This window comes from Oncorhynchus kisutch, unplaced genomic scaffold (assembly GCF_002021735.2).
Source record: "Oncorhynchus kisutch isolate 150728-3 unplaced genomic scaffold, Okis_V2 scaffold906, whole genome shotgun sequence".
Taxonomy (NCBI): domain Eukaryota; kingdom Metazoa; phylum Chordata; class Actinopteri; order Salmoniformes; family Salmonidae; genus Oncorhynchus; species Oncorhynchus kisutch.
Window position 1 is genome coordinate 1 of NW_022262851.1, and position 122,785 is coordinate 122,785.

Sequence of the window (122,785 nt, forward strand, 5' to 3'; positions counted from 1 at the left end):
CAATTTCTAAAGATTGTTGACATCTAGTGAAGCCATAGGAAGTGCAATTTGAGTCCTAAGTCAATGGAATCTGTATAGGCAGTCAATGGAAAACTACAAACATTAAAAAATCCCACTTCCTGGATGGATTTTTCTCAGGATTTCACCTGCCATTTCAGTTCTGTTATACTCATAGACATTATTTTAACAGTTTTAGAAACTTGAGTGTTTTCTATCCAAATCGACTAATTATATGCATATCTTAGCTTCTGGACCTGAGTAGCAGACAGTTTACTTTGGGCGCGCTTTTCATCCGGAGGTGAAAATGGTGCCCCTTACCCTAGTGAGGTTAACCAGCTTCATGAGGAATGCTTTTCCAAAAGTCTTGAAGGAGGTCCCACATATGCTGAGCACTTGTTGGCTGCTTTAACTTTGTGGTCCAACTCATCTCAAACCATCTCAATTGGCTTGAGGTCGGGTGATTGTGGAGGCTAGGTCATCTGATGCAGCACTCACAATCACTCTCCTTCTTGGTCAATAGCCCTTACACAGCCTGGAGGTGTGTTTTGGGTCATTGTCCTGTGGAAAACAAGCACAAACCAGATGGGATGGTGTATTGATGCAGTATGCTGTGGTAGCCATGCTGATTGAGTGCCTTGAATTCTAAATAAAATCAGACTGTCACCAGCAAAGCCCCATCACACCTCCTCCATGCTTCACGGTGGGAACCACACATGCAGAGATCATCTGTTAACCTTCTCTGCTTCTCACAAAGACCACAGCGGTTGGAAGCAAAAATCAAAGAATTGGACTCATCAGACCAAAGGACAGATTCCACCGGTCTAATGTCCATTGCTCGTGATTCTTGACCCAAGCAAGTCTCTTCTTCTTCTTCTCTTCCACTTTAGTAGTGGTTTCTCTGCAGCAATTCGGCAGCCTGATTCACACAGTCTCCTCTGAACAGTTACTATTGAGATGTGTCTGTTACTTGAACTCTGAAGCATTTATTTAGGCTGTAGCCAGTGGGTTTGGATAACCTGTAGCCAGTGGGTTTGGCGACGAGTATGAAGCGAGGGCCAACCAACGAGAGCGAACAGGTCGCACTGGTGGGTAGTGTATGGGGCTTTAGTGACCAAACGGATGGCACTGTGATAGACTGCATCCAGTTTGTTGAGTAGAGTTTTCCTCCTCATGAGAGAAAATGACAAAAATGTCTGAAAGATATCTGGGTTGTAGGTAACGGAATCACAAGGCAGAAAGCAATATTTCTTAAATTACAGAAAGTAAAACATTTCTCCAATTAAAAATGTGATATTAGTTTGCTGTGGTGTTTTACGTCAACGTTATTGTGGTTTGATGCATTTCTGATACCTTAAGACGTTTTCTGGTAGATGTTTATCGCCAAATCAAAGCCTTTTACTTCTGACCCCAAAAAATTGTGATGGAGTTTGGTTGAAAAATGTATCTATCCTTAATTTCCCCAAAGCTAAGACTCTTAGCTTTCATTCTACAACCCAGTTTAATATGCTCCTATGAACTTCTCATGTTGATTCTCATCGGTCCTTTTACATGGAAATGCATAAAAGTGGTGGCAGGCAAATTGTTGTATTTAAAACATTATTCATGCGGTCAATAGGCCTATAAGCTGCATGTCAATTGTTATTTACTCAAGCCTAATTGGATCCTGCATTTGCAAAAAAAAAATTGGAGCAGGGAGTGGTTTATGCCGAATTAATGCACAGTGTTTGGCTGTGCCCTGTTCCTCACGCAGATCAGAGCTAATCATTTTGAAGCACTCTAATGTTGACTGCCTTGAATTAATGAGCACTGAGCTCAGTGTCACCATGGAGCTTAAATCAGCCAGTATCGCTCTCGCGCGGTATCTCTCTCTCTGATGCATTGAGCGCACACACACCGTCTCTCTTTTCCCTGTACCGTCATAGTGCCTCGGAATCAATTACTGTCCCTCGCCGCCTGTTCCTTCACCACAACCAAGTCTTTAATTGAGGGAATTGACGATCAGTCCATGAGATGATGTGGTGTCAGATCTGGCTGAATGAGTGATGATCAGTCCATGCGATGATGCGGTGTCAGATCTGGCTGAATGAGTGATGATCAGTCCATGATATGATGTGGTGTCAGATCTGTGTGGCAAGAGAAGAGCGGGAGACCAGAGAAGGGAGACCAGAGAAGGGAGAGTGCTTAACACCAGTCTCTCGCTCCTTCTCTGACCGCCAGTGGTTGGGATTGAAGCAGTTCAATGCCTTCCTGTCTGCTAATCATGGTGGTGGAGCAGAGAGAGGAAGGAGAGAGAGGGGCCAAGTCCACACAACCACCCTTTGACTAATCAAGGCATCAGTTTACATCAAGGCCTTACTGGCATTCCTGGATGGCTCCCATGCGTTGAGACGCACTTCCTCTCTGTGGCATCCCCTCCCACACAGTATCTGCTGCTGTATACAGAGCTTTTTAAGTGATGTCTCGTGTGTCCTTCCCCCTTCTCTCTTGCAGATGGAATCTCCTGTCTCCACACCGCCCCTCCCGCCCTCCACCTCCTGGCCGCCGTGGGCGACAACATCGCGTCCCCGTGCGAGCAGATAATGGTGCGCACGCGCACGGTGGCGTCCAACACATCAGACGCGTCCCTGGCCACGGAGCCCGATTGCCTTGGTCCCTGCGAGCCCGGGACTAGCGTCAACCTGGAGGGCATTGTGTGGCAAGAGACCGAAGACGGTGAGTAGGCTGACATTAGCCACTGCATAGCTGGTGTTCCTTTTGAACAGACAGAACAGCTGTGTTGTATTGGGCCTCAACATGTTTTGTTCAGTCTGGGCCTTGAAGATAACAGAAAGCACTTGTGCGTCTTTAGCCGTGGGCAGAGTAAAACAAGTGCATCACCGCTAACATTGGCTCATTCAAGCCTTCCACTGAGGTCAAAGTTCAAGGTCTGTTGTTATTATAGTCCCACTAGCTTTCTCAGAAATTTGCCTAAAGGTTCATGTTATGCTGCAAAGACTGACCTATTGAAGGTCTCCTGACTCAAACCATGACTGGTGAAGCTGCTTTCAGTCAATGAAATCACACAACTGTGGGCGGGTTTGGCCTGACTGTGGGCGGGTTTGGCCTGACTGTGGGCGGGTTTGGCCTCTTTTACATTCCATGTTACACAATTCGGCCAATTTTAGCAGTAGTTGGCACTTGGCAGGTAGATGGGATCTTCCTGGATAGAAAGGTGGGCAGTTCCTGGATGGCCTTAATGATTTATTAATATCCATACTCAACAGAACCCCTGGCTACATAAAGCCAGACTTCTTTTCAACTCTGCCTGATGGGTAGTAGGCCATTGGCAACTCTCCCACAACGTCGGTCTGAGTGAAATGCTACTTCTTTGATCACACACATGCAATACATTCATTTAATTTGAAATGTGTATCACCAGCAGACCCAGTTTACAGGGCCTGAATAACTTCCCCTAATCTTCTGTCACACATGCAAAATAATGCAAACACCTAATCTTCAAAGCGGTGCATGTTCAATCGCTCGGTAGGCATGCAGGGTACAAATCGCCCACACAGCCACAGTCAGTGCGCCCTTCGATGCGCTTGTTCTGAGCCACTGAATATAAAGGCCGCAGCCTCATCAACATTCCCAGTCCTCCATGGCGGCTCCAGCCGTGGGCACTGGGTCTTATTCATCCCAGTCCTCCATGGCGGCTCCAGCCGTGGGCACTGGGTCTTATTCATCCCAGTCCTCCATGACTGCTCCAGCCGTGGGCACTGGGTCTTATTCATCCCAGCCCTCCATGGCGGCTCCAGCCGTGGGCACTGGGTCTTATTGATCCCAGTCCTCCATGGCGGCTCCAGCCGTGGGCACTGGGTCTTATTCATCCCAGTCCTCCATGACTGCTCCAGACGTGGGCACTGGGTCTTATTCATCCCAGTCCTCCATGGCGGCTCCAGCCTCAGGGAGAGCACACAGCCAGCTGCCCCCTGACTCGGTCTCCCAGCAAGGGAAGAGAAAGCGACTGCCGGGTCAGGGAGGTTGTTGGGAAGATGAGGAGGAAGCTCCAGACAAGGCTACAACATCTGTTAGTGACATGTCTGTAGCTGCAAGCCAGCACCTACTATGAGTGCTGTTTAGTTCACTCTCCCTGGGTGCTGTTTCAAATCAAATGTATTTGTCACATACACATGGTTATAAGATGTTAATGCGAGTGTAGCGAAATGCTTGTGCTTCTAGTTCTGACAATGCAGTAATAACCAACAAGTAATCTAACCTAACAATTCCAAAACTACTACCTTATACACACACAAGTGTAAAGGGATAAAGAATATGTACATAAAGATATATGAATGAGTAATGGTACAGAACGGCATAGGCAAGATGCAGTAGATGGTATCGAGTACAGTATATACATATGAGATGAGTAATGTAGGGTATGTAAAAAAAAAAGTGGCATAGTTTAAAGTGGCTAGTGATATATGTATTACATAAATATGCAGTAGATGATATAGAGTACAGTATATACATATGAGATGAGTAATGTAGGGTATGTAAACATTATATTAAGTAGCATTGTTTAAAGTGGCTAGTGATATAATTTCCATCAATTCCCATTATTAAAGTGGCTGGAGTTGAGTCAGTGTGTTGGCAGCAGCCACTCAATGTTAGTGGTGGCTGTTTAACAGTCTGATGGCCTTGAGATAGAAGCTGTTTTTCAGTCTCTCGGTCCCTGCTTTGATGCACCTGTACTGACCTCGCCTTGTGGATGGTAGCTGGGTGAACAGGCGGTGGCTCGGGTGATTGTTGTCCTTGATTTTCTTTATGGCCTTCCTGTGACATCGGGTGGTGTAGGTGTCCTGGAGGGCAGGTAGTTTGCCCCCGGGGATGCGTTGTGCAGACCTCACTACCCTCTGGAGAGACTTACGGTTGTGGGCGGAGCAGTTGCCGTACCAGGCGGTGATACAGCCCGACAGGATGCTCTCGATTGTGCATCTGTAGAAGTTTGTGAGTGCTTTTGGTGACAACCCAAACTTCTTCAGCCTCCTGATGTTGAAGAGGCGCTGCTGCGCCTTCTTCACAACGCTGTCTGTGTGGGTGGACCAATTCAGTTTGTCCGTGATGTGTACGCCGAGGAACTTAAAACTGGCTACCCTCTCCACTACTGTCCCGTCGATGTGGATAGGGAGGTGCTCCCTCTGCTGTTTCCTGAAGTCCACAATCATCTCCTTTGTTTTGTTGATGTTGAGTGTGAGGTTATTTTCCTGACACCACACTCCGAGGGGCCTCACCTCCCTGTAGGCCGTCTCGTCGTTGTTGGTAATCAAGCCTACCACTGTAGTGTCGTCCACAAACCTGATGATTGAGTTGGAGGCGTGCGTGGCCACGCAGTCGTGGGTGAACAGGGAGTACAGGAGAGGGCTCAGAACGCACCCTTGTGGGGCCCCAGTGTTGAGGATCAGTGGGGTGGAGATGTTGTTACCTACCCTCACCACCTGGAGGCGGCCCGTCAGGAAGTCCAGTACCCAATTGCACAGGGCGGGGTCGAGACCCGGGGTCGAGGGTACTATAGTGTTAAATGCTGAGCTGTAGTCGATGAACAGCATTCTCACATAGGTATTCCTCTTGTCCAGATGGGTTAGGGCAGTGTGGTTGAGATTGCGTCGTCTGTGGACCTATTTGGGCGGTAAGCAAATTGGAGTGGGTCTAAGGTGTCGGATAGGGTGGAGGTGATATGGTCCTTGACTAGTCTTTGAAAGCACTTCATGATGACGGATGTGAGTGCTACGGGGCTGTAGTCGTTTAGCTCAGTTACCTTAGCTTTCTCGGTCTCCCTGGGTGCTGTTTGGTTCCCTCTCCCTGGGTGCTGTTTGGTTCCCTCTCCCTGGGTGCTGTTTGGTTCCCTCTCCCTGGGTGCTGTTTGGTTCCCTCTCCCTGGGTGCTGTTTGGTTCCCTCTCCCTGGGTGCTGTTTGGTTCCCTCTCCCTGGGTGCTGTTTGGTTCCCACTCCCTGGGTGCTGTTTGGTAGTGGTTGATAGAACCCAGTGTGTTAATGGGATTCCACTCTGCTGGGCTCAGGGAGGAGGTTGCAGGGGGTCAGTGGTTTCAGAGCAGGTGGGAAGGGGTCAGTGGTTTCAGAGCAGGGAGGTGGGAAGAGGTCAGAGGTTTCAGAGCAGGGAGGATGTGGGATGGGGTCAGTGGTTCGGAGCAGGGAGGAGGTGGAAGGGGGTCAGTGGTTTCGGAGCAGGGAGGAGGTGGGAGGGGGTCAGTTGTTTCAGAGCAGGGAGGAGGTGGGAGGGGGTCAGTGGTTTCAGAGGTGGGAGGGGGTCAGTGGTTTCAGAGGTGGGAGGTGGTTTCAGAGCAGGGAGGAGGTGGGAGGTGGTCAGTGGTTTCAAAGCAGGGAGGGGGTCAGTGGTTTCAGAGCAGGGGGATTGGGAGAAGCACTCTGTTCTGCAGGTGGAGACTGTTATGGTCCCCGGTGCTGGAGAAACATTTGGGGTTGCCAGAGTGCATATCCCCTCGCTTTGAAGCCAGTGTTTTGTCTCTCTGAAGTGGACAGATCTATATCTCAGTGACACCCTGTGTGGGTGGACAGTGGAACAAACAAGTCCTCTGGTAGAGGTCACATGGGGAAAAGCACTTTAAAACACCTCCCCATAGCATTGTAACACATCTCTACATTTTTTTTGTGTTTCTTATTTATTTTTTGCCTTTTTATTTAGTCAGGTAAGACAGGTAAGAACAAATGTTATTTTATAATGGCATAGATTATCCTATGCTAGTTTTATCCACAGTTGAACAACAACCTACTGGCTAGGGTTTAATCGGAGCCCAAGTAACTCAGTTCCTTTTCAAGGCTCTATGTTCCCCTTCTCCCCCGAGAGAGACTTTAAAACAGACAACTTAACACATGGGAACCAAATGAGTAAACCAAGGCATGAGCAGAGCAACGCTATGCAGAGCCCCAGAGCCAATCAGAGAACAGTGTGATTAGCCGTGATGTTAAGCAGTTCTGCCTCCTGCATGGCAACTCTCACATGGAGCTGCTCAGGCATGCAGTGTGGCGAGCATGTAGCTTGTTTAGCATGCCGCACAACAGCTGCATTTTCACCTCTGCCTTTTGCCCTTGTGGGAGTCAATGAACAACATACACCAGTTAAACGTCTGCACCTCGCCGGAATGAAGAGCGCCAGAGGAAGGAATGGTGGTTGAGGTGGGGGAAGGGAAAAATAAGAATCTAAAAGTCCCCAAAAAACATGCCCTGCTGGATTCACCTTTCCCCCAGGCTTCTGATATTATGTCTAGTCTCAGCATGAATGATTTATCCTACATAATTTGCGCTTAAAGGTAACAACCTAGATAGATTTGACCTCCAAATGGCCACCTTTTAAAGGTAAGTTATGCATCCGTATGTGAATCAATGAGCTTTTCACCCATGTCAAGGAGCTGGTGCAGTCTCCACTCTCTCTGACACATTCAACCCTGAACATGAGAGAGGCGAAAAGAGAGAAGGAGAGTCTGGCATGGAGGTGTTTGAGTCGGATGGCTTGCAGTGCAGGAAATGAAGACCAAGGGAGGAGCAGGAATGGTATTTTAAGGCTGAGCTCTGACACACATCCCTCAGCGTGGATATGGTGACAGGCTAGGGTCTCCGCTGGGCCAACCCTCTGACACACATCCCTCAGCGTGGATATGGTGACAGGCTAGGGTCTCCTCTGCAGTGCCCTGGGCCAACCCTCCGACACACATCCCTCAGCGTGGATATGGTGACAGGCTAGGGTCTCCGCTGGGCCAACCCTCTGACACACATCCCTCAGCGTGGATATGGTGACCGGCTAGGGTCTCCTCTGCAGTGCCCTGGGCCAACCCTCCGACACACATCCCTCAGCGTGGATATGGTGACAGGCTAGGGTCTCCGCTGGGCCAACCCTCTGACACACATCCCTCAGCGTGGATATGGTGACAGGCTAGGGTCTCCTCTGCAGTGCCCTGGGCCACCCATCCGACACGCATCCCTCAGCGTGGATATGGTGACAGGCTAGGGTCTCCTCTGCAGTGCCCTGGGCCAACCCTCTGACACATCCCTCAGCGTGGATATGGTGACCGGCTAGGGTCTCCTCTGCAGTGCCCTGGGCCAACCCTCTGACACACATCCCTCAGCGTGGATATGGTGACAGGCTAGGGTCTCCGCTGGGCCAACCCTCTGACACACATCCCTCAGCGTGGATATGGTGACAGGCTAGGGTCTCCTCTGCAGTGCCCTGGGCCACCCATCCGACACGCATCCCTCAGCGTGGATATGGTGACAGGCTAGGGTCTCCTCTGCAGTGCCCTGGGCCAACCCTCTGACACATCCCTCAGCGTGGATATGGTGACCGGCTAGGGTCTCCTCTGCAGTGCCCTGGGCCAACCCTCTGACACACATCCCTCAGCGTGGATATGGTGACAGGCTAGGGTCTCCGCTGGGCCAACCCTCTGACACACATCCCTCAGCGTGGATATGGTGACAGGCTAGGGTCTCCGCTGGGCCAACCCTCTGACACACATCCCTCAGCGTGGATATGGTGACAGGCTAGGGTCTCCTCTGGACCAACCCTCTGACACACATCCCTCAGCGTGGATATGGTGACAGGCTAGGGTCTCCTCTGGGCCAACCCTCTGACACACATCCCTCAGCGTGGATATGGTGACAGGCTAGGGTCTCCTCTGGACCAACCCTCTGACACGCATCCCTCAGCGTGGATATGGTGACAGGCTAGGGTCTCCGCTGGGCCAACCCTCTGACACATCCCTCAGCGTGGATATGGTGACAGGCTAGGGTCTCCTCTGGACCAACCCTCTGACACACATCCCTCAGCGTGGATATGGTGACAGGCTAGGGTCTCCGCTGGGCCAACCCTCTGACACATCCCTCAGCGTGGATATGGTGACAGGCTAGGGTCTCCTCTGGACCAACCCTCTGACACACATCCCTCAGCGTGGATATGGTGACAGGCTAGGGTCTCCTCTGGACCAACCCTCTGACACACATCCCTCAGCGTGGATATGGTGACAGGCTAGGGTCTCCTCTGGGCCAACCCTCTGACACACATCCCTCAGCGTGGATATGGTGACAGGCTAGGGTCTCCTCTGGACCAACCCTCTGACACACATCCCTCAGCGTGGATATGGTGACAGGCTAGGGTCTCCTCTGGACCAACCCTCTGACACACATCCCTCAGCGTGGATATGGTGACAGGCTAGGGTCTCCGCTGGGCCAACCCTCTGACACACATCCCTCAGCGTGGATATGGTGACAGGCTAGGGTCTCCGCTGGGCCAACCCTCTGACACACATCCCTCAGCGTGGATATGGTGACAGGCTAGGGTCTCCTCTGGGCCAACCCTCTGACACACATCCCTCAGCGTGGATATGGTGACAGGCTAGGGTCTCCTCTGGACCAACCCTCTGACACACATCCCTCAGCGTGGATATGGTGACAGGCTAGGGTCTCCGCTGGACCAACCCTCTGACACACATCCCCCAGCGTGGATATGGTGACAGGCTAGGGTCTCCTCTGGACCAACCCTCTGACACACATCCCTCAGCGTGGATATGGTGACAGGCTAGGGTCTCCTCTGGACCAACCCTCCGACACACATCCCTCAGCGTGGATATGGTGACAGGCTAGGGTCTCCTCTGGACCAACCCTCTGACACACATCCCTCAGCGTGGATATGGTGACAGGCTAGGGTCTCCTCTGGACCAACCCTCTGACACACATCCCTCAGCGTGGATATGGTGACCGGCTAGGGTCTCCTCTGGACCAACCCTCTGACACACATCCCTCAGCGTGGATATGGTGACAGGCTAGGGTCTCCTCTGGACCAACCCTCTGACACATCCCTCAGCGTGGATATGGTGACAGGCTAGGGTCTCCTCTGGACCAACCCTCTGACACACATCCCTCAGCGTGGATATGGTGACAGGCTAGGGTCTCCTCTGGACCAACCCTCTGACACACATCCCTCAGCGTGGATATGGTGACAGGCTAGGGTCTCCTCTGGACCAACCCTCTGACACACATCCCTCAGCGTGGATATGGTGACAGGCTAGGGTCTCCTCTGGACCAACCCTCTGACACACATCCCTCAGCGTGGATATGGTGACAGGCTAGGGTCTCCGCTGGACCAACCCTCTGACACACATCCCTCAGCGTGGATATGGTGACAGGCTAGGGTCTCCTCTGGACCAACCCTCTGACACACATCCCTCAGCGTGGATATGGTGACAGGCTAGGGTCTCCTCTGGACCAACCCTCTGACACACATCCCTCAGCGTGGATATGGTGACAGGCTAGGGTCTCCTCTGGACCAACCCTCCCAGGCCTCGCACGCCGCTGATACTTCCAAAATGTCAGCTATGAAAATCGTAGGAAAGTTTATTGCTCTTGAAGCACGGCCCAGAAAGCCTCTCACTCCGAGAGGCCAGGGAACACCGCTGATTCCCAGCCAGCGCTGCAGCCCACGCCAAAGCTATGTTACCCCTGTCAACCTCTTTCTCTCTCCACACACAGCAGGCTATTCCCCTAGCGGTCACACAGGCACCTTGCCTTAATAGAACAATAATACAAGCTGATTGGGAAAAAAGTTTCCTGGATTATTTATACATTTACATCATTGGAGGATTAAGACTGTTAGCTTTAGCCGCCGTAGTTATTTGGCGTCGGAGCAGAAAGAGGTCGCTACAAAACTGATATTATCGTATAAACATTTGGAGAAGTCTGAAGCAGCTCTGACTCTTGTCAGTGTTTGGAGGAAGCATGTTGTATGAAAGGTCCTCTGGGTTCTGGAGCTCACTGCCGCCATGCTGTCTTACTCTTTTCAACACCACCACCTGTCAAAGGCTTCATTGAAGTGTTTTTCTAAAGGGGCGACACCTTGCTCTCGTTGAGCTGCTCAGTGCTGTGCCCTTGATGTACTGGAGCCAACATTGACAAGAGGCCCGTAGCTGTCTACACTGGCCAGCGAGGAAGAAAGGGAGGGGAAAAATCACTCTTGTTTTAACAGTAGAGGAGGACATGTCAGGAAGAACGGAATAATTAAATGGATGTTCAATTGAGCCTTCACTCTCTCTCTCTCTCTCTCTCTCTCTCTCTCTCTCTCGCTCTCTCTCTCTCTCTCTCTCTCTCTCTCTCTCTCTCTCTCTCTCTCTCTCTCTCTCTCTCTCTCTCTCTCTCTCTCTCTCTCTCTCTCTCTCTCCTCTCTCTCTCTCTCTCTCTCTCTCCTCTCTCTCTACCTCTCTCTCTCTACATCTCTCTCTCTCTACATCTCTCTCTCTCTACATCTCTCTCTCTCTCTACATCTCTCTCTCTCTCTACATCTCTCTCTCTCTCTACATTCTTCTTCTCTCCTCTCTCTACATCCTCTCTCTCTCTCTACATCTCTCTCTCTCTCTCTACATCTCTCTCTCTCTCTCTACATCTCTCTCTCTCTCTCTACATCTCTGCTCTCTCTCTCTACATCTCATCTCTCTCTCTACATCTCTCTCTCTCTCTACATCTCTCTCTCTCTCATCTCATCTCTCTCTCTCTACATCTCTCTCTGTCTCTACATCTCTCTCTCTCTCTCTCTCTCTCTCCTCTCTCCCTATCATTCTCTCTCTCTTCTCTCTCTCCCCTTCAACTTTCTCTCTCTCTCTCTCTCTCCCCTTCACTTCTCTCTCTCTCTCTCTCTCCCCTTCACTTTCTCTCTCTGCTCTTCTCTTCCCTTCACTTTCTCTCTCTCTCTCTCCTTCCCTTCACCACACTCCCTCTTCTCCATCTCCTTCACCACACTCCTCTCTCCTTCCTCACCACACTCCCTCTCTCCTTCCCTTCACCTCCCTCTCTCCCTTCCCTTCACCACACTCCCCTCTCTCCTTCCCTTCACCACACTCCCCCTCTCTCCTTCCCTTCACCACCCTCCCCCTCTCTCTCCTTCCCTTCACCACCCTCCCCCCTCTCTCCTTCCCTTCACACCCTCCCCCTCTCTCCTCCCTTCACCACCCTCCCCCTCTCTCCTTCCCTTCACCACCCTCCCCCTCTCTCCTTCCCTCACCACCCTCCCCCCTCTCTCCTTCCCTTCACCACCCTCCCCCTCTCTCCTTCCCTTCACCACCCTCCCCCTCTCTCCTTCCCTTCACCACCCTCCCTTCTCTCCTCCCTTCACACCCTCCCTCTCTCTCCTCCCTTCACCCACCCTCCCTCTCTCTCCTTCCCTTCACCACCCTCCCTCTCTCTCCTTCCCTTCACCACCCTCCCTCTCTCTCCTTCCCTTCACCACCCTCCCTCTCTCTCCTTCCCTTCACCACCCTCCCTCTCTCTCCTTCCCTTCACCACCCTCCCTCTCTCTCCTTCCCTTCACCACCCTCCCTCTCTCTCCTTCCCTTCACCACCCTCCCTCTCTCTCCTTCCCTTCACCACCCTCCCTCTCTCTCCTTCCCTTCACCACCCTCTCTCTCTCTCCTTCCCTTCACCACCCTCTCTCTCTCTCCTTCCCTTCACCACCCTCTCTCTCTCTCTCCTTCCCTTCACCACCCTCTCTCTCTCTCCTTCCCTTCACCACCCTCTCTCCTTCCCTTCTGTAGTCTTCACTTCATATCAATGGGCTTTGTCCAATTGTCAAAGTGGCCAATTTCCCGAGTGCTGCTTGCAGCTCACCACACAAGACACTTTTGGAATTGAAATTCCTTGCTGTCCAGAGAGCAGGCCCATTCTTTCTGGCTGACAACTGCATTCTTCCATACACTCCAATAGACCGTAACCTTAACTCACTCCAATAGACTGCAACCTTAACCCACTCCAATAGACCGCAACCGTAACCCACTCCAATAGACCGCAACCTTAACCCACTCCAATAGACCGCAACATTAACTCACTCCAATAGACCGCAACCTTAACTCACTCCAATAGACCGCAACCTTAACCCACTCCAATAGACCGCAACCATAACCCACTCCAATAGACCGCAACCTTAACCCACTCCAATAGACCGCAACCTTAACCCACTCCAATAGACCGCAACCTTAACCCACTCCAATAGACCGCAACCTTAACCCACTCCAATAGACCGCAACCTTAACCCACTCCAATAGACCGCAACCTTAACCCACTCCAATAGACCGCAACCTTAACCCACTCCAATGGACCGCAACCTTAACCCACTCCAATAGACCGCAACCTTAACTCACTCCAATAGACCGCAACCTTAACCACTGCAATAGACCGCAACCTTAACCCACTGCAATAGACCGCAACCTTAACCCACTGCAATAGACCGCAACCTTAACCCACTCCAATAGACCGCAACCTTAACCCACTCCAATAGACCGCAACCTTAACCCACTCCAATAGACCGCAACCTTAACCCACTCCAATAGACCGCAACCTTAACCCACTCCAATAGACCGCAACCTTAACCCACTCCAATAGACCGCAACCTTAACCCACTCCAATAGACCGCAACCTTAACCCACTCCAATGGACCGCAACCTTAACCCACTCCAATGGACCGCAACCTTAACCCACTCCAATGGACCGCAACCTTAACCCACTCCAATGGACCGCAACCTTAACCCACTCCAATGGACCGCAACCTTAACCCACTCCAATGGACCGCAACCTTAACCCACTCCAATGGACCGCAACCTTAACCCACTCCAATGGACCGCAACCTTAACCCACTCCAATGGACCGCAACCTTAACCCACTCCAATGGACCGCAACCTTAACCCACTCCAATGGACCGCAACCTTAACCCACTCCAATAGACCGCAACCTTAACCCACTCCAATAGACCGCAACCTTAACCCACTCCAATAGACCGCAACCTTAACCCACTCCAATAGACCGCAACCTTAACCCACTCCAATAGACCGCAACCTTAACCCACTCCAATAGACCGCAACCCTTAACCCACTCCAATAGACCGCAACCTTAACCCACTCCAATAGACCGCAACCTTAACCCACTCCAATAGACCGCAACCTTAACCCCACTCCAATAGACCGCAACCTTAACCCACTCCAATAGACCGCAACCTTAACCCACTCCAATAGACCGCAACCTTAACCCACTCCAATAGACCGCAACCTTAACCCACTCCAATAGACCGCAACCTTAACCCACTCCAATAGACCGCAACCTTAACCCACTCCAATAGACCGCAACCTTAACCCACTCCAATAGACCGCAACCTTAACCCACTCCAATAGACCGCAACCTTAACCCACTCCAATAGACCGCAACCTTAACCCACTCCAATAGACCGCAACCTTAACCCACTCCAATAGACCGCAACCTTAACCCACTCCAATAGACCGCAACCTTAACCCACTCCAATAGACCGCAACCTTAACCCACTCAATAGACCGCAACCTAACCCACTCCAATAGACCGCAACCTTAACCCACTCCAATAGACCGCAACCTTAACCCACTGCAATAGACCGCAACCTTAACCCACTGCAATAGACCGCAACCTTAACCCACTCCAATAGACCGCAACCTTAACCCACTCCAATAGACCGCAACCTTAACCCACTCCAATAGACCGCAACCTTAACCCACTCCAATAGACCGCAACCTTAACCCACTCCAATAGACCGCAACCATAACCCACTCCAATAGACCGCAACCATAACCCACTCCAATAGACCGCAACCTAACCCACTCCAATAGACCGCAACCTTAACCCACTCCAATAGACCGCAACCTTAACCCACTCCAATAGACCGCAACCTTAACCCACTCCAATAGACCGCAACCTTAACCCACTCCAATAGAACGCAACCTTAACCCACTCCAATAGAACGCAACCTTAACCCACTCCAATAGACCGCAACCTTAACCCACTCCAATAGACCGCAACCTTAACCCACTGCAATAGACCGCAACCTTAACCCACTGCAATAGACCGCAACCTTAACCCACTCCAATAGACCGCAACCTTAACCCACTGCAATAGACCGCAACCTTAACCCATTCCAATAGACCGCAACCTTAACCCACTCCAATGGACCGCAACCTTAACCCACTCCAATGGACCGCAACCTTAACCCACTCCAATGGACCGCAACCTTAACCCACTCCAATAGACCGCAACCTTAACCCACTCCAATAGACCGCAACCTTAACTCACTGCAATAGTCTTGACGTAAAAGCAATAGAGGACCCAGATGGCCCCTGACCACATTAAGAGATACCATGTTACACACCACAACTACCATGGAAATGGAAAATGGAACATGTTGAGATTTAACCAATACATCAGTATTGGTTTGTTCAGTGCCGCTCCAGAAGTAACTTATCATGTACATTCAATAGAAATGTTATCAACTTATCCTCTCCTCTCCTGTATGTTGCTTTCACAATGTTGAGTGCACATTCATACAGAGTGACTGGCACACACAATAACACCCAACAGGAGCTCATTTTCAGGAGAAAAACGTTGTTCTGCTATAACAACATTATAACCATATGAAATGCATACAAATAACCCGGATATCACCCAAACCAAGGAAAAATATGACCTTTTCAGACTTGGCTTTTCTGGTGAAAATGTTATTACGGCAAGTTAATCAAATGTTGAACAGAGGTCATAGTTTGAGGATGTGCTACACACACACAGCGTCCAATAGAAACGGATGTATCTATTAACCCTTCATCACCCGAATGTGAGACGATACATGATGAAACAAGCCTTGGATTTCAACTTCCACTCTGATTTGAATGTATGGTGGCTGACGGGAAATCAATGTTACTAGTATGCTTTCGGATATTGACAGCACAATGACTAAAGCCACTGATGTGTTCTTTAAATTGAGACTCATATTTTAATTTGAATGCTACTACGTTCGCTATGCATCTTGCGCACATTGAAAGTATTTCACCATTTCAAATGACACATGAATTGAATCTTTCTAGCTAGCTTTTTGTTGCACACCATTAATGCCAGCTCCAGTATTAGCACAATGCCTGTATCATTCCCCTGTAGTTAACCGATGTGTATCCACACCATTTTTCTCAGTTCCCTCTTATCTCCACGTGATGAACCAGGCTGTCATGGCAACATGGCTGGTGTGAGCAAAGTACTTTAACCCCCACAGGGACACGTAGAGGTTTACAAACCTTATTAGCAGGCATATTTACATCAGTCGCTCGCTGTGTGTGTGCATAGTGATAATTACCTCAGCTGATTGTACGGCGCATATGAACGATTGAGCTTTTTCTCCGTGCTTTTTGCAGGATTATTAAAGTAATTTACAGAACCTTTTCTCTAAACCTAAACTTTAAATAAAACCGTTTGGTGAATGATTGACATGTGTTCAACCTTCTCTTATTTCAGTGACATGATGCAGTGATCGATAATTTGGCTTAGCTGCATTTGTAGCAGTTAATGAGATTATAACAAACTCATATTAGCTCTGAACCTTAAAGGGGCTAAACAAGTGGCGGGGTGACCAGTTTGTTGTTTCAACTGCATATCAGATGAAATCCAATTTGATTTGTCACATGCCCCAAATACATCCGGTGAGGAGCTTACGTGAAATGCTTTCTTACAAGCCCTTAACCTGCAGTTCAAGAAATAGACTTAAGTAAGATTTACAACGAATAAAAGTAACACAATAAAATAACCATAATGAGGCTGTATTTTTATTTCACCTGTATTTAACCAGGCAAGTCAGTTAAGAACACATTCTTATTTACAATGACGGCCTGGGAACAGTGGGGTTAACTGCCTGTTCAGGGGCTGAACGACAGATTTGTACCTTGTCGGCTCGGGGGTTTGAACTGGCAACCTTCTGCTCACTAGTCCAATGCTCTAACCACTAGGCTACCCTGCCGCCCCAGCAGTAATGTATACAGGGGGTACCGGTACCAAGTCAATTTGTGAGGGTACAGGTTAGTAAAAGTGACTATGCATAGATAATAAACAGCGAGAAGGAGCATTGTAAAAATAAAGGTGGTGGGGAGTGTAAATAATCTGTGTGGCTACCCTCTGTAGCGTCTTACGTCGTATGCCGAGCAGTTGCCATACCAGGCGGGGATGCAACCAGTCAGGATGCTCTCGATGGTTCAGCTGTTGAACTTCTTGAAGATCTGGGGACTAATGCCAAATCTTTTCAGTCTCCTGAGGGGGAGAAAGGCTTTGTCGTGCCCTCTTCACAACTGTCTTGGTGTGTTTGGACTACGATAGTTTGTTGGTGATGTGGACACCAAGGAACTTGAAACTGTCGACCCTCTGCACTACCACAATGTCAATGGGGGGCCTGGTTGGCTCTCCTTTTCCTGTAGTCCACAATCCGCTCTTTTGTCTTGCTCACATTGAGACGAGAGGTTGTTGTCCTGGAAACACACTGCCAGGACTCTGACCTCCTGCCTACAGGCTGTCTAATCGTTGTCTCTGATCAGGCCTACCACCGTTATCGTCAGCAAACTTAATGATGTTGTTGGAGTCGTGTTTGGCCACGCAGTTGTGGGTGAGCAGGGAGTACAGGAGGGGACTAAGCATGCACCCCATGTTGAGGATCAGCGTGGCAGATGTGGTGTTGCCTACCCTTACAAAACTGGGGACGGACCATCAGGAAGTTCAGGATCCAGATCCACCAGGGAGGTGTTTAGTCCCAGGGTCCTTAGTTTAGTGATGAGCTTTGAGGGCACTATAGTGTTGAACGCTGGGCTGTAGTCTATGAACAGCATTCTCACATAGGTGTTCCTTTTGTCCAGGTGGGAAAGGGCAGTGTGGAGTGTGTTTGAGATTGTGTCATCTGTGGAGCGGTTGGGACGGTATGTGAATTGGAGCGGGTCTAGGGTTTCCGGGATGATGGTACTGTGAGCCAAGACCAGCCTTTCGAAGCACTTCATGGCCACCGACGTGAGTGCTTAGTCATTTAGGCATGTTACCTTCGCTTTCTTGGTCACAGGGACTGTGACGGTCTGCTTGAAACGTGTAGTTATTAGATTCGGTCAGGGAGAGGTTGAAATATCAGATTGCCCCTTTGATTGGAATGGTCAGAGTAAAGGCCAAAGCCATTTTGATCCATGTGGAGCAGGAGAAATCTGAGGTACCTGAAGGACTTCGATTAGCTTTAAACCTTCATAATCGCAGTCGGAGACGGAGAATGCTGAGAAGCGGCTAAAGGCGTGTTGAGTAGGAGAGGTTCAAAGGTCGGCCGTGTCCCTGTGGCCAGCAGGCTTGACCAGCTGCAGGGGAGCTGATTATGGAGCTCCCAGTAACCTAATGAAACGTGTCAGTGGGGACCTGGGAGCCGCTGATCCATGCATCCAGGAGCAACCTCCTGACTGATATTCTCTGCCATTAGAGTCTTATTCATTAGTAGTGTACCAAGGAGTCCAGTGGTGGAGGGTTTAGGGACACGGACACTATTTGTTGCTCAGTGGAAATGAGAGGTGAAATACAGGCCAATCGTTCTCATTAATGTTGATTTCAATCACTTGGCTCAGGCGACCCTAATGAGGTTGATGGAAAGGGGGGAGTGAGGTGGAGAGGGTGAAGGGGGAGGGTGGACCACTGGTGTCTCTGCCTGCTTCCCCCACTGAACTCGCATTTGAAAGGGTTGGCCTTGTTTTTTTAACTGACCCAGTCTGGTCCCTTTACTGCGAACAAGTCCAGAGACGACACTGAGAGATCACAAACACGTCTTCCCGATAATCAGCTACAAACACCTTCAGCCTGTCAGTTTAACTGCCTTCTGAACGGTTGAAATTATCTCCGTCATTTGTTATGTCCTGATATTGGGATTTTGGCAAGGAGTACATTGGTGATTATTAAGTTATGTTGACATATGTACGCCAACACGGCTACAATAAACCCCTCTCCTAACCTGATTAGCTGTACAGTTTAGCAGATAGTATTTCGATCAACATTTTTGTTGCTTTTAATACGTATTAACATGCACATACAAATTCTGCCAATATTGGAGCACAGCACAGTCACTGAGTGAGTTAAATGTTGACAAAATGCCAAAGACAACATAGCTGTTCAGTTGCTTTTTCCTATTCAGCCAGTATTGGCTGCCAGTTTCATTTTGCATTAGCTTGTCTGTCGAGAGGGTGGGGGCAGGGTGATAAAGGTGCTGGATAAGCCCTCTAACGTCACGTCACGCAAGGCCAAACTCAATGGCCTGGCCGGCCCATCACAATGCTTTCCAGTTGGTGCCAGTTGAAAGAGCAAGGGCTGGGGGTGAGCACTCGTGTTTACCATCTGGACTGGAGTAGGAACGGGGCCAGTGGCCAAGTGTCACCAGGTTCCTGTAAACGTATGTAGAAATGCCTTATACGCTCACCAACTGGCAACCACTTTCAGTGCCAGAGGCAGTCCTGCAGCAGAAAGACAGACGAGACCTGCACTAGGTTAGATGGAGGGGAGAGGGTTCGACACAGGAAAGGGAGAGGGGGGGAGGTTTCCTGAGCTAATAAAATACGTGCAGGAATGGAAGCTGCCAGCCAGCATTCTTGTGCTATTAGACAAGTTACTTCACTGCAGACTCTAGTTTCTACTGCAGTGCTGAGATGGCATGCTGAGGTCACCGGGCGGTGGGCTATGGGGTAATACATCTAGGCTGTTTTTAAACCGGGAGACAACTTGCTGTCGTCTGCAACACTATGCTTTTTTTGTTGGTGTTTTTATTATTGAGTTTGCCAACAACAAAAAATGATCACCTGTCATAAATTCTCATCAGCTTTAGATCATATTATGATCAGCATTAAACAGTTATGTTTTTATTTTATGTGTGGTCATTGACGAGTAACAAAGTTATGGAGAGAGGTGTAGCAGACTTCCTAACCTATCAGTGTTGATGAATCTTGTATTCTCCAAACTGACCTGTGATTTCCACGTGTGTGTGTGTGTGTGTGTGAGAGATATAGGCTATTGTATGATCTCACACCAGGTCATTCCATTGGATGATCTCACCTCAAGCTAAAGTTGGATTTAACGCGCCAGGTTATATATCTCCTAGCCTGGCCATGCATGCCTAGAAAAACTAGTGGTTCTGAATGCTGCCAACTTAACGCCAGTGAAATGACAACACAGTAGCCCCCTGGTCAGCCGCAGTCAGCCACATACCAGATAAGTTGAGGATATTCCTGTACTGGCTTCTTGCTTCTCTCCTGCAGCGTGGCTGCTGATGCCCAGAACATCAGACATTAATTTAACAATATCTTTGCTCTGGCACTCCACTAAGGGCTCCTAGCAGAATCATTAAGCTCTGCTGGATCGTTACACCCTCAGGCTGAATATGAACTACAGAGCCATCACTAAAGCAAAGGCCTCATATGTGTTTTTCCCTGTAATAGCACAATCTTTTTCTCACTGGGAAGTCTGATGCTTGGTAGCAAAGTCAAAAAGGAGGACAGAAAATCATTCTACATACAAATAAGAAAACTATTGGTGCTACCGAAGGATCTTGCAGTGGTCATATAGAACCTACAACATTATAATAGACAACAGTAATGGAGACCTGACAACATTATAATAGACAGTGGTCATATAGAACCTACAACATTATAATAGACAACAGTAATGGAGAACTGACAACATAATAGACAACACTAATGTAGAACTGACAACATTATAATAGACAACAGTAATGGAGAACTGACAACATAATAGACAACACTAATGTAGAACCGACAACATTATAATAGACAACACTAATGTAGAACCGACAACATTATAATAGACAACACTAATGTAGAACCGACAACATTATAATAGACAACACTAATGTAGAACCGACAACATTATAATAGACAGCAGTAATGGAGAACGGACAACATTATAATAGACAGCAGTAATGTAGAACCGACAACATTATAATAGATAACAGTGATGGAGAACTGACAACATTATAATAGACAACAGTAATGGAGAACTGACAACATTATAATAGACAACAGTAATGGAGAACTGACAACATTATAATAGACAACAGTAATGGAGACCTGACAACATTATAATAGACAGCAGTAATGGAGAACGGACAACATTATAATAGACAGTGGTCATATAGAACCTACAACATTATAATAGACAGCAGTAATGTAGAACCTACAACATTATAATAGACAGCAGTAATGTAGAACCTACAACATTATAATAGACAGCAGTAATGTAGAACCTACAACATAATAGACAGCAGTAATGGAGAACTGACAACATTATAATAGACAGCAGTAATGGAGAACTGACAACATTATAATAGACAGTGGTCATATAGAACCTACAACATTATAATAGACAGCAGTAATGTAGAACCTACAACATAATAGACAGCAGTAATGTAGAACCTACAACATTATAATAGACAGCAGTAATGTAGAACCTACAACATAATAGACAGCAGTAATGGAGAACTGACAACATTATAATAGACAGCAGTAATGGAGAACTGACAACATTATAATAGACAGTGGTCATATAGAACCTACAACATTATAATAGACAGCAGTAATGTAGAACCGACAACATTATAATAGACAACAGTAATGGAGACCTGACAACATTCTAATAGACAGCAGTAATGTAGAACTGACAACATTATAATAGACAGCAGTAATGGAGAACTGACAACATTATAATAGACAACAGTAATGGAGAACTGACAACATTATAATAGACAGCAGTAATGGAGAACTGACAACATTATAATAGACAACAGTAATGGAGAACTGACAACATTATAATAGACAGCAGTAGTGGAGAACTGACAACATTATAATAGACAGCAGTAATGGAGAACCGACAACATTATAATAGACAGCAGTAATGTAGAACCGACAACATTATAATAGGGGTTCTGCTTTGAGAGTATGCCCAGGAACCCCTGTCTGATCTATTTAAATGGGAGCTGTTGCGGTGGTCCCGGTTAGTTGCGGTGGCCCCGGTTAGATGCGGTGGCCCCGGTTAATTGAAGAATACAACTTGAGGTCATTCTTAATGATGGAGCAACTGTTAAATTCTGTCTTGGCACTATGGTGTGAATGTGAGATCATTAATCCAGATGATGTATGGTAGTCTCGTTACTCTTATGAATGACAAATTAAGGATTGTGTTCTTTTCCCACAGGCATGCTCGTGGTGAATGTGACCTGGAGGAACAAGAGCTACGTCGGCACCCTGTTGGACTGTACTCGACATGATTGGGCACCTCCCAGGTAAGCGCGTCTCCATACATTATCTCCACTGTTATTCCAGACGGTTCACATTTTGGTACTTTGTCTTTCATTAACTGGATTCAACTGAACATTTTGAAATAAGGTATTGACGTTAGGCTTTCTGAATTGTATTTGAAAAATGGTCGCTGGCCGTAATCTTTACACAGTATCATAAGTCATGAAGTTAGTAGTGTTTGATGTCAAATAAGAGCATTACCAGGGACCATCAAACATCAGATACTCCATTAAAAAAAATCATTTACCCTTCCAGCACTTGGTTTCTCACCTTTCCTTGCATAAAGAGGGAACTCCGATATGAATCTACCAATCTGCCATCTATATCACGCTAGCTGTTGGATATTAGTCCTCACCTCTGTCTCTAGGGGGCCAGCAGTGCTTGTCTATCCACTGTAGTCTTTTAACTTGGGCTCGGAGATACATTCTGCAAACTGCTGACGTCCCGAGAGGAAGTGATAGAAATAGAATCCTCCAACAAGCCAGATTGCCGGATCCAATTATTGAGCTAATAGCTTTTCCCAACACTGTATCACATTCTCCACTCGTGGTGGGACCACACCTCCTATCAGCAGCATTGTCTCAGCACTGGCTCATTTTCTCATGCTCTTTTTTTTCCTACACGAGATATCTTCATTCCTGGAGTCCCCATCTCATTTAACTACCGCAGAGAGTTTAGCTTACATTTTTTGATAGACCATACCACTCAAGCGCTGCACATCCACGGCCAACTTGAGTCACTCTCAAAACAGTGACAGACTGGCTTTCAGAATTGCATTGTAGCTGGGCTTACTGTGACAGTTTGATTGAAGGCTCTCCGCAAAGTAACAGCTCAACAAACTTTCAGGAAACCAAATCCGCAGGCTCTCCAGCTCCACGATGAGTAATGACTAATGAGTCTGAATTCCTCAATCTCCGAGGGCCTACGGATTGACTCTCATCCCCTGCTGCTGGTGAAATAGTTTGGAGTGATTGGAGGGGGAAGTTATGAGTCATCCCAGGCCCTGGTGTCTTTGTCACGGACTGTTAACCTTCACTGCTGGGATAATTACATTATTATCATAGAGACATGGGGGCCCAACTCTATTTTAGGGATGTGAATTATGCTACTTATGATTTAGCAGGCAGGTAGGTACACTGCATGACCAAAAGTATGTGGACACCTGCTCGTCGAACATATCATTCCAAAATCATGGGCATTAAGAGTTGGTTCCCCCCCCGTTGCTGCTATTAAAGCTTTCCACTAGATGTTGGAACATTGCTGCGGGGACTTGCTTCCATTCAGCCACAAGCATTAGTGAAGTCTGGCACTGATGTTGGGCGATTAGGCCTGGCTCGCAGTAGCATTCCAATTCATCCCAAAGGTGGTCGATGGGGTTAAGGTCAGGGCTCTGTGTAGGCCAGTCAAGTTCTTCCACACCAATCGACAAACCATTTCTGTATGGACCTCGCATTGTGCACAGGAGCATTGTCATGCTGAAACAGAAAAGGGCCTTCCCCAAGCTGTCATTGTATGCTGTTGCTTTACAGTTGGCACTATGCATTGGGGCACAGGTAGCGTTCTCCTGGCATCCGCCAAACCCAGATTCGTCCGTCGGACTGCCAGATGGTGACGCGTTATTCATCACTCCAGAGAGCGCATTTCCATTGCTCCGGAGTCCAATGGCGGCAAGCTTTATACCACTCCAGCCGACGGTTGCCATTGCGCATGGTGATCTTAGGCTTGTGTGCAGCTGCTCGGCCATGGAAACCCATTTCATGAAGCTCCCGACGAACCGTTCTTGTGCTGACGTTGCATCGAGGCAGTTTGGAACTTGATAGTGAGTGTTGCAACAGAGGACAGATGCTTTTTATGCACTTCAGCACTTGGCAGTCATGTTCTGTGAACTTGTGTGGCCTACCAGTTCGCGGCTTAGCCGTTGTTCCTTCTAAACGTTTCCACTTCACAATAACAGCACTTACAGTTGACCGGGGTAGCTTTAGCAGGGCAGAAATTTGATGAACTGACTTGGTGGAAACGTGGCATCCCATGACGGTGCCACATTGATAGTCACTGAGCTCTTCAGTAAGGCCATACTACTGCCAATTTTTGTCTATGGAGATTGCATGCTTTCCTGAGATTGCATGGCTGTGTGCTCGATGTTACACACCTGTCAGCAACGGGTTTGGCGGAAATAGCCGAATCCACTAATTTGAAGGGGTGTCCACATACCTTTTGTGTGTATGTAGTGTAGATGTTCACCCTCTTCCTTCTGCAACTAATGTTCACTCTTTATTTGGACAAAATGAAAGACAAAGGAATTCCACCCCATAAGTTGTGTGTAAGGCTTGCTGATATACAGACCCAGTTTATTGCTGTCTTATCTAGAAATGTAGAATTTCAGCAAATCATTAACCAGGTTTCCTTCCAACCATTTCATGTGAATGAATTACCTGATGCATGAAAACAGTCACAGCTGGGCTGATGGAAACAGGATATGCCGATACAATTTTTAAAATGGTGACAGACTATTTGTTTGTTCAACATGGTTGGGATCTTTTTGTGTCGGGGAAATTGATTATGTGAGAAATGGAGGTCGAAACGCCTTTTTATGCGCAAATATTGATGTAATTAACCATCATTGAAATACACTTATGTTGTGTGGTCCTCCCACTATGACACAGGAAAGCATGCAGTTTATTAGGCTACAGATGAAATAAGTTATGATGAACTTCACAGGGTGGTGAAAGTGCACGGTGATGAACTTCACAGGGTGGTGAAAGTGCACGGTGATGAACTTCACAGGGTGGTGAAAGTGCACGGTGATGAGCTTCACAGGGTGGTGAAAGTGCACGGTGATGAACTTCACAGGGTGGTGAAAGTGCACGGTGATGAGCTTCACAGGGTGGTGAAAGTGCACGGTGATGAACTTCACAGGGTGGTGAAAGTGCACGGTGATGAACTTCACAGGGTGGTGAAAGTGCACGGTGATGAACTTCACAGGGTGGTGAAAGTGCACGGTGATGAACTTCACAGGGTGGTGAAAGTGCACGGTGATGAACTTCACAGGGTGGTGAAAGTGCACGGTGATGAACTTCACAGGGTGGTGAAAGTGCACGGTGACGAGCTTGATGCTCCTTTCCAATCAATATCCAGGGTCTTATTCTGGTGACATGATGATCGATGCTTTGCTGCCATTTGACAAATACAAATAATATTTATCTTCTCCATAATAATCTCATTATGCATGTAGCCTACCCACACTGTATCTGGCAGCTGTTGGGTAAAGTGCACGTGCCAAGATCAGAGTGGGCACCCCTGCTCTAAAACTAACAGGTTTTGTGACAAAATATATGTTTATGTGCACTGTCATCACACACAGCCTTTTATCCACAACAAGTTCATTTGATGGAAACCCATCTCTGGTGGAAAATGCACATATTGTGTTATGCAGATTGGATGGAAACCTAGCTATTTAGTGTCATTTGTATTCTGCCTACATTTATCAGTCAACCTTTTTTAAATGACGTTTGTTTTTGGCATGCGTAATGTAATTTGCTAACGTCTACGTCCTCTTGTCTCCTCAGGTTCTGTGAGTCTCCCACCAGTGACTTGGAGATGAGGAATGGCCGGGGCCGGGGCAAGAGGATGAGGCCCAACAGCAACACACCCGTCAACGAGAACAGCAACTCGTCGGACAACAAGGGCAGCGGCACCAGCAAGACACGTGCTGCCAACAACAACAGTAAGGGTCGGCGGGGCAGCCAGACGTCGTCGGAGCGCCGCACGCCACCCAACAGCAACACAGAGGATGTCAAGGCCAGCCCCTCATCGGCCAGCAAGCGCAAGTCCAAACCTGCCTCAGACATGGAGCCCAACTCCAGCTCTGAGGACACCAAAGGCAACAAGCGCATGCGCACCAACTCCAACAGCGGAGGAGGAGGGGCGCTTCCCCCTGTCCCTCCCCCCATCCCCTCAATTAAAACTGAGCCCCAGCCCCCGACACTCGACCGCAACTGTCCCTCGCCGGTCCTCATCGACTGCCCGCACCCCGGCTGCAACAAGAAGTACAAGCACATCAACGGCCTCAAGTACCACCAGGCCCGCGCCCACGACGACGACGACATCAAGCTGGACCTGGATGGGGACAGTGAATACGGGGAGGACTCCACGCTTCACCCTGAGCCGGGGAACTGCAACGGGGCCTCCAGTTCTCACAAAGGCTGTCTGTCTCCCGCACGGTCTGTCACCCCCAAAGGAAGGGGCTTTGACTGCCAGAGTCCGTCTCCTTCCCCGGGCAAGTTTGGTTCCAAACAGAGTAAAAAGAAAGGTGGCGACGCTGACCCTGAAGCAAGCGGCATACCGATGGAAGGCTGTGACGACGGGCCCTGTCTCACCGATGAGGCCAGCAACGACGGCATGGAAAAGTCCAAGTCCCACAAAAAGTCCAAGACCGACAAACTATCTCAGAAGAACATGAAGTCATCGTCCCGGCCTGTACCCCCAGGGAGCGTAGCTTCCCAGCAGCTCTACTCCTTACAGGCTGCCTCTTTCCCTGCCGGGGGGAACCCCAATGCTTCTCTAGGGATCCCCCCTATGATACAGGGCATCCCCAAAAGCCCCCAGATGAAGGGCACCCAGCCCATCAAACCCCCCGCCGTGATGGGAGACCCTGTCGCGCTGAACCCTGTCACGCTGAACCCTGCTTCCGGTGCCTCAAAAGAAAAGAAGAAGAAGGAGAAGAAGAAGAGAGACAGCAGGAAGGAGGCAGAGAGCCCTAAGCCTCTGGGGAAAGGGGGGAAACCAGAAGAGGGCAAGAGTCCCTACTCTGAGTCCTCAGAGCCAGGAAAAGGTGACGGGCTACTTAACGGCTCCTCGGACCCCCACCAGAGCCGTCTTGCCAGCATCAAGGCAGAGGCGGATAAGATCTACAGCTTCACCGACAACGCCCCCAGTCTGTCCATAGGGGTGGCCAGCCGGATAGAGGGCACGGGAATGCCTCAGCCACTCACGCCCCTCCACGTGGTCACCCAGAATGGTGGCGGAGCCGACAACTCCTCGGTCAAGACCAACAGCCCGGCGTACTCGGACATCTCGGACGCAGGGGAGGACGGCGAGGGCAGACTTGTGGAAGGGGTGAAGGTCAAGGTGGAGGACCAAGGTATCAGAGAAGGAGCAAAGAAAGCCTTGTTTCCCAGCCAGACGCCCAACAAGGAGTCTCCGTACTATGCCGGCTATGAGGCCTACTACTCGCCCAACTACACCTGCCCCAGCCCCGGTGCCGCCAACCCGGGCATGCCGCACACCGAAAGTCCGGCATTGAAAGTGAAGCGTGAGGACGAACAGGAGAATGTGGAAGACAAGGTCAAAGTGGAGCCTCACGAAGATCGCAAAGCCGAGATGAACGCCTCCAGTCAACAACAACAACATCATCATCATCATCATCAACAACAACAACAACAGCAGCAGCAGCAGCAGCAGCAGCAGTCAGTCATCCAACAGCGCTCCAACATGTACATGCAGCCTCTCTATTACAACCAGTACTCCTACGTTCCCCCGTATGCCTACCACCCGGACCAGGCCTACCACAACCACCTGCTCAACACCAACCCGGCCTACCGGCACCAGTATGAGGAGCGCCAGCGCCAGGTGATCTCTGAGCAGCACCGGGTGGCGGTGGCGGAGAAGAAGAGCTCTGACGCGGCGGCCATGAAGGAACGCGAGGCCTCCATGAAGGAGGAGTGGAAGCAGAAGGCCTTGGGGCCGCCCACTCTCTCCAAGGCCCCTGGAAAGACAGACAGCCTGGCCAACAAGACCCAACAGAACCAGGGTAAGACCAGAGACTCTCCATCGGAGCCCTCCAAGGCCTCCGCCACAGGCCTGAAAGGAGAGGTATCTAAGTCACAGCAGGCCGAAGGGCTGAAGATGAAGCTGAGTGAAGGGGGGCACCATGGGAAGGAGGACTCCAAGCCAAGCCTAGACTCCAGAGCGGGGATAGAGCAAGCCATGTGGTACAGACAGGTAAAAAAAAAAATACCCTATTATTTTTCATACTTAGGTGTGTTCTTATATTCTATTATTTGTACATATTTTATTATGTTAATGATTGCAGTGTAATGTGGTGATTGATGCTCATTTTAGATCATGTTTGGATCACTTGTAGCCCTTCTAGAGAGCTGTGGAGTTGTTTTAGAGAGGTATCCCTGAGTTAACCCATTCACACCATCTGTCTACCCCAAGCAGACCCAGATGGAGGACGAGCAGCAACAACCACCACCGCGGTGGAAAGACGAGAGAGACCGAGAGCGAGAGAGAGACCGCGACCGCAAAGGAAAGGACGACAGGCCCAACAGGCCCAAGGAGAGTGGCGGTCCCAAAGAGGAGGATGGCACTGGTCCGAAAGAGGGCACAGACCCCAGAACGTCTTCTGCTGAGGACCAACGGGCCATGGGCAAAGACCCTCGCGCCAATGCCCACATGCAGTTCTCCTCGGCCCTGGCGCAGCACCAGGGCTACATGCCCTATATGCCTGGTTACCCTTATGGGCAGGGCTATGACCCCAGCCACCCCGGGTACAGAGGCATGCCCACAGTCATGATGCAGAATTACCCAGGTAACCACACCAGATCAACTATTGGTATAGAAAGGAACCACTTGGTGAAAGTGCATTTGCCCAAAAAATCTCTATACAAATGTTTTGATATTAAGCCATGAATGAAATTAACACAATGACCTGTCCCCCATGTTAGGTTCCCCCTACCTGCCCGCGGGCTATCCGTTCTCCCCTTACGGCGGCAAGATGGCTGGCGGTGAGGAGGAGGCGAGGGGAGGTGACAAGTCGCGCGCCAGCCCCACGGTGAGTGGCAAGGCAGCTTCGGTGGACTCCAAGGCCCTGGACATCCTGCAGCAGCACGCCAGCCAGTACAAGAGCAAGTCCCCCACGGTGGGCGACAAGCCGTCCCATGAGAGGGACAGGGGAGAGAGGAGCGGCGGGGAGAGGGAACGAGAGAGGGACATGGAGCGGCCACGCTCCTCGCCCTCCCAGCGCATCATGCCCTCCCATCACCACCTGGGATACCCGCTGCTCTCGGGCCAGTATGATCTGTCCTACACTACAGGTCAGTCGCAGCCAATCACCACTTTTACTATTATGACTGACAAGGCTCTCGGAAACTTTTACTGATACACAACTGATGTACCCACCACAACGGATGTACCCTCCCCAACTGATGCACCCTCCCCAACTGATGCACCCTCCCCAACTGATGCACCCTCCCCAACTGATGCACCCTCCCCAACTGATGCACCCTCCCCAACTGATGCACCCTCCCCAACTGATGTACATACATTTTCCGCCTCGCACAGGTCTCTCGTCATCAGCTATTGTTGCCAGTCAGCAAGCCGCAGCCCCCTCCCTCTACCCCCCGGCGCGGAGATGAAAACGGTAAGGCCCCTAGTCAGACAGACGGACAGGCACACAAACAGAATAAAATGGATCTTAAAAGAGAAAAATACATCAGCAGACATAAAGTGCAGTTCAATAACCAAATGGACGGTATCACACCAAATACTTGGTACTGTGTGCACACTAACCAAACTGTGTCATAGACGACGCCAATGGAGACAGTCTTACTGGGGTCTGACACATACAACCACAATGACTTTACACACTAAATACTTTACAATTTACATACTTTTAAAACGTGTGTGTGGTGTGTGTGTGTGTGTGTGTGTGTGTGTGTGTGTGTGTGGTGTGTGTGCTTCTATCAGTTACACATACACGTCAGTACATACACATAACAAATAGGTCACACCAATGGGAGTATCACGGTCTCATTAGCCAGACAAATAGATACTGGGGTCAGATGTGGCCGTATGGACAGAGAGCATGGTGGGAAAAGATGTAGACATGCAGTACTTTGACAACCTGTAGCTTCTATGCCTCATTACATATGAGAAATTATGCTATACTTTACAATCGCACTGACTTAGTACTACTGGCCTGGACAACAGTCTGATACACAGCTCTCTGGGAAAAGACTTAGTACTACTGGCCTGGACAACAGTCTGATACACAGCTCTCTGGGAAAAGACTTAGTACTACTGGCCTGGACAACAGTCTGATACACAGCTCCCTGGGAAAATACTTAGTACTACTGGCCTGGACAACAGTCTGATATACAGCTCTCTGGGAAAATACTTATTACTACTGGCCTGGACAACAGTCTGATACACAGCTCCCTGGGAAAATACTTAGTACTACTGGCCTGGACAACAGTCTGATACACAGCTCTCTGGGAAAAGACTTAGTACTACTGGCCTGGACAACAGTCTGATACACAGCTCCCTGGGAAAAGACTTAGTACTACTGGCCTGGACAACAGTCTGATACACAGCTCCCTGGGAAAAGACTTAGTACTACTGTACTGTACAACAGTCTGATACACAGCTCTCTGGGAAAAGACTTAGTACTACTGGCCTGGACAACAGTCTGATACACAGTTCCCTGGGAAAAGACTTAGTACTACTGGCCTGGACAACAGTCTGATACACAGCTCTCTGGGAAAAGACTTAGTACTACTGGCCTGGACAACAGTCTGATACACAGCTCCCTGGGAAAAGACTTAGTACTACTGGCCTGGACAACAGTCTGATACACAGCTCCCTGGGAAAAGACTTAGTACTACTGGCCTGGACAACAGTCTGATACACAGCTCTCTGGGAAAAGACTTAGTACTACTGGCCTGGACAACAGTCTGATACACAGCTCCCTGGGAAAAGACTTAGTACTACTGGCCTGGACAACAGTCTGATACACAGCTCCCTGGGAAAAGACTTAGTACTACTGGCCTGGACAACAGTCTGATACACAGCTCTCTGGGAAAAGACTTAGTACTACTGGCCTGGACAACAGTCTGATACACAGCTCCCTGGGAAAAGACTTAGTACTACTGGCCTGTACAACAGTCTGATACACAGCTCCCTGGGAAAAGACTTAGTACTACTGTACTGTACAACAGTCTGATACACAGCTCCCTGGGAAAAGACTTAGTACTACTGTACTGTACAACAGTCTGATACACAGCTCCCTGGGAAAAGACTTAGTACTACTGTACTTACTGTACAACAAACAGTCTGATACACAGCTCCCTGGGAAAAGACTTCAACAAAGGCCCGACTGTGCTAGCTAGCAGCCTCAGTATGCAGTAGCAACAGCTCTTATGCATTCAGTTCAGTTGTTCGTCCTAAGCAGGTAGAACAGCAGCAGAGCCGTGAATCACAGTCGTGATACTGTAATAGAGACAGCGTAATCACAGGCTGCCCTGACCTCTAGTGGCTGACCTCTGCCTTGTTTCTGGATGTGGAATACCTTATCTAGAGTCTTCTGTTGGATTTGCTTCCTCAGCTTGGTATTCAAGTGTAAAATGTCACTCACATAGATGTCACAGTGGTCAAAACGGCTGCATTTAAATGTTTTTGCCATTTTTACATTTTGAGGTAATATTGTAATTTACAATAGTAGTGATACTAGTCATTAGATTGGGTAATCTACGTGTCATTAGATTGGGTAATCTACGTGTCATTAGATTGGGTAATCTACGTGTCTTGAACATAGTTTTGAATTTGAATTTAGCCAACCATTTTCTGTCTTGTGTCATTTCCACAGGGAGACGTGACCGACACCTCGCCACCCTGCAAAGATTCATGTGACTGGCTCACATGAGGAAGCCCTGGGCTCCGAGTCCATTTTAGACATCAGTTGAATGGTGTTTCTATATTTGTAGTTCTCTGCCTGAATGTCCGGCAGATACATTTTTTTCTTCTCCTAGCAGCATCTTTTTCCCTCGTTTCCCTCCTGCCCCACCGTGGACTGGGACTGACCTCATCCAAGGTTCAAAGCCATCACTGTCTGCCCATGTGCACACCTCCGCTGATATCTATTGGTCTTTGCACTGTTGATGAACGAACACATGCAAAAATAGACCAATTGACTGCCTGAAAAGCTGAAAAGGGGTTCTGACTGCATAGTTTTTTTTTAGTCCCATGCAGAACGGGGCTGGGTGGCTGGGGGGGATGATGGGGGAGGGGTCAAACTAAAATAAAGACTGACAAAACTAAACAAGTGAATCATGTTGAAATGTTTGAACTTGCTGTTGTTGACCTGTTGTACCCAGTGTGCCAGTATATCCTGACAATTGTCATTAGTAGGTTTACTGTGTGTGGTGAAAGGACGCTTGAGGAGAGAGGCTCAACCTCCTCAGACTTCTATAGGCGTTGAAGGGTTTGTTTTCTCGTCCCTCAACCAGCCATTTGCTCGCTAAACACCTCTTGGTTCACTCTTCAGGGATAGACATAATTATTGTGTGAAGGGAACACATTCACCTCAATACAGTTCATGTTTTGTGTTTTCTTGACATTTGCATTGTTCATTTCACGGCATGAGTGACTTTTCTTTCAGTTAACTTGATTCCTCCCCACTTCCCAATCCATCCTTTAATGTGTTTTTGATACGCCAGTCTCACTTCACCCTTTCCATACACTGAATCAACCAAATCACACGCATACCGTGGCTCACTCTGATCAATATTGCACTGACTGATGGACAGTTGTAACCATGGTTTCTGTTCAGAAGTGTAGAGCTGTTTGTTACCTCAGAACACTGGGGATCATCTACTGAAGAGGTCGGCCATTTTCACCTGTCAGCCTACAGTACCTTACTGGTCCTTCAATCGGCACAGCAAATGGACCAGCTCGTTATCCTGTCAATTTCCATGGAGGAAGAATCAAACGACTGATTGCAGAGGATGAGGAAGGATGCACAATGTAAAGTCAAGGCATAACCAGGGAGGAGCGATGCCCGGCTAGACAACACACAACCAACCACGCACATCTAGCTGCTAGCTCAGAGCGACCCCATCCCGTCAGCAACACCACTTGTGTGGGCAGCGCTTCACTCCTATATATCCTTGGCTTAGCAACCCTTCCCCCGTGTTACAGTAGTGCAGCACTGAGCCAATGGGGGAGTCCCAGTAGATTCAACCAAGCCTGGCCAATGTCTGGCACTCCTATCACTGGGTGGCCCTTCAGGTGACAACTGCCAGAGACTGTTACATGGTCACATTACAGCTGGGCTCCCCTCAGTAGAGGGACATCACCTCATTCAACCCCCTCTCTCTGCCAGTCACCTCATTCAACCCCCTCTCTCTGCCACTCACCTCATTCAACTCCCACTCTCTCAGACCAGTGGGGCTTATAGGGGTTTTGGAGATGAGGGGGGGGTGTAGTCAGACCAGTGGGGCAGTAGGGGTTTTGGAGATGAGGGGTGTACATTCTCTCAGACCAGTGGGGCACTAGGGGTTTTGGAGATGAGGGGGGGGTGTAGTCAGACCAGTGGGGCACTAGGTGTTTTGGAGATGAGGGGGGAGTGTCGTCTCTCAGACCAGTGGGGCACTAGGGGTTTTGGAGATGAGGGGGGAGTGTAGTCTCTCAGACCATTGGGGCACTAGGGGTTTTGGAGATGAGGGGGGAGTGTTGTCTCTCAGACCAGTGGGGCACTAGGGGTTTTGGAGATGAGGGGGGAGTGTAGTCTCAGACCAGTGGGGCACTAGGGGTTTGGAGATGAGGGGGGAGTGTCGTCTCTCAGACCAGTGGGGCACTAGGGGTTTTGGAGATGAGGGGGGAGTGTAGTCTCTCAGACCAGTGGGGCACTAGGGGTTTTGGAGATGAGGGGGGGAGTGTCGTCTCTCAGACCAGTGGGGCACTAGGTGTTTTGGAGATGAGGGGGGGGGGAGTGTCGTCTCTCAGACCAGTGGGGCACTAGGTGTTTTGGAGATGAGGGGGGGGGGGGTGTCGTCTCTCAGACCAGTGGGGCACTAGGGGTTTTGGAGATGAGGGGGGGGAGTGTCGTCTCTCAGACCAGTGGGGCACTAGGGGTTTTGGAGATGAGGGGGGGGGGAGTGTCGTCTCTCAGACCAGTGGGGCACTAGGTGTTTTGGAGATGAGGGGGGAGTGTTGTCTCTCAGACCAGTGGGGCACTAGGGGTTTTGGAGATGAGGGGGGAGTGTAGTCTCTCAGACCAGTGGGGCACTAGGGGTTTTAGAGATGAGGGGGTGTTAATCAAAGGTTATTTAAAAACAGTCACAGTGATCTTAGATTTATTCTTTACCTGTTTATTTATTCAAGAACCCTTTTTGGAGAAGATCTAGGGATGTTGTCTGGATTGAAGCATGGATGAACTCTTGAGTTGAGAAGCTTAATTTAACCTTTGTGCCCATTTAAGCAAGTAGCCATGAAATGATGCCTCCGTAGTGGGATACAGCACTTAAAACACAACACAATGTCCTCCCCTCCACTAATGTAGACTCCTTTCCTATTCACACAAAGTAGTCGCTATACAATGTATAGAAAAGGCTTCATATGGTGCGTGAGCTGGAGTCGTTGAGAGTGAAGCTAAACCAGTCATTAAAAGTCAAAGATGTATATTTATTTTTTCAGGGAGGGGTACTTGCGCTATACAAACGAGGCTTGTTGACAGTCTGCCCTGTAAGAAACTGTGGAATGTTCCAGAAGTCAACATACTGCTGGCCAGAACATTATCACGATTGTCAGGTAGCTTTTTTTAAATTTTACATTTAGTTCAGTATTGAAGTACATAAATACACCTGGATTTCACTAACTTGAACCTGCTAGCTTGGTGGTGTAACCCCTTGTTAAGGACTAGGACAGTTAACATATTAGTCTCATTGTGTTGCTAGTTTCTTGTCCTATAGGACTAGGACAGTTAACATACTAGTCTCATTGTGTTGCTAGTTTCTTGTCCTATAGGACTAGGACAGTTAACATACTAGTCTCATTGTGTTGCTAGTTTCTTGTCCTATAGGACTAGGACAGTTAACATACTAGTCTCATTGTGTTGCTAGTTTCTTGTCCTATAGGACTAGGACAGTTAACATATTAGTCTCATTGTGTTGCTAGTTTCTTGTCCTATAGGACTAGGACAGTTAACATATTAGTCTCATTGTGTTGCTAGTTTCTTGTCCACAAGTGTCATGGTTCATAAATGGAATGGTGTTGCGACCTGTATATCTGAATGTGACAGTGTGTTGAGATGTCCTGTACCACTAATATCTACTAGAAATATAGACCGCTGTGACGTTGTATGACGCTTCAGTGGATTGTCATTTCTACATGTCCCAAGCAGAATGGCTTTCCACTGGAGGAAGAGACCAGTGCATTGCTCCAAAGGACAGAGATTTAGACTTGGTAGTAGGTTGAATAAGAATCGTATTGCCTTGGGGGTATGATAAAGCCACACAAGCAAAGTACTTACTATCCAGCATCCAGCAACTTAAAGGAAAAAGCTCTTGATTTTGTCTTGTTATTTTTGGAGGACATTCTTTGTTAGCTACTCTTTGATTGAGTAGTTTTTTTGTTCTCCAGAACGGCAGTTGCTTCAGTTGTCTCAATTGGTGCTTATAAAAACATCCTTTATCCCTGGGAACAAAGACACTCTTTCCGACACTCTTTTTTCTCACCTTCCTCACGGGCCCTCTCCTCACCCTCCTCACGGGCCCTCTCGTCTCCCTCCTCACGGGCCCTCTCGTCTCCCTCCTCACGGGCCCTCTCGTCTCCCTCCTCTCGTCTCCCTCCTCACGGGCCCTCCCGTCTCCCTCCTCACGGGCCCTCTCGTCTCCCTCCTCACGGGCCCTCTCGTCTCCCTCCTCACGGGCCCTCTCGTCTCCCTCCTCACGGGCCCTCTCGTCTCCCTCCTCACGGGCCCTCTCGTCTCCCTCCTCACCTTCCTCACGGGCCCTCTCGTCTCCCTCCTCACCTTCCTCACGGGCCCTCTCGTCTCCCTCCTCACGGGCCCTCTCGTGTCACTCAAAACCCTCAAAGTATCAGTCACTGGTACTTGCAAGGATGTTTACAACGGTTTTCATTTCTATGGTTGAGCCCTGTCTCCTGTGGTCTCACCCCTTCCCTCCCTCTTCTCCTTCATCCTCCCCTTCAGGAGTTTATGTAAAGTGTGCATTACCACCACGGTTCTTTTTTATACAATACTGTAACTTGCCTTTGTACATTTGGGCGAAAAATAAATCTTTTTATGAGACAATCATATCTGTCATGTCTGACTGGCTTGCTTTATTCAGTCATAAGGAGTTGGAAGTGGACAATCGAAATGATAGCTATTGCATATGTTGAAAAATGATTTTGTTTATCAAATGCATGTCAATGCTTGTTCATAAACTTGAATGTCAATAATTGACAAACTTCTGTTAATATAAAATATATGACGATATGATACTGTGGTTCAACAGTAGTGTGTTGACTTGGCACTGTTTCTCAACCTCCGGTTCCAGGACCAGCACCGGCCCCTGGGATATTGCTGATTGGTCCCTTACAGGGATGTATTAAAGCAATGAGCTAAAATAACCACTAGAGGGTGGTGTTCCCAAATAATTATGAGAAGTGGGCTATTATGCAAATTGTCTATATAGAATTTCATAATACACACCGGTAACATAAGCCTCCATTGACCTAAACAGGCAATTTACTAAAACTTACCTAAAAGTAAAATTTGAGGCTTAGTACAAAGAACATAACATTTGAGAACCTTTTCATCATCGATCACCACTTCATCCATACTTCATTGCACCTTTTTGGTAAACCTTTCAAATGTGTAGTTTGTCTTAATGGCTGCTGAACCAGCCCAGCCAACAGTTAGGATATTTTCCTAAATACCCCCCCACCCCACCCCCAAGTCCCTTCTCCCCGGGGGGGGTGCTCTGCGTGCAACAACGTGATGATTCTGCTGCAACAGCGGGGGAGAGATTATGCAAGGATGATTTTGTTCAGTGTAAATGTGAAATCTGATTATCCCCTGTGTTCTCAGTGGGGGAGGGAGAGTGTAAGGTCTGGGGGGGGGGGGGGGGTGAGCGGGGTTAGCTAGAGGAGAGAGGGTGGAGATGTGCTGAGGCAATGGCTTTTACAGCAGGCGCCTGGGAGTAGGAGGAACAGGGTAGAGACTCACTGGCAGGGATGACGTGGGAACGCGGTACGGCACGGTAGTACGCAGTGGAGGCTCCTCTTGCTCTGCGACGACAAGGGCGCGGTGGCCGACAGCGCAGGGGTTAATGGGATGCACTATCTACGCAGCCAGCCCTGAGGCCCTGCCAGGCGACGAGGCCACAGGCCGGGACCACCGACACCACCACCGACCCCATGGTCCCTGCAACCAGAAGATACCAGCCAGGTCAGTCAGCCCTGTTACCTGCACTGTCAGTCAGCCCTGTTACCTGTTCACTTTCTTTGGTGAGGCAATACTTAGGTCGGTTTCTCAGACCCAGACTAAGATCATTCCTGGACTAAAAAGCACTCTAGTCCAGTAGTAGCCATATTTTGGGTTGAAGAAACCGTCCTGTACAGTCCAAACATAAGGAACAACGGTGGGATTTCTCTTAGTGTGGAGGTTTGTGTAATGACTTCCTTGAACTGAGATACTTCTATTTACTGATGTGACTTTTCCCTTGAACCTCAGACCTGTGGAACATCCACCTTCTACACTACTAGTAAAGGTCTATGCTAGCCTCTTCTCTACGTGTATTAGTATGCTCACAGCACGCAGGCAGGTGTTGTGTATTCACAGTGTAAACTGTGTCTGTCCTCTACGTTGACTTTATTCACCCCTGACGTTGTTCCATGATTAATAGAGCTCAAGGGGGTGAGTGTGAGTGTGTGCATCCTCAGTGGCAACAGAAAGGTTCAAGGATATCAGAGACTCATGTGTTCTGGTAGTCAGTTAGCCTATAAGTACTGGTAGGAGTACATTGAATAGAAGGAATACAGTAACAATATGAAACTGGTCGGGTGCAGGAAATAATATTAGCAGGATGGAGAGTAAAAGAAAGTCATGGTTGTGATGGTATGGCGTTCCTTAAGAGGATGGAAATGCTAGTAGCAGGGTTTTCAGCACCACCGATCTTTGCAGTGTCCTCCCTGCACAAGCTAAATAACACCAATATGCTGTGTTATTGAAAATAACTTTAGGACTGTAACAGACCAAATACAGCTATATTTTGGGGGGGCTTAGGCCTACTCAGGAAAATGATGGCATTTTATTGATGCAGAATTTATTCAACTCAGACATGGATGAACAATTATAAACATCTTACTTGAAAAGGATACTGTGGTAGGCCTAATGTGATTTGCTTACACCACTCAGTAAGGTGAAAAGGTGCAGTTACGTTCTGCCTTGGAATATAACAAAATAGATTTAAATTGCATTCGGTTGTATCATTACGGTTAGTACAAGCGAGCGTAATCACACGATTAGGTTATTTTAAGTCCGTTGACCAAAGCTTTACCAAACCGTGAATGACACAGCGGTGGCGTATTCTCAACCAACCTCACGGATTCCCTGCGCAACAAGTTGACAAGCGGCCAGTGCTTCTTGTCTCGCCGCATGTCTCTTTGCTTCAGATTGTGTAATTTTTCGCAATTCTAATTCTTTTTTCCCCATGGACATTTCGCTATAGCTACTTTACGCCATGTGAAGCTGTGGCTGGTACCAATTCAACCTTGTGGAGGACATGACAGTTACTTCGGCTGAATAAAATAAGACGACTGGCCTACCTGTGCAGCGGTACGTTGCGGAAGGTTATTCGTAAAGGCAAAGATTGCGTGAGTTGACAGTCTCTCTCATCTCTAGAGTTTGTCGTCTATTTTTTATTGACAAACGCATAAGTTGTTTATAATGAATCTAGTCCCTAATGTAAGTACCTCAGATGTATGAAGTAGGGCAGGCTGTATAAGCAGGTTATTAGTCTAGTTTCTAAATCAATTGGGGCAGTCCCGCCAATAACCTCATGATTTTGTACCTTATACTTTATCACAGCCTACAGGCATATAACTATAAAAATGGTCAGATGTATTTTATTTATCACATTTTAGCCTCTATACTTTATATATTTTTCAATGAGTGACATTCCTACAATATATTTGTTTCTGAAAATTATTTGAAGCTCGCATTTGTTGACAAAGGATCAACAAAACTGTGAACAATGTAGATACAGTATGCTACTTTTTTTTTACAACACGTTTTTTGGTTAAAATAAGGGTAGACATTCATACTAATGCCATTTGCGTATTTGAGTCATATTATTCAAAAACCAGGGGGTTATATCTAATTAGTTGTGGAAATCTTAGACTACGTGGTTTAAATCTAAGCGTCAGTGACGACTAGTCGACGGTTGTTTGCTGTAGACAGTAGTCTACCTAATCAGAGCCATTTGAATGGGCGCAAGTGATGTCCCTCTCTACACACTCAAGCTTGCTTGAAAGGAGCCCTCAATGTAGCTCCTTTTGAAATTCAAATTATTTTTATTTCCTGTAAGGGAACTTTGTGTTGTGACGAATTGTTCAAGACACATCAACATAGAACATTAAAACATGTAGGCTACAGGACACATGCAAGCAGATGTGTCAAACCTGTTGCAAAGGATCTGGCCTTGCAATACAAGTGCATCCTGTCTCTGATTCTGTAGAGTAACTGTTAAACTCACAAACAGGATATTGACCAACCTCCACTCATATTGTCATCTTGTTTATCTTGTGGGGAGAGAACAGGTCCAGAGAACCGGTCCAGGATGCCTATATAGTCTACAGTCTCCGCTTGTAGTGTAGCAGTGTGGATACGGTATCTCACAGACCAAGTCCTTCTTTGTGTTATGGTTTCATAGACAACTACCTGCATCACAATTTGCCTGATTGTAGTCCATATGTAGGCAACAGGTACAAATATGGACTAGCCTTCATAACTAATAATAATGGAGGCTACAGATGTATTGGTGATTAGGACATATCAGGACCAAAATATGACATAACGCAGCTGCAGCCAATTATGCAAAGCATGCCTTTCTCAGATGCAGGTGGTAGCTAAAGTACTCAGGGCCCTATTAAATCCAACTCCACTTCCTCCCTTACCTTCACTGAGCTCAACTGTAATTAATAGGCCACCTGACTGCAGGCGTTCAGCTTGAACAAGCCCTTTGGTTTGCACAGCTGTGGTGAACCATGAGAGAGGAGAAATGGTTGATCACATTCTGTGTTCTTTTTTTAATACATGCTCTTATGGATAATTTATTGCCCGTGGTTTGGCTTAGACTTCAATTTGTCCTGCCATTGCTGACTCTTGTAAGCGTCAGCTGTTCTGGAATAAGATAGCTGAGATTGATAATGATCCTTGTTGAGGCCTGCCCCTCTCAGCCCCGTCTGACCCTATAGTAAAGTGACACCACCAGACACTATCTGCGATCAAGAGGGAGCAGCGCATCATATCCTGTTCGGGTGTGAGGGACCACCGAGAGAGAGAGAGTGTTAGACTTGGAGGTATAGGCTTCCACTGACTGCTTACGGAGTATATTGGTCAACATTAACAGAAGATGGATGATATGAATGGCTTCATCATCAATGAAAAATGACATGATCTATACAGTATGTATCACTATACTGTATTGTGTCATTAGATATCATGATATACTGTATTATAGAGGTTGTTGTATTGTTTTGGCTCATTGCAACTTCTACCTGGAACGTCATTGACCTTGACAGCCTATAGCCTCCATTAGATTATATTGTGTCCATGACTCAGACCTGTTTGTTTGCTTTCCCCGTCTCTCTAGAGAAGACCACGAGACAGGGAGGTGAAGGAGAAATGGTGTGATGCACCTTTAACAGTAGAGGTCCTAGAAACTGCAGCTAGCTTAACTAGATTAGAGTTAATTTGATTGGAGGACGTCTTGTGATGTCTCTGTAGATGTGCCCTAATCAGCAGGAGGACAAGGAGGAGGAGAGGGATGAAGGCTCACATGTAACATTCATATATGGACAATGGTGTGGCCTTTGTCTCTGTTATAAGCCAAGTCAGAGTGAGAGTACTCCATACAAGGAGCCAAGAGGTCCGTTTGGATTCGTATTCCACAGATCGTTTTCTTTTAAGTATTCCAAACTAGTTAACATCTCAGATCATCATTGCTTGGTGTCTCAACCACACAAACCATTTTTTGTTTGCATAACTTGGTGCCATTTTTCATGTTGTTTCTGGTCATTCTGTTATAACTGAAGTTGACATTGACAAGAACTTCTATAGCTGGCTACCAATCTCTTGAAACAACATTTTCAGGTTGTTTGTGCCTCATTCACAGAACACAAAGAGACTTGGTCCACAGAAAAGTATGCACTCTGCAATTTAAGGGAAAGGGCTCCCCCCCCCCCACCACTCTGCCCCACTGTTAAATCAGACCAAGTCTGCACTCTGTAACTTAAGGGAAAGGGCTCCCCCCCACCACTCTGCCCCACTGTTAAATCAGACCAAGTCTGCACTCTGTAACTTAAGGGAAAGGGCTCCCCCCCCCACCACTCTGCCCCACTGTTAAATCAGACCAAGTCTGCACTCTGTAACTTAAGGGAAAGGGCTCCCCCCCCCCCCACCACTCTGCCCCACTGTTAAATCAGACCAAGTCTGCACTCTGTAACTTAAGGGAAAGGGCTCCCCCCCCCCCACCACTCTGCCCCACTGTTAAATCAGACCAAGTCTGCACTCTGTAACTTAAGGGAAAGGGCTCCCCCCCCACCACTCTGCCCCACTGTTAAATCAGACCAAGTCTGCACTCTGCAACTTAAGGGAAAGGGCTCCCCCCCCCCCCCACCGCTCTGCCCCACTGTTAAATCAGACCAAGTCTGCACAACTCAGGGCCTCCAGTTCTGCTGTCCTGATGACTTTCTGTTTGTCCAATTGAAAACAACGAGTCACACAAAGACGTGATAAAATGTCCCTTGGTCTTCTGACTGTTCAGGGAATGGAGGGGTTTATTAGGGTATTAAGGATAAACAATGTCCACGCCAACGGGTCGTAGAATTTGGTGACATTTTCTGGGAATGATGATACCCAGCCCTGAAGTTGCTCCCTCTCGGCCAGTGAAGGTTTTAGGAGAAGTCATTGGTTCAGATGGAATGAACCAGGCAAATTAGAGATAATAAGCAGGAAACTCAGCATGTGATAAATGGCCAGACTGAGTCAGGGGTTTTCTAGAAAACACAAAGCTATTATCAGTCAGTCACACCTGTGATTATACAGAGGATGTGGTAACTACTGCCTTTCTCCCAAAAGGGTCACGGTGTCATCCAGTGTACGTGTGTGTGAGTTAGTGGAATGGTGTGCACATGTGTGTGAGTTAGTGGAATGGTGTGCACATGTGTGTGAGTTAGTGGAATGGTGTGCACATGTGTGTGAGTTAGTGGAATGGTGTGTACATGTGTGTGAGTTAGTGGAATGGTGTGCACGTGTGTGATTTAGTGGAATGGTGTGTACATGTGTGTGAGTTAGTGGAATGGTGTGCACATGTGTGTGAGTTAATGGAATGGTGTGCACATGTGTGTGAGTTAGTGGAATGGTGTGCACATGTGTGTGAGTTAGTGGAATGGTGTGCACATGTGTGTGAGTTAGTGGAATGGTGTGCACATGTGTGTGAGTTAGTGGAATGGTGTGCACATGTGTGTGAGTTAGTGGAATGGTGTGCACATGTGTGTGAGTTAGTGGAATAGTGTGTACATGTGTGTGATTTAGTGGAATGGTGTGCACATGTGTGTGAGTTAGTGGAATGGTGTGCACATGTGTGTTTGAAGAGCACAAGTGGTTGCTCGACAGTGTACATGAAAGAGCATGAGAAAGTCACCCAGGTCCTCTGCACAGCTTCATTAACCTGTGTTTATTCGCTTGTATATTGATATAGAATTTGCATGAATGGGTGTGTCCACGCATCAATATGAGCTGTGTTAGAATACGACACATGAGCCTATGGATAACTGATGACAGCTCAACTCTGTGTGTTCAGGCCCAACACCATGACGGAACACCAGGAGCAGAATGACGAGGGAGTCCTCATCTCAACACAGGACCTGGAGACTTCAAAACACCAGGATACTCAAGGAGGCCATCCACAGTTCAGGTAGGTAACATGTACACACACACACAGGATCTTTATCTATATACAGACAGGTCCTCTGTATAGACTATTAGACACAGACAGACAGGTCCTCTGTATAGACTATTAGACACAGACAGACAGGTCCTCTGTATAGACTATTAGACACAGACAGACAGGTCCTCTGTATAGACTATCACACACAGACAGACAGGTCCTCTGTATAGACTATTAGACACAGACAGACAGGTCCTCTGTATAGACTATTAGACACAGACAGACAGGTCCTCTGTATAGACTATTAGACACAGACAGACAGGTCCTCTGTATAGACTATTAGACACAGACAGACAGGTCCTCTGTATAGACTATTAGACACAGACAGACAGGTCCTCTGTATAGACTATTAGACACAGACAGACAGGTCCTCTGTATAGACTATTAGACACAGACAGACAGGTCCTCTGTATAGACTATTAGACACAGACAGACAGGTCCTCTGTATAGACTATTAGACACAGACAGACAGGTCCTCTGTATAGACTATTAGACACAGACAGACAGGTCCTCTGTATAGACTATTAGACACAGACAGACAGGTCCTCTGTATAGACTATTAGACACAGACAGACAGGTCCTCTGTATAGACTATTAGACACAGACAGACAGGTCCTCTGTATAGACTATCACACACAGACAGACAGGTCCTCTGTATAGACTATTAGACACAGACAGACAGGTCCTCTGTATAGACTATTAGACACAGACAGACAGGTCCTCTGTATAGACTATCACACACAGACAGACAGGTCCTCTGTATAGACTATTAGACACAGACAGACAGGTCCTCTGTATAGACTATTAGACACAGACAGACAGGTCCTCTGTATAGACTATTAGACACAGACAGACAGGTCCTCTGTATAGACTATTAGACACAGACAGACAGGTCCTCTGTATGGACTATTAGACACAGACAGACAGGTCCTCTGTATAGACTATTAGACACAGACAGACAGGTCCTCTGTATAGACTATTAGACACAGACAGACAGGTCCTCTGTATAGACTATTAGACACAGACAGACAGGTCCTCTGTATAGACTATTTCACACGATCAGCCAGACAACCCTTCAGGCTTAATGTTGTCTGAATCCGCTTTTGTCTCTTACATTCCTGCTACGGTGGGTTACGAGACAGCTACGTGAGGAAAGCTGCAGTCTGGGGGTGGATAGGGCACGGTGGTGCAACCTGACTCCACGTCACGGCGGTGGTGCAACCTGACTCCACGTCACGGTGGTGGTGTAACCTGACTCCACGTCACGGTGGTGGTGTAACCTGACTCCACGTCACGGTGGTGGTGTAACCTGACTCCACGTCACGGTGGTGGTGTAACCTGACTCCACGTCACGGTGGTGGTGTAACCTGACTCCACGTCACGGTGGTGGTGCAACCTGACTCCACGTCACGGTGGTGGTGTAACCTGACTCCACGTCACGGTGGTGGTGCAACCTGACTCCACGTCACGGTGGTGGTGTAACCTGACTCCACGTCACGGTGGTGGTGCAACCTGACTCCACGTCACGGTGGTGGTGCCACCTGACTCCACGTCACGGTGGTGGTGCCACCTGACTCCACGTCACGGTGGTGGTGCCACCTGACTCCATGTGGCGTTGACAGGTTGTACTCTATAGTCCCAAATGCCACACCCTATTCCCTATATTGCTATGGGACTCTGGTCTAAAGGAGTACACTATATAGGGAATAGGATGCTCTAACTGTGGAGCTGCTGGGGCTTATATAACCAGGATCTAAGGCAGGAAGGGCATTCTAATCCTGGTGAAGCTGTCCTGGGATGGGATTTAGCAGGGTAGGCTACTGCAGTGTGCTGTGACGGGAACTCTGAACTGTGTTGTTCATGGGTGTGTCTCATTGGTTTACAGTGGATTTATTTTCATGGGTGTGTCTCATTGGTCTACAGTGGATTTATTTTCATGGGTGTGTCTTGTTGGTCTACAGTGGATTTATTTTCATGGGTGTGTGTCATTGGTCTACAGTGGATTTATTTTCATGGGTGCGTCTCATTGGTCTACAGTGGATTTATTTTCAGGGTGCGTCTCATTGGTCTACAGTGGATTTATTTTCATGGGTGCGTCTCATTGGCCTACAGTGGATTTATTTTACTTATTTTGTTTCCTTCATGAATTGGTGTGAAAGACAGAGAAGGGAAAGAAAATGGCTGGCCAGTGTCCACCATATTGCGTCACCTTCCCTATGGTTTTAGATGAATGCAGACGCTAGGTTTCTGTCCTAAAGGTGATAGTTCAGCCAAATTACAAATGGAAAGGTGACTGTTTAAGTAAATATCAGAACGACACAGAGGTAGGTTATGGCATTGACCTCTCACCTTTGACCTCTCAGTGCTCTTTGTCCAATTTTCTCTTTTCTTCAGCTGAATTATTGACAGTGAATCTGTCTTTGTCTGCCTGAGAGAGGTATTCCCTTTCTAATGTATCATTCCTCAGGCTTGTAATTAGCTATGCCATTCAGCGCCGCAGCCAAGGACACTTTGAGACACACATATACACACTGTATCCATGGTTACACCTTCCACTTCTCACAGGAAGATAAACAACTTTCCTGCAGAAATCAATGTCCTGTTTTGTTTTCAACCTGATGACGAAGGTTCAGGTAAGACAGGGGAAATATATGTTTGATAGATTTTGAACTGTTGGACTCTGCTGGACTTGAATATTGTTATTCAGATTAGTCTTGGTATCTTTATGTCTTCAAATATCTAAACGCTGTATTCCAGTCATTTACTGCAGGGAGATGGATGAAAAGAACAGGAGAGAGGGTGTATTCCAGTAGTTGACTGCAGGGAGAGGGAGATGGATGAAAAGAACAGGAGAGAGGATGTATTCCAGTAGTTTACTGCAGGGAGATGGATGAAAAGAACAGGAGAGAGGATGTATTCCAGTAGTTTACTGCAGGGAGATGGATGAAAAGAACAGGAGAGAGGATGTATTCCAGTAGTTTACTGCAGGGAGATGGATGAAAAGAACAGGAGAGAGGATGTATTCCAGTAGTTTACTGCAGGGAGATGGATGAAAAGAACAGGAGAGAGGATGTATTCCAGTAGTTTACTGCAGGGAGATGGATGAAAAGAACAGGATAGAGGGTGTATTCCAGTAGTTGACTGCAGGGAGAGGGAGATGGATGAAAAGAACAGGAGAGAGGATGTATTCCAGTAGTTTACTGCAGGGAGATGGATGAAAAGAACAGGATAGAGGGTGTATTCCAGTAGTTGACTGCAGGGAGAGGGAGATGGATGAAAAGAACAGGAGAGAGGATGTATTCCAGTAGTTTACTGCAGGGAGATGGATGAAAAGAACAGGAGAGAGGATGTATTCCAGTAGTTTACTGCAGGGAGAGGGAGATGGATGAAAAGAACAGGAGAGAGGGTGTATTCCAGTAGTTTACTGCAGGGAGAGGGAGATGGATGAAAAGAACAGGAGAGAGGATGTATTCCAGTAGTTTACTGCAGGGAGAGGGAGATGGATGAAAAGAACAGGAGAGAGGGTGTATTCCAGTAGTTTACTGCAGGGAGAGGGAGATGGATGAAAAGAACAGGAGAGAGGATGTATTCCAGTAGTTTACTGCAGGGAGATGGATGAAAAGAACAGGAGAGAGGATGTATTCCAGTAGTTTACTGCAGGGAGAGGGAGATGGATGAAAAGAACAGAAGAGAGGGTATATTCCAGTAGTTTACTGCAGGGAGATGGATGAAAAGAACAGGAGAGAGGATGTATTCCAGTAGTTTACTGCAGGGAGATGGATGAAAAGAACAGGAGAGAGGGTGTATTCCAGTAGTTTACTGCAGGGAGATGGATGAAAAGAACAGGAGAGAGGGTGTATTCCAGTAGTTTACTGCAGGGAGAGGGATGAAAAGAACAGGAGAGAGGGTGTATTCCAGTAGTTTACTGCAGGGAGATGGATGAAAAGAACAGGAGAGAGGGTGTATTCCAGTAGTTGACTGCAGGGAGAGGGAGATGGATGAAAAGGACAGAAGAGAGGATGTATTCCAGTAGTTGACTGCAGGGAGATGGATGAAAAGAACAGGAGAGAGGATGTATTCCAGTAGTTGACTGCAGGGAGAGGGAGATGGATGAAAAGAACAGGAGAGAGGATGTATTCCGGTAGTTTACTGCAGGGAGATGGATGAAAAGAACAGGAGAGAGGATGTATTCCAGTAGTTGACTGCAGGGAGAGGGAGATGGATGAAAAGGACAGAAGAGAGGATGTATTCCAGTAGTTGACTGCAGGGAGATGGATGAAAAGAACAGGAGAGAGGATGTATTCCAGTAGTTGACTGCAGGGAGAGGGAGATGGATGAAAAGAACAGGAGAGAGGGTGTATTCCAGTAGTTTACTGCAGGGAGATGGATGAAAAGAACAGGAGAGAGGATGTATTCCAGTAGTTTACTGCAGGGAGATGGATGAAAAGAACAGGAGAGAGGATGTATTCCAGTAATTTACTGCAGGGAGATGGATGAAAAGAACAGGAGAGAGGATGTATTCCGGTAGTTTACTGCAGGGAGATGGATGAAAAGAACAGGAGAGAGGATGTATTCCAGTAGTTGACTGCAGGGAGATGGATGAAAAGAACAGGATAGAGGGTGTATTCCAGTAGTTGACTGCAGGGAGAGGGAGATGGATGAAAAGAACAGGAGAGAGGGTGTATTCCAGTAGTTGACTGCAGGGAGATGGATGAAAAGAACAGGAGAGAGGATGTATTCCAGTAGTTTACTGCAGGTAGATGGATGAAAAGAACAGGAGAGAGGGTGTATTCCAGTAGTTTACTGCAGGGAGATGGATGAAAAGAACAGGAGAGAGGATGTATTCCAGTAGTTTACTGCAGGGAGATGGATGAAAAGAACAGGAGAGAGGATGTATTCCAGTAGTTTACTGCAGGGAGAGGGATGAAAAGAACAGGAGAGAGGATGTATTCCAGTAGTTTACTGCAGGGAGATGGAGATGGATGAAAAGAACAGGAGAGAGGATGTATTCCAGTAGTTTACTGCAGGGAGAGGGAGATGGATGAAAAGAACAGGAGAGAGGATGTATTCCAGTAGTTTACTGCAGGGAGAGGGAGATGGATGAAAAGAACAGGAGAGAGGGTGTATTCCAGTAGTTTACTGCAGGGAGATGGATGAAAAGAACAGGAGAGAGGATGTATTCCAGTAGTTTACTGCAGGGAGATGGATGAAAAGAACAGGAGAGAGGATGTATTCCAGTAATTTACTGCAGGGAGATGGATGAAAAGAACAGGAGAGAGGATGTATTCCAGTAGTTTACTGCAGGGAGATGGATGAAAAGAACAGGAGAGAGGGTGTATTCTAGTAGTTTACTGCAGGGAGATGGATGAAAAGAACAGGAGAGAGGATGTATTCCAGTAGTTGACTGCAGGGAGATGGATGAAAAGAACAGGATAGAGGGTGTATTCCAGTAGTTGACTGCAGGGAGAGGGAGATGGATGAAAAGAACAGGAGAGAGGGTGTATTCCAGTAGTTGACTGCAGGGAGATGGATGAAAAGAACAGGAGAGAGGATGTATTCCAGTAGTTTACTGCAGGTAGATGGATGAAAAGAACAGGAGAGAGGGTGTATTCCAGTAGTTTACTGCAGGGAGATGGATGAAAAGAACAGGAGAGAGGATGTATTCCAGTAGTTTACTGCAGGGAGAGGGAGATGGATGAAAAGAACAGGAGAGAGGATGTATTCCAGTAGTTTACTGCAGGGAGATGGATGAAAAGAACAGGAGAGAGGGTGTATTCCAGTAGTTTACTGCAGGGAGATGGATGAAAAGAACAGGAGAGAGGATGTATTCCAGTAGTTTACTGCAGGGAGAGGGATGAAAAGAACAGGAGAGAGGATGTATTCCAGTAGTTGACTGCAGGGAGATGGATGAAAAGAACAGGATAGAGGGTGTATTCCAGTAGTTGACTGCAGGGAGAGGGAGATGGATGAAAAGAACAGGAGAGAGGGTGTATTCCAGTAGTTGACTGCAGGGAGATGGATGAAAAGAACAGGAGAGAGGATGTATTCCAGTAGTTTACTGCAGGTAGATGGATGAAAAGAACAGGAGAGAGGGTGTATTCCAGTAGTTTACTGCAGGGAGATGGATGAAAAGAACAGGAGAGAGGATGTATTCCAGTAGTTTACTGCAGGGAGAGGGAGATGGATGAAAAGAACAGGAGAGAGGATGTATTCCAGTAGTTTACTGCAGGGAGAGGGAGATGGATGAAAAGAACAGGAGAGAGGATGTATTCCAGTAGTTTACTGCAGGGAGATGGATGAAAAGAACAGGAGAGAGGATGTATTCCAGTAGTTTACTGCAGGGAGAGGGATGAAAAGAACAGGAGAGAGGATGTATTCCAGTAGTTTACTGCAGGGAGATGGAGATGGATGAAAAGAACAGGAGAGAGGATGTATTCCAGTAGTTTACTGCAGGGAGAGGGAGATGGATGAAAAGAACAGGAGAGAGGATGTATTCCAGTAGTTTACTGCAGGGAGAGGGAGATGGATGAAAAGAACAGGAGAGAGGATGTATTCCAGTAGTTTACTGCAGGGAGATGGATGAAAAGAACAGGAGAGAGGATGTATTCCAGTAATTTACTGCAGGGAGATGGATGAAAAGAACAGGAGAGAGGATGTATTCCAGTAGTTTACTGCAGGGAGATAGATGAAAAGAACAGGAGAGAGGGTGTATTCTAGTAGTTTACTGCAGGGAGATGGATGAAAAGAACAGGAGAGAGGATGTATTCCAGTAGTTGACTGCAGGGAGATGGATGAAAAGAACAGGATAGAGGGTGTATTCCAGTAGTTGACTGCAGGGAGAGGGAGATGGATGAAAAGAACAGGAGAGAGGGTGTATTCCAGTAGTTGACTGCAGGGAGATGGATGAAAAGAACAGGAGAGAGGATGTATTCCAGTAGTTTACTGCAGGTAGATGGATGAAAAGAACAGGAGAGAGGGTGTATTCCAGTAGTTTACTGCAGGGAGATGGATGAAAAGAACAGGAGAGAGGATGTATTCCAGTAGTTTACTGCAGGGAGAGGGAGATGGATGAAAAGAACAGGAGAGAGGATGTATTCCAGTAGTTTACTGCAGGGAGAGGGAGATGGATGAAAAGAACAGGAGAGAGGATGTATTCCAGTAGTTTACTGCAGGGAGATGGATGAAAAGAACAGGAGAGAGGATGTATTCCAGTAGTTTACTGCAGGGAGAGGGATGAAAAGAACAGGAGAGAGGATGTATTCCAGTAGTTTACTGCAGGGAGATGGAGATGGATGAAAAGAACAGGAGAGAGGATGTATTCCAGTAGTTTACTGCAGGGAGAGGGAGATGGATGAAAAGAACAGGAGAGAGGATGTATTCCAGTAGTTTACTGCAGGGAGAGGGAGATGGATGAAAAGAACAGGAGAGAGGGTGTATTCCAGTAGTTTACTGCAGGGAGATGGATGAAAAGAACAGGAGAGAGGATGTATTCCAGTAGTTTACTGCAGGGAGATGGATGAAAAGAACAGGAGAGAGGATGTATTCCAGTAATTTACTGCAGGGAGATGGATGAAAAGAACAGGAGAGAGGATGTATTCCAGTAGTTTACTGCAGGGAGATGGATGAAAAGAACAGGAGAGAGGGTGTATTCTAGTAGTTTACTGCAGGGAGATGGATGAAAAGAACAGGAGAGAGGATGTATTCCAGTAGTTGACTGCAGGGAGATGGATGAAAAGAACAGGATAGAGGGTGTATTCCAGTAGTTGACTGCAGGGAGAGGGAGATGGATGAAAAGAACAGGAGAGAGGGTGTATTCCAGTAGTTGACTGCAGGGAGATGGATGAAAAGAACAGGAGAGAGGATGTATTCCAGTAGTTTACTGCAGGTAGATGGATGAAAAGAACAGGAGAGAGGGTGTATTCCAGTAGTTTACTGCAGGGAGATGGATGAAAAGAACAGGAGAGAGGATGTATTCCAGTAGTTTACTGCAGGGAGAGGGAGATGGATGAAAAGAACAGGAGAGAGGATGTATTCCAGTAGTTTACTGCAGGGAGAGGGAGATGGATGAAAAGAACAGGAGAGAGGATGTATTCCAGTAGTTTACTGCAGGGAGATGGATGAAAAGAACAGGAGAGAGGATGTATTCCAGTAGTTTACTGCAGGGAGAGGGATGAAAAGAACAGGAGAGAGGATGTATTCCAGTAGTTTACTGCAGGGAGATGGAGATGGATGAAAAGAACAGGAGAGAGGATGTATTCCAGTAGTTTACTGCAGGGAGAGGGAGATGGATGAAAAGAACAGGAGAGAGGATGTATTCCAGTAGTTTACTGCAGGGAGAGGGAGATGGATGAAAAGAACAGGAGAGAGGATGTATTCCAGTAGTTTACTGCAGGGAGAGGGAGATGGATGAAAAGAACAGGAGAGAGGATGTATTCCAGTAGTTTACTGCAGGGAGATGGATGAAAAGAACAGGAGAGAGGATGTATTCCAGTAGTTTACTGCAGGGAGAGGGATGAAAAGAACAGGAGAGAGGATGTATTCCAGTAGTTTACTGCAGGGAGATGGAGATGGATGAAAAGAACAGGAGAGAGGATGTATTCCAGTAGTTTACTGCAGGGAGAGGGAGATGGATGAAAAGAACAGGAGAGAGGATGTATTCCAGTAGTTTACTGCAGGGAGAGGGAGATGGATGAAAAGAACAGGAGAGAGGATGTATTCCAGTAGTTTACTGCAGGGAGATGGATGAAAAGAACAGGAGAGAGGATGTATTCCAGTAATTTACTGCAGGGAGATGGATGAAAAGAACAGGAGAGAGGATGTATTCCAGTAGTTTACTGCAGGGAGATAGATGAAAAGAACAGGAGAGAGGGTGTATTCTAGTAGTTTACTGCAGGGAGATGGATGAAAAGAACAGGAGAGAGGATGTATTCCAGTAGTTGACTGCAGGGAGATGGATGAAAAGAACAGGATAGAGGGTGTATTCCAGTAGTTGACTGCAGGGAGAGGGAGATGGATGAAAAGAACAGGAGAGAGGGTGTATTCCAGTAGTTGACTGCAGGGAGATGGATGAAAAGAACAGGAGAGAGGATGTATTCCAGTAGTTTACTGCAGGTAGATGGATGAAAAGAACAGGAGAGAGGGTGTATTCCAGTAGTTTACTGCAGGGAGATGGATGAAAAGAACAGGAGAGAGGATGTATTCCAGTAGTTTACTGCAGGGAGAGGGAGATGGATGAAAAGAACAGGAGAGAGGATGTATTCCAGTAGTTTACTGCAGGGAGAGGGAGATGGATGAAAAGAACAGGAGAGAGGATGTATTCCAGTAGTTTACTGCAGGGAGATGGATGAAAAGAACAGGAGAGAGGATGTATTCCAGTAGTTTACTGCAGGGAGAGGGATGAAAAGAACAGGAGAGAGGATGTATTCCAGTAGTTTACTGCAGGGAGATGGAGATGGATGAAAAGAACAGGAGAGAGGATGTATTCCAGTAGTTTACTGCAGGGAGAGGGAGATGGATGAAAAGAACAGGAGAGAGGATGTATTCCAGTAGTTTACTGCAGGGAGAGGGAGATGGATGAAAAGAACAGGAGAGAGGGTGTATTCCAGTAGTTTACTGCAGGGAGATGGATGAAAAGAACAGGAGAGAGGATGTATTCCAGTAGTTTACTGCAGGGAGATGGATGAAAAGAACAGGAGAGAGGATGTATTCCAGTAATTTACTGCAGGGAGATGGATGAAAAGAACAGGAGAGAGGATGTATTCCAGTAGTTTACTGCAGGGAGATGGATGAAAAGAACAGGAGAGAGGGTGTATTCTAGTAGTTTACTGCAGGGAGATGGATGAAAAGAACAGGAGAGAGGATGTATTCCAGTAGTTGACTGCAGGGAGATGGATGAAAAGAACAGGATAGAGGGTGTATTCCAGTAGTTGACTGCAGGGAGAGGGAGATGGATGAAAAGAACAGGAGAGAGGGTGTATTCCAGTAGTTGACTGCAGGGAGATGGATGAAAAGAACAGGAGAGAGGATGTATTCCAGTAGTTTACTGCAGGTAGATGGATGAAAAGAACAGGAGAGAGGGTGTATTCCAGTAGTTTACTGCAGGGAGATGGATGAAAAGAACAGGAGAGAGGATGTATTCCAGTAGTTTACTGCAGGGAGAGGGAGATGGATGAAAAGAACAGGAGAGAGGATGTATTCCAGTAGTTTACTGCAGGGAGAGGGAGATGGATGAAAAGAACAGGAGAGAGGATGTATTCCAGTAGTTTACTGCAGGGAGATGGATGAAAAGAACAGGAGAGAGGATGTATTCCAGTAGTTTACTGCAGGGAGATGGAGATGGATGAAAAGAACAGGAGAGAGGATGTATTCCAGTAGTTTACTGCAGGGAGATGGAGATGGATGAAAAGAACAGGAGAGAGGATGTATTCCAGTAGTTTACTGCAGGGAGAGGGAGATGGATGAAAAGAACAGGAGAGAGGATGTATTCCAGTAGTTTACTGCAGGGAGAGGGAGATGGATGAAAAGAACAGGAGAGAGGATGTATTCCAGTAGTTTACTGCAGGGAGAGGGAGATGGATGAAAAGAACAGGAGAGAGGATGTATTCCAGTAGTTTACTGCAGGGAGATGGATGAAAAGAACAGGAGAGAGGATGTATTCCAGTAGTTTACTGCAGGGAGAGGGATGAAAAGAACAGGAGAGAGGATGTATTCCAGTAGTTTACTGCAGGGAGATGGAGATGGATGAAAAGAACAGGAGAGAGGATGTATTCCAGTAGTTTACTGCAGGGAGAGGGAGATGGATGAAAAGAACAGGAGAGAGGATGTATTCCAGTAGTTTACTGCAGGTAGAGGGATGAAAAGAATAGGAGAGAGGATGTATTCCAGTAGTTTACTGCAGGGAGATGGATGAAAAGAACAGGAGAGACAGAAACAGAGCACAGTGCCTGTGTTTTTCAATAACCATGCTTCCCTCCACCTGGGAACAAGACCAGCTGTTATTTATAGCCAGCCTCCAACAGGCAGGCAGGCAGAGGGACAAACTGTAGCCAACAACTCACCCACCTCTCTAATATGGTGCCTACCCACTATAGATATCAGCTTTGTGTTTCAAGGGAATAAATGTATTGCCACTACTCTTAGCACCTGTTGATGGCAATAAATATCTAGAGGAGTGGAGTAAACATATTGTCTTTGTCTATACTGTACAATATTACAGGATAATAAGCCGTTCCGGATTGTCCCCACCAAAACTGAAACGTTGAGGAAATCAATTCAGCAGAACTCCCATGTTTATTGTCATGTCTTAATTATTTCATTGGGGCCCATAAACATTTTAGAACCTTTTTATAAACATTCAATCATTACAACATTGTAATAAATAATAGATATAGCCTTGCTAAATGTTATCCATGGAAGATAAATACAGGCATTCTCTGTTGACTAGAGGATTATATGAGTGAGGCAGAGCTCTGTCCCAAGAGGAGAAATGAAAACCCCCAGCTATCCTCCACAGGGTTGATCCCCCGTTTACTGCAGATGCTTATAGAATGAAAACATGGCCTTTTCCTCAAACACCCTTTCCAGAGAGAGAGAGAGAGAGAGACCTTTATCTGCTATTTGTATGTGTCTCTAGTCAGCAACTGAATATTAAAATCTCTCCATTGGATCAAATCAAAAACTGATCCCAAAGACAAAACCGGTCAACAATGCAGCCCAGTTGACCAGGGTAGTGCACATCCATACTCTCTACAGTACTTGTGCAACAGACTGCCTACTGATTTCATCTTGCAGCAGACGATGGTCTCACTAGGCCCCGGGGACATGAGGCCCCTTTCCTCTCACAGCCGTGGTGCTCAGCTGCAAGCAGGATCTATTTTCTCTCCTCACAAACCCCACAGGATGTCTCAACACCTCTCAACTCTCCCTGCTGCTCAACTAGAATGAACCAGCAGAATCAACTAGAATGAACCAGCAGAATCAACTAGAATGAACCAGCAGAATGAACCAGCAGAAGCAACTAGAATGAACCAGCGGAAGCAACTAGAATGAACCAGCAGAAGCAACTAGAATGAACCAGCAGAAGCAACTAGAATGAACCAACAGAAGCAACTAGAATGAACCAGCAGAAGCAACTAGAATGAACCAGCAGAAGCAACTAGAATGAACCAGCAGAAGCAACTAGAATGAACCAGCAGAAGCAACTAGAATGAACCAGCAGAAGCAACTAGAATGAACCAGCAGAAGCAACTAGAATGAACCAGCAGAAGCAACTAGAATGAACCAGCAGATTCAACTAGAATGAACCAGCAGAATCAACTAGAATGATGTTGACATGTAAACTATATATTGTCTCCAATGTTTAGTGATAACATTCATAAATTTGCACTATGAGCACTTGTCTCTCACATATTGTTACAGTTGTTGGGTAGCTAGCGAATATTAGCCATATTAGCATAGACGTGACATCAGTCAAAACACCTCCTAATAAAACATGGTATCAAGAACAAGATAAAATGAGCTGAAATGAGCCACCTATGATTCCCCATATGACAGCTTCTTGTCATTGTTGCTAGTTATCTGGCCACCCAGAATCACAACAACACAGACTTCTGCCCCATTGAAGCGTGCGTATCCTTTTCATGACGTTGTCAGCTAACACGTCTATGCATAGCATCAACAACCCAGGGTTTATATACGTCATTGGTATGAATACACCAGTCTCAGGGCTGTTTCTACCTCAGAGGTTTGATAGAACAAGATCTATATTAGTTGCCTGCTAACTAGCTAAATGTCCCCCAAGAGAACAATGTGATCAACCTTTCTGGGAGCCCCTCTCTTTCATTATAAAGGTGTCTGCATGCTTCCCAACAGAAACAGTTTGAGTTTGTGCGTATATTATGACCACATTTGATGACGTTTTTGTTAGTTTTGGACTTGGGTAAGGGTTTTCTCGCTGTTCAGGCGCACAACATTATTTCTTGATGCAAAGCCGAAGTCTACGCTCCTTCGTTGGTGATTGGTCAATAGTAGGGTTCTTCAATAAGGTCTTTGATGCCATTCAATGAGAGACGACTCATTTTCAATGTGCACCAAACATCTTAGATGTAGAATTTCGCGACTTAGATCTTCTTGACAAAACGTCAAAATTAATGACAGATTTCTTGAGTTATCTTAGATTAATTTGGACTATTTTGAGGAAGTGTATACTAGCAGTACTCTTGCCATATTAATTATTTTCAAGAGAAGGCCTTTTAAGGGAGTACGCGGGCACACTGGTTTGTTTTGGGAAGCCGAACTGAAGCATGCTGACGCCTCTCTCTCTCTCTAATTCAATTTCAATTTAAGGGCTTTATTGCCATGGGGAACAAATGTAAACATTGCCAACGCAAGTGAAGTAGATAATAAACAAAAGTAAATAACCAATAAAAATTGACAGTAAACATTACACTGCCAAAAGTTCCTAAACAATAAAGACATTTCAAATGCCATATTATGTGTGAATAGTTAAAGTACAAAGGGAAAATAAATCAACATAAATATGGATTGTATTTACAGTGTGTGTGTGTGTGTGTGTTTGCTTGCAAACATGTTTGTGCTTGTACTCATGCTTGCCTGTCAGATGTACGAAAGAGTGTGTGTGTGGGAGGAGGGGGGGCACTGAGTTAATGTAACTAGTCAGCCCAGTTTTATAAAAGCACATTCACCTCCCTTTATGTGTGGTCGTGTTTGTGTGGTCGCGTAGTGTTTGTTTCTGTTTGAGTGAGATACCATTTGTCTGCCGTCACGTTTGCTTCCTCTACAGTCCTGCACATGTTTTGTCTGGTAGCCGACCCTGAACCATGCCGACATTACTGTCATAGACAGCAGACAAATATACACTACTACTGTTTGATTTGATGCTGAGGTCAGAGTTCACAGATGACAGTTGGATCAGATTATAGTTGAAATGTCTCACTATTCTCCAACAAGATTAAGATCAAACAAATGATCCAATAGGAGTTAATGAGATCAATAAAATCACTGTGGACCAGTGGAAAAGCTTCATCACCATGAGATTCACCATAGTGTTGAGTCTATGTCTCTAAACAAACAGGCACTGGCCTGATATATTAAAACACGAGCAGATGTCTCCTTTTCACACTATTTCCTTCATCATTTCCTCCACAGGTTGATTGACGACCTATCATATGAAGATGTGAAGAAATGCTACAGGGGTTCGGTGAGTAGCAGGTTTCCTCTCTAATGTATTATAGATCATGTCTGTACCTTATTGATTTTGCATCTTGCCTAACAAAGATAAGCCAATTACAGCTGAGTTGGATGCAGGCCAAGTCAATTGTCGATTTCCTATAAGAGTTAAATGATACACTTTATATTGGTTGACCTTTGTACTGCATATGTACTGCACATTCTGGATTGAAGTTCCTTTGACCTTTTCATGAACAATTCATCTGCACTGAGTGATTTTAAGACCTGTGTGGCAGTGAACCCTGTCATTGTTTGCCTTTAGGAGTGGTCCTTTGAGGAGTTTCCTAGTGTTGAGGGTGACTGAGGGTGACCGAGGCTAAGATACAATTTAAACGAGGCATTGTGATCCTGAAATACAAACATGTATTAGATCTGTCTATAGACTTAGACAGATCAAGGTTTGATAGTAGCCTTGAGACTCTATGAAGTATCCCACCTCACTAATCCAGCCCCAACAACTGATTATCTCCAGCCATTCAGATGTAGTACCAGTGATTTGATTGTGTTCTTCAGGCTCAGAACTCAACGGTTATTCAATAGGTGAGGAGGTTATCCATTAACTCAAACACACTCTCTTTTGGCGAGATCAGCAGGCCATCAGGCCAGATTAAAGGAACTGTACCGTAGCTGAGATTATTATCTCCATGTCTCCCGAAGGGGAATATTAAGTAGAGCTGCTGAGCCCCACAGTCACACCAGCTGGCTGCAGATATTAACAGGGGTGACAGTTCTGACTGTCTCATGTGCTTGGTGAGAGAGGAGGGAGGGAGGGGGTGGTGCCTGTGGGCAGCAAGCTGTTATTAAGACAAGGATAGGAGGGTAAGGAGGCGGCAGTATGGGTTGGGCTGGCATGGGGTGAGCATAGGGGGGAGTCACTGTGCACTGTCGTGTTGAAACAGCAAGAGCGAGAGAGGCAGCAAGAGAGAGGCAGGAAGGGAGGACTCAGGGTGTCTGTGTCTGTGGCTGAGAAGGGCAGTGTGTGAGAGTGTGTGTGGTCGGGTTTCAGACCAGTGTTGTAGGTGAGGGAAAGGGCTCAGTGATGGTCTGAGGTGCACACTGTCGGACCGGAGTGGTGTGTGTGTGTGTCTGTCTAACGGAGAACTGCCCCCTCAAACCTACACAAAGGACACCGGTTGACATCTGACTAGTTGGAGGACAGTCTGTGTCTTGCAGTGGGGTCCGCCACGCCGTCGATGTGTGTGTGTGTGTGTGCGGCTGTGTGCGCGGCTCCAGCATGCTGAGTCTGGTGCAGCAGAGCTCTCGTCCTCTGAGAGAGAGGGCGGCCGCCGGTTTGCCGGTGCCGGTGGGAGGGAGGCCAGCCAAGGAACTGCTCATGACTCTGCCCTGTCCCTCTGCTCAGACTGTCAGCAAGTACAACTCGCAGTACCACAAACTCTTCCAGTGCGTTCCGAAGGACGAGATCCTAATGAAAGGTACTGTCAACAACAATGCTACATGCTAACATATGTTGTAGTATCTCTGTATGATGTATGTTTATTTAGGTTAACATGTGACTAGTGCTAGCTACAGTCACATGCTAGTGACTGTAGCATGTCTGTAGCTTACTGTCTATATGCTGTGCATTGACTTCAGGCTATCGCCCTATTAGCTCCATATGCTGTGTTTATGTACCGTTGGCTAACTTGCTAGCTATGGTAGCATCTATTTTTTTCCCATGGCAAAAATGAAAACAAAAAAGAAACACACTTAACACCTGTTGTATGTCAAATATTGTGAGCTACAGATGGAAAATAAATACATGTGACTCTGGATGACATAATGATGTTTGTTTCCAACATTAGGGCTGTTTTCCTAAAGAAGTTAAATCCACTTTGTGTTTTGTTCCCTTACCATGATACTACGAGTATTGCACTACTGGTATTGTCCCAGCCCTAATTCTATTATTGGTAGAAGTACTTTCACTGTCAAATGTTGTTGTCTGTAATATGTATATCGTTTCTTATGTTTCTGTCCCCACATAGTGTATGAGTTTGTCTTTTTTGTTTTTGGAACTCTATTGGCTACTCAGTGTGTTTGAAACCATCTTTCTGAGTTTCTGGTAAGGATTTCTGGTAATGGTTTCTGGTAAGGATTTCTGGTAATGGTTTCTGGTAATGGTTTCTGGTAAGGATTTCTGGTAAGGATTTCTGGTAATGGTTTCTGGGAAGGATTTCTGGTAATGGTTTCTGGGAAGGATTTCTGGTAATGGTTTCTGGTAAGGATTTCTGGTAATGGTTTCTGGTAAGGATTTCTGGTAATTGTTTCTGGTAAGGGTAACCAGTCCTCAGGCCCTGAACAGGAAGTTGTATGGTTTGAGGTCAGGTTATGCATATTAGGTCAGGGTTGGGTTTCCTTAAAGCATCGTTCCACTAAGATCAACTTTCGTCCATTTAGATTCAATGGAATTAAGATGATCGTAGTGCTAAAATGCTTTAGTGAGACACAGCCCTGTTCTATTTGAGACTATGGGTAAAGTGATGATGGTACATAGTCTTCATCTGTTTAACGGAGATGTACCAGTTACTTTATTCAATGCCTATGAACCTATTTTAGAAGCATCTATAGGCCAAGTCAAAGATACATGAGCTATAATTATATATAATATATGCTGTTTAGCAAAGCCACTTAGTCATGTGTGCATACATTTTTAGTGAGAATCAACAAACAGTGTTAGCAATGTGCTTGTCTTGAGTTAGCAGCTATTTTGAACCTGTTTATGTCTCCTCTCCCTCAGTATACTCCTGCGCTCTGCTCCGAGACATCCTGCTGCAAGGCCGTCTTTATATCTCCAGGAACTGGCTGTGTTTCTATGCCAACCTCTTTGGCAAGGACATCAAGGTAAGTCAAGGCCTGGCAGATAATAGACAGATCGTCAATAATTAATAATATATAACACTTTTATCTGAGTTCATACATCTTAGAATGTGTGACCCCAGCTGGAACAAACCCACAACCCTGACATTGCTAGCACCACACTAATACCAGCTGAGCCACACAGGACCGCAGGACCCTCGATATCTAGATGGACAGACAGAGAGAAGTAGACAGGACCGCAGGACCCTTGATATCTAGATGGACAGACAGAGAGAAGAGAAGTAGACAGGACTGCGATATCTAGATGGACAGACATAGAGAAGTAGACAGGACCACAGGACCCTCGATATCTAGATTGACAGACAGAGAGAAGTAGACAGGACCGCAGGACGACGATATCTAGATGGACAGACATAGAGAAGTAGACAGGACCACAGGACCCTCGATATCTAGATTGACAGACATAGAGAAGTAGACAGGACCACAGGACCCTCGATATCTAGATGGACAGACATAGAGAAGTAGACAGGACCACAGGACCCTCGATATCTAGATGGACAGACATCGAGAAGTAGACAGGACCACAGGACCCTCGATATCTAGATGGACAGACAGAGAGAAGTAGACAGGACCGCAGGACCCTCGATATCTAGATGGACGTACAGAGAGAAGTAGACAGGACTGTGATATCTAGATGGACAGACAGAGAGAAGTAGACAGGACCGCAGGACCCTTGATATCTAGATGGACGGACAGAGAGAAGTAGTCCAAGTCCAACTATGTCACTACTCACCTTCAACCGTGCCCACTTCCAATTAGAACAATGTGCTGGGAGCTGTTAGTCAGGCAGCTGATAGAGCTGTTAGTCAGGCAACTGATGGAGCTGTTAGCCAGGCAGCTGATAGAGCTGTTAGTCAGGCAGCTGATAGAGCTGTTAGTCAGGCAGCTGATAGAGCTGTTAGTCAGGCAGCTGATAGAGCTGTTAGTCAGGCAACTGATAGAGCTGCTAGTCAGGCAGCTGATAGAGCTGTTAGTCAGGCAGCTGATAGAGCTGTTAGTCAGGCAGCTGATAGAGCTGTTAGTCAGGCAGCTGATAGAGCTGTTAGTCAGGCAGCTGATAGAGCTGTTAGTCAGGCAGCTGATAGAGCTGTTAGTCAGGCAGCTGATAGAGCTGTTAGTCAGGCAACTGATAGAGCTGTTAGTCAGGCAGCTGATAGAGCTGTTAGTCAGGCAGCTGATGGAGCTGTTAGTCAGGCAGCTGATAGAGCTGTTAGTCAGGCAGCTGATAGAGCTGTTAGTCAGGCAACTGATGGAGCTGTTAGTCAGGCAGCTGATAGAGCTGTTAGTCAGGCAGCTGATAGAGCTGTTAGCCAGGCAGCTGATAGAGCTGTTAGTCAGGCAGCTGATAGAGCTGTTAGTCAGGCAACTGATGGAGCTGTTAGCCAGGCAGCTGATAGAGCTGTTAGTCAGGCAACTGATGGAGCTGTTAGCCAGGCAGCTGATAGAGCTGTTAGTCAGGCAACTGATGGAGCTGTTAGCCAGGCAGCCGACGGAGCTGTTAGTCAGGCAGCTGATAGAGCTGTTAGTCAGGCAACTGATGGAGCTGTTAGCCAGGCAGCCGACGGAGCTGTTAGTCAGGCAACTGATGGAGCTGTTAGCCAGGCAGCCGACGGAGCTGTTAGTCAGGCAGCTGATAGAGCTGTTAGTCAGGCAGCTGATAGAGCTGTTAGTCAGGCAGCTGATAGAGCTGTTAGTCAGGCAGCTGATAGAGCTGTTAGTCAGGCAGCCGACGGAGCTGTTAGTCAGGCAACTGATGGAGCTGTTAGCCAGGCAGCCGACGGAGCTGTTAGTCAGGCAGCTGATAGAGCTGTTAGTCAGGCAGCTGATAGAGCTGTTAGTCAGGCAGCTGATAGAGCTGTTAGTCAGGCAGCTGATAGAGCTGTTAGTCAGGCAGCTGATAGAGCTGTTAGTCAGGCAGCTGATAGAGCTGTTAGTCAGGCAGCTGATAGAGCTGTTAGTCAGGCAGCTGATAGAGCTGTTAGTCAGGCAGCTGATAGAGCTGTTAGTCAGGCAGCCGACGGAGCTGTTAGTCAGGCAGCTGATAGAGCTGTTAGTCAGGCAGCTGATAGAGCTGTTAGTCAGGCAGCTGATGGAGCTGTTAGCCAGGCAGCCGACGGAGCTGTTATTCAGGCAGCTGATAGAGCTGTTATTCAGGCAGCTGATAGAGCTGTTATTCAGGCAGCTGATAGAGCTGTTAGTCAGGCAGCTGATAGAGATGTTAGTCAGGCAGCTGATAGAGCTGTTAGCCAGGCAGCTGATAGAGCTGTTAGTCAGGCAGCTGATAGAGCTGTTAGTCAGGCAGCTGATAGAGCTGTTAGTCAGGCAGCTGATAGAGCTGTTAGTCAGGCAGCTGATAGAGCTGTTAGCCAGGCAGCTGATAGAGCTGTTATTCAGGCAGCTGATAGAGCTGTTAGTCAGGCAGCTGATAGAGCTGTTAGTCAGGCAGCTGATAGAGCTGTTAGTCAGGCAGCTGATAGAGCTGTTATTCAGGCAGCTGATAGAGCTGTTAGTCAGGCAGCTGATGGAGCTGTTAGTCAGGCAGCCGACGGAGCTGTTAGTCAGGCAGCTGACGGAGAGGCAGCCGATGGGCTTGATTTGCTCATGGAGAATCAAATCAAAGTGTGTGTGTGTGTGTGTGCTTACGCATGCACACGCACGCACACACACACACACTTTGATTTGATTCTCCATGAGCAAATCAAGCCCATCGGCTGCCTCTCCGTCAGCTGCCTGACTAACAGCTCCGTGTGTGTGCAGGTTTTCAGGGAATTTATGTCAATCATGAAGCTCATCTGTAGTGCAGGAAAATTCTCAGCAACAAAAGAGTGATCAAATTAAGACCTGGCACCTGTCTCTCCTGCCTCTGGCCTCTGCAATAAGCTGGTTAGTCAGAGTGCATTCCCAGCATTCTATCTGCAACTAGACACATATCCTCCTTATTCTGCCCCTTCTCTCCAGCATCAGGGGCTTTCCCCTCCTTTATTCTGCCCCTTCTCTCCAGCATCAGGGGCTCTCCCCTCCTTTATTCTGCCCCTTCTCTCCAGCATCAGGGGCTTTCCCCTCCTTTATTCTGCCACTTCTCTCCAGCATCAGGGGCTTTACCCTACTTTATTCTGCCCCTTCTCTCCAGCATCAGGGGCTTTCCCCTCCTTTATTCTGCCCCTTCTCTCCTCCAACCAACTGTAATCCAACCCCGCTCTCTCTCTCTCTCCCTCTTTCTCTCTGGCATTCCCCCATCCGTGTCTCCTTCTGTTTAACTTTAAAACCATTTTGTCCCGAACCTGCCTCTCCAGTTAGTCCCCCGTGTCTGGTCCAGTTAGTCCCCCGTGTCTGGTCCAGTTAGTCCCCCGTGTCTGGTCCAGTATGTCCCCCCGTGTCTGGTCCAGTATGTCCCCCGTGTCTGGTCCAGTATGTCCCCCGTGTCTGGTCCAGTATGTCCCCCGTGTCTGGTCCAGTTAGTCCCCCGTGTCTGGTCCAGTTAGTCCCCCGTGTCTGGTCCAGTTAGTCCCCCGTGTCTGGTACAGTATGCCCCCCCATGTCTGGTACAGTATGCCCCCCCGTGTCTGGTCCAGTAAGTCCCCCCCTGTGTCTGGTCCAGTTAGTCCCCCCGTGTCTGGTACAGTAAGCCCCCCCGTGTCTCGTCCAGCATGCCCCCCTGTGTCTGGTACAGTAAGTCCCCCCGTGTCTGGTCCAGCATGCTCCCCTGTGTCTGCTCCAGTTAGTCCCCCGTGTCTGCTCCAGTTAGTCCCCCGTGTCTGGTACAGTATGTCGCCCCGTGTCTGGTCCAGCATGCCCCCCTGTGGCTGGTACAGTAAGTCCCCCCGTGTCTGGTCCAGCATGCCCCCCTGTGGCTGGTCCAGTAAGTCTCCCCCGTGTCTGGTCCAGTTAGTCCCCCCGTGTCTGGTCCAGTTAGTCCCCCCGTGTCTGGTCCAGTTAGTCCCCCCGTGTCTGGTACAGTTAGTCCCCCCGTGTCTGGTACAATAAGTCCCCCCGTGTCTGGTCCAGCATGCTCCCCTGTGTCTGCTCCAGTTAGTCCCCTGTGTCTGCTCCAGTTAGTCCCCCGTGTCTGGTCCAGTATGTCCCCCGTGTCTGGTACAGTTAGTCCCCCCGTGTCTGGTACAGTATGTCCCCCCCGTGTCTGGTCCAGCATGCCCCCCTGTGGCTGGTACAGTATGCCCCCCTGTGGCTGGTACAGTAAGTCCCCCCGTGTCTGGTCCAGCATGCCCCCTGTGTCTGGTACAGTTAGACCCCCTCTCTGGTACAGTATGTCCCCTGTGTCTGGTCCAGTATGTCCCCCCGTGTCTGATCAAGTATGTCCCCTGTGTCTGGTACAGTTATACCCCCTCTCTACAAGGTATAATATTGTGTCCTCTTTTTTCCCACCTCTTTCCCCCATCATAGGTTGCTATCCCCGTGGTCTCTGTGAGGCTGGTAAAGAAGCACAAAACAGCAGGTCTGGTGCCCAACGGCCTAGCCATCACCACAGATACCAGTCAGAAGGTGAGCGTTAGCCTCTTAGCACCTCTGGGCACAGTGAATGGAAACATGACTAACTGGCATTAGTGCTGCACCACGTTCTTTCCACCAAGCACAGGTAGATGGAAAATAAACAACACCTCATGCAAACATGCTAAGCTAGTGCAAGTCAGCGCATGGTTCGGTAACACTGAAAGGGTGTCAAGGTCACAGTCTATTTTGGTAGTGTCCCTTCTTGGTTCCCTTTCCAGTGTGTGGGAGATAGAATGGTTCACCTGCCTGCTCCTTTACATTGGAGCAGGTTTCTTATTACTCTGTAATCTTAATGTGTTGTGGAATCTGTTGTATATGTATTGTAATGTTTTATAATTGTATAACTGCCTTAATTTTGCTGGAACCCAGGAAGAGTAGCAGCAAATGGGGATCCATAATAAATACAAATCTTTGATTTCTGATATTTTATGACTGTCTATTGTCTGGTAAGTGATTTAAGGATTCCTACTCTCTCATTGAAAATGAATTATGAAAGAGTGGTGTTTTCAGTAGAGGTACAGTACAGCCACCATGTAAGAGGAATGGAGTATCACTATTGAAATATCCTCTGTCAGTGTACTAGATTAAGCCTTCATCTGTCAAATATAATCCGTGGTAGATTGAGTTACTGTTCACAATATCTATTTAGAGAAAATTGCATTCCTGGTAATGAGTTGATGTCCTAATGGATCTTATAAATGTTCCTGACATCGGGTTTTATGAGTACATGATGAAATGCTTAATACGTGTTTACATGTGTGCATGCATGAGTGTGAGCGTACGTGAGTGTGTATGCTTTCATTCACATTTGAATTGGCTAATGCTCTTTCTCTCCCTTGCTCTCTCCCTCGCTCTCCCTCTCTCTCCCCCTGTCCGTCTGTCCTGCAGTATGTCTTTGTGTCTCTGCTGTCCAGGGACAGTGTGTATGATGTGCTCCGGAGGATCTGCACACACCTTCAGGTCAGAGAACACACTCACCCACACACACACCTTCAGGTCAGAGAACACACTCACCCACACACACACCTTCAGGTCAGAGAACACACTCACCCACACACACACCTTCAGGTCAGAGAACACACTCACCCACACACACACCTTCAGGTCAGAGAACACACACACGCACTCACCCACACACACACACAACCACACACACACATCCAGGTCAGAGAACACACACACTCATCCACACACACACAACCACACACACTGGCTACCACTACACACACATCCAGGTCAGAGAACACACACACTCACTCACCCACACACACAACCACACACACTGGCTACCACTACACACACACACATCCAGGTCAGAGAACACACACACACACACTCACCCACACACACAACTACACACACTGGCTACCACTACACACACAAACATCGAGGTCAGAGAACACACACACTCACCCACACACACACACACACAACCACACACACTGGCTACCACTACACACACAAACATCGAGGTCAGAGAACACACACACACACACACTCACAAACACACACACATCCAGGTCAGAGAACTTACACACTCATCCACACACGCACACACACACTCACCCACACACAACCACACACACTGGCTACCACTACACACACACACATCCAGGTCAGAGAACACACACACTCATCCACACACACACAACCACACACACTGGCTACCACTACACACACACACATCCAGGTCAGAGAACACACACACACTCACACACACACACACACTCACACACACACACACACACACACACACACACACACACACACACTCACCCACACACACATCCAGGTCAGAGAACACACACACACTCACACACACACACACACACACACACACACACACACACACACACACACACACACACACACACACACACACATCTACCACTGAACCAGCTCACTCCCACATCATCAGGTCTATAAGCCTTAAAAGTGTACAGACTGTAAAATAGTGTACTGAATATTTCCCATATCTCATCGTTCCCTCTCCAGGTCAATGGGAAGAGTCTGAGCTTGAAACACTACATGGAGGTTCCCCATACCTTATCTCTGGTAAGTGAGCTTAGAACTCTGGCCCCTCACTCCAGACTGATCCATGTCTCTTATTGGTTAGAATATTGACCAACTCCAGACTGATCCATGTCTCTTATTGGTTAGAGCATTGACCAACTCCAGACTGATCATTGTCTCTTATTGGTTAGAATATTGGTCAACTCCAGACTGATCCCTGTCTCTTATTGGTTAGAATATTGACCAACCATAATGTACAACATTATTATTTTGAATAGTACTGACGTCAAATGGGAGAACCAAGGACACGGGTGGTTCCTAATGTTGTAAGAATCTCGCTAATGTTTACAGAACAACTGGTTCTGCGAGATTAGGATCAGGATTTCCAATTGTAACAGTAAGCATCTGTAACAAAATGGATGACTGCAGTATAGATGTTATTATGAGTACATGTTGCATGAATTGCTAAGGCATAATAATATGAAAGTGTGTATTGTTATTTTAGATGTAGATGTACCTGTCTATTAATGCTATGCATTATATCATTGTATGTAGTTCTATCCTTCAGCTGTAATTGTCTAACAATGTTATGTATTATGTCAACGGGGAGCAACTGCGTCCCTTCATGAGGAATTCAGATTTTATGTGGCCCCCACCCACATCAAAGTTGCCCATCCCTGATCTGCTTGATTTCTGGATTTAGTCAATGTATTATTTAATGTCTTAGTTAAGGTCTTAGTTAACGTCTTAGTTTAACGTCTTAGTTAATGGCTTGTGATGAATAACGCAGGAACTACAGTATTTCAAAAGATAACGATATTTTCAGAATCTCCATTATTGGGGTAACGTCTGTGTCATAACCTATAAGACATGTTTGGGGTAATGCCTGTGTCATAAGCTATAAGACATGTTTGGGGTAATGCCTGTGTCATAACCTATAAGACATGTTTGAGGTAACGCCTGTGTCATAACCTATAAGACATATTTGGGGTAAGGTCTGTGTCATAACCTATAAGACATATTTGGGGTAAGGTCTGTGTCATAACCTATAAGACATGTTTGAGGTAACGCCTGTGTCATAACCTATGACATGTTTGGTGTAACATCTGTGTCATAACCTATAAGACATGTTTGGGGTAACGTCTGTCTCATAAGCTATAAGACATGTTTGGTGTAACGTCTGTGTCATAACCTATAAGACATGTTTGGGGTAACGTCTGTCTCATAAGCTATAAGACATGTTTGGGGTAACGTCTGTCTCATAAGCTATAAGACATTCTGTTTTTCCTTGTGTTGCTGCTCCTCCACTAAACACAGAACCATTAGCAGTGCTGGGCTTTGTGTCAAATTGATTCTCTACTGAAATAACATCTATTAGCCTGTGGTTAAGATAAGAAGTCTGTTGTGGTTAACAAGGAAATGTCTGGTCTGTATATCAAGCTTACTTACAAGCTATAAAGCTGTACCATCTACAATCTGAGTCTGTAATTGCAGTCATTCGAATGCAGCTGTTACATTGAAAATAACCAAAACCAAAACAGAAAGGATGTGTGTGTGTCCTACTGCTGTGTTCCACCTGCTGTCCTACTGCTGTGTTCCACCCGCTGTCCTACTGCTGTGTTCCACCCGCTGTCCTACTGCTGTGCCCTACTGCTACCCTATTATAGTCTAAAAAGGATTCATCATAATCATAATAAATAATGAATGTTTTTCTAAAGTGTATGTACTGTATTTGTTATGAATCAATATCCGTATGTAACCTTGTCTCTAGATATGTAAGAGTAGGCTGACCCAAGTCTGCCATGGCCATGCCCCTCTGTGACCTTCAACAATGACCTTATCAATGACTTCCTGGGAAAAAATGGAAGTAATCAATATTTGGTCCATTGTCATCTGACTCTTACTCTGTCTCAATGACTATTCTCCTGAGTGGGCCCACACGATGCAGCCATCTTGTATGACAGTTGACCTTCGTAACATCTGAATGTAATGGGTGTAATGGGTATTAATAATGTCTAATTCATATGTCATAGGTTGATTATGGATGGATGGATATAGGTATGTTCAGTACTAGTCAAAAGCTTTAGAACGCCTACTCATTCAAGGGTTTTTCTTTATTTTTACTATTTTCTACATTGTAGAATAATAGTAAAGACATCAAACTATGAAATAACACATGGAATCATGTAGTAACCAAAAAAGTGTTAAATAAATGAAAAATATGTTTTATATTTGAGATTCTTCAAAGTAGCCACCCTATGCCTTGATGACAGCTTTGCACACTTTTGGCATTCTCTCACCCAGCTTCATGAGGTAGTCACCTGGAATGTATTTCAAATAACAGGTGTGCCTTGCTAAAAGTTCATTTGTGGAATTTCTTTCCTTCTTAATGCGTTGACTCAACTGATGAGCCAATCAGTTGAGTTGTGAGAAGGTAGGGGTGGTATACAGAAGATCAAGTCCATATTCTGGCAAGAACATCTCAAATAATCAGAGAGGAAGACAGTCCATCATTACTTTAAGACATGAAGGTCAGTCAATCTGGAAAATTTCAAGAACTTTGAATGTTTCTTCAAGTGCAGTCGCAAAAACCATCAAGCGCTATGATGAAACTGGCTCTCATGAGGACCGCCACAGGAAAGGAAGACCCAGAGTTACCTCTGCTGCAGAGGATAAGTTCATTAATTACCAGCCTCAGAAATCAGCAATTAACTGCACCTCAGATTGCACCTCACAGAGTTCAAGTAGCAGACGCATCTCAACATCAGCTGTTCAGAGGTGACTGTGTCAATCAGGCCTTCATGGTCAAATTGCTGCAAAGAAACCACTACTAAAGGACACCAATAAGAAGAAGAGACTTGCTTGGGCCAAGAAACATGAGCAATTGACATTAGACCGGTGGAAATCTGTCATTTGGTCTGATGAGTCCAAATTTGCGATTTTTGGTTCCAACCGCCGTGTCTTTGTGAGACGCCGGTGAACGGAGGTGTGATGGTGCTTTGCTGGTGACACTGGTGAGTTATTTAGAATTCAAAGCACACTTAGCCATGCTGGTTATCACAGCATTCTGCAATGATACGCCATCCCATCTGGTTTGCGCTTAGGGGGAATGTCATTTGTTTTTCAACAGGACAATATCCTGACACACCTCCAGGCTGAACAAGAGCTATTTGACCAAGAAAAAGAGCGATGGAGTGCTGCATCAGATGACCTCGCCTCTACAATCACCCGACTTCAACACAATTGAGATGGTTTGGGATGAGTTGGACCGCAGATTGAAGGAAAAGCAGCCAACAAGTGCTTAGCATATGTGGGAACTCCCTCAAGACTGTTGGAAAAGCATTCCAGGTGACTACCTCATGAAGCTGGTTGAGAGAATGCAAAGCTGCCATTAAGGCAAAGGGTGACTACTTTGACGAATCTAAAATATATTTGGATTTTTTTAAAGCATTTTATTTTGTTGCTACATGTGCATTTGATAGTTTTGATGTCTTCACTATTATTCTAAAATGTAGAAAATAATAAAAATAAATAAATAAAATAAAAAACCTTGAATGACCAGGTGTGTCCAAACTTTTGACTGTTACTGTAGATAAACTGTATAGCATTGAGAGAGTGGAACACTTTCTTTCCTGAAGATTTGGTCCATTCAGATCAATAATGCCTCGCACATCTCTGATTCAGAGGGGTTGGATTAAATGTGGAGGACACATTTCAGTTGAGTGGATTCAGTTGGACAACTGACTAGGTATCCTCCTTTCCTTTCTATACCTCCAGGATGAGTTCCCGGTGGTGGATGAGTTCCCGGGGGCGGATGAGTATCCTCCGGTGCTGAAGTGGAGGAGAAAACCCTCTGTGGTGTCCGTGTCCTCGTCCCTCCCTGACCTCCTGGGTAGCTCCACCGGTAGTCTGACTGCGGTGGACTCCTCCTTCCAGCCAGACCAGCCTCTGGAAGGTGAGAAGGGAGGACAACCTGGACCAACATTGGTTTATGCTGTATTATAGCCAACTCTTGTTTGGCATGAGAATGACCGTAGGGGTTTGGTAAGACGACAAAAGCAGATCTGGGACCAGGCTAGGGACAACCTCTTTTTCGTGTATTTAATTTCACAAAGGATGACAAACTGACAGATACAATGTCGAACACAGCATTTCTCATGAATTGCATAATATCATAATAGCCATGTCTATTGAGGCTATGCCACATGAGGTGAGCGCTGCGTTTTTTCTGGTGCATTAAGAGATTGGAGGTGTTCAGCTTTGTCCACTGCTGGCCGGAGTTATCCATTGATGTTAGCTGGTGGGGGCTGAGCCATCACATGTTTGCGGAATGTTCAAATCCCTGATTATGTGTAGGAGGGGAACTGGGAAGGGATGTGTTTGGATGGGCACAACCCTCTGATTCAGTACAGGATTAAACACCAAATGGAGATTTTAGCATGTGGGGACTTGTTCTGCCCAACTACTGTGTCCTGCTACTGTAACCTACAACTGTACCCTACTACTGTATCCTACTACTGTGCCCTATTGAACCCTACTACTGTGCCCTACTGAACCCTACTACTGTGCCCTACTGAACCCTACTACTGTACCCTACTACTGTGCCCTATTGTACCCTACTACTGTACCTTACAAACTGTACCCTACTACTGTACCTTACAAACTGTACCCTACTGCTGTACCCTACAAACGGTGCCCTACTGCTGTACCCTACAAACTGTACCCTACTACTGTGCCCTACTAAACCCTACTACTGTGCCCTACTGAACCCATACACTGTGCCCTACTGAACCCTACTACTGTACCTTACAAACTGTACCCTACAAACTGTGCCCTACAAACTGTACCCTACTGCTGTACCCTACTGCTGTACCCTACAAACTGTACCCTACTGCTGTACCCTACTACTGTACCCTACTGCTGTACCCTACTGCTGTACCCTACTACTGTACCCTACTGCTGGCTACATTTAGATGATCTGAAAGAGACTTGGATAAACTGCCCAGTTATGTATACACTACATAACACTACTATTGTCTCATAATTGTGACGTCTGTATGCAGGCTTTACTATGACATAAATCACCTCCAAGTGATTTTAATTTGGGACATCTGTTCCAATGTATTCCCACGCATTATAGAGATTTATTATATAAACTAATTTAAGCAAGGTTTGAAATGATTATATTTTAGTCTAATATTATATCTGTTTGGTCTTCTTGGGGTCAATTTGCAGTCTACAAATGATTAGTCATTATGTTCCAGCCCCCTGACCATCCGCTGAAGAAGAAATGGTCCCGCGGCTAAATGTAGTTGATGATCCCTGATATAGGACAGTCTGCCTCTACCTCTCCTCTAGTGGACTGTTTAAGATGTGTTTACTATGTGGTTACTATGACGTAACTGTCTGGGGTTGCATAAGAGTTGGAAAACCTGAGTGTAATAAACACTTTGACCCACTTGCATACATACAATACTTTTGCACAGCCAGATGTGGTCAAATATATATTAGCTTCCTTGCACTTTACAATGAGGTGTAATGGAGCAGAATGTGGCACCTGCAACTTACCACAATATATTGATGGCATCTGTAAGCAACAATACACTATCTACTATGTAGTCTATTAGATGGCTATATTAATGTGTGTGTGTGCGTGTGTTGTAGACCGGGGCTTAGAGACAGAGAAGATCCTACTAACAGAGCCTGTTCCAGAGCTGGGCCCGATGGAATATCAGCTTCTCAAGTTCTTCATCATACTGTAACTATTTCCATGCCCCACAACTGGCTTCGAACACCTTGTGTTGTTGAATAAATATACATTCATTGGCAGCATTATGCTCAACATTTTTTTGCCCGATTTTTATCTGTGAAATCAAATCTGAACAAGGCCTAATTTAATATTATAAAATGGATATGATCACATAAAAAAATCCAGTTATACCTCCACCTAGTGTAAACACACACTTGGTACATCCAATAAACCTTATTGTCCATTACTTCAGAATCATCCTCCTCATCCTGTCTTCCTGTTACCTGGCCTTCCGTGTCTGCAGCCTGGAGCACCAGCTGTCCTTCCTCAACAACCCAACACGCCCCCCCCGAGAGAGGTGAGATGGGGCCAGACTTAACTTTAGCCAAGTGTGTGTGTAACTTTTGATTTAACTGTTTTGTCATTCTGTTTCATACTACTGCTAATAATAATAGTAATAATAATAATGATAAACTGTTAAGTTTATTAAATTAGGATTCCACCCTCAGAAAATCCTGTTCATAACTGTTATTCAAATGTCACATTTTTGGAGGGAAAGCTATTTTACTGACAATTCTATTGTCTGGTCTCTTCCTCCTAGGTAAGTGCTGCTCTGCACTGTGATCCAATACCACTTGACCGTCTCCCTTTACGGACACATTCCTCTCTGTGACCACCTCCAGACTATGCAAACAGACTATTTATTTTTCAGGATTTTACTTCACTGTAGACTAGAAGAGGGCAAACCCCCAACTCCACCATTTTGTTGTAGGTCAAAGACAATGGCAGGTGAAAGACAATGGGCAGGCCAATTGAAGAGCCAGAAAACTACACTCAAACCAATTGTGGATGGACTGAAAAGCCCGGGATTGGTGGAAATGGTTGGGAGTCAGGACTGGGAAGGACTCTGATTGGTGGAGGGATTGGTCTGAATGGTTTTTATTGAAGATTTCTGGACATGTTCACCAACATTAGAGTCAACTGTGTTTTTTCCCTCCTGTCAACTTAACCAGGAATGAACTACAGGACTTCAGAGAAAAGTGTGTGTGTGTGTTACTTTCAAGGAAAGGATTTGGATGCATTAACACACTGACAGTGGAAGAAGCCAATATCGTTGGCTTTACAGATTTTTTTTTTAAATGAACTTATGAGGATCAGTCTACTATTTCAAATGTTCATCATCATCAATGAAGTCTAACTATGTTGCCATTCTAACAGCTTATTCCTGTAAACAGTGCAATACATTATGCAAAGTATCCAGCCTAGACTCACTTTTAAAATGTTGAAATATTGTCCTTTAACTCTGTTTGTGGTATCATGACACCCAGGTTATGTTTACCAAAATGGGTAGGATGGTACTCTTTCATGTCTGAAAAATAATTTGGTATAACATCTTGTCTTTTGTTTTAATTNTTTATTAAATTAGGATTCCACCCTCAGAAAATCCTGTTCATAACTGTTATTCAAATGTCACATTTTTGGAGGGAAAGCTATTTTACTGACAATTCTATTGTCTGGTCTCTTCCTCCTAGGTAAGTGCTGCTCTGCACTGTGATCCAATACCACTTGACCGTCTCCCTTTACGGACACATTCCTCTCTGTGACCACCTCCAGACTATGCAAACAGACTATTTATTTTTCAGGATTTTACTTCACTGTAGACTAGAAGAGGGCAACCCCCAACTCCACCATTTTGTTGTAGGTCAAAGACAATGGCAGGTGAAAGACAATGGGCAGGCCAATTGAAGAGCCAGAAAACTACACTCAAACCAATTGTGGATGGACTGAAAAGCCCGGGATTGGTGGAAATGGTTGGGAGTCAGGACTGGGAAGGACTCTGATTGGTGGAGGGATTGGTCTGAATGGTTTTTTATTGAAGATTTCTGGACATGTTCACCAACATTAGAGTCAACTGTGTTTTTTCCCTCCTGTCAACTTAACCAGGAATGAACTACAGGACTTCAGAGAAAAGTGTGTGTGTGTGTTACTTTCAAGGAAAGGATTTGGATGCATTAACACACTGACAGTGGAAGAAGCCAATATCGTTGGCTTTACAGATTTTTTTTTTTTAAATGAACTTATGAGGATCAGTCTACTATTTCAAATGTTCATCATCATCAATGAAGTCTAACTATGTTGCCATTCTAACAGGCATGTTATTCCTGGTAAACAGTGCAATACAATTATGCAAAGTATCCAGCCTAGACTCACTTTTTAAATGTTGAAATATTGTCCTTTAACTCTGTTTGTGTTATCATGACACCACAGGTATATGTTTACCAAAATGGGTAGGATGGTACTCTTTCATGTCCAAAAAATATTGTTTGGTATAACATCTTGTCTTTTGTTTTAATTTGTATAAATGCCAGTTGTCAGCTTTGTATTGTAAGCTACCTTTAGCCAGACACAATGTGTCACAGTGAGTGATCAGTCTCCTATCTAAATACTGGACACAGTCGTCTGAATGAGTAAACAATGAAGACATTGACTGAAGTGAAAATAAGAAGAGTATGTTTTCTTTATTACACTAAACTTTAAAGTTAAATCTGCATTTCAGTCGGGAAGAAAACTAGCCAAAGATTTATAGTCCTTTTACTCAGAATGTCTGAACAGATGCATTAGGAACAAACACCCCACATTGACTATTACAGTAATATTGTTGAGGAAACAGAACTCCAGTATGTAGGGTATACTTTACTACTATAACCATTAGTATGTCTTATCTGGTGGGTTTTGGGTCTAAACACATCTGCAGCTATGTAATAGTGGTCACTGATCTTCAGTTAATGGTGAAAGAACAAACTGTCCCTGTAGACTCTGAGAACAGATGAACCCTGTACACCACTGAACAACCCATTACAAGACTAACACTGTACAACATAACTGTGAAGGTTACTAATAAACAGCCATTTGATCTTGAGATGGTGTCACCTGTCTTCACCGACGCATGTACCAAGAGGTACTTTATATGTCCACCTCTTTTAGGGGCCAGCAGCATTACCACCCTGCATCCCACTGCTGGCTTGCCTCTGAAGCTAAACAGGGTTGGTCCTGGTTGGTCCCTGGATGGGAGAACAGATGCTGCTGGAAGTGGTGTTGGAGGGCCAGTAGCAGGTTCTCTTTTCTCTGGTCTAAAAAAATGTCCCAATACCTCAGGGCAGTGATTGGGGACATTGCCCTGTGTACGGTGCAGTCTTTCGGATGGGATGTTAAACCGGTTTCCTGACTCTGGTCACTAAAGATTCCACAGCCCATATTGTAAGAATATGGGTGTTAACCCCAGTGTCCTGGCTAAATTCCCAATCTGACCTTCATACCATCATGGACACCTAATCATCTCCAGCTTCCAATTGGCTCATTCATCTCCCCTGTCATTTTCCCCAGGTCGTTGCTATTATCTGTGCATAGTCACTTTACCGTTACCTACACTTCCGTTCAAAGGTGTGGGGTCACTTAGAAACGTCCTTGTTTTTGAAAGAAAAGACCATTTTTGGGCCATTAACATAACACTGATCAGAAATACAGTGTAGACATTGTTAATGTTGTAAATGACTATTGTAGCTGGAAACGGCAGATTCGTTTTTAATGGAATATCTACGTAGGCGTACAGAGGCCCATTATCAGTAACCATCACTCCTGTGTTCCAATGGCATGTTGTGTTAGCTAATCCAAGTTTATAAATTTAAAAGGCTATTTGATCATTAGAAAACCCTTTTGCAATTATGTTAGCACAGTTGAAAATTGTTGTTCTGATTAAAGAAGCAAAAATCCTGGACTTCTTTAGACTCGTTGAGAATCTGGAGCATCAGCATTTGTGGGTTCGATTACAGGCTTAAAATGTCCAGAAACAAAGACCTTTCTTCTGAAACTCGTCAGTCTATTCTTGTTCTAATAAATGAAGGCTATTCCATGTGAGAAATTAGCAAGAAACTGAAGATCTCGTACAACGCTGTGTACTACTCCCTTCACAGAACAGCGCAAACTGGCCCTAACCAGAATAGAAAGAGGAGTGGGAGGCCCCAGTGCACAACTGAGCAAGAGGACAAGTAAATAGTTTGAGAAACAGACACCTCACAAGTCCTCAACTGGCAGCTTCATTAAATAGTACCCGCAAAACACCAGTCTCAATGTCAACAGTGAAGAGACGACTCCGTGATGCTGGCCTTCTAGGCAGAGTTGCAAAGAAAAAGCCATATCTCAGACTGGCCAATAAAAAGAAAAGATTAAGATGAGCAAAGAACACAAACACTGGACAGAGGAACTTTTGATGTTATTTTAATGGACAATTATTTATTTATTTTTTCAAAAACAAGAACATTTCTAAGTGACCCCAAACCTTTGAAAGGTAGTGTACATGTACAAATGACCTCGACTAACCTGTACCCCCGCACATTGACTCAGTACCTGTACCCCCTGTATGTAGTAGCATCATTATTGTTATTTTATTGTGTAATTTTTTTTAATTAGTTTATTATTTCGTATATATTTCCTTAACTCTACAGTCGTGGCCAAAAGTTTTGAGAATGACACAAATATTAATTTTCACAAAGTTAGTTTTATGATGGCAATTTGCATATACTCCAGAATGTTATGAAGAGTGATCAGATGAATTGCAATTAATTGCAAAGTCCCTCTTTGCCATGCAAATGAACTTAATCCCCCCAAAACAGTTCCACTGCATTTCAGCCCTGCCACAAAAGGAACAGCTGACATCATGTCAGTGATTCTCTCGTTAACACAGGTGTGAGTGTTGACAAGGCTGGAGATCACTCTGTCATGCTGATTGAGTTCGAATAACAGACTGGAAGCTTCAAAAGGAGGGTGGTGCTTGGAATCATTGTTCTTCCTCTGTCAACCATGGTTACCTGGAAGGAAACACGTGCTGTCATCATTGCTTTGCACAAAAGGGCTTCACAGGCAAGGATATTGCTGCCAGTAAGATTGCACCTAAATCAACCATTTATCGGATCATCAAGAACTTCAAGGAGAGCGGTTCAATTGTTGTGAAGAAGGCTTCATGGCGCCCAAGAAAGTTCAGCAAGCGCCAGGACCGTCTCCTAAAGTTGATTCAGCTGCGGGATCGGGGCACCACCAGTCCAAAGCTTGCTCAGGAATGGCAGCAGGCAGGTGTGAGTGCATCTGCATGCACAGTGAGGCGAAGACTTTTGGAGGATGGCCTGGTGTCCAGAAGGGCAGCAAAGAAGCCACTTCTCTCCAGGAAAAACATCAGGGACATACTGATATACTGCAAAAGGTACAGGGATTGGACTGCTGAGGACTGGGGTAAAGTAATTTTCTCTGATGAATCCCCCTTTCCGATTGTTTGGGGCATCCGGAAAAAAGCTTGTCCGGAGAAGACAAGGTGAGCGCTACCATCAGTCCTGTGTCATGCCAACAGTAAAGCATCCTGAGACCATTCATGTGTGGGGTTGCTTCTCAGCCAAGGGAGTGGGCTCACTCACAATTTTGCCTAAGAACACAGCCATCAATAAAGAATGGTACCAACACATTCTCCGAGAGCAACTTCTCCCAACCATCCAGGAACAGTTTGGTGATGAACAATGCCTTTTCCAGCATGATGGAGCACCTTGCCATAAGGCAAAAGTGATAACTAAGTGGCTCGGGGAACAAAACATACATTTTTTGGGTCCATGGCCAGGAAACTCCCCAGACCTTAATCCCATTGAGAACTTGTGGTCAATCTTCAAGAGGTGAGTGGACAAACAAAAACCCACAAATTCTGACAAACTCCATGCATTGATTATGCAATAATGGGCTGCCATCAGTCAGGATGTGACCCAGAAGTTAATTGACAGCATGCCAGGGTGGATTGCAGAGGTCTTGAAAAAGAAGGGTCAACACTGCAAATATTGGCATCAACTTCATGTAATTGTCAATAAAAGCCTTTGACACTTATGAAATGCTTGTAATTATACTTCAGTATTCCATAGTAACATCTGACAAAAATATCTAAAGACACTGAAGCAGCAAACTTTCTGAAAATGAATATGCACACACAACATTCTACAATACAATTGCATTATTTGACGTGTCAAATTAAAAGCTTATTTAACACGTCAAATAGTGTTATATGACATTGTATCTTTTTTGAAACGCAACGACCCAAACATTCAATGTGCCTCACCCTAATAATTTGGTCTATTTTCACCTCTTAATTTCGTCTACTGTTGTAGGTGAAATTAAGAGGTGAAAATAACTCTAACAAGTTAAATAACTCTAACTTGGTGGTGCACAAATAGTCTATAACCTGTTTTAGAGAAATGTCATCATTGAACATTGTAAGAGCTGTTATTGTCTGTTTATGTGCCCCCTTTAGTTATCCTATGTTTCTGACTTGTACAGGGAGAATACTGTAAGAACAGCCCATGTTCTGAGTTCTGTTGCTGTACATTTCTAAAGTGCTGAACAAATAGTTCTATGGACAACGTCTGTCGTCGCTGGCTCATTAATGTCTTAATCGAAATTACGGATTGCCTTTCATCAGCTTGTCGTCCCATTATGACATAATTTGTACATCTCGATTGTCAGTAGAAACCACATTTGTTTAAGCAAGTCAGCCATATCAGCTATGTTATTTTTTAAATGCAGTAAATGAGGCTGCATTAATGAACTGTTTCGCTGCCAGACAAGACTCTGCTGAATGCCAGGTTTTGCAGTGGTAAGGTGTTGTTGGGACTCTGCTGTTGGGACAGCTTTATGTCGGCCCTAACAGTTTGTGGGCACCGTTTGTCACCATTATAGTGCAATTAATGTATTGTTTAGTGTTGTGTTGTGTAGCGGCTTTGCTGGCATGCATCCCACTTTGTTTGTTTGCCCCACCAAGATTGACATGCTAAAATCACCACTGGTTATACTGTACCAATGGTGAGCAATAATTTTGTCTCAAGGGTCACATCGGGATTTCGAAATTCAGCAGAGTTATTTGAAAATGTCCATTATTATTTATACATACATTATATCAAGTTTTAGACGTTCAAACTGCAATTTCAAGCAAATATTACTACCGCGTTGCATCTAATTTGATTCAATGCAATTTCATCTTGGAAGTCTGCAACCATAGAAATACTTGGTATTTATGCCAATAATAAGCCATTGTCAACTTCCTATCTATGGTTATTTTGGTCACCGCTCACTGTCACACTATGTTGACATATTATTGATTTAGTACAGAAAAAAAATCTAAGCAACTGGGGCCATGTAAATAATTGTTAGATTACTCATTTGGAATCCACCTTTGGCACCTGTGTGTCCATAAAAGGCTGTGTGCAACCTGGCACACTTGAAAGTGCACTGCCCCTACACCTTTAGGCCCTTCACATGTTCCTAGCCTTCAACATAGAAATGTAACTACCATGGTCATTTGGAATGACCAGTCAATTAGCATTATGATTCATGTAGTCGTCATTCTACAGATTCCAAATTGGCCTACAAACGTAAATAAACAAAAATACAAAACACAGTGGTTTAAAAAGTGGATGACGACGCGCAAAATTGTATGAATAGACCCTCCCGCAGCTGAGAGGTTTACGGTATTATAATACATGCAACCTAGATCATTTAGTTTAGAATGGTTCGATCTTGAAATTATCCTATAAACATTATACTTTTAAACTAAAAGCCTATCTTCCCGTGTCTAATGTCACAACTATAGGAAACGTTTGGATCAATGTTGTTATATCTATAGGAAACGTTTGGATCCAGAAATGACTGTAGATTTATGCTGAAAATGAGCGCAAACTAAACCATAATGGTACAAAGCATTATCTGACTTGACGGTTGATGATTGAATGTGTCACTGTTTTCAATAAATATATTGTTTTAATGTATTTATTTATTAGGGACATATACAATTATTAAAACGTTTTAATTATATATATTACTAACATATGTAGGCTATTATTTGTATTATCTCAAATATATTATTAACTCTATCGCCAAAAACTCTTACAGCCTAAAAAACCTATCTACTAATATAAAGTCGTAACAGTTTTAGTTAAAAGCCCATCTTTTATTTAAGCAGACTTTAACACCTCTACACTACCAGGGGTCGGGAGGGAGAACCCGGAGGGGGCAGATAGGTCAGGTAGGTTCTACCCGTCCTATCTAACGCCTCCTGCGGCCTCCTCTCCTGCGACGACGTCGGGACACCCTGGCGCGGCGGCGCCTGCGGACAGGTCGGCTGGAGGATCTGCGTCTTCTGGGCATTGTGATTGATGGATAAACATTTTAGACAGGCGGTGGTCCCTTTTATAGGGCTGGAGGGGAGCTGGTGTGATGTCATTATGGGATAAATGATGATGCAATAAGTATTAAAGACAGTTTAAATTGAGAAAACATCTGAATTCTGTGACGTCATAGTAGCAGTGGCAGGATGATGTAATAATGATATTTTTATTTTGTCATTTTAAATAGTGATTTGTGTGTGAATGTTAAATGACGAGAGAAGCATTGATGCGAGTAACCAGTCTTGTTCAGTACATCACAATTACATCCGGGTATCTCAAGCACACCGGTAAAACACATGAGTTGCAGTAATGAACATTTACCAACAGATGGCAGCACTGTGCCATTTTACACCCATAACAATCAGTTTCTTTGGCCAACACAATGAACCATGGTAGAAATAATCAACCAGGTCTTTATTTCATGGTGATTTGGAATGTTGTAGGAGGAGATCCTACTGCAGCATAGAATGCTTAGCATATTATAATACAGATAGGCTATCAGTAAAACACATCTTCAGTTGATTATGCCAAAATAGAACAGAGGATTTAAGTCTATTTAATCATCCATTTCCTGCAGTCAAATAACCTAGTAGCCTCATGGGTGGATTGACATTAATATGATTCATCATTTCATAATTAATACCATTATTTTTAAAAAGCTGCCGAAAATCCGGTGTTTCTATGTCAAACGGTTTTGTTATATTTCAGTCTTCTCTGATGTATATAAAGCGTAATATTGGGATGCAAACTCAGAATGTAATACATGTCAACTCTATATCTGACATGGTACACGGTGTCTTCTGTATACACATCACGCCCATAACCATGTGTGCGAGGTGTATACGTTTGTTTCAAAGTAGTTTTAAGACTACCTAGAAACACTGTGTGACCCTGATTCAGCCCAATGCAGTAATTATTAATGACCTCTACTATTACCCTTGACATGTCAGCCATGTCATCCATTAGAAAGTCTGAAACTGCTGAATATGTTTATTACAACCAATCTCTAAACTACCGAGTAGGCGCTCTCATTAAATCTATTATCATGTGATTTCTCAGGAGTCAATTGAATCAGCTTCTTTCAGCTAAACTATTCAGAATGTCTGTGTAACTACTGCAACCAGCCTCTCAGAATCAGATTGTTGTGATGTCACTGAAACTGCATTGTGATTTAATGGCACCACAACTAGTTGCGCATAAAGCAAGTCATATTATGCTCATCAAATGCTGCTACTTTTTTTAATTTTATTTATTTCACCTTTATTTAACCAGGTAGGCTAGTTGAGAACACCTTTATTTAACCAGGTAGGCTAGTTGAGAACACCTTTATTTAACCAGGTAGGCTAGTTGAGAACACCTTTATTTAACCAGGTAGGCTAGTTGAGAACACCTTTATTTAACCAGGTAGGCTAGTTGAGAACACCTTTATTTAACCAGGTAGGCTAGTTGAGAACACCTTTATTTAACCAGGTAGGCTAGTTGAGAACACCTTTATTTAACCAGGTAGGCTAGTTGAGAACACCTTTATTTAACCAGGTAGGCTAGTTGAGAACACCTTTATTTAACCAGGTAGGCTAGTTGAGAACACCTTTATTTAACCAGGTAGGCTAGTTGAGAACACCTTTATTTAACCAGGTAGGCTAGTTGAGAACACCTTTATTTAACCAGGTAGGCTAGTTGAGAACACCTTTATTTAACCAGGTAGGCTAGTTGAGAACACCTTTATTTAACCAGGTAGGCTAGTTGAGAACACCTTTATTTAACCAGGTAGGCTAGTTGAGAACACCTTTATTTAACCAGGTAGGCTAGTTGAGAACACCTTTATTTAACCAGGTAGGCTAGTTGAGAACACCTTTATTTAACCAGGTAGGCTAGTTGAGAACACCTTTATTTAACCAGGTAGGCTAGTTGAGAACACCTTTATTTAACCAGGTAGGCTAGTTGAGAACACCTTTATTTAACCAGGTAGGCTAGTTGAGAACACCTTTATTTAACCAGGTAGGCTAGTTGAGAACACCTTTATTTAACCAGGTAGGCTAGTTGAGAACACCTTTATTTAACCAGGTAGGCTAGTTGAGAACACCTTTATTTAACCAGGTAGGCTAGTTGAGAACACCTTTATTTAACCAGGTAGGCTAGTTGAGAACACCTTTATTTAACCAGGTAGGCTAGTTGAGAACACCTTTATTTAACCAGGTAGGCTAGTTGAGAACACCTTTATTTAACCAGGTAGGCTAGTTGAGAACACCTTTATTTAACCAGGTAGGCTAGTTGAGAACACCTTTATTTAACCAGGTAGGCTAGTTGAGAACACCTTTATTTAACCAGGTAGGCTAGTTGAGAACACCTTTATTTAACCAGGTAGGCTAGTTGAGAACACCTTTATTTAACCAGGTAGGCTAGTTGAGAACACCTTTATTTAACCAGGTAGGCTAGTTGAGAACAGTAGATCTACACAGTAGATTGTTATCAGAATGGGGTATAATATAAAAGTCATTTCCCAAATAATAAACTCAGTCAAACATTTCATCCTCTACATATTTTATTTGATCTCATATAGAGAGAATGCTCTCTAAAATGGTGGATCTTCAGGAGCCCACTCCACCTGGATACCATGACAACCCTCAAGTGATTGACACTTTTTTATTTGACCTTTATTTAACCAGGTAGGCAAGGTGAGAACAAGTTCTCATTTACAACTGCGACCTGGCCAAGATAAAGCACAGCAGTTCGACACATACAACAACACAGAGTTACACATGGAATAAACAGACATACAGTCAATAATACAGTAGAAAAAAGAAAAATCTATATACAGTGTGTGCAAATGAGGTAAGATAAGAGAGGTAAGGCAATACATATGCCATGGTGGTAAAGTAATTACAATATAGAAATTAGACACTGGAATGGTAGATGTGCAGAAGATTAATGTGCAAGTAGAGATACTGGGGTGCAAAGGTAAATAAATACAGTATGGGAATGAGGTAGTTGGATGGGCTGTTTACAGGTGGGCTATGTACAGGTGCAGTGATCTGTGAGCTGCTCTGACAGCTGGTGCTTAAAGCTAGTGAGGGAGATATGGGTCTCCAGGTTCAGTGATTTCTGCAGTTCGTTCCAGTCATTGGCAGCAGAGAATGTTGACAGGTTAGTTCCCACAGCCTGGTGGGCGGGACCAGAGGGACACCTGGTTCAGAGTTTCAAGAGGCCCTACTCTGACTCTCTCCTAGCGATGCCAGGAATTCCCCTAGCTAATTACCTAGGGAAGCTAGACACTGAACACACAGGCTTTAAGGTTGATAGGCCAGGCTAAACAAACCACACTGGAGCTAAGTGGCTCTGTTCGTGTAGAGACCCAACTCTCTAAATATTCACATTTCTCTATCTAAATAAATTGGGCACAGACATCAGATTACCTTAGCAATAGATTTAGTTGTTTTTGTTCAATGCATAACCTCTTGTTGATCCTATAGGCATACCTCCATTCCCTTACTGATGTAGGTCTCCATAACAAAGTAATCTTCATACAAAGAAAAGAGACAGAATGGACACTGTTTGAAATCCACAAGATCCACATTCCATGATTTCAGTACACTTGATTAAAAATAAACAAATCCAATGTTGCATAATGTAGAACCCAAATTCTGAGAGGGGGCTGTAATTGGGCTGGTGGCCAGTCCTCTTCTGGCTGTACCAGGTGGAGATTATAACAGAACATGGCCAAGATGTTCAAATGTTCATAGATGACCAGCATGGTCAAATAATAATAATCACAGTGGTTGTCGAGGGTGCAACAAGTCAGCACCCCAGGAGTAAATGTCAGTTGGCTTTTCATAACCGATCATTGAGAGTATCTCTACCGCCCCTGCTGTCTCTAGAGAGTTGAAAACAGCAGGTCTGGGACAGGTAGCACGTCTGGTGAACAGGTCAGCGTTCCATAGCCGCAGGCAGAACAGGTGAAACTGGAGCAGCAGCACGGCCAGGTGGACTGGGGACAGCAAGGAGTCATCAGGTCATGTAGTCCTGAGGCATGGTCCTAGGGCTCAGGTCCTCTGAGAGAGAAAGAAAGAATTAGGGAGAGCATACTTAAATTCACACAGGATACCGGATAAGACAGGAGAAATACTCCAGATATAACAGACCGCCAACCCAGACAGGAAGATCACGTCAGTGACTCAACCCACTCAAGTGACACACCCCTCCTAGGGACGGCATGGAAAAGCACCAGTACGCCAGTGACTCAGCCCCTGTAATAGGGTTAGAGGAAGAGAATCCCAGTGGAAAGAGGGGAACCGGCCAGGCAGAGACAGCAAGGGTGGATGGTTGCTCCAGTGCCTTTCCGTTCACCTTCACACTCCTGGGCCAGACTACACTCAATCATAGAACCTACAGAAGAGATGAGTATTCAATAAAGACTTAAAAGTTGAGAGTAAAATTGTTGAGGAAACAGAGCTGCAGTATGTAGGGTATACTTTACTACTATAACCATTAGTATGTCTTATCTGGTCTGTTTTAGGTCTAAACACATCTGCAGCTATGTAATAGTGGTCACTGATCTTCAGTCAATGGTGAAAGAACAAACTGTCCCTGTAGACTCTGAGAACAGATGAACCCTGTACACCCCTGAACAACCCATTACAAGACTAACACTGTACAACATAACTGTGAAGGTTACTAATAAACAGGGAATAACAAATAAAAATAACGAGTAAGAATCACATGGCTAAATACAGGAAGTAGAAACTAACATGGCTATATTTAGGAAGTAGAAACTAACATGGCTATATTTAGGAAGTAGAAACTAACACGGCTATATTTAGGAAGTAGAAACTAACACGGCTATATATAGGAAGTAGAAACTAACATGGCTATATTTAGGAAGTAGAAACTAACATGGCTATATTTAGGAAGTAGAAACTAACATGGCTATATTTAGGAAGTAGAAACTAACACGGCTATATTTAGGAAGTAGAAACTAACATGGCTATATTTAGGAAGTAGAAACTAACACGGCTATATTTAGGAAGTAGAAACTAACATGGCTATATTTAGGAAGTAGAAACTAACATGACTATATATAGGGAGTAGAAACTAACATGACTATATATAGGAAGTAGAAACTAACATGGCTATATTTAGGAAGTAGAAACTAACACAGCTATATTTAGGAAGTAGAAACTAACATGACTATATATAGGGAGTAGAAACTAACATGGCTTTATACAGGGGGTACCAGTACCGAGTCAATGTGCAGGGGTTCGAGGTAATTGAGGTAGGTAGCTATGTACTGTACATATAGGTAGGGGTAAAGTGACTAGGCAACAGGATCAGTGGCAATTTTAGCATTTAAATCTTAGTGGGGCAAACTCAACAACATTTGTTTTTGATGCATGCCAGCAAAGACACTACACCACAAAACCCTAAACAAAATATTAATTTCACTATAACGGTGACAAGTGGTGCCCACAAACTGTTAGGGTCTACATAAAGCTGTACCAACAGCAGAGCTTTCTTTTCAGCACCATGGAGTGAATCCTTACCACCGCTACACCTGGCTATCAGTGGAGCCTTGTCTGGCAGTAAAACAATTAATTCAGCCTTGTTTACTGCCTTTTTACAAAACATAGCTGATATGGTTGACTTGCTTAAACAAATGTGTTTTCTACAGACAATTGAGATGTACAAACTATGGCATAAGGGAATGATGAGCGCATAAGAGGAATTTCATAATTTCGATTAAGACATTAATGACCGAACGACGACGGATGTAGTCAATATAACTATGTGTTCAGCACTTTTGAAATGTATAGCGACAGCGGCATATAAGCAGACAATGAAACCTCTTACAATATTAGATGATGACATTTCTCAAAAACAGGTTACAGGCTACAAGTGCAGCACCACCGAGTCAGAACAATAACATTAGGCAAAATTACAGTTGATTTTACAATTGCTAGAACCCATTTCTCAATACTTAGGTCACTATTTCAAAAGTCTTTACACTATGAACACAACAGCAGTCTATGTGGGCAACACTGTGTCTCCTTTTTCATTGTTTTGGCACAAAATGCATTCAATGACTACATCTTTCAAATTTCATGAATTATTTTCTCACTCAGACACAACCACCACTAAAACTCGATGTACCTACAGGCCAATTTTCATGTTTACATACAGTTGAAGTCGGACGTTTACATACACCTTAGCCAAATACATTTAAACTCAGTTTTTCACAATTCCTGACATTTTAATCCTAGTAAAAATTCCATGTCTTAGGTCAGTTAAGATCACCACGTTATTTTAAGAATGTGAAATGTCCGAATAATAGTGGAGAGAATGATTTACTTCAGCTTTTATTTATTTCATCACATTCCCAGTGGGTCAGAAGTTTACATACACTCAATTAGTATTTGGTAGCATTGCCTTTAAATTGTTAACTTGGGTCAAATGTTTCGGGTAGCCTTCCACAAGCTTCCCACAATAAGTTGGGTGAATTTTGGCCCATTCCTCCTGATAGAGCTGGTGTAACTGAGTCAGGTTTGTAGGCCTCCTTGCTCGCACACACTTTTTCAGTTCTGCCCACACATTTTATATAGGATTGAGGTCAGGGCTTTGTGATGGCCACTCCAATACCTTGACTTTGTTGTCCTTAAGCCATTTTGCCACAACTTTGGAAGTATGCTTGGGGTCATTGTCCATTTGGAAGACCCGTTTGCGACCAAGCTTTAACTTTAGTAGATGTCCCAACCGACTTGCCAAAACTATAGTTTCTTATAATGCCATAATGTGCAGTCAACAGAAGTCAGAAATAACATTATAAATATTCACTTACCTTTGATGATCTTCATCATAATGCACTCCCAGGAATCCAAGTTCCACAATAAATGTTTGTTGTTCAATAATGTCCATCATTTATGTCCAAATAGCTACTTTTGTAAGCGCGTTTTGTAAACAAATCCAAAGTCACAAACCGCGTTCACTAGGAGCAGACGAAATGTCAAAAAGTTCAGTTACAGTCCGTACAGAATCAATCAATTACAGAATGTATAGAATCAATCTTTAGGATGTTTTTAACATAAATCTTCAATAATGTTCCAACCGGAGAATTCCTTTGTCTTCAGAAATACAATGGAACGGGAGATACCTCTCACGTGAACGAGCGTCACGAGTTTGTGGCACTCTGCCAGACCACTGACTCAAAGAGCCCTTATTTACAGTAGAAGCCTCAAACAAGTTTCTAGAGAAGTTTGACATCTAGTGGAAGCCTTAGGAAGTGCAACATGACCAATATCCCACTGTATCTTCAATAGGGAATGAGTTGAAAATCGACCAACCTCAGATTTCCCACTTCCTGGTTGGATATTTACTCAGGTTTCTGCCTGCCATATGAGTTCTGTTATACTCACAGACATCATTCAAACAGTTTTTAGAAACTCCAGAGTGTTTTGTATCCAGATATACTAATAATATGCATATATTAGCAACTGGGACTTAGTAGCAGGCAGTTTACTCTGGGAACCTCTGGGCATCGTATTCATCCAAGCTACTCAATAGTGCCCCCAGCCATAAGAAATTAAGAAGAAATTTGTGGAGTGGTTGAAAAACGAGTTTGAATGACTCTAAGCTAAGTGTATGTAAACTTCTGACTTCAACTGTATTATTTTCAAAACTGTTAAACTTAAGTTCAAAACATAACACAACATTGAATAAGACAGCAATTTGCTACATTTCTACAGTAATACCGTATTGAAATATATTTCAAATAAAAAAAAAAAAGAAATACTATCAAAACAATTAGACCAACCACAGCTGATTCCCATTGTAGCTGAACACCTACCCAGGTGTTACGTCTTTCAATTTCATTACCATCTATACAAAAAGGGACATCTTAGGAATAATGCTGAACTGTAATGTAAACAGGGATCCAGCCAGAGATATAGAAGTGGCTGACAGGAAGAAGAGTGGCTGGGAGAGGGAGAGGAGTACGTATATGTGTGGTGGTTGAAGACAGAGGAAAATCAAGAGCTGTAGTCTCAGATGACATTAGAGCTACTATAATTGATTATGTAATAAATCCTGGTCTATCAATGAGAGGCTGGTGCAGCCAAATCTGCAACGCTCAACAGTGGCATCTATTGTGAGAAATGTCCGGCTAAACAACAGGTAAGATGTGCATTTGACTGAACTGCACATTACAGATGTCAATTGAGCAAAGCCTCCAAACCCACTTGTGTGTAATTGTTTTTGTTTTTCTGCTTAGGACCCAACGGTTACCTCCCACAGGCGGGAGAGGTAGGATTTTCACTGCTGTGCAGGGAACTGCAATCGTTGATATGGTCATCAGAAACAATGGCATAAAACTCACAGAGATTTGGCAGACAACATTACATTTGGAAATATTCACAATGTAAGCATAACAACTATTTCTAGAGTCCTGAAACATCAAGTCAGAATGAAGCAGTTGTACACTGTCCCCTTTGAGAGGAACTCTGAACGAGTCAAACAACTCAGGAACCAATATGTCCAGGTAAAATGATCATAAAATACAGAACTGGTTTTGAACAAAACCAAACAGGGCAGAGGCACATAATGGCATGTTGTTTAGGTATGATGTAAACTACCGTAATAGCCTAACTCTTATGTTGCCTTGTGGATGTATTTTAGAGAGTCATGGAGGTTGAAGCCAAGCAAACACCCCACATATTCATCCTTGTAGATGAGGCTGGTTTCAACTTGGCCAAAACACAGAGGTGAGGAAGGAATGTGATTGGGAAAAGAGCCACAGTGGATGTCCAGGACCAGAGGGGTAGATGTCCCGGACCAGAGGGGTGGATGTCCCGGACCAGAGGGGGGGGATGTCCCGGACCAGAGGGGTGGATGTCCCGGACCAGAGGGGTGGATGTCCCGGACCAGAGGGGTGGATGTCCCGGAGCAGAGGGGTGGATGTCCCGGACCAGAGGGGTGGATGTCCCGGGCCAGAGGGGGGGATGTCCCGGAGCAGAGGGGTGGATGTCCCGGACCAGAAGGGTGGATGTCCCGGACCAGAGGGGTGGATGTCCCGGACCAGAGGGGTGGATGTCCCGGACCAGAGGGGGGGGATGTCCCGGACCAGAGGGGTGGATGTCCCGGACCAGAGGGGTGGATGTCCCGGACCAGAGGGGTGGATGTCCCAGACCAGAGGGGTGGATGTCCCGGACCAGAGGGGTGGATGTCCCGGGCCAGAGGGGGGGATGTCCCGGAGCAGAGGGGTGGATGTCCCGGACCAGAAGGGTGGATGTCCCGGACCAGAGGGGTGGATGTCCCGGACCAGAGGGGTGGATGTCCCGGACCAGAGGGGTGGATGTCCCGGGCCAGAGGGGTGGATGTCCCGGACCAGAGGGGTGGATGTCCCGGGCCAGAGGGGTGGATTACATTCCTGGATGACCTCTCTGGAAGGGTTGTGCCATACAACACTGAGCGTCTCCTTACATTCCTGGATGACCTCTCTGGAAGAGTTGTGCCAGGTGAGGAAAGGGTTGCAGTGAGGCGAAATCAGCCAACGTTTGACATTATAATGGACACCGTGGCATTTCACCAGTCCAGTCACAGAGTGGTTTGCAGCTCATCCCAGGACGGCGTCACGTTTCCTCCCACCTTGTTATTATTTCCTCATGGAGATGGAAGGTTTATGACCTCCATCCACATCCTGGACACAATGAATGCTGGATGCCTGGACATACAGTACTTTGCAAAAGTCTTAGGCAGGTGTGAAAAAATGCTGTAAAGTAAGAATGCTATCAAAAATAGACATGTTAATAGATTATATTTATCAATTAACAAAATGCAAAGCGAGTAAAACGAAGAAAAATCTACATCAAATAAATGTTTGGTGTGACCACCCTTCAAAACAGCATCAATTCAAAACAGCATCGATTCTCCTAGGTACATTTGCACACAGTTTTTGAAGGAACTCAGCAGGTAGGTTGGCCCAAACATTTTGGAGAACTAACCACAGTTCTTCTGTGGATTTAGGCAGCCTCAGGTGCTTATCTCTGTTCATGTAATCCCAGACAGACTCGATGATGTTGAGATCAGGGCTCTGTGGGGGCCGTACCATCACTTCCAGGACTCGTTATTCTTCTTTACACTGAAGATAGTTCTGAATGACTTTCGCTGTATGTTTTGGGTCATTGTCATGCTGCAGAATAAATTTGGGGCCAATCAGATGCCTCCCTGATGGTATTGTATGATGGATAAGTATCTGCCTGTCTTTCTTAGCATTGAGGAGACCATTAATTCTAACCAAATCCCCAACTCCATTTGCAGAAATGCAGCCCCAAACTTGCAAGGAACCTCCACCATGCTTCACTGTTTCCGGCAGACACTCATTCGTGTTCCGCTCTCCAGCCCTTCGTGTACCGCTCTCCAGCCCTTCGTGTACCGCTCTCCAACCCTTCATGTACCGCTCTCCAGCCCTTCGTGTTCCGCTCTCCAGCCCTTCGTGTTCCGCTCTCCAGCCCTTCGTGTTCCGCTCTCCAGCCCTTCGTGTTCCGCTCTCCAGCCCTTCGTGTTCCGCTCTCCAGCCCTTCGTGTTCCGCTCTCCAGCCCTTCGTGTACCGCTCTCCAGCCCTTCGTGTTCCGCTCTCCAGCCCTTCGTGTTCTGCTCTCCAGCCCTTCGTGTACCGCTCTCCAGCCCTTCGTGTACCGCTCTCCAGCCCTTCGTGTTCCGCTCTCCAGCCCTTCGTGTTCCGCTCTCCAACCCTTCGTGTACCGCTCTCCAGCCCTTCGTGTACCGCTCTCCAGCCCTTCGTGTTCCGCTCTCCAGCCCTTCGTGTACCGCTCTCCAGCCCTTCGTGTACCGCTCTCCAACCCTTCGTGTTCCGCTCTCCAGCCCTTCGTGTTCCGCTCTCCAACCCTTCGTATTCCGCTCTCCAGCCCTTCGGCGAACAAACTGCCTTCTGTTACAGCCAAATATTTCAAATTTTGACTCATCAGCCGAGAGCACCTGCTGCCATTTTTCTGCGCCCCAGTTCCTGTGTTTCGTTCATAGTTGAGTCGCTTGGCTTTGTTTCCAGGTTGGAGGTATGGCTTTTTAGCTGCAAGTCTTATATGAAGGCCACTTCTGACCAGACTTCTCCGGACAGTCGATGGGTGTTAGCAGGGCCCCACTGTTTTCTGCCAATTCTGAGCTGATGGCAGTGCTGGACATCTTCCGATCGCGAGGGGAAGTAAGCATGATGTGTCTTTCATCTGCTGCAGTAAGTTTCCTTGGCCGACCACTGTGTCTACGGTCCTCAACGTTGCCCGTTTCTTTGTGCTTCTTCAAAAGAGCTTGGACATCTGGAAACCCCTGTCTGCCTTGACATGTCTGCCTGGGAGAGACCTTACTGATACAGTATAACTACCCTGTGTCTTGTTGCTGTGCTCAGTCTTGACATGTCTGCCTGGAAGAAATCAAATCAAATCAAATTGTATTTGTCACATACACATACTGATGCAGTATAACTACCTTGTGTCTTGTTGCTGTGCTCAGTCTTGACATGTCTGCCTGGGAGAGACCTTACTGATACAGTACCTTGTGTCTTGTTGCTGTGCTCAGTCTTGACATGTCTGCCTGGGAGAGACCTTACTGATACAGTATAACTACCTTGTGTCTTGTTGCTGTGCTCAGTCTTGACATGTCTGCCTGGGAGAGACCTTACTGATACAGTATAACTACCTTGTGTCTTGTTGCTGTGCTCAGTCTTGACATGTCTGCCTGGGAGAGACCTTACTGATACAGTATAACTACCTTGTGTCTTGTTGCTGTGCTCAGTCTTGACATGTCTGCCTGGGAGAGACCTTACTGATGCAGTATAAACTACCTTGTGTCTTGTTGCTGTGCTCAGTCTTGACATGTCTGCCTGGGAGAGACCTTGCTGATACAGTATAAACTACCTTGTGTCTTGTTGCTGTGCTCAGTCTTGACATGTCTGCCTGGGAGAGACCTTACTGATACAGTATAACTACCTTGTGTCTTGTTGCTGTGCTCAGTCTTGACATGTCTGCCTGGGAGAGACCTTACTGATGCAGTATAAACTACCTTGTGTCTTGTTGCTGTGCTCAGTCTTGACATGTCTGCCTGGGAGAGACCTTACTGATACAGTATAACTACCCTGTGTCTTGTTGCTGTGCTCAGTCTTGACATGTCTGCCTGGGAGAGACCTTGCTGATACAGTATAAACTACCTTGTGTCTTGTTGCTGTGCTCAGTCTTGACATTGTGTATGACTTTTGACTGTAAACTGTCTTCAGTAACCTCACCTTGTCAGCTGAGTTTGTCTGTTTCTCACCCAGTTTTATTCTTCCTACACAGCTGTTTCTGTTTCAATTAATGATTGTGCTTCAACCTACATATTGAATTGATGATCATTAGCACCTGTTTGGTATGATTGTTTCATCATACACCTGACTATATACCTACTAATCATACACCTGACTATATACCTACTAATCATACACCTGACTATATACCTACTAATCATACACCTGACTATAGACCTACTAATCATACACCTGACTATATACCTACTAATCATACACCTGACTATATACCTACTAATCATACACCTGACTATAGACCTACTAATCATACACCTGACTATATACCTACTAATCATACACCTGACTATATACCTACTAATCATACACCTGACTATAGACCTACTAATCATACACCTGACTATATACCTACTAATCATACACCTGACTATATACCTACTAATCATACACCTGACTATATACCTACTAATCATACACCTGACTATATACCTACTAATCATACACCTGACTATAGACCTACTAATCATACACCTGACTATATACCTACTAATCATACACCTGACTATATACCTACAACATCCCTGACTTTGTTCAAGTGTACCTAGAAGAATTGATGCTGTTTTGAAGCCAAAGGGTGGTCACCAAATATAGATTTGATTTAGATTTTTCTTCTGTTCACTCACTTTGCATTTAGTTAATTGATAAATATAATCTATTAACATGTCTATTTTTGATAGCATTCTTACTTTACAGCATTTTTCACACCTGCCTAAAACTTTTGCGCAGTAATGTATCTGCAGAAGATTGCCAGGGATGGACCAGGCATGCCAAAAGATGATTTCCTAGGTGTATTGCCCAAGATGACATCAGTTGTGACGTGGATGAGAACCTGTGGCCAAATGCAGAAGACAGGGTTGACAAGCATTGATACTGTATCTGTATCGGTAGATGGTGTATATACAAATTATTGTATTTTGGAATCACTTAATGCCCAAAACAATGACATAAAACCTATTGAAGCATATTGCATCATGTCTGAATCATTCCTGGAACATACCCTGCAGTGAATTCTAAACAGTAGAGGTGCCATTATTGTTTTGTAAATACATTGCATAATGCTACCTGTTTAGTGTTTTTTAGGTCATTGTTTTATGAGTGACAAAGTGTGCTTGTTAGGTGACAACCTTTGCTAGTGTTATGGAAGAATGAGTTTATTTGAGACATGTATGAAGAGTTTTGGTAGTTTTAGTGCATTTTGGATGTGAAATTAAAAGCTGTGCCAAGCTGAAAGTTGGTTAGGAGAACTGTGTGAAGAGTTTTTAAAATGTGACCTAACTAAGTATTGGGAAATACTGTAAAAAACAAAAACTGTAAGATGTGAAAATAGACCAAATTATTAGGGTGAGGCACATGGGCTTACTAACAATTTACTACACAACATACACTTAGTATTACTTTCTTAGCTACAGTATACATATCTCCCTTGCATATTGCATATTACATCATTTATGCAGCAGCATACAAGACATTTTTGGACTCACCTTGGCTTTTGATGTGCTCACATAACATGAAGGTGGCGCGGCATTCTCTGGATTTATGGTGGGAACTCAGAAAAACCACACAGCCACTCAATTGAATAGCAGGCTACTGGTTGCTTTGCACTGCTTGCAGTTTGCCACCGATTCCTTCCAAATGACTCATTGTTAAATTTGCGATTTCCAATTGGGTGTAATCTTTATGTACAATGGCCGATGAGCACCGATATACGTTTTATCTGTCATTTATCTCCATTATTTCTCTTCATATGACAAGGATTAAAAAGGATTTGCCAGTAGATTGTCGACTTAATTCATGATGATGACTGCAAGCTAAGAGTTTGAAAGTTAGGCGTTGACATGATCAGTCCAATCAAAGCTACTGTAGATATAACGTGATTTGACTTCATTTTATCTGTGGCCAATAACCTAGAGCCTTCTTGGAAGGGAACTTCTAATATAGCGCTATGGCAGGACCCAAAGGGCTGACATTTTGGATGTTTTACTAAGGACATAAACTTTGCGATGACATCGTGTCAGAACACTGAGCCAATCACGGCGCAATGCTCCTATTTTTTTGCTGGCTCGCCCCACAACCACCGAAAGCACTGAGCTAGGCTGAAACACCTACCTTTTGAACAGGATAGATAATAGACAGTAGAAGAAGTGTGTGTGTGTGTGTGTGTGTGTGTGTGGCGTCAGAATGCATGTGTGTGCATGCTATGTGTGTAGCCTGTACGTAGTGTGTGTGTGTGTGTGTGTGCTCCAGACTTGGTACCGCTTGCCTTGCGGTAGTGGAGAGAATAGCCTGTGGTTTGGGTGGCTGGAGTCTTTGACAATTTTATAAAATAGGTTCAACCATATATTGATTTGAGGTTTCCTCTTTTTTTTTTTACCGCATAAAGTGTGATTAAAGAAAGCAGCGCAATAAAGCGACAACAGCACAAAATGTAGAATCCACAATTCCACTTTCTGCCTGGAAAAAGCTGCAATTATTTTTCTGATCACAAGATGGAAGCACAGACCTGAAACCCAACCATTTGTCATTTCCAAATTGTTCCTTTTCCCCATGGGTTGTTATACTGTACCCATGGTGAGCTATAATTTTGTCTCGGGCCACATCGGGATCTCAAAATTCAGCATTTTTTACATTCAGCGGAGGGACAAAAATACACAAATAAAAATACAGAACATCGTAGTTTATAAAGTGGTCAGTGGCATGTAACTGGAGAGGACGCTTCTTTTGGTCCTAAAACGAAGAAAATCGGCGCAAAATTGTAGGAATAGACCCTCCCCCCGTTGGAGAGGCTTACGGTATTATAATACAGCCTAGAACATTTACCGTTTAGAATGGTTCCATCTTGAAATGATCCTATAATCGGTATAAATACGTTTAAACTAATAAGCCTATCTAATAATGTATATTCTCGTGTTTATTCGGTTCCTTAGTTGTCTGTCTGTCAATGTTGTGCAATGTTATAGCTATAGGAAACGCTTAAGATGAATGATTTTCCGTTTATAATGCTTGGAATCCAACCATTGGATCATTAAATAGCTGTAGATTTATGCTGCAAATGAACGCAACTTGAACCATAATAGTGCAATGCATCATCTGACTTGACGGTTGATAAGACTGCATTTATCAATACTGTTTTAAATAAAAGCTTTGTTTGAAATATGTTTTAAATAAAAACATTGTTTGAATGTATTTATTTATTCATTTGTTAGGGACAGACACAGTTATTCAAATATCTATGATTAACTCTACTGCCTAAAACGTATGGCCAAAAAGAACACCATCTTATAATATAAAGAAAGTCGTAACAGTTTTAGTTAAAAGCCCATCTTTTATTTAAGCAGACTTTAACACCTCTACACTACCAGGGGTCGGGAGGGAGAACCCGGAGGGGGCAGATAGGTCAGGTAGGTTCTACCCGTCCTATCTAACGCCTCCTGCGGCCTCCTCTCCTGCGACGACGTCGGGACACCCTGGGGCGGCGGCGCCTGCGGACAGGTCGTCTGGAGGATCTGCGTCTTCTGGGCATTGTGATTGATGGATAATACTTTTAGACGGGCCGTGCTCCCTTTTATAGGGCTGGAGGGGAGCTGGAGTGATGTCATTATGGGATAAATGATGATGCAATAATGATTAAAGACAGTTTAAATTGAGAAAACTTGTGAACTCTGTGACGTCATAGTAGCAATGGCAGTATGGCGCAATAGTGATATTTTATATGTTGTAAATCGTTATCTGTGTCTTTGGCCAACGCAATGAACTCTAGTAAAATAAAAGGTCTTTATTAAATGGTTATTTGGAATATTGTAGGAGGGGATCCTACCGCACCATAGAATGCTTATTAGCATGTTATAATACAGATAGATATGCTACCTTACTACACAGTAAAACATCTTCCATAGGTTTTGCCAAACTAGAACAGAGGATTTAAGGAAATTCTCTGTTTAATGACCTCCACTATTAACCTTGATATGTCAGGCATTTAATCAATTAGAAAGTCTGAAACTACTGAATATGTTCATTACAACCAACCTCTCTACTACTGAGTAGGCTCTCTCATTAAATCTCTTATCCATTTAATAATGGATATCAGTGGTCAGTTGAATCAGCTTCTGTTCAGAATGTCTGTGTAACTACACTCTTAGAAAAGGTGCTATCTAGAACCTAAAAGGGTCCTTTGGCTGTTCCCATGGGAGAACCCTGTGAAGTTCCCTTTCTGGTTCCATGTAGAGAACCTTTTTGATTCCAAGTATAACCATTTTGGGTTCCATGTAGAACCCTTTCCAAAGAGGACTCTTCATGGAATTCAAAAGGATTCTACCTGGAACCAAAAAGGGTTTTTACCTGGAACCAAAAAGGGTTCTTCTATGGGGACAGCTGAAACCCTTTTTCTTGAGTGTACTGAAACTAACCTCTCAGAGTCAGATTGTTGTGATGACTTTGTAGTTCCATTGTGACACAATAGAGTACCAAACAAAGTATGTCATAATACCCATAAAACCTAGAGGTCAAACAAAATGAAATGCTAATTAGCTGCTAATGTGGCTATCGAGACTGACGAATCAAATCAAACTTTATTTGTCACATGCGCCGAAGTGTAGACCTTACCGTGAAATGCTTACTTACAAGCCCTTCACCAACAGTGCAGTTCAAGAAGAGTTAAGAAAAGATTTACCAAATAAACTAAAGTAAAAAATTATGAAAGTAACACAATGCAATCGAGTGGCCATTTGATTAATTGTTCAGCAGTCTTATGGCTTGGGAGGGCCTTTTGGTCCTAGACTTGGCGCTCCGGTACCTCTTATTCCACATTTTGTTATGTTACATCCTTATTCTAAAACTGATTCAACTGTTTTTTCTCCCCTCAGTAATCTACACATAATATCCCATAAAGACAAAGCAAAAACTGGTAAAAAATAAATAATTGATCACGTTTCCATAAGTATTCAGACCCTTTACTCAGCACTTTGTTGAAACACCTTTGTCAGCGATTACAGCCTTGAGTCTTCTTGGGTATGACACCACAAGCTTTGCACACCTGTAAATGGGGAGTTTCTCCCATTTTTCTCTGCAGATCCCCTCAAGCTCTGTCAGGTTGGATGGGGAGCGTCGTTGCACAGCTATTTTCAGGTCTCTCCAGAGATGTTCCATCGGGTTAAAGTCCGGGCTCTGGCAGGGCCACTCAAGGACATTCAGAGATTTGTCCCGAAGCCACTCCAGCATTGTCTTGGCTGTGTGCTTAGGGTCATTGTCCTGTTGGAAGGTGAACCTTCGCCCCCAGTCTGAAGTCCTGAGCGCTCTGGAGCAGGTTTTCATCAAGGATTTTTATGTACTTTGCTCTGTTCTCCTTTCCCTCGATTTTGACTAGTCTCCCAGTCTCTGCAGTTGAAAAACATCCCTACAGCATGATGCTGCCACCACCATGCATCATGGTGGTGGCAGCATCATGCCAGGTTTCCTCCAGACGTGACGCTTGGCATTCAGGCAAAACAATTCCATCTTGGTTTCATCAGACCAATGAATCTTGTTTCTCATGGTCTGAGTGTCCTTTAGGTGCCTTTTGGCAAACTCCAAGTGGGCTGTAATGTGTCTTTTACTGAGGAGTGGCTTCCGTCTGGCCACTTTACTATAAAGGCCTGATTGGTGGAGTGCTGCAGAGATGGTTGTCTTTCTGCAAGGTTCTCCCATCTCCACAGTGGAACTCTGGAGCTCTGTCAGAGCGACCATCGGGTTCTTGGTCAACTTCCTGACCAAGGCCCTTCTCCCCCGATTGCTCGGTTTAGCCGGGCAGCCAGCTCTAGGAAGAGTCTTGGTGGTTCCAAACTTCTTCCATTTAAGAAGGATGGAGGCCTTTTAAGAAAGATGTGTACTTGGGGAACTTCAATGCTGTACCCTTCGCCAGATCTGTGCCTCGACAAAATCCTGTCTCGGATCTCTACAGACAATGCCTTCAACCTCATCGCTTGGTTTTTGCTCTGACATGCACTGTCAACTGTGGGACCTTATGTTGACAGGTGTGTACCTTTCCAAATCATGTCCAGTCAATTGAATTTACCATAGGTGGATTCCAATCAAGTTGTAGAAACATCTCAAGGATGATCAATGGAAAGGATATACCAGAGTTCAATTTCAAGTGTCATAGCAAAGGGTCTGAATACTTATGTAAATCTGGTATTTCAGTTTTTTATTTGTAAACATTAGCAAACATTTCTAAAAAACAGTTTTTTACTAGTTTTTGCTTTGTCATTATGTGGTATTGTGTGTAGATGAGGGAATAATGTAATCCACTTTAAAATAAGGTTGTAACGTAACAAAATGTGGAAAAAGTCAAGAGGTCTGAATTCTTTCTGAATGCACTGTACATGGTTATCAAAACACCACGCCAGGGTAAGCCTAAACGAAACACAGACCTTATCTTTGGTGTTTCTAAAACCCTGCATGGAAAAAATGAATGGTGGAAAAACGATTGGAACCATTTTCCTGTTTAACCGCTAGGTTTTATGGGTATTATCACGCCTTCACTGTGGGGCTCCCAGAGAGTACATTTCTCAAAGAATAAACTCAGTCAAACATTTCATCCACTATATCTTTTACTGATATCATAGAGCGAGAATGCTCTCTAAAATGATAGATCTTCAGGAGCCAACTCCACCTGGATACCATGACAACCCTCAAGTGATTGACACTTGACAGGTTAGTTCCCACAGCCTGGTGGGCGGGACCAGAAGGACACCTGGTTCAGAGGTTCAAGAGGCCCGACTCTGACTCTCTCCTAGAGATGCCAGGAATTCCCTTAGCTAATTACCTAGGGAAGCTAGACACTGAACACACAGGCTTTAAGGTTGATAGGCCAGGCTAAACAAACCACACTGGAGCTAAGTGGCTCTGTTCGTGTAGAGACCCAACTCTCTAAATATTCACATTTCTCTATCTAAATAAATTGGGCACAGACATCAGATTACCTTAGCAATAGATTTTGTTGTTTTTGTTCAATGCATAATCTCTTGTTGATCCAATAGGCATACCTCCATTCCCTTACTGATGTAGGTCTCCATAACAAAGTAATCTTCATACAAAGAAAAGAGACAGAATGGACACTGTTCGAAATCCACAAGATCCACATTCCATGATTTCAGTACACTTGATTAAAAATAAACAAATCCAATGTTGCATAATGTAGAACCCAAATTCTGAGAGTGAGTTGTATTGGGCTGGAGAGAGGCAGAGGTCAGGCTGAAACAGATGGCCAGACACACTACAGCCGAGACCATTCCTCTTGGGAGCCATACTGTCTGTACTGGAATGTTCCTCAGGGGACCCTTACTTACTCTTGTTGTGTCAATGTGCACAAGCTGCCTGCAAAGATACAGTAACAGTCCAGCTTTATGTTTTATACTGCATTGCGATACGACATGACACCAGTTCTTGTTTGTGTTTGCAATGCAAAGGCCAAACAAATGGGTTCATAAAGACGTTCATCTTAGATTTTGCTGAAGCAATAAGTGTATTTTTTTCTCGTTGAGGTGGCAATGACATCAGCATTGTTTGCTATCCAAGCTAGTCACATTGAGAGAGTAAGTTTTGCATGCTAGGCCTGTGACATACAGACTGGATCCCCTGATGTGGTAGGCCGTCATTGTAAATAAGAATTTGTTCTTAACTGACTTGCCTAGTTAAATAAAGGTTTAATAATATAGAAATATATACGGTAGCGATCCTCGCTATGTGAGCCACGTCACAATTCCCACCAAGTGGGTTAACCCTATTGGCACGATGCGTAGGGTGTTTGCCTATCACGCAGAGACACAGGTTTGCTTCCCTGGACCGCCATTGTCGACATTGGTGTCAGAAGTGGGATGGCGGTGTCATGGCCCGGACGTGTGAGGGGGCTGAGGTTAGTCGAAGCATGGGGATGTGCCTTCCCATTCAGAGGGGGCAGTGTAGCGATCCTCGCTATGTCAGCCACATAACCATTTCTACCAAGTGGAAACCCTATTGGTGTGATGCATAGGGTGTTTGCCTTTCACGGCAGAGATTGGGGTTGCTTCCCTGCCCCTCTGTTGATAATGAATAAATGAACATATTATAATCCTTGATACAGATGCATTCAAATAGAACCAATAACCATTCATCTAGCTCTCACCCATTATGAAGTGTAACCTGTAAACATTTCAGTATTTCACCCTGTTCCCTGTGATGTTGAAAGTAGGCCATATTGTGAGCCGTGAGATGTCATGACCTTGAGGTGGTGAGTGTCCAGGGGAGATTTCCATGGCTGACAGATGAAGAGGTTGTCCTTGGGTCTGAGTCCCTCCAGATTTCTCTCTGGCAGTCTGGACCCCCTGATGTGGAAGGGAAATGGGAGCTCTATCTCGTTCTTCACAGCTGGATTAACGTTTCCTCTACTAACCTTCTCTCTCTCTCACTCTCTCGTCTCTCTCTCTCTCTCTCTCTCTCACCCTCTCTCTCTCTCTCTCTCTCTCTCTCTCTCTCTCTCGTCCTCTCTCTCTCTCTCTCTCTCTCGTCCTCTCTCTCTATCTCTCGCTCTCTCTCTCTCTCACCCTCTCTCTCTCTCTCTCGTCCTCTCTCTCTCTCTCGCCCCCTCTCTCTCTCTCTGTCTCTCTCTCTCTCTCTCTGTCTCTCTCTTGGTCTCTCTCTCTCTCTCATTTATATTGTCATTTTAATTACTTTTACAATTCACAGAAACACCTCAATATAATTCCCTAGCATCCTTTCCTCTCTAAAACATTAAACTTTAAACCCTGGAACGTCGTGTCCTCTTCCCTCCGACTACAACAACCAGTTGTCCCTTCCTAAACCTGCCTCTGTACTACTGAGAGCAGAACCAGACCAATACCTAGAGAAGGAGGAACATCCAATCTTCCAAAATGTGCTAATGCTATGTTCTCCCTGATGCTAACGGCGATGCTAGTGAGTGTTTACAGGGAAAGAGCATTTAAGGTGGGTGTTCATTCTCCAGAACACTGACTGACTGACTGGCCTACCCAACACTACGCTGTCAGACCCAGAAGGACTGGTACTGGATAGTCCATACTCACTCTCAGCGCATTTCCATACAGGCTTTACCTCAGTGTTTTACCCAAAAGGCTCAGACTTTTCTGTTTCCATCTCCAGTACACGGGCTGGCACCCGTGTCTCACTGGGCTTTGGCTCTGGAGGACCTGCTTTCACTTGGGGCCAAAGTCGGTCAACTGGTACTTTTCAGCTTTAACACCTCACAAAGCAACTGTTTTGATGATGCAGAGGTTGTTGATTCTGCTCTTCACAAGTCCTCACTGTCAACCCTAGCTATGGAAACACAATTTCCCTAGTGTAACATAAGGGTGTATACACTAGTGTAACATAAGGGTGTATACACTAGTGTAACATAAGGGTGCATACACTAGTGTAACATAAGGGTGGATACACTAGTGTAACATAAGGGTGGATACACTAGTGTAACATAAGGGTGTATACACTAGTATAACACTGGTGTTACAGTTGAAAAGCAGCATGTGTCTTCATAGCTGTCTAGAATGACACAGACAGCTTGTTGATGTCTAGACTGTGACTCTGTGTCAAACAGCCAGCTGGTGTGTGTATGTTCTCTCTGTAACAGTATGATATGACCAACAGTCCCATACTATGACACACCACCACTGTGCTAACGGAGAGACAGTGTCCTCCGACAGGTTAAATATAAAGATGAAGGGTGTCACACCCTGACCTTAGAGAGCCTTTTTATTTCTCTATTTGGTTAGGTCGGGGTGTGATTTGGGTGGGCATTCTAGTTTTTCTATTTCTTTGTTGGCCGGGTATGGTTCCCAATCAGAGGCAGCTGTCCATCGTTGTCTCTGATTGGGGATCATACTTAGGCAGCCTTTTTTCCACCTTTAGTTGTGGGATCTTGTTTGTGTGTAGTTGCAATCTGCACTGCATATAGTGTCACGTTCGGTTGTAGTTTGTTAATTTTGTTTCGTGTTCATCTAATAAAATTATGTATGCTTACCACGCTGCACCTTGGTCCAATCCGTCTCTAAACGATCGTGACAAAGGGTCTAGTTGTTGTATACCTTGCAGAATCTCTCCTTGCAAAATGTCATAACGTAAATATGTACGTTGAGGATAAAGAGCATAAACATCTCAATGGATTATTGTAAACTAATTTGAAATGTAAAAACGTTGTCTTGCTTGAACTGTAGATGTGGGACCAACTTCAGAAATAACAGAACACACCTGGCCACTTTCATTTTCTGAATGTTTTCATGCACAGGAAAGGATGGCGCTTGTTCTCAATTAAAGTCACACATTTTGTTGAAAATGGGTCTAAAATGGTTTCATGTTGTTGTAGTTGGTTTCAGATGTGTGTGTGTGAGTGCATGCATACCTACGTGTGTGTGCGTGCAGTTAACTCTGTTTGGAGTCCATCCTGAAAGACCTCTAAAAACAGATAATGTGAAACACCTGAGATGCTACAGGGAATCTCAGCTCCTAGGAAGAACTCCCCAACAGCCATGATAACAGACAGCGCTGATCAACAGACCAGATCCATTAACCCTGTAAACGGAACAGCGTGTGTGTGGGGGGAGGTTTAACATCTCACATGAGTGTTTGTTGTGTGTACAAAGCCTTAGTCGTAGCAGAGAGGCAGGCTTGGTACCGTCTGGTGAGCGTTCTCATGATGAGGGTGTTGACGAGCTCCCTGCAGGGCAGATTCAACCCTTGCTCATGAGCACACCACTCACAGCCAGGTCTACAGAACTGTATCATTTTGAATGGGAAAACATCTGCCCGTGTGTTTTATCTTAGCATTCTCCACAGCCAACATGCACTCAATGCCATGACAGAGGGCATTACCCATGTAATGCTGGCACCATGTCCCTAAACAACTGTCCTGTTTTTTTTCAGATGGGTACTTTCACTGTTTTAGGAGAATGAATGTGTGGTTAAAATCCCTCATTCATTCACAGGTCAAATCTGCTCTCCTTTATTGTGTGTTACTCTGCAGCGCTCAGAGAGGAGAGGGGGAGATATTTCTCTAATAGAGTTTGCCTGCCAAGGCGGCGAGTGGTCCCAGTCTTGTGTGGTTTATGGGGACAGTTGTAAACCTTAATGGGATTGTCTGTCCAGGCAGCTAGGCACTCCTGGTGAAATATGACCGTCTGGTGTGAACGGGCACATGATGCTAGAGGCACGAGACAGTCTCCATGGTGGCACTGCGCCAAGTGGAGTAACTCTCAGAGCAACGGGGCCCTCAGCCAACGATGCCATGGCAGTACCCGTCTCTCTCGCCCATTCTCAAGTGCATGGCACAACAGACAGTGGTCTTAACAGTACGGCTGCCTCTCAAATGACACCCTATTCCCTAGACAGTAAACCCTATTCCCTATACAGTACACCCTATTCCCTATACAATACACCCTATTCCCTATACAGTACACCCTGTTCCCTATACAGTACACCCTGTTCCCTATACAGTACACCCTGTTCCCTATACAGTACACCCTATTCCATAAACAGTACACCCTATTCCCTATACAGTAAACCCTATTCCCTATACAGTACACCCTGTTCCTTATACAGTACACCCTATTCCCTATTCAGTACACCCTATTCCCTATACAGTACACCCTATTCCTTATTCGTCTCTGGTTACAGGTACAGTATAGTGCACTAGAGGGAATAGCTTTTTGTCAAAATTAGCTCACTATATAGGGAATATGATGTAATTAAGTATGCGGTCCCAGTACGTGCATTGATTATAGAGAACCAATAAGGATAATCAACAACATGCAGTAAGTGGTATCTACCAGAGTGAAAAGAGCTCTACATTATGATGTCACCATTGAAAAGCCCTTTTGGAGCTGCTGAGTGTTGGCTTGTCCTATAAACTGGGTGGTTCGAGCCCTGAATGCTGATTGGCTGACAGCCGTGGTATATCAGACCGTATACCACGGGTATGACAAAACATACAATTTTACTTCCTTAATTATGTTGGTAACCAGTTTATAAAAGCAATACGACACCTCTGGGTTTTGTGGTATATGGCCAATATACCACGGCTAAGGGCTGTATCCAGGCACTCCGCTTTGCGTCGTGCTTTACCACACCCCCTGGGGTTTTATTGCTTAACTATACAATGCCTTCATAAAGACTTCATACCCTTTGATTTATTTCACATTTTGTTGTATTACAGCCTGAATTCAAAAATTATTAAATAGATTTTTTCTCTCCCCCATCTACACAAAATACCCCATAATGACAGTGAAAACATGTTTTTAGAAATGTTAGAACAGTCAATAAATGTTAGAATCACCTTTGGCAGCGATTACAACTGTCAGTCTTTCTGGGTAAGACTCTAAGGGCTTTGCACACCTGGATTGTACAATATTTGCACATTTTTTTATTTTTTTATTCTTCAAGCTCTGTCAAATTGGTTGTTGATCATTACTAGACAATCCTGATTCGTTCCCGAGTGGTGCAGCGGTCTAAGGCCCTGCATCTCAGTACAAGAGGTGTCACTGCAGTCCCTGGTTTGAATCCAGGATGAGGTCCCTGGTTTGAATCCAGGCTGCATCTCATCCAGCCGTGATTGGGAATCCCATAGGGCGGCGCACTATTGGGCCGGGTAGGCCGTCATTGTAAATAGGAATTAGTTCTTAACTCACTTGCCTTCTTAAATAAAAATGTAATAAATAAAAAAGACAGCCATTTTCAAGTCTTGCCACAGATTTTCAAGCCGATTTAAGTCAAAACTGTAACTAGGCCACCCAGGTACTGTACATTCTATATCGTCTTGGTAAGCAACTCCAGTGTATATTTGGCTGTGTGTTTTAGGTTATTGTCCTGCTGAAAGGTGAATTTGTTTCCCAGTGTCTGTTGGAAAGCAGACTGAACCAGGTTTTCCTCTAGGATTTTGCCTGTGCTTAGCTTTATTCCGTTAATTTTTATCCCCCCAAAAATCCCTAGTCCTTGGCGATGACAAGCATACCCATAACATGATGCAGCCACAACCATGCTTTAAAATATGAAGAGTGACATTGTGCAGGATTTGCCCCAAACATAACGCTTTGTATTCAAGACATAAAGTACATTTCTTTGCCACATTTGTTTTGCAGTTTACTTTTGCACGTTATTGCAAACAGGACGCATATTTTGGGGGGATTTTTTATTCTCTACAGGCTTCCTTCTTTTTACTCTGTCATTTAGGTTAGTATTGTGGAGTAACTACAATCTTATTGATCCATCCTCAGTTTTCTCCTATCACAGTAACTGTTTTAAGGTCACCATTTTAAGGTCACCATTGGCTTCATGGTGAAATCCCTGAGCGGTTTCCTTCCTCAACAGCAACTGAGTTAGGAAGGACGCCTATATCTTTGTATTGACTCTCTGTATTGATACACCATACAAAGTGTAATAAATAACTTCTCCATGCTCAAAGAAATATTCAAAGTGCTGTTTTTTTGCTGTTAGGTTTTTTTACTGCTGTTTTTTTTACCAATAGATGCACTTCTTTGCGAGTCATTGAAAAATCTCCCTTGTCTTTGTGGTTGAATCTGTTTGAAATTCACTGCTCCAATGAGGGACCTTACAGATAATTGTATGTGTGGGGTCCAGAGATGAAGTTGTCATTAAAAAAATAATGTTAAGCACTATTATTGCACACAGTGAGTCCATGCAACTTATGTGACTTGTTAAGCAAATGTTTACTCCTGAATTGATTTAGGCTTGTCATAACAAAGGGGGTTGAATACTTATTGACATTTCAGCTTTTCATGTTGTATTCATTTGTAACAATTGTGTAAAACATCATTCCACTTTGACATTATGGGGTATTGTGTGTAGGCCAGTGACACATCTCAAGGAGTGTGAACACTTTCTGAAAGCACTGTATATGGTACTGCATAACGGCATAGCTGTGACGACCGTGATCTAGAGCCTTCATAGGTTGATAGGAGTATTAGGACGTATTATGACGTGTGAGGCGTCTGTGGAATGTCATGTGCACTCCACCACAAGCCTGCAGTGGATCATCTCTGGGCTATCTGCATCATGGCCGTCCCCGCTGACAAGCTAAGCCTGTCTAAAAGTCTAAAACTGATACCACCTATAAATATGGATGGTTCAGATTCTACCGCCGACTGATACATTTGTGGAAAAGAAAAGCCGGTTCTTATCCTGACTGTTTCCCATAGCCTTGGGATTTAAAATACAATCTGTGTTGACTGAGTGAAGTCTTTCAGAATGAGATGGAGGTCAGGAATGATCACTATAGGCACCCATTCTCAACGCTGTAGATTAATTCTGCCTGTCGGGAAGTTTATGTATTGTATCCCCAGATGGATATAGTCTGAGGAGTTGTGTAATAATACTGTTTGTGATGACTGGCTGCCCATTGGGAGGGAAATCTAGATCTTCCCAGAAACAACCCCCTACTTCATCCTAAGCACCTGTGTAGATCAGAGGGCAAGTTGAAGCATGCATGTTTATGTTTCTATCTATCCAATTCATTCAGACCTACATGAAGTGTGAAGAGGGTAAGGGGACAGGCCTATTTCCAGTCAGAACGCCAAATGTCAGGCAACAGTCCTTTAATTACACTATAATTACACTACAAACAGTCCTTTCAATTACACTACAATTACACTATACTACAGTAATTTTAATTACACTACACTAGAAACAGTAATTTTAATTACACTACTATTACAATACACAAAAAGTATTTATAATTAAACAACTATTACACTACACCAAAAACAGTCATTTTAATTACACTACTATTACACTACACTAGAAACAGTCTATTTAATTACACTACTACTACAATACACTACAAAAAGTCTTTATAATTAAACTACTATTGCACTACACTAAAAACAGTCATTTTAATTACACTACTATTACACTAGAAACAGTCTTTTTAATTACACTTCTATTGCCTGACATTTGGCGTTCTGACTGGAAATCGTCTCGATCGGAAATGACCTGTAACGCTTCAGCGATACAGACTGAATAGAGCCTTAAACGGGACTAATGAAGGAATGGAATTACCGGGACCTTGTGATTCATTCCAGGATCGAATGGGTTTTCTATTCTTCAGGTGTTCATCATTGCCTCAGCCAGTAATGAATAAATAAATAATTGATATGTCATTACTACATTAGTACTTCAATTCATTATTCATACTCTTGTTGATTTTGAATCATGTATTTGGTTGCATGCTACTGACACAAAGTGGAACCAAATTGGGCTGCTTATTGATATCAGATTCATTCCTTTATTATCATCCAAAATACTGTACCAATTTCAACATTAAATTAATTTCTCTCATTTATATGCATATAATCTCATATATAAGATATGGCACTTTCATGTTCCTTGCTTGGTTTATTGGAAGTGTATCATGGAGATACTGTGTAAATGTTAATGGTTTACTGAGGACTAGGTTTTATTTGTAGGTTTAGTAAACGGAGAGGATCGTGGAACTGGTGCCACCACACAACCATCATTTGACCATGATCAACAGGTAGAATTGCATCCAAACATTTCTTCCTTGTGGGGTTACTGTATATTTAACATTCTAAGATATATTCTTCATATCAATTCTAATTTATTTACAGCAAACCTGAGCAAAAATCATTGTAAACAATTTAAACATTTTCTTACAAGATCAAATGAAATACAGTGAAGAGAAAACGTGTCGTTCTTTTCAAGATGTCCATTTCTCCTGTGTTTATTATTATTTTTATACCTGACCTAGTGTTGTTTATGTGCTTTTTGTAAGATCCTATTCTGGACTTTCTATTTCCTACCTCTGATATTGAACTCTGTTGAGGAAACATTTAGCTGGATGGTTTACGCCTGTTGTATTCTGTCATGCGACAAATAAACGTTGATTTGTAACCCGCTCCTTGTGCTGAATATGATACATAGAAAATAAATTAAACATATTGTATAGGCATGCAGGTGCAGTGTTCACATGTGTTGTTCTGGCTTTATAAGGAGTAAATATGACAGCAATTGTTGTATGAAGCCTGAAATATTGGAACAAGGCTTCAATCTTTTACTTTCAAAGGCAATATCTTTGTGATTGTGAATGTAGATCCAGTGCATTCCTTCATTGACCTTAAAACTCCTGAAGGCTCTCCTCTTCTGAGTACATTGAGGACACGCTTAGTGCTGAGGAGGAGGAGAACATAGCTCCCCAGGTCAATCTCTGTCCAGTCTCTGGATCAGTCTGCACCACTCTAGCCTCTTCTGAGTGATGTAGGCCGGGGTGATGGTCTGGACAGGGAGGCGAGGCGAGCCCTCCACTCTGGCCCTCTCACACAAGGCCTCTGCGTTACAGATCACATACATGCCGCAGTCATAGCTGTTCTGCTGCACAGGACAGGGCTCCTCCACAAAGGGCACTTTCCTCCCCGACCCCAGGAAGGGCTCCAGCTTTGTGGCGATCCGCCGGGCGTGAAGCGAGTTGCCACCACTCTGCGAGTCGTAGTGGGCAAAATGGCCGCCGTCGCGCAAGAACAGCAGCAGGCTCCAGTGAGATCCGCCGGCAGTCTGGATGGAGTTGTCGTTGACAGCCAGGAAGACCCAGCGCCGGGAAGCTAGCCCCAGCGGCTCCAGAAACAGGGCTAGTTCCTCCGGGCAGGCAGCACACTTGATGAACTGGGTGACCTCGGGGCTGATGAAGATGGCCGCTTCGCCAAGGCCCTTGAAGAGCTCAGCAGCAAAGTACTCGAAGGCAAAGCCGATGACCTGGTCGTTGAGCCAGTGAGGGCCCTCCAGTAAGGCCACATCAGAGCGCCGCAGGAGGCTGTCCTGGTAGCTCAACACAACGGGATCCATTCTCTCCAAGGCAGGGTGGGGGCGGACAGGTAGACAGGGTCAGTCTGGAAAACATGGAGGAACCGGTTTTGGGGAGATTAAGTGAAAGATGAAGCAACACTACTCTACACAATCACAAACTGTCATCTTGTCAGATTTTTCAGGAATGAGCGTTAGCTAATTCAGTAGTTGAGTGTATGAGCCACAAAAATGAGGTTTTCTACTAGTTAGCTATAGCCTAGGTGCTGAAAGTACTTTCCAGATAGCTAACCAACCGTAGCTATGTTGGCAGGCTGATTAGCTATGGATAAATAAATAAAACTTCTACTGGATATAATCTTCAATCTCACAATTAGTACTATAGCTATAAAGCCTATCTAACAACACACTAAGTTAGCTAGTTATAGCTAAAACATTTTTATTTTGGTCAAAGTTGGCAGGGTTGCTGGCGCTGCATTGCGTTTTAATATGCTAGCTAGTGTTGACTCCCAGGCCAATGGGTTTGGCATGCGCAGTTGGTTTTACGATGTACGAAATTAATAAACAAACGAACATTTTATTTCACATACCTTACCAGACACATTCACTAAAAAGGTCCATGAAAAAATGCAAACTTCCTTCCTCGTTGCAGTAAGAAACGTAAACGAGTACAAACTGCTCCACTACTGTAAACATTTTGCGACAGTACTGCGGGGCAAGTGGGCTTTCCGAGACCCGCTCTGTCCATGCGGGTGATTCGCTGAATGAGTCGGTACATCCAATCCCCTCGAACCTCTCTGGGAAACCCTCCCTCCCTGATTATTTCACCCCGCCTATCAAGTAGCGTGAGCGCGCACTGTTTAGCAAAGGGAAAAGGCAGCAGAGGTTTCATCGAACGTCACCGGGGATAGGAAGGGCTGCTTTTAATACATTTTAAGAAGAGAAGAAAATAGGACAAATATTCGTCACTGTTCGGGACTGATCTGAATTTTGAATAATTTTCGGGGGAAGTTATTTGGAGAGAAGAACGAAGGCGCAGTTGTTTAAGGAAACCCAGGGAATTAAAAATCAGATTTGAGAGTTGCATTTGTGTGCTAAATCCCCTGTCCCAAACGAGAAGGCTTCCGCGCACAACAGATTTGGATTAACGTTCATTGATGTAGTAAGGTAAGAAGTGTTGTTACTGTCCAAAACGAGGCTGTTCATGTGTGTATAAATATATATGTATGTACCAATCACTGGGGTATGGTACCAATACGCAAGGTTTTGCTATTGACGATATGATTTTTGGAATTCCATTCATCGCGCGATGAACTACCCTTCCCACTGAGCCACAGGGAGTTTATTGCGTGTAGTTACCATTACTTGAAACGCTGTGTTAATTTATTGACTGGATTAAAGCTTGACCACTTTGTGCGTGTATTAAAGAAACCACATCTTTGCATACAAAATGTGTTATTTTGACTACTGTCAGTAGTGGGACACCCATTATTACAAAAGTCTATTGCTTTCGAGTAGTAAGTTATTGTCATGAGCTGTTAGATAACTGATGTTGTAGTTTATGTCAAGGGAACCGGAAGTTTAGAACCTAACGCACTATAGTTTTTAAACCAAATTAATTCAAGTCAAATCAAGACAGTATCTGTCAACGTCCATGCAGATGCATTGTATCCCATCAAATGTATCAAGCAAAATAGGAAGGTTACAATGTCCCGCCAACTTCAAGTGATCTCAGACCACCCTCTTTTGACACAAAGTAATCGAACAACAATTGAGAGCAATAGCAGAGGTGTGTTGTCTCTCTCTGTCTGGGGCGGGGAAATGTTTGCATGTATTATTTAGTGGAGGTCAGCCAGAATAGCTGATAATGCAGTGGATGCAGTACAGACTGCAAAGCAGTGGATTGTAGAGGAGGTCTAACGTGGTGAATAAGCTGCTGAATCATGGGGCCTGCCCAGAGCAGCACTCCTTAGCCCATAACATTTGTTCCATAGCCTTATCCACTACTTATCCCTCAACCTCACCTATCCTCATACTGAGTTGATTGAGAATGTTTAGATGATCTTTGTAGAATGTTATTGTTTGTAATGCCAGTGTAGAGGCTATAGCCTGTATTCTATACATGTCTTCTGTAGCTTGGATATTGTTTAGCCTCTGGAGTCTGATATGGGTATGATGGGAAGCGATTACTCAATGCTGAGCAACAACAAGACATTTTGAAATGACTAAAATATAACGAATGTTTAGTCACTAACTTTTATTTCTTATTGTTGTTGCATTGTCGAGCCTGCAAGTAACCACTTCATTGGACTGTGTATACCATGTGTATCCAGTACATATGTCTAATAAAGCTCCCAGGTACTACAACTATATTCTCCATAAAGCTTGTTACTTTGGCCCATCCTCTGCACAGGTGATCAGAGTGGGTCTGGAGGAATGCATTGGGACTGAGAAGACACAGCTGCATGCTGGGAAAGCACCATAGAGTTAACTCTATGGTTAACATCCAATGAATAGTCATGATATGATGTTCTGGGGAGTGTCCATGGCTGGAGCTTGTATACCTGAAACGTGTAATAGCCTGGGTCAGGACTAGGCTACAGGATATTTCTGATCACAACTGGATACATTGTGACGTTTGGGTTAATCTTGTTGAACTAAAGGCTTACAGGATGATATGGAAAGCAAGCCATCAGAGATGAAGGCTTGAGAAAAACCACATTGTGCTGATATTAACCTAGAGAGGTTCAAAAGTGGGAGTGATAGTTAGCGCAGCAGAGTAGCTACAGCAGCTGTTGTAGCCAGAGATCTAACACCTGATGCAGTAGAAGCAGTGCTGATGCAGTAGAAGCAGTGCTGATGCAGTAGAAGCAGTGCTGATGCAGTAGAAGCAGTGCTGATGCAGTAGAAGCAGTGCTGATGCAGTAGAAGCAGTGCTGATGCAGTAGAAGCAGTGCTGATGCAGTAGAAGCAGTGCTGATGCAGTAGAAGCAGTGCTGATGCAGTAGAAGCAGTGCTGATGCAGTAGAAGCAGTGCTGATGCAGTAGAAGCAGTGCTGATGCAGTAGAAGCAGTGCTGATGCAGTAGAAGCAGTGCTGATGCAGTAGAAGCAGTGCTGATGCAGTAGAAGCAGTGCAGGTGCAGTAGAAGCAGTGCAGGTGCAGTAGAAGCAGTGCAGGTGCAGTAGAAGCAGTGCAGGTGCAGTAGAAGCAGTGCAGGTGCAGTGCAGTAGAAGCAGTGCAGGTGCAGTGCAGTAGAAGCAGTGCAGGTGCAGTGCAGTAGAAGCAGTGCAGGTGCAGTGCAGTAGAAGCAGTGCAGGTGCAGTGCAGTAGAAGCCGTGCAGGTGCAGTAGAAGCCGTGCGGATGCAGTGGAAGCAGTGCGGATGCAGTGGAAGCAGTGCGGATGCAGTGGAAGCAGTGCGGATGCAGTGGAAGCAGTGCGGATGCAGTGGAAGTAGATGCTGTGGAAGCAGTGCAGATGCAGTAGAAGCAGTGCAGATGCAGTACACTGGGGCTCTGGAAATTGTTCTTGTATGTTCTTAGGTGGGGTATGCTGTGGTATACTTTAGAAACCGATTATCTTTGAGGTGGACCAGTGAAATCAATGTGAATGGCCATTTGGCTGCACATTATTTAGTCATTGTACACTACTCTGTAGACGCTCCAAAGTCTGAGCTGTGGGGTGCTGCTTTCACAGCAGTAGCAGAGCTCTTCCAATGTTTTGATGGCTAGCCTCCATGATGGAAAAGACCATTGCAGAAATCTACAACTATTGCATCACCCTAAAGCTATCGCTCCCCAACCACAGAGACTGTAGCCAACATGTAGACTGTGTCAGTTCTATCCAGATTGTTTTGGTCACTGGTGGACCGAGGCGACAAACTGCTCCTCTGACCATGCTATGCTTTTCCCATATAGGCCTACACAATGCCTTTGAGGATTCTAAAACCCAACATGACCTCAAATGAGTGACCTCATTGCCACATGCTTCTGTGGGGTGGGGTGGTAGGTCACGTGCTGAGTCACTTGGTCAGCCGCACATGAAAAGTGTTGTGCGGCCGCATGGCCGGATTGTATGGCGTAAGTGATTGGCACGCACATGAAGTGAAGTCATTAAAGTGGAACATGCCTGTTGCCCCTGAACAAAGCTCCCCATTCTCTGTGGTCATTACAGAAGGAGGCTATGGAACCTCAAAGGCTTGGCTTCCCCCATGGCTTTGTATTTCCCCTCGTTAACAACTCATGGTGCTCAGACTGGTCAGAATGAGAGTTTCTACTTTTAATGTCACATGCACAAGTACAGTGAAATGCCTTTCTTGCAAACTCTAAACCTAACAATGCAATGATTAATAACAATGTATTACTAGAAAACTCCCCACAAGAATAAGAAATATAAAATACACAATTAAGTAAGTAAGCATACTAAATATAGGACATTTTTAATAAGTAAGTTCCAATACCATATTTACAAATGCAGGGATATTGGAGTAATGGAGGTAGATATGTACAGGGGTAAGGAGACTAGGCAACAGGATATAAGATAAACAGAGTAGCAGCAGCTTGTATGTGAGCGGCTGTGTAGAGTCAGTATAAATGTATGCGCATATTATGTGTGAGTGACCTAATGATGGAGTGTGTGTGTGTAACAGTATAACTTTAGACCGTCCCCTTGCCCATACCCGGGTGTGAACCAGGGACCCTCTGCACACATCAACAACAGTCACCCACGAAGCATCGTTACCCATCGCTCCACAAAAGCCGCAGCCCTTGCAGAGCAAGGGGAACCACTACTTCAAGGTCTCAGAGCAAGTGACGTCACCGATTGAAACGCTATTTAGCGCGAACACCACTAACTAAGGTAGACGTTTCACATCTGTTACATAGGGCCCTGTGAGTGTGCATAGAGACAGTGCAAAGATTGAAATAAAAGGTCAATTAAAGGTTAACTCAGTCTGTGTAGCTATTTTGTTAGCTATTTATCAGTCGTATTGCTTGGGGATAGAAGCTGTTCAAGAGCCTGATGGTGTCAGACTTGATGCACTGGTACCTCTTGCCGTGCGGCACCAGAGAAAATAGTCTATGGCTTGAGTGGTTGGAGTCTTTGATTTTCCAGGCGTTCCTTTCACACCGCCAGCTGTAGAGGTCCTGGATGGCAGGGAGCTCGTCCCCAGGGATATACTAGGCTGTCCGCACAACCCTCTGTAGCGCCATGCAATCGAGGGTGGAGCTATTGCCATAACAAGCAGTGATGAAGCCAGAGGATTTTAGGGCCCATGCAAAACTTTTTCAACCTCGTGAGGGAGAAGAGGCACTGTTGCACCTTCTTCACGACTGTGCGTGTGTTTGGACTATTTGAAGTATTTAGTGATTTGCACACAGAGGAACTTGAAGCTGTCTACCTGCTGCCCCCCCGTTTCCTGTCATCCACGATCAGCTCCTTGGTCTTGCCGATGTTGAGGGAGAGGTTGTTGCTCCGGCACCACACTGCCAGGTTACTGACCTCCCTGTAGGCTGACTCATCGTCGCCGGTGTTCAGGCCTACCACCACTGTGTCATCAGCAAACTTGAAAATGATGTTTGAGTTGTTCATGGCCACACAGTTGTGGGTGAACAGGGAGTACAGGAGGGGACTAAGCACACACCCCTGTGGGGCCCCTGTGTTAAGGGTCAGCGTGGCTGAGGTGATGTACCCGGGGTCGTACTATCAGGAAGTCCAGGATCCAGTTGCAGAGGGAGGTGTTCATACCCAAAGTCATACGCTTGGTTACGAGCTTGGAGTAGACAATGGTGTTGAACGCTGAGCTGTAGTCAATGAACATCATTCTCACATAGGTATTCTGCTTATCAAGAGTGATAGAAAACAAGGAATTGTTTTTATTTTCCTAACATTACCGGGTGTGTTCTGTTTTCACCAAATTGAGTTTAAATGCAGGTCAGGCCTATGATTTGGCTACTAGCCTACTTGGTCACTAGACTACTTGTTACTTGGTCACTAGCCTACTTGGTCACTAGCCTACTTGGTCACTAGACTACTTGTTACTTGGTCACTAGACTACTTGTTACTTGGTCACTAGCCTACTTGGTCACTAGCCTACTTGGTCACTAGCCTACTTGTTACTAGCCTTGGTCACTAGCCTACTCATTATTTGGTTATTAGTGTCCCTTTAAAAGTACGGAGTTCGCTCCTACTGTAGTTCTCCTCTAAAAAGGAGTGTCTCTTGTGGAGAGAGGACGGGGCCAAATCTTTGTTTAATTCATCTCTATTGAGAAATCCCTGTTGACGTTTAGTTAATATGCTAGAACAATCACAGGAAACTTGAAGGTCATGTAGCGAAAGTTGCTTCTGGAAGAAATCCCTTGAGTTAATTTTACTTACTGCTTCATCACTCTTAGCAAATGAGGTCTAAGGTATTTCATAATTTAAGCGATAGATATTATTTAGCTTAAATGGTTACGTCAACTAAATGATTAGGCCAAGATGGAATTACCGTTTAACCTCACTTCTTGGACATACCAGAGCCTTGGATATGCAGTTTTAGAAACAGTTCTTTGTCCTGTAAGCCTTTCATGGCAATGCAGGAATTTTGATAGCGCACACTGCACAGGGCTGCAGGCCAGAAGGTTGTGGGTTCACAGACCACCATGTACAAGAGTAGGAGTGGAAAGTTCTCCTTTATAGTAAAAGCATTGCATGAATCTATCATCATATTTACAGACCCAAGAAAATATTGCCTTTTATAAACATTTCATTAAACTCTACATAATTTTAAACATTAGCAGAATATTTTTTTTTAATACCACACAAATTACCAAAATTATAGGATAAGAATGGACACCGACGGGCCTCCCGAGTGGTGTAGTGGTCTAAGCCACTGCATCGCACTAGAGATCCTGGTTCGAGTCCAGGCTCTGTCGTAGACGGCCACGCCTGGGAGACCGATGAGACGGCGCACAATTGGCCTAGTGTCCTCCGGGTTAGGGGAGGGTTTGGCCAGCAGGGATGTTCTTTTCCCGTCGCACACTAGTGACTCCTGTGGTGGGCGCAATACACGCTGACACGGTCGCCAGGTGTACGGTGTTTCCTCCGACACGTTGGTGCGGCTGGCTTACAGGTTAAGCGGGCATTGTGTCAAGAAGCAGTGCAGCTTGGCTGGGTTGGTGTTTCGGAGGGTGCACGGCTCTCGAAATTTGCCTCTCCCGAGTCCGTACGGGAGTTGCAGCGATGGGACAAGACTGTAACGACCCAATTGGATATCACAAAATTGGGGAGAAAAAGGGGTAATATAATAAAAAATGTAATAAAATGGACACAGAGATATGTGTTCATCTTATCATATTTCTCCAAAAATGTTACATTTAACTTCTGGCTATTCTTCTTCCGTGGCTAATCCCAAGTGTTTCGCTAAAAGCTGTCTGAGGTTAAACATCTTCTATTGTACAGAAAGTGAATAGCTTAATCAAATGGTAGTGAAATAATTAGATTACTTCCCAAGCAAAGTGTATTTTTTGTCTCCTCTGCTATAGAAGGTTGTAGCTCAGCCTCTGAATGTCAAATAAATGAAACCATGATATCCCCATATGTGTCGGGAGTCACTTCATTCCCAGGCTTCTACACCTGCATTGCTTGCTGTTTGAGGTTTTAGGCTGGGTTTCTGTACAGCACTTTGTGACATCATATTTATTAAGTAAGAAGGGCTTTATAAATAAATAAATCTGATTGATATTTTCCATCTACAGCTGTTATAGATCACTTTATATAATCAGACCTGTTTTATTTTCTTTCAAATAACCTTTATCTGGCCATTTTCACTCCATTATGGAACTATAAGGGTTTATGACATAGTCCCTCTAGTAATTGAATTCATTGGTTGCATGTTGCGTGACAATATGTTTTGGAATGTTTGTGTTAGGACTGATGCCCAACTGAGCGTTCTGCTCAATACATCCTTATTAGGTGCTGATGAATATTTGTTCTAAAGTGCATTACTGTGGTTTGAAAACACAATGATATTTCTTAAGAAGGCAAATCATTATTAGGAAAACCTTTTTTATTATTTTGATGTCACCAGATTGACTTTAGATGCAGTATTACTTTAACTAGGTAGCTAAGATTGAGGTGAGATTATAGCGAGCTAACGTTAGCATTTCCAGCTATTTTTTGATGAACTTTGCAATTAATGTCATTGCCATCTGTCCAATGTAAATTTGACAACATGATGTTGATGATGGCAAAGTTGTTTCCTACTATTTTATGAAATAAGCCCAAATCCTAAAAACATTATACCAACCTATAGAGTTTACAATTGCATTGATGAACACCCCCCCCCCCCCCCCCTGCCCTCCCTTACTATATAATTGGCAAAGGTCCCGAATGCATATTGTCATTTATCGGCGTAGTAACAAACCCTAACCTAGCAACCCATGTGACCCCAAACTGTTCACACCCCTCTTGTTGGCAAAGAGAGAATTCTGCAGTTTTCAAAGCTTATTTCCTGCAATTCTACACATTTTGCAATGTCTTATGTGTGTTCATATTATACAAGGGGTCCGACTGAGTTAAAACATTTACCTTTTTTTATTTGGTTCTACTTTTTTTATTAGTCGGGACCCTTTATTAGTTCTGGGTCCAGATTCGAACCATGGTCTGCCTATTGAGTATGGGGGCCTGAGATATTACCCGTCATCTGCCAGCAATAGGCTACTGGCTAATTTTACAAAAAAAATATGAACATTTCCTACAGCTGGATCTTGTTTTCTTGAATATAAGGATGACTTTTGGGGGCGGGTGTGTAAACAACAAGCACTCTTTGATATTCTATCACAATAGATGTACATTTGAAGGTTATTTAGAACTTTCTCAAAATGGTCTTATTGTCAGTTTATTCTGGCTGTAGGAGTAAAAGCTAGGCCTGTTTTATGCTAACTTTCCAGTCAGACCTTATCTGGTGTTCCATGGTCTTTTTCCACCTCTCATTCCTTTGTTCACTCACTGCGCGCCCATTTAGCACGGAAAATGCTTCCCCTGGTCATGTCACACAACTCCAGGCGAGCTGTGAAAGTTACAGGCACGGAGGCTAACATTCGCTAACAGAGGCTAACAGTGTTTCTGGAGGGGGGGCCAATGTAAATCTGGGAAAATGGACTCTCAATAGGATCACTGGACTGCTGTGACCATCTTATTCAAGGCAGCACGCTATTGTTCAGAGAAAAAAACCACCTGAGCTGTCACTATTTTGGATGATAAGTCCCTTTTGGAAGACGTATTAGATCCCTTCCTGAAACAAGTTCCTGGCTAATTGGTCAAGATGCTAGTTGAATTAATCAATGTGAAACTGGCTGAGCTTCGATTCAGTATAATAGTGACTTATGGACAGATTCTTACACTAAATCTATACTTTGCTTTGGGGGGAAAAAACATATTTGTGTAAAATTACAAAGGTAATGTTTGATGTGGCCTCTGTAATACCTAGGACTGTCACAAGAATTGTGAAGCTCAAAAGTTCTCAAGGTTCTTTCCATACGTTCATCTCAAACAAAGCATGGATCAATGTGGCCACTGTTTCAGATTTCTGCGTCCCTCCATCCACTGCTGCTCCGACTGCACCATTCGTCTCATATTTCAAAGAGCGTCGTCTGGCTGCAGACTGACAGCGATCAGTCAGGCCCGTCGTCATGTTGAAGAGTCTGTGAGAGCCTTCTGAACACTGACCTATAGTTAGAGGTCATGTTGTATCTAATGCACTAAGCAGATGTGCTTAACATTCAGCCCTGCAGTTAATGACATAGCCTTCCCATTGTACTGTATATGATGAATATTGCATTAGTGCCATCATGGCTGCCAATGCATAAGCTATACCGTTTTGTTATACATGGGAAACCAATGGTCATCCCAAAACATGCTTTTAGGTTGTGCTTTCAAATCTCTGATAACCGTTGCTGGTATTAGAGTCGTTGACGGTTGCAACAGTGCAGCAAACAAACCAAATGAATTGTTAGTTTGAATGATAAAAAGCATTATGTGCTTTGCTCATGTTCAGTTCGTAGAAAATCCATCATAAAGTCATTAGAGTGGACCCACTACCTAGCATATATTACACTTTGCATTATTCCATCGCCAAAGTACACAAGCTAGCTTGTCAAAGCCAGTCAGGCCAAGTGAATGTCCTTTGTCATCGGTTAGGCTAGTATAGAAATGCCTTTGAAAGGGAATAACAAGCCTGGAAAGATTGGTTTGGTGTCTGGAACCTCATACAGCAGTGTATACTGGTATGTTAGCTAGCTACCTAACATCACGTTAGTTGGCTACTAATACATAGAACTTGCCAGTATATTAACTATATGCTATCTAACTAACTACCCAACATTTTTTGACATGATTATTCACGTCATTCTTAGCTAAGTGGTATAGTCTTTGTGGGGTGGCAGGTAGCCTAGTGGTTAGAGCGTTGGACTAGTAACCAAAACTGCTGCTGGCTCGCTTGCTCTTCGCTAATGATGCGAGTGTGTGTTCAGTCTTCGGTCTATTGCTTGTAAAATATCCTAACCTATTAATTGATGATAGGCCCTGCTTTACTGAAGTTGCAAGACATTGCAAGCCAAGAAATTGCGAAATACAGCATTCCATTGCAAGATACAGTTTTGATTGCTGATAAATAGGCCTAGTGCCTTCTGACTCCTGTCTGCCTGGTGGCCAACGTGCCTGGTCATGTCTAGAAGGGATACATACATCTTTTGTCAAATTTGTGTAAAAAGTATATATTTTTTTGCATTTCAGCTAACTCCTCCTAACCTTTATCAAATGATCCGAACCTGCTATTTTCCTAATCCTACGAAAAGTAAAATTTGACCAAGTGTATGCCTTCTAGACAAAACCGACCTGCCTGTAATGTGCTCCTCTCCTCTCTTTGTCCCTCGCTAGCTCTATATGAAAGATGCGAGTGTTCTTGGAAGTATTGGAAACTAAATCAGTCTACTCCTTCCAAAATCTTAAGAGTCGCTTCCTAGCAAAAGATGTCTTCTTTCTACTAAATGTCTGATTTAAATCACAGTATTTAAACAAACCAGGCAGGCTGCGCGCAGGTAGAATGAGATTATTTGATTGACAGTTCTGGTTGCCTAGTGATGGACGGTAGTCACTCCCCAGAAGCTGCATTCCTTTACAGACAAGTAAAATACCCGTCCAGAGAAGGTTTTGTGTCCGCATTTTAAAAAGCCTTAGTGTACCTTTACAGACAGACAAACAAACATGCCGTAGCTGGGTGCTTTCAAGGGGTATATGACTGTGGTACAGAACTTCATTGCTTGGCTCTTGCGGTCATATAATACGAGCATTATTCTGCATTTAAAAATTTACGTCAAATTTTATGATTTTTCTTATCGTTTTTAATGAATGGAAAAACTGATTTTAAAAAGGCTGTTTTTAAATGTTTACTTTAGATGTGTGTAGTCTTTCTTTTTACGATAAGAAAAATAATACAATTCCACCTCAAGTTACAATGCAGAATAATGGTCGTATTATATGACCGCAAGAGCCAGGCAATGAAGTTCTCTACCACAGTCATATACCCATTGAAAGCACCCAGCTACGGCATGTTTGTTTGTCTGTAAAGGTACACTGTCTTTTTTTAAACGTTAAAGCAAATTGTCCTTTTGTAATTTGTCCATAGTATGGGATACAGTTATGAATCAAGACATCACAAGTGACAACTGCAGTGTGGTTATGTAATTAATGCCTCACAAAGGAATCATCCCGCAGATAATTCGATCAACATCAACACAGTTAATTGACTGTGATGGTTAGTTTGATTCAGATCTTCATACCCTGCAGGTCTAAAGACTGTTTGTGTTCAGTTGTTGCATGGCCACATCATTCCAACGACTGATGGAGGCATCGAGCAGGAAACAGACCATTTATCAGTTCAGATCTGTTGGCACTGAATATTCAAGGCAGGTTGTATCTCTGGCACTGTAATGGGAGCAGAAGTCCTCAGCAGACAGCTGTGAAACAGGACAGTGAGTTATGGTGTTTGCTCAGTCAGTCTGTCTCTCGAACTTGCATTGTTCATATCTTGCATTACTCATCTCATATGTGTATATATAGTATTCTATCTATTCTACTGTATCTTAGTCCGTTTACGCTCTGACATGCTCGTCCGTATGTATATAGTCTTAATTCATCCTACTTAGATTTTGTGTGTATTGGGATGTTGTGTAATTCGTTATATATTACTGCTTTGTCGGAGCTTGAAGCACAAGCATTTCGCTACACCCGCTGATCACGTGTATGAGATCAATAACATTTTATTTGAATGTGTGTGCTTGCGTGTTAGTGAGAACGGTTGATGCAATAGTTTTTATTTGATAATCTGATTTAATATAGTAGTTGATTAAAACATTTACAGTGTCTGCTAAAGTATTCACCCCCTTGGATATTTTCTATTTGTTGCCTTACAACCTGGAATTAAAATGGATTTTTTGGGGGGGGGGTTGTTGTATCATTTGATTCCTACAATATGCCTACCACTTTGAAGATGCAAATATTTTTTCTTGTGAAACAAGCAAGAAATAAGACCAAAAAAATGAAAATTGAGCGTGCATAACTGTTCACCACCCCAAAGTCAATACTTTGTAGAGCCCCTTTTGCAGTAATTACAGCTGCAAGTCTCTTGGGGTATGTCTCTATAAGCTTGGCACATCTAGGCACTGGGAGTTTTGCCCATTCTTCAAGGCAAAACTGCTCTAGCTCCTTCAAGTTGGATGGGTTCTGCTGGTGTACAGCAATTT

General features: G+C 44.9%; 3 protein-coding genes across 11 annotated transcripts; 2 read left to right on the plus strand and 1 right to left on the minus strand.

Moving 5' to 3' along the window:
* The first annotated feature begins 2,475 nt into the window (after nucleotides 1-2,475).
* Nucleotides 2,476-32,586, plus strand: LOC116363052 (zinc finger protein 609-like). Its single transcript, XM_031816962.1, is given in 8 exon segments — nucleotides 2,476-2,512; nucleotides 2,515-2,712; nucleotides 22,087-22,174; nucleotides 25,757-28,190; nucleotides 28,410-28,782; nucleotides 28,919-29,287; nucleotides 29,535-29,613; nucleotides 31,837-32,586. Coding segments are annotated over 7 exon segments (3,558 nt in total). The 5' UTR covers nucleotides 2,476-2,490; the 3' UTR covers nucleotides 29,609-29,613; nucleotides 31,837-32,586.
* A 4,547-nt stretch (nucleotides 32,587-37,133) lies between these two features.
* Nucleotides 37,134-73,802, plus strand: LOC109877981 (GRAM domain-containing protein 2A). 8 transcript variants are annotated; one of them, XM_031816963.1, is made up of 12 exons: nucleotides 37,134-37,422; nucleotides 43,061-43,174; nucleotides 57,374-57,425; nucleotides 58,614-58,887; nucleotides 60,189-60,292; nucleotides 64,730-64,828; nucleotides 65,726-65,797; nucleotides 66,833-66,892; nucleotides 70,628-70,805; nucleotides 72,515-72,608; nucleotides 72,853-72,957; nucleotides 73,312-73,802. In XM_031816963.1, the coding sequence occupies exons 1-12, from the start codon at nucleotides 37,304-37,306 to the stop codon at nucleotides 73,508-73,510; spliced, it is 1,470 nt and encodes a 489-aa protein (XP_031672823.1). In that variant the 5' UTR covers nucleotides 37,134-37,303; the 3' UTR covers nucleotides 73,511-73,802. The 8 variants fall into 8 exon arrangements, with proteins under 8 accessions (XP_031672823.1, XP_031672824.1, XP_031672828.1 ...); XM_031816964.1 differs by having other exon boundaries at nucleotides 73,372-73,802; XM_031816968.1 differs by having other exon boundaries at nucleotides 37,136-37,422; nucleotides 58,815-58,887; nucleotides 73,312-73,801.
* Nucleotides 73,803-108,259: 34,457 nt separating this feature from the next.
* LOC116363054 (sentrin-specific protease 8-like) lies at nucleotides 108,260-110,900 on the minus strand. Of its 2 annotated transcripts, none has more exons than XM_031816972.1 (2): nucleotides 110,592-110,900; nucleotides 108,260-110,087 (listed from the first exon to the last, which is right to left on the minus strand). In XM_031816972.1, exon 2 carries the CDS (start codon nucleotides 110,041-110,043, stop codon nucleotides 109,405-109,407), a length of 639 nt encoding a protein of 212 aa, XP_031672832.1. In that variant the 5' UTR covers nucleotides 110,044-110,087; nucleotides 110,592-110,900; the 3' UTR covers nucleotides 108,260-109,404. The 2 variants fall into 2 exon arrangements, with proteins under 2 accessions (XP_031672832.1, XP_031672833.1); XM_031816973.1 differs by having other exon boundaries at nucleotides 110,597-110,762.
* Nucleotides 110,901-122,785: the final 11,885 nt, after the last annotated feature.

Coding starts and splice junctions, on each gene's coding strand:
- LOC109877981 (XM_031816963.1), top strand. CDS start 37,304: ATGGGATGCACTATCTACGCAGCCAGCCCTGAGGCCCTGCCAGGCGAC. Junction 37,423..43,060: donor AACCAGAAGATACCAGCCAG/GTCAGTCAGCCC, acceptor CTGTGTGTTCAG/GCCCAACACCATGACGGAAC. Junction 72,958..73,311: donor ACACGCCCCCCCCGAGAGAG/GTGAGATGGGGC, acceptor TTTATTTTTCAG/GATTTTACTTCACTGTAGAC.
- LOC116363054 (XM_031816972.1), bottom strand. CDS start 110,043: ATGGATCCCGTTGTGTTGAGCTACCAGGACAGCCTCCTGCGGCGCTCT.